A 144,179-nucleotide genomic window follows, 5' to 3' on the forward strand; every position below is an offset into this window, starting at 1 on the left:
CAGAAGAGGGCACCAGACCTCATTACAGATGGTTGTGAGCCACCATGTGGTTGCTGGGAATTGAACTCAGGACCTTTGGAAGAGCAGGCATTGCTCTTAACCACTGAGCCATCTCTCCAGCCCGTTTTTTTTTTTAAGATTACTTTTATTCTATGTGTATGGGTATTTTTGCTTGCATGCATGTCTGGGCACCACACTCATGCAGGTCAGAGTCAGGCATTCGAGCTTCTGAAACTGGAGTCCTCTGGAAGAGCAGCCAGTGCTCTTAACCACTGAGCCATCTCTCCAGCCCCTATAGTCTTCCTTTTAATCTTCCCACGTCCTTCAGCGTGTTTCTCTTTGACGTCTTGCCTGCCTTCTGTTGTTTGTGATGGGTATCACCTAGGTTTCATCAGGCTTACAGCTCTTGTGCTCTTCATCACGAGCCCTGCAGAGTTTTGGATGATTTCCTTAACAGCAAATTGTTGGATTATTTATGGTTTTCCTGGGTTTCCTATGTAAACAATAATTTCCATTACAAAAACAAACACACGTTCTTTCTTTATCCTCCCCAAGGCAATGAAGATTGAACCCAAGCCCTCATCCATGCTAAGCAACTGCACTATCACTGAACTTTACACGGATCCTTTGAAACCAGTGCTTTCTTAGTTTCTAATTTTGAAGCTTCTATTTTTTTTCTTATTATGTTTACTAGAATCTCTATGATGATAATTAAGAGTTCCCTAGACTGGTCTCAAACTCACTGTGCAGCCAAGGATGACTTTGAAATACTGAATCTCCTGCCCCTACCCCCAAGTGCTAGAATTATAGGTGTGCAGCACCATACCCAACTGTTTCCTTTATTATCTAATTTTGTTTGTCTGTTTGTTTTGATATAAAGCCTCACTATGCAGCCCTGGCTGTGTTGGAACATGCTACGTAGTCCAGTCTGGTACAAAGTCACTATACCACCAAGCCCCCATATTTTTCCCCATTTTTTTTTGTTTGTTTGTTTGGTTGGCTTTTCTCTGTAGCTTTGGGACCTGTCCTGGGACTTGTTCTGTAGATCTGGCTGGCCTCGAACTCACAGAGATCCGTCTGTCTCTGCCTCCTCCTCAGTGCTGGGATTAAAGGCGGGTGCCACCACCGCCCGGTGTTTCCCCCACTCTTTAGACAGGGTCTCACTAATGTAACTTAGGTTGGTCTAGAACTGGCTGTGTAACCCCAGCTGGCCAGATAAAATGTTACCACAGCCTTCCATATGCCAAGATTAAAGATTACAGGTGTGATCCACCAGTCTTGGCCTACCTTCTTATTATAATGAAATCTTTCCAAATCTCTTCTTTTATTTGATGTTTTTGTAGGTTTGCTATAGATTTTTCGTAGGTAGTTGCCTGCTATTGTCTGTTCTGGTCTCTTTATAGCAAAGTAGAAATCATGATTTTAGAAATATTTATTTTTAAACTGTGTGTGTGTGCACATGAGTGCAATGCCCATAGAAGTCAGAAGAGAGTGTCTGATTCCCAAGAGCTGGAGCTACAGGCAGTTCAAACTCAGGTCCTCTGGAGGAGCTGTGCCTACTCGGAGCACCTAGCCATCTCTCCGGCCCCCAGAGCTCCAAATTGTTAACTGATTGTGCTGCTGTCTGAAATCCCAATCTTGTTCCACTTCACTTACAGTTAGCAGGTGTGGCTGCACCTCTAAACTCTGGGTAAACTGACATAATTGGGAGTGACCTTTGACCTTAAAGGGAAGGAACTCAAGATAGGAGGAATCTGGGGTAATGAGGATCTTGGAGCTGTCAGTCCTACTTGTTCGAGATTGCTCACATTCAAACAAGGAAGAAAATGAAGTCATTTGCAGCTCACTCTATCTTAATTAAGTTTCTATTAGGTTAAGAAACTCTTGTGGGGGCTGGAGAGATGGCTCAGTGATTAAGAGCATTGCCTGCTCTTCCAAAGGTCCTGAGTTCAATTCCCAGCAACCACATGGTGGCTCACAACCATCTGTAATGAGGTCTGGTGCCCTCTTCTGGCCTGCAGGCATACACACAGACAGAATATGTATACATAATAAATAAATTTAAAAAAAAAAAAAAGAAACTCTTGTGGGAGGCTGGAGAGATGGCTCAGTGGTTAAGGGCATTGACTACTCTTCCAGAGAATCTGGGTTCAACTCCCCGCACCCACATGACGGCTCACAACTGCCTGTAATTCCAGTTCCAGAAGATCTGACACCCTCACCCAGGCATGCATACAGGCAACACACCAATGTACACAAATTAAAAAAAAAAAATTAGCTGGGGGTGATGGTGCACACCTTTAATCCCAGCACTCAGGAGGCAGAGGCAGGTGGATCTCTCTCTCTCTCTTTCTCTCTCTCTCCCATCTCCCTTCTTCTCCCTCCCTCTCCCCCCTCTCTCGGCACACCTACCTCACCAGGCCTGTACACCCCCCGCCCCTCAATAATCTCCTAAGCGGGTTTGTTCCGTGTTTCCTTCTCACCTGCACCAGGTAATTTCAGCAGAGGATGACTCTGAACTGCTGATTCTCTTGCTAATCCCAAGTGCTAGGATTATAAGAGTGCACACCACACCTGGCTAACACTATGATTTTTCTAAGAAATATTTTTATTATATTTTTTATTTATTGTAAGTGTGTGTGTTTGTGCCCATGTGTGTGTGCTATGTCGAGGCTAGAGGACAACCTGCAGGAGTTAATTCTCTCCTTCCACCATGTGGGTCCTGGAGATAGACAACAGGTTATTAAGCTTGGTAGCTAAGTGCCTTTGTCCACTGAGCTCTCTGGCCAGCCCTAATAGCACAAGTGTTTTTCAGCTGTCTGCTGCCTCTTTCTCCTCTTTTGTCTCTTCCTCCACCACCTCTTCTGGTGCTGGGCTTCAAATCCAGGGCCTTGACATGCGAGGCAAGTATTTTATCACTGAACCCCATCTTCAGCCCTTGGTTTTCTGAGATGGTCTCACTGTACAGCCCAGGCTGCCCTTGAACTCTGATCTTTCTGCTCCTATCTCCTGACTGCTGGTGAGATTTTGTTCATATATCTGTTTACACTTATAATGATATTGTAATATAGTTTTTTGCATTTTGATAAATTTCCTATTTGGGGTCCAGTACTGGTGGTGCACACCTTTAATCCCAGCAGTTGGGAGGCAGAGGCAGGTGGATCTCTATGAGTTTTTAGGTCAGTTTGATCTAGATAATGAGTTTTAAGTCAGCCAAGGCTACCTGGTGAGACCCTGTCTTAAAAAAAAAGCCAAAACATCAAGATGACTTAAGTTTAAAGTTCAGGACACTTGCCGGGCAGTGGTGGCACACGCCTTTAATCCCAGCACTCGGGAGGCAGAGGCAGGCGGATCTCTGTGAGTTCGAGGCCAGCCTGGTCTACAAGACCAGGTCTACAAGAGCTAGTGCCAGGACAGGCTCCAAAGCTACAGAGAAAATCTGTCTCGAAAAACTAAAAAAAAGAAAAAAAGTTCAGGACACTTTAAGTGTCTACCAGAGACCTGCTTTGGTAGGGGGTTAAGTCCCAAAAGGGACGTCTGGAATTGATGTAGGGGGTGGGGTTTGGGTGGATCAGACAAGATCTGAGGATGAATCAGAATGGCTGGAAATGAGTTTATTGAAAAAGAATACCTTTTAAATTCTATAGTTGCAAATAGGCTTAAATCGGAGAAGGGACGCAGATGAGTTGGGGTGTGGTTTGAGATCGAGGTTGAGGAAACTAACATTGACCTTGATAATAGACACCAGTCTTATGTTAATAGAAGGGCCTCAAGGTCCTCTTGCCAGAGGTAAGAATTTGTCTTCCTTTTTAGCAAGCAGAAACTTTCTTCAAGCACCTGAGGAAATGGGTACTTGCCTAACTGCCTGACCTTGGGAAAAGGTGGGGTGTGGGGGGCAGTCAGAATTATAGAATATTACATTATAGAATATTGTAGAATTATAGAATATTACATTATAGAATATTACAGTTTCTTGTCTGACTCAGTTTATCCAAATAGCTAAAGTTTAACGTGAGCAAAGACAAAGCTAGACAAGTATTACTGTGAACCTGAGTAGACTTTAGGAATTTATAAATCTTGATTATCAAATATCAAGTGCATGTCACTTATGTAATTTTTCTAGCAGCTTGGCGTTAGCTTGTATGGGAGTAGGCAGTTACCAGGCTGTACGGTTCTACAGGGGCGTGGATTTTTTTTTCAAAGAATTATTTTGTTTGGAGTGGCTGCCATTGTACACATTTCATTCCTCACCAAAGCACGCACAAAATTTCCCAAAGGGAAAGCCATAATAGTGAGAATCACTAAAAATGCAAGTAAGCCGGGTGGTGGTGCACCTTGACTCCCAGCACTCGGGAGGCAGAGGCAGGGCTGTTACACAGAGAAACCCGTCTCGAAAAAAAAAAAAAAAAAAAAAAAAAAAAAAAAAAAAAAACAGAAGAAATAAATAAAAGGAAAAAAAAAGAAAGTGAAAGAGTCTTGGAGAATTGCGATCTGCAAAATTGAAATGCTGGGACTTTGTCAAGCTGCAGTGGTCGCCGCACGGTGCGCACCAAGTCTGCTGGGCGGTGCACACCGAATCTCCACGAACGAAAAGATACTTTATAACAGCGAAAGCACCCAGAGTCGGTCTCCTCTCACCTCAGCCCTCCAGCAGTGCTCTAGGATGACTGAAGCCTTTGCGTCTCTAGGATTGGCATTTGACCACAGGTTTTGTTGACTGCTCTCAGATCCTTAAGCTCTGCTCTGTTTAGCTTGGTTTTGCTTTGCTGGTACAGGGCCTCCCTGTAGAGCAATGGTTTTGAACCTTCGTAATGCTGCGACCCTTGAGCGTAGATCCTTGTGTTGTGGCAACCAGAAAATTATTTTTATTTTTACTTCATAATTGTAATTTTGCTACTGTTACAAATTGTAATGTAAACATCTGTGTTTTCTGATGGTCTTGGGCAGCCCCTGTGAAAGGGTCGTTCAACTCCCCCCCCCCCCCACCAGCATTCCCTCCCCCAAGGGGCCTTGACTCAGATGTTGAGGACTGCGGCTTGAGAGCTCTCACTGGCCTGGAACTCCCTATGCAGGAGAGGCTGACCTTAAACTTGCACAGATCCTTCTGCCTCCTCCTTCTGAGGGCTAGAGAAACAGGTGTATACCACCACACCTGGCCTTTCTTTCTTTCTTTCTTTCTTTCTTTCTTTTTGGTTTTTCGAGACAGGGTTTCTCTGTGGTTTTGGAGCCTGTCCTGGAACTAGCTCTTGTAGACCAGGCTGGTCTCGAACTCACAGAGATCTGCCTGCCTCTGCCTCCCAAGTGCTGGGATTAAAGGTGTGCACCACCACCACCCGGCTAGCCTTTAAATCATAAACTTATTTTTATAGTAAAATTTAGGTCCATCTGTGTGAATAGGTACAAGCATTCATGTCAATATGTGTGTCCGTTTTGAGACAGGGTCCCACACATCCAAGACTGGCCTCAAAGCCACCATATACTGCAGGATGCTTTTGCCCACACCACCGCCCGAATACTAGCGTTATTGTTTATATCATGCCTGGTTGCAAGCGAGGATTGAACCCAGGGCCTTCTGCATGCCAGGCAAGCACTCTATCATCTGAGCTACACTCCTAGCCCCCACATCATTAAATTCTTATATTTAGGTTGCAGCTATGCTTTCCAATCTTTGTGATAATCTGGGCGTGAGGCAAGACTGGGATTTTCAATACTTCATCAACGGTAGCAGCAACGACTGGAAACATCTGTGTCACGGCATTACCCTTCACCAAGTGTTTTCTCACAATTTAGCTCGTTTTGCTCCTGAAGACAGAACGTACTGTTATTAAAAGCACTTCTCCGAGGAGGGGATTGAATTTCACAGTGACTGAGCCACTTTGGGACGGGAGGGGTAACTCAGGGGATGCAGCAGAGGGGTGAAATACTTCCAGAGTTCTGGGGACAAGGGCAGAGCTTGGTCCTCAGTCCTGATAGAGAGAGGAGAGAGAGGCTGGGAAGGAGGAGGAGAGAAAGGGAGCGGCTTGGAACACAGATTCTTCGCCTTTTCCACCTGCTTTAATGGCTGTTGGCTTTGCTTTGTGAGACAGGATCTTATTTTGGACCCAACACACTGGCTTCACTCCCATGGAAGTCTCAAGCAACTCAGTACTTGATGTGTCCAAACTTTCTTGCTGACGAGCTGTGCTCTGCTGACTTATCTTAGACATCTCTCGCTGGTCTGTGCCAGCCACTGAGAGGTAGGATAGCATCTAAGTTAGCATGAAGTTCTGTGTTCTGTGATCCTTAAGTTTTAGCATCAGCGTTTCTGCAGTGTTCTGCAGAGAGCTCCAATTTCCAGGTGTTGTGCTATGGAAATACATTTTTAACACCGGGTTCTGCTGAGCAAGCCTTGGAACCTGCAAGCCTCATGCATTTTAGGTACAGACAGTGGCAAAGAGCTATTGCAAGCTTGTTTCACTCCCTACTATTACATATGTAATTTTATTTTATCTTTTTATTTTATTTTATGTTTTGGCTTTTCAAGACAGGGTTTCTCTGTAACTTTGGAGCCTGTCCTGGAACTAGCTCTTGTAGACCAGGCTGGCCTCCAACTCCCAGTGATCCGCCCGCCTCTGCCTTCCGAGTGCTAGGATTAAAGGCGTGTGCCACCACTGCCTGGCTCATATACTGTTTTATTGAGCTTAGGTCTCCCTGTGCATTTCTGAATGGTCTAGAACTTGCCTTGTAGATCAGACTGGCTTCAAACATCTACAGATTCTCTTGCCTCTGCCTTTTGATTGCTGGGATTATAAGCTAAACCAGGCTTTCCCATTTCGTGTGTGTGTGTGTGTTTAACTGGGATTGAACCCAGGGTCCCGTACATGGCCTATGTCCTAAGTATCATCATCATCATCATCATCATCATCATCATCATTATTATTAATATTATTATTGAGGTCTCATGTATCCTAGGCTGGCCTCAGACTCGCTATATGTGGGAGAATAGCCTTGAACTAATGATCCCCCTGCCTTCACTTCACAAATGCTAGGATTACAAGCCTGGGCCAGCATACTTGTGTATGGGTTTTGTGGTTTTGGGAACCGAGTTTTGTGCATGCCAGGCAAACACTACTAACTGAGATATACGCCAAGTCCTCTTTTGATATTTTGTTTTGGGATATGGATCTTCCTAAGTTGCCCAGTGTGGTGGTTTGAATAAACTTGGCCCCCATAGGTCATAGGGTGTGGAGTGGACTATTAGGAGGTAGGACCTTGTTGGAGCAGGTACGGTACTGGAGGAAGTGTGTCACTGGCTTTGAGGTCTCAAATGCTCAAGCCTAGCCAGTGTGTCTCAGTCTCTTCCTGTTGCCTGAGGATCCAGATGTAGAACTCTCAGCAACTTCTCCAGCACCACGTCTGTTTGCACGCTACCATGTCCCACCACAATGATAATGAACTGAACCTCTGAATTGTAATTGAGCCACCCCAATTAAATATTTTCCTTTATTAGAGTTGCTGTGGCCATGGTGTCTCTTCACAACAATAGAACCCCAACTAAGACACCCAAGCTGGCCTTGAACTTCGGGTCTCCTGTCTCATCATTTTGAACAGCTGGGATTACAGGTTTATGTCACTGGGCCCAGCTTCTCTCTGATCTCCCCCTCCCACTTCCTCTGAATTTCCTCTTCCCACCAAGTCTCCTTGCTACTTTTGTAAAGCATTGGTAAACACGTTCCCTGCTGTACTCCGTCACCTGAGGGAGCAAAGAAGAAAAAAATGGTTTGTGCCCAGAATTTAATTTAGACGTAGAAGAGTTTCCTGAAGGTAAGACTTCTTAATCCATTAAAAGGGGAAAGGAAGTGGCCGGGACAGACGCAGCTGGGCGGTGTGCAAAGTTTAATGGTGGAGAGGATTTGAAGGTGGAAAATAAAAGATTTCTACAGAGCGCTACCTAGGATACAAATTGCCTTGGTACTGACTCTGAGAGGCTGTCAGTTAACACACACACACACACACACAAAGACAAGGTTCTGAGGGGAGGGAAGAAATAGAAACTCAGATTTCAATCATTCATTCATTCATTATCCACACATTATCGATTGCTCATTACAAGTCCAGCATTGTGCAACGTGTCCAGCTTTGCTCTTGACAGATTTACAGTTCAGTCAGGAGAGATGAAACAAGGATATGAAATCACTTCAGAAGCCAAGCAGCCTAATTCACTCATTCTGGAAGGAACCAGAATGTCTGGGGCTGATGAGAACAAACTTCCTGAAGACTGGTCTTTGAGATTTAAGAAAGGTGCCTGTGGCCGGGAAGATGATTTAGCAAGGTAATGGTGCTGCTGTCAAATCTGGCAACCTGAGTTCGAGACCCACATGGTGAATGGAGAAAACGGACTACCACAAAATTGTCCTCTGACATCAAACATCTGCACAGATACAGTCACATACAAAATAAATAAAAATGTAGTCATCTCTAAGAAAGAAAAAGAGAGCAGGGCGATGGTGGCGAACGCCTTTAATCCTAGCACTTGGGAGGCAGAGGCAGGCAGATTTCTGTGAGTTCGAGGCCAACCTGGTCTATGGAGCGAGTTCCAGGACTGGTTCCATAGCTACTGAGAAACCCTGTCTCGAAAAAACAATAAGAAAGAAAGAAAGAAAGAAAGAAAGAAAGAAGAAAAGGAAGAAAGGAAGAAAGAAAGAAAGAAAGAGATAAAGAAAGAGAGTTAGAGAGATGGCTAAGTGGTTAAGAGCACTGGCTGCTCTTCCAAAGAACCTAAGTTCAATTTCCAGCACCCACATGGCAGTTACTATCTGTAACTCCAGTTCTAGGAGATTTGACACCCTCACACAGATATACATGTGGACAAACACAAATACACATAAAATAAAAATAAATTATTTTTTAAAAAATTAAAAGAATGAAAGAAGATTTACAAGCAGGCAAAACACCTGTATTCATAAAATAATAATAAAAAGTTCAAGGGCTGGAGAGATGACATTAGTGGTTAAGAGCACTTGCTGTTCTTCTAGAGGCCCTGGGATCAGTTCCTAGCACTCACATAGTGGTTCACAACCATCTGTAATTCCAGTTCCAAAGGATATGACCCTCTGTTCTAAACTCCAAGGACACCAGGCATGCACATGGTACACATCTATACATGTAAGCAAAAACATTTGTACACATAGAATAAAAGACATCTTTTTTACTAAGGGTAGAAAGGAGACAGACATGTTGGTACACTTAATCCCAGTGCTAGGGAGGTAGAGGCAAGAGGATCAGTTCGAGGCCAGCCTGGTTGGTCTACCTAGTGAGCTCCAGTACAGCCAGGACTACATAGAGAGACCCTGCCTCAAAAAGAAAGAAACAGGGCTGGAGAGATGGCTCAGCAGTTAAGAGCACTGACTGCTCTTCCAGAGGACCCGGGTTCAATTGTTCGATTCCCAGCATCCATATGGTAGCTCGCAGCTGTCTGTAAGTCCAGTTCTAGGGGATCTGGCACCCGAGATACGAAATTTCTAGATACATTCATAGAGATACGTTCAGGCAAAACAGCAGTGCACATTAAACAGAAGAGACAAAGGGAGAGAGGTGGCGGTGCCTGGAGAGATGCCCGAGCAGTTAGAGCATAGGCAGCTCTTCCAGAGTGCCTTGCATCATTTAATAGAACCCCAGTTCCAGGAACTCTGATGTCCTCTCCTGGCTTCTAAGGGCACCAGGCACACATGTGACCTACAGAAATATACATGCAGGCAAAATACCCATACACATATTTTTTTTTAATTTTTCAGAAAGAGGTTGGGGTGATGATGGTTCAGTAGCTAAAACACCTGCTTTGAAAGCAAGAAGACCAGAGTTCAAATCCCCAAAATAAATGCCAGGTGCAGGCTTGCCTGTAGTTCTCTTCTCTATCTTCCCTCCTCCTGCACCAAGTTAGTTAATGCAAGTAGCCTTGTTTGTAGGCTCTGGATTTAATTGAAAGAGTAAGGGGGATGAACCATCAAAGAAGATCCCCAGTGTCATTGTTGGATCACTATATGTACGTGCATCTGCAAGCACACACATGTGAGCTCATGCACATGCAAACACGCACAAAGAGATGCATGCATTCTACACGCACATACACATGAAAAAACAATTTTAAGCCAAGCAAGGTGATGTGCACGGTTGATCCCAGTACTTGAGGGACAGGAAGGCAGGTCTCTGTGAGTTTAAGGCCAGCCTGTTGGGGAGCTGGGAGGTGTGGTTTAATGATTGATCACTTGCCAAATATCTGCATGATCTTGGTTCAACTCGTAGAGAGAAAGAGTTAAGTTAAAATGAAAATAAAGGAAGGTGCCTTTATTATTGTGCAGTCTTTGGTTGATATTATAACCATCTATCCAACACCTATTCTCCCCACTTCCTTGCCAACTAATTTCTGGTCTTGCTTCAAGCTTCAGATACAACCCCCATACACACACACACACACACACACACACACACAACTTTTTTAAATGGAATGACTCAATTCTGGCCAATGAGAGCTGAGTTGAGGATACTGTGTAGAGCTGTCCCATTTGTCAGATTTCCTTTCCTCCTCTTGTCTAAACTGCAGACAGGTGTCTAGAGGCAACAACTGTCTTCTTGTGAAAAGAAGGCAGTTTCTTTTTTCTCTTTCTTTTTTTTTTTTTTTTTGAGACAGGGTTCCTCTGTAGTTTTTGGAGCCTTGGAGCCTGTACTGGAACTTGCTTTGTAGACCAGGCTTGCCTTGAACGCACAGAGATCCGACTGCCTCTGTCTCCCGAGTGCTGGGATTAAAAGTGAGCGCCACCACTGCCCAGCAAGAAGGCAGTTTTTTATGATGAGACAGGAGTTTGCCTATATGCCTGATGGCATGGTGGTCCTGTGAGACCAGCCTCAGACAGCCTGAGGAAGAAAAACACAAACCTAGAAACATAATTTCTGCCTGATAATCTAGCCTGCTTATTTCATAGAGAAGAGACTGACCCGATCAAATTCCATAAACCTCTGGGCAGAGTGTATCAAGATTTTTCTTGCCCATCCTGGCACATGTACCTGTAATCTCAACTCTTAGGAAGTGGAGGCAGAAAGATCAAGAGTTCAGGTTGTGCTTGGCTATATCAGGAGGTCAGCCAGCACTAAAAGAGAGTCTGTCTCAACTTTCCCTGAAAATAAAAACCCCATGAAAACTGAAGTTCCTACACTGTGGGTAGGCGCCTCAAGAGAGGGTTGAGTTGTGAGCGCTGGGTGGCTTAGTTTATGGCGTCCTGTAATGGAAGAGGGATGACCCATGAATTAAGGTATAGAAAAAGGGGGGAAATCCAGAAGTAGTTGGGATTTTCCTGGAATAAAGTTTAATCTTCCTTTTGCTTTTTATATGAGGTTTACCTGACGTAGCATGGAGTCAGGCGTGTGATGGGAACAGGCAATTCTGCAAGGTTAATGATATGGTTATGCCATTATTCTGAAGCAAAGTTAGTGTGGGTCACCTTGGCTGTCTATGTTGGTCCCAGCCTGTGTGGGATGGTCTTGTGTTTGATTATGTGTTCTAGAACATCTGAAAAAAAACAAAGCAATAAGCTTTAGTTTCTGAAACATATGAGTATAATAGAAAAAAAAATCTATCTAGAGGAATTGAAGCTGGGTAAAATGGTCCCCACACTGAAGGTCAAGATTGCTTTGGGATTTAGGATTGATCTGCTTTTGAGGAAAGATGCAGGTTCCATCTTTCTCTTCCTTTAAGAGGGACAGTTCTCAGCCTATGAGTTGAGACCCTTTCACAGGTTGCCTAAGACCATAGGAAAACACCGATATTTACATTACAAATCACAACAGTAGCACAATTACAATTATGAAGTAGCAATGAAATAATTTTATGTGGTTAGGGTCACCATGACATGAGGAACTGTATGAAAGGGTTGCAGCCTTAGGAAGGCTGAGAACCACCGTTCTAGATAGGGAGCATATTGGTCTAAGTGTCTATGTGGGTCTGCTTTACTTTCTCTGTTTCTTTTTCCTTTGGTCTGAGTTTGACTCCAAGCCTAGTTGTGTCTCTCAGAATTCCTTCTTTTTCATATCCCTCTGTATAAAAAAGCTTTCAGGCTGGGGCTGTAGTTCAGTTGGTAGAGTGTGTACTTAGCATCTACAAGGTTGTGGGCTCTGGGTACCCACATAAACTGGATCCCTGTCACTCCAGGACTTGGGAGGTAAAGGCAGGGAGAACAGCTCAAGGTCATCCTTGGCTACCTAGTGAATTTGAGGCCAGCCTGTGCTACACCAGGCTCTGTCTCAGAACAAAAAGCAAAGTTTTAATAGACACATGGTTCATATAGACCGTCTGCTCATTCTTTACAACTCTACTTCAGCGGCTCAGGGCTAAGCTCAGAGTTTCTCAGTCTGTTTTGTACCTTTTTTCTATAGGCCCTGAACCTTGGTCCAGGCTTACAGAGCCAAGTCCGGGTTCACTATCGCCCGAGTCTCCCTCAAGGGTTTGCATACTTATCTATCCTCTTCGCAGCCACCGTTGCGCCCTTTTCTTCCTTCTTGCTTTCTGTCTCCACTCCCACTTCCTATAAAAATTATTGGTCTTCCCTCTCTATCTTCTCTACCCTGGGAGCAGCTCTCTTGCCTTGGCCCCTCACCCCTGAAAATGTATGCCTGTTCCAGGTTCATCTCCACCCGCTCCTTGGTCAGGAGCACCTCTCAGCGTCTGAGCCGTCCTCTGTCTGCAGTGGAGCTGAACCCACAGACACGGAGAGATGAGGCCCTCAGCTGCTTAGCAGTCCCTCGTCCTCTGACCTCACTCGTCCCTAGCCGCAGCTTCCAAACCAGTGTCATTTCCAGGGACATCGACACAGCCGCCAAGTTCATTGGGGCTGGGGCTGCTACTGTTGGGGTGGCTGGCTCTGGGGCTGGGATTGGAACTGTTTTTGGGAGCCTCATCATTGGTTATGCCAGGAACCCTTCTCTGAAGCAACAGCTCTTCTCCTACGCCATTCTGGGCTTTGCCCTCTCGGAGGCCATGGGGCTCTTTTGTCTAATGGTGGCCTTTCTCATCCTCTTCGCCATGTGACGCAGCTATCTCCACTTCACCTCCCGTAGTTCTTTTGTGTCCCGTCTGCCCTGTAAGTTCCTTTTCCTGTACCTCCCCAGGAAGTCTGGGGAAAGTGATTGGCTCAGGGGTTTGACAGAGAGAAGACAAATAAATACTGTACTAATAAGATGAAAAAAAAATTATTGGTCTTTAGAATTCCTGCACCTCTTCCCCATTCACTTATTAAGAAAAACGGGCGTGGAACGGCTTAAACATTAATGCTGGAGCAGGCCTGGGGTGAACACTGTGCATATCAGCATATATTCTTTCTTATCAACCTATTCTTTCCCAAGTTTAGGCAACTGGTATTTACTTTGATTTCCTACTAGTAAGCCATAGGTCCAAGATCACTAATTTTCTGTTCAGTCTTTATCCTCCCAGATAACAGTAGAACGTCTCTGGAATGATTCACCTCCATTGTTGTTTGCTTCTCTGCTTTTTTGGGGGGTGAGGTGAGAGGTGGATTAAGCTACTGGAGCCCATTGAAGAGAACCCTTAGTTTCTGAGGCTTTCCCCTCTTCCTCATGCTCACCATGTCGCTAATTACTGATTTCCTTTTGTCAGCGCTACTTCTGTGTCTTGTACACAGAATTTCCTCTTCCCATTTTTTCCCTCTCTCCTCTAGGATCCCATGAGCTCATGTCAAGCCTGAAACTATTGGGTTTTGTCTCACACGGTTGCCACTATTATTCTTTAAAAATGCAACTGTGGGGGCTGGAGAGATGGCTCAGTGGTTAAGAGCACTGACTGCTCTTCCAGAGGACCTAGGTTCAATTCCCAGCACCCACATGACAGCTAACAACTATCTGTAACTCCAGTTCCAGAGGATCTAACACCGCCACACCAATGTACATAAAATAAAGTTAAATAAATTATAAAAAATATTTAAAAAAATGCAACTGTGGTCAGCCATTGTCTTTTTGACAAACCTTTGGGCTTCCCCAGTGCTTCCAGAATAAGCAACAAAATCCTGGGCACAGTGTCCAAGGCCTTCTCCTCAGTGTTTCTCTCACCTCCTTGGCTTCTTCCAGCCTGGTAATCTCCTCCTCCTCCTCCTCCTCCTCCTCCTCCTCCTCCTCCTCCTCCTCCTCTTCCTCCTCCTCCTCATTTATGCCCCGGCAGTGCTTAAGCATACATGGGTAGCCCGTTTATGGCGGTTCTCCAGTTGTTCCTATCCTGGGCAGTCCTAGATGCTTGTGTTATTTGTCATACCCAAGGTTCCAGTCTTCCTTTATGCTGTCTATCCAGCGTTTTTTGTGCCTTCCTCTTTGCTTTATCCCATGCACTCCTCCAAACAGTGCTATCTTTGGGTATCTGCTGTCATTTTCGTAACATGGCCGAAGTGTCTCAAGCACTGTTACCATATCCTGTAGTTTACTTCCTTCTATAGATGGAGCTATTTCTTAATGTCGTCATTGTGCAGCCTATCTCTTTGTGTGATGCCTAGAATCCTCCTGAGACATGCCATCTCAAACACATTCAGCCGCTGTTCTGAGGAGCACTTCATCATCCAGGTTTCAGAGTTGTAAAGTCAGCTCAAGACAAGTGTCTCATACACTTGTAATTTTGTTGTTGTTGTTATGTCTCTTGCTGTCCAAACCTCTCCTAGTGTCTGGAATGCAACCCTCGTTATCCCTATCTGCCTCTTGATGTCTGAATAGTTCCTCCTTTGAACTGAGGGAACTATTTCACTTACTTCACTTACCAAATAGTGGTGGAAGTTAGTGAAAACCTTGGTATGAAAGTAAACATCGAGAAGATTGAGATACAACACATGGGAAGGGCACACATGGATTCTAACATTGTAATAAAGAATCAGAACCTCAAGCAAACAGCTTTGTCTATCTGGTAATCTCTTACCCAGAAGAAATTCTTTCTTCCTTTTTCCTTCCTTCCCCCCCCCCCCCCCCCCAACAGGGTTCTCATGTATCACAGGCTGGCAGGCTGGTCTCACTCAACCAGCTCAGCAACGACAATCCTAAAATTCTGATGGACTTATAGGCCTGACCACTTTACCCAGTTTTGGGGTGCTGTGGATAGAGATTAGGGTTCTGTGAAAGCTGGCCAGTACTCTACCAACCAAGGTACACCCACCAGGTCCCAATATTAAATTCTGACCAAAATGTCAACAGATGGCTACTAGCGGACTTATTTCATCCTGTCTGGGTTCTGAAACCATGCGCTCACTATCAATTATAAGCTATTTAAGGAAAGGATTTTTTTTTTTTTTTTTTTTTTTTTTTTTTTTGGTTTTTCGAGACAGGGTTTCTCTGTGGTTTTGGAGCCTGTCCTGGAACTAGCTCTTGTAGACCAGGCTGGTCTCGAACTCACAGAGATCCGCCTGTCTCTGCCTCCCGAGTGCTGGGATTAAAGGCATGCGCCACCACCGACCTGAAAGGATTGTCTGCCATTTTTTTTTTTTTTTTGTGTCGAGTTGATCCCAGGTCTTAGAACACGCTAGGGACAAACTCTTTCACTGAGCCCCTCTACCCTCCAGACCCATGTTTTACCCATTTTCCCTCCCTGAAGGGTACATGTATGTATGCGGCTGTGCCAGCAATTTGGGCACAGTGTTACAGAAAGCCATCAGACAGAACAATTAGCATTCTCGGAAGCCAGGCCTGGGAACTCACACTTGTAATTCCAGCATTTGGGAGGCTGAGGCAAGAAAGAGGATTTTGTCAAGTTTGAGGCCAGCCTGGGCTAATAATAAGATCTTATTTTATATATATATGTGTGTGTGTGTGTGTGTGTGTGTAAAAGGTATTTTGTATGTGTGTGTTGGCTCAGCAGGTAAAGGTGCTTGCCATACAAGCCTGACAGCTTGAGTTGAAACTTCAAAACCCATATGAAGGTCAAAGGAAAGAGCTGATTCTACAAAGTTGTCCTCTTGTGACAGAGCATGTGGGCATATGCAAGCACGTGGGGGTGAGCGCATGCGCGCGCACACACACACAGATAAATAAAATGGTTCAGTGTAGTGGTACAAGTCTTTAATCCTAGCACTCGGGAAGCAGAGGCAGGTGGAGCTCTGTGGAATCTAAGGCCAATCTAGTCTATATAGTGAGTTCCAGGACTGCCAGGGCAATACAGAGACATCTTGTCGCAAGCAAATGAAAACAAACTAATAAATGAAATACTTAAAACTGTTGAAGAGTTCAGGATGAGTTTACATAGGTAGGGCATTTTACCTTAGCTGATTTTGAATACAAAGGGAATTTTTTTTTTCGAGACAGGGTTTCTCTGTAGTTTTGGTGCTTGTCCCGGAACTAGCTCTTGTAAACCAGGCTGGCCTCGAACTCCCAGAGATCCGCCCACCTCTGCCTCCCGAGTGCTGGGATTAAAGGTGTGCACCACCACCGCCTGGCTACAAAGGGAATTTTTATAGGTGGAGAAGGTAAATGAATAAATAGATATTCCAAGTTTCATGTTTTATAATTACATTCTAACACCATTTACAGATCTTTTGTGAATTTCTTCCCATGTTTGGGGCAGGACCCAGTCTTTTAAATTTCTTATTCAGCTGAAACAAATGCCTCTTAGGCAGAATATGTTATTTCTAAAGTTAGTCCAGTTTATCCAATAACTTTACCTCAGCCCTTGAACCGGGGCTTAGCTGTGGATGACCAATTTGACTATTTTATCACCGCATCCTTAACCAGAACATCTCACCATAATCCTCGGTAAAGTGGAGGAAAAGACACCTGTTGTTTTTCCAACCACCCGCTGACAAGGTCCAGTGAGGCGCAGGTATTCCTTGGAATATTTGCATCAACACATCACAGCCCTGGTGCATTACATTATCGACAGGAGTGTGCTGGGACTTTGCCCTGCAATATCTGGCTCCTTTCACCCTTCGGAAGCTGCTGCTGCAGCGAAGAGAGAGTGGGAGAAGAAAGAATGCGGTGTGTGGAGACGGCATTCCTTTCTTTATCCCTCTATCAAACGGAGTGAAAAGCAAACAGAGTTTATTGTAGATGCCACTAAAGCTTTCTTGCCTAGTACTTATCACAGTGCAGGGGTTTGTTTACGGGGTAAATGACCAGGCTGAGTTTTCCTCTTAGATCTTTGTTATCTCCCAACCCCTAGAAAAGTCCTGACATTCATTTGTGGAACAAAGAAAATGGATTTGCTTCATGTAGAGGAATTTTTTTTTTCACATTTTCTGGATTATATATCTTTCTTGCAGAAAACTCAAGAAGGCTAAACTTTTAACCTTTGTTTGCTTCCCAAAGGAAGGATACATGTAGCTACTGAATGAAAAAAAGAAAGAAAGAAAAGGAGACATGACTGCTTCTCCTAGGTATGGTGGAGATGGAGGTTTATTGTAGATAAAAGAGCGAGCACAGCCAGAGAAAGAGACATCAGAGTGAATAGGACCCTGAACTGAGCCAATGTGGAAAACGAGGAGGGGAAAGCCAGGAAACCAGGGAGACCAAGAGACCAGGAGCATAAATGGTAAAAAAAGGACTGGTGTAGCCAAAATGGCTGGACTATATAGGGAAAAACTGCTGGGGATAAGGATAAGTAGACCCTGGCCTGGAGCTTTTACGATAGGGGGCAGGGTATGCCAGTCATACCTTGTGACAGGTTGGGACTGAGGTTGGGAGAACCTGATGGCCAAGTCTGCTTTGATTTGTTAAATAGGCATCTCAGTTAGCCATTTGTCTTGGCTTATAGAATTTATTTACCAGTTTAGAGAGCTGATAAAGGCCTTGAAGTAAAGCAGCGGACCTCTAGGTAAAACCCAGTTTGAGGAGCGAGAGAAAAAGGGACTCCTAACACCTCTGCCAGGTCATAAGCTTGGTCAAACTAGCATCACTGCTGAGAGGGGTACTAGTTAGATGCAATAAATAACTAGAGGTGGAAAAGGACTTTTTCAAAGCCAGTCAGAATAAGAACTTGCTTGTAATCTGCATGCTTGACTGGTGTAGAGTTGGGAGAATTTAAAGAACATGTGTCCTTTCTGGCTTATTATTATTTTTATGTGTGTATGGTTTATGTGTGTGTTTACATTGCTCTTGGATACATTTGCTCACCAGTGTGTGTGTGTGTGTAGACCAGAGATTGACATTTGGAGACTTCTTCTGCTGCCCTCCACCTTAATTTTTTGAGATAGGGTCTCAATGATCTTTTTACTAGCCTGGCTGGTCAGTGTGTTCTGCAGATCTTGCCATGCCTGCCACTCAGCACTTGGGTTACTCATTCGTAGTGTCCGGTCTTCGATGAGGGTGCTGGGGATCTGAACTCAGGTCCTCATGCTTGTCACGGCAAGCACTTTACTCACTGAGCCATCATGTTTTCTATCCATGAACCTCAAAGTCATAGATGACAACCTTGTGTCCCACTGTCAAAAGGCGAGACATCCCTGCAAAACCCTGAGAAACTTGACTGATGTTTGTAAGACTTCAGATCAAAAGTGACCTGGACAATCTCATAACAGCATACAGAAGTATTTTATAGGATTAAATATCTGGTTATCATAAGATGTAGGCACTTTGGAAGACAGAGGAATCTTCTAGATCTGATGCAAATAGCACACAGTCTAATTTTGCCTTCAGGAATATTTGCTAGGACATGTTTTCAGTGTGGCTTCTGATACATAAACATAAGCAAGTATAAGTTTAATTAGAATTTCAGCACAATGAGGTCATTGCTACTTCACACCACAATCAGTTCTCTTTTGTTATTATAAAGGAGTGCTCCCAAGGTGGGGCAAGAATAATCTGTGCCCCAAACCCGCTTTGGTTTATTACCCAAATTGCTCTGGGAAATTTCCTTTTTGGTTTTGTGTTTGTTTAGCAGGTTCCTTACAATATATGTGTGACTAAAATCATTTTAAAAGCTTTAATTGTATTACAAGGGCAGCGATTCTGCAGATCTTGTGACAACACATTCCTCTCTTCTGTACGCATTTATTTCATTTCTTTTCAGTGGCTGATATTCGAACCTCTTTCATTTACAGTAGATCCAGCCACACAGTTCACAAAAGTGCCTAAGCAGGTTCAGGAGGGGTTAAAGAATGCACCGCTGATACAAAAACTGCCACTCTGTTATGTAATCTCTGCAATCTTGTAGTCGAATCTGGGCTCTTGTGAAATTATCAAATGACTAGGGAATATGATATGTGATTGGGAAGTAATATAAAAAAAATGTACATGCTGCCATACCTGGACATTTTGTTCCATGAACCTATTATGATTTTTGACAAGAAGCAACAACTTCCAGGTTTTAGATGTTTAAATGGTTTAATTTTTGTTGTTGTTTGTCTTCATATTTTATAAAGAAGTACAGGTTGTGGATTGTCTCTAAAATATATCATTACAATTCCAGACAAAGCAGAATGCCACTGAGACATTAATGAACACACAGGGAAATACCATGGGAATTAGAAGTCACATATAATTTACAAAGAAAACAAACCCATTTTTTTGTTCGTTTTTTGTTGTTTTTGAGACGAAGTCTCAATATGTAGCCTTGGCTGACCTGGAACTCACAGAGATCTGCCTGCCTTGCCTCTCAAGCACAGGGGTCAAAAGCATGGGGTGCCATCACACCCAAATGTTTCTGATTTTGTTGTTTTGAAGCAAGGTTTCGCGTGGCTCAGGATAGCCTTGAACTTCTGGTTCTCTCTCAAGCACTGGGATGCCAGCACACACTTCCACATCTTCTTCTTGATACAGGATCCCATGTACTTCGGATTCTCCTGCTTCCACCTCCTGAGTGTTGGGGTTACAGACATGTATCTCCGCATTCAGCTCACCATTTATTTACTTCTTTCTTTGAGACAGTGGGTCCTGTAACGCAGCCTGGGGTCATAGTGGGTATATAACCAAGGAGACCTTGAACTTGTGTTCTTGTCTCTACTGGGACTGAAGGTGTACAAGTGCATGTCCTCACACACAGTGTTTATAGAACAGACAACCGGAACCAGGGCTTCGTCCATTCTAGGCAAGCATGCTCCTGAGCTATGGTAGTCTTCTGTTTTTTATTGTGTTCTTGTTTAAGATAAGGTCTCAAACTCAAATGTAACCTCAGGTTGATCCTCTTGCTTTAGCCTCGTAAGCGTTTGCATCCTAGGTGTGAGCCATGCTTGGCATACATCTAGGTTTCTATGTTGCTACAAATCATGGACACAAAATTCTCCTCCCAAAGAGTTTTCCAGGCTGGGAAGATGCTCAGTGAGGAAAGGCACTCGCCACACAAACCTGGAGACCCGAGTTTGGTCCTTAGATCCTTGGAACTCAATAATTCATTTCACGAAGTTGTCCTCGGACTTGGAAACATGCACCATGACACTTGTTTCACCGCATAAGGCAATGCACATATCATAATAACAAATAAGATCTAAACATTTAATTGAAATAGTTTTTTTTTAAAGAATATATATCTGCGTTAAGTTAGTTATAATGAAGGCTTGCTGTTCTTGGTGGCTCATGCTTTCTCAGTACTTGGAGGTTGAGGCAGGAGGATCACTGGGCATTTAAGGACAACCTGAAAGGCAGGCCAACCTAGGCTACAGAGAGAGAGAGACACTGTCTCCAATCACACACACACAGAGTATTCAGTGCAGGACCTGCTGGGGTGATGGCTTCTGGACCTGTGGAATTCCAGTCTAGAGAATTAACTGTCAAAGCCAAACCCAAGTCACACTTTGGAGGATCCCTCTTCATTTTCCTTTCTTTCTTTCTTCCTTCCTTCCTTCCTTTCTTTTCTTTGTTTCTTTTGGTATTTTTAAGACAGTGTTTTTCTCTGTAGTTTTGGTGTTTGTCCTGGAACTTGCTCTATAGACTAGGCTGACCTCGAACTCACAGAGATCTGCCTGCCTTTGCCTCCTGAGAGCTGGGATGAAAGGCATGCACCACCACCGCCGGGCCATTTTGCTTTTCTCTAATCAGAGGAAATTTGATAAACTAGAAAGCATGATGGAAAAAAGTCAATAAAGGGCAGAGAAGAGCTAAAGAAAGGGGAAGAGGCCTTGGCTCTTCTTGCTAATTAGGGCCAGAAAGGGGATTTCCTACACTAAGTGTATTTCAATCTCATAGGCTTGGCGAAAGGAAAACGCTCAGTGATTCACCCCGCTTTCTCAGTAGCGAGGCTCAGCCCCGTGCACTGCAGTTTCCTCTTCATGTATTATGGAGTGACTAATGGGAGAGCTGGGTCGCCAACCAACGTTTCACTCCACCTCAAAGATATAGGATTTCAATTGGCCTTCGCCTGCTGGGAAAGAGGAGGTTTAAATCTTCTCTTATCATGAGCGGGGCTCTTAGAAGTTATGAAGGGACTTCCCTTGGGACTTGTTACAACAGAGGGCAGTGGCCATAGAAGTTTGAGGGTAGTTTCCTGTTTTGCTCTGCCGTATCTTGGGGTGGCTCTGAAACTCTTACCTCTGACAAAAGAAAATGCTCACAGGGTTGATTAACTATCTCTGGGAATTCACTGAGGGAAACTGGGCAAGGACAGGTGGTTTCTGATGGCACGTGTAAATTCTAGGTTGTAGGTGAAGCTTTGTCAAGGGCCCACTCCAGAGACACCCACGCTGGGCTCTCCTTTGCTTGGAGAGTCTTCACCAATACCAGCATTCCAAGTCCTGATGAAGTGGCCAAATTCACAGGGACAAAGCTTTGGGAAGGATTTACACATACAAAATCGGCAGGGTAATAGGCCCTGTGACTAGCTTTGTAGACACAGAAACACAAACCAAGCCATCTCGAGTACCTCAAAAACTTTGCCCATGTGGCTGCTGGCATCCATACTCCACACAAAATTAAAAATTATTTCCCAAGATGCACACCCTGTGCTCCAGTTGATATTTTAATAACTTGATTAAAAATTTCCCAGAAGCCTATTAGAGTCAGGAAACAGTCTGTGGTGTAGGTGAGGATTTGTTTTTTGCAACGGAAACTTTTAGCCCCCCTGAACAGACTAGCCAAAAACCCTCAGTTACGTGTTTGTCCTCCATCCTTACTTGAATGGATAATGAGAAGTGAAAACCTGGTTGGAAGAGTAGGTTTGCTTCTTACTCTCTCTCTCACGGCCAGATGGACTCACAGTAGCCAATTTTCAAATTGTCTTTTATTTTCCACTCTCGAATAAACTTGGGCATTCACTATCAGAGACATTGTTATCAATAAAATTAAAAAGATCAAAGCCAGGCGTGGTGGCACTCTCCTGTAATATGAGATTCGGAAGGCCGAATTAGGAGGATTGTTCTAAATTTGAAGCCAGTCTAAATCTACACAGTGAGCTCCAGGTCACTGAGACCTACATAGCAATACCGTGTGTCTAAATAAATAAATGCAGTTACCATAAAGACGGTGTGGGTAACCTGGGGGAAATATTTTAATTAAAATAACCAGTAGCCGGGCACTGTGGCATGTACCTGGCAGAGGCAAGCACAGCTCTGTGAGTTTGAGGCCAGCCTGGTCGACATAGTGAGCTACAGGCTAGAAAGGGTTAAAAAAAAATCAACAAGAACAAAAACAAAAATTCACGAAAACAAACAAAACCCCAAAACTCGATAACATGGGGGGTGGTGGTTAGAGTATGGTTTGCCCTCTCTTAATTAAAACTGAGTTTGATAGTCCTTTGGCCAGCTCACTGCAGAAAGTATGAAAAACCCCAAAGGGCTGGGTTGCTGTCCAAGCCATAGAACTCCATTCCCCTGTGCGAGCTCCAGCCTGCCGGCCTCGGTCGCTGCAAGTCTCTGGAGGTCTTTCCCCTGCTTGCAGACATCTAGGTTCCCCAGGGCCCGGGTCCTCCTGCGTACACCACGGTGCAAGGCCGGCCGCCTCAGGCTCGCTGCCACCAGGTCGTGGCAAAAATCTCTACCCTTCTCGGGGCCCCAGGAGCCAGGCCGCCTCCCTCCTCCCTCCCTGCTGGCGGGGCCCTTTCCCAGCCCGGGATCAGCAGCCGCGGCGGCAGCGAAGGCAGGAAGCGAAGCCCTTGTTGATGCTGTTCCGTGGCGCGCCCGTCCGCCCTCCGGCGGCCTCTAGGCTCTTCCGGGCTTCTGGCTTCCCCCCTCCGCGCATGCGCAGTGCCTCACGAGGGGGCGGGGCTCAGATTCCTGTCAGCTGCGGCGGCGGCGGCGGTGGCCGTCAGTGTGCGCTGAGGAGAAGCCCGAAACGGACCCTTTGGCTCTCCCTCTCCCCTTCCCCGCTCGAACCGTCTTCTCTCTGGACTCACCGGGACTCAGTTCTCCACTCCGCAGAGCCGCTTTCCACGCCGCCGCCGTTCTCGTCGCTCGGCCGGCTGGGAAGTGACTGCCCTCGAGGAGGAGGAGGAGGAGGCAGCCGCCCTCGCCTCGCCGCCCCCGGTTCGGTGCCCGCGGTCCCGGAGAGGAGGTGCCGCCGCCACCGCCGCTCCCCCCCCTCCCGCTGCCCTCGGGCCGGGCTGGGTCGAGCTGCGATGCCCTCGGACTTCATCTCATTGCTTAGCGCGGACCTAGACCTGGAATCGCCCAAGTCCCTGTACTCCCGAGGTGAGTCAGATGGGGGGGTGGGGCGTGGGGGCGGGGAGCGCGGGCGCGCGGAGTCCCGGGGGTGCCCGTCGGAGCCCGGCTCAGCCGGGCTTGCCCCCTCCTGAAAGTCCCGGACTGGCTCGGGGGCTCCCCGGGAGGGCCGGGGGTGATTTGAGAACCGCGGAGCGGCGGCCCCTTCCCAGCGCAGCGGGGGACGCCTGGGGGCTCCGGTTCCACGTCCAACCCCCCGACCCCCCTCCCCCCAGTCCCTGAATCCTCTGCGGCCCCCGAGGTTCGCATCCTGACGGGCGGCCGCTCCCGGCGCCGCCACCCTCGGCGGGCTGCCGGCCCAGCCCTCCCCCGGCTCGGGAATCACCCCACTGGTCCCCGTGTCGGCGCCGCCGGGGGGTCGGGACACCGCGGCTTCTGTCTCCCGGACCCTCGTCCCCGGCAAAGTTGTCCCACTCGGGGCTGCGTGGCCCTAAGCGGCTTCCGAGCTCAGGGTCACCATTTTTTTCTCCCTCTTTCGGCTTGTTTGTGCGCGGTCGTCCTAACCCCCCCCCCCCCCCCCCCCCCCGCTCCGGCCTAGTCCACTCCCTCCCCATGTCGGGACGGCCCCCTTCGAACAGGCGTTCTTCCTTTCCTCGTCATCCTCTTGCCTGGAAAAGGCTCGAATTTTCTTCTTTTCTCTCTTTCACCTCCGTGGCATTCTAATTACTTCTCTTCTCTGGCAAAGATAGGGATGCCCTCCCTGGATTACTTGTATTCCTCTCCCTGGAGTACCAGGCTCGGGCACAGTCCTGCCCTTAGAGAAATTTCTCTTTGCTCTTCAAGGGCTCCTTGCAGAGAGGAGGCAATGAACAGAACTTCCCATTTAAAACTATTTTGGCTAAAGCCTTCAGGGGATTCCCAGCATCTAAAACATTAACACTCGAGGTGATCTCTGCTGGGATTAAATTCCTACACTGGACACCATAAGAATGTGTCAGAACAGGTTCCCTATGCAAGGGGTATCAAACCCAAAACACCCACGTTTGTACTCCACCACTTAGACCAGTAGGAGGGGGCAAAATACGGGTCTTAAAGATTCATTTATATTTTAAAACATACCACGGTGAACCGTTTTCCCGAGAAATACAGCATTTCTCCTGTTTTTAGTTTTACAAACCCACCGGGTAATTTCACCTCTTGGGGTTGAGGGACTGGAGGGGACTTAAGCCTGGCATTAGTGTGTAGTCATATTGTTTCAGTGAATCAGAGGGATATGGTTTATCCTGGAAGGTGCTGACTTTATAGACTATTGAGTTTGTACATGGAGCCCTGCTTAGTAACTGTTAGGCCATTGTCTGTTGCACTGATGACTTTAGTTGGCAGTCACTATCCTGTAGGATGTTTCTCAGATATTGCCTAAATAGCTTAGAAATATTGTAGTCTCAAGTGTCAGAAGGAAAAGAAAATATCAAGAGGTGATCCTTAGAATAGGGCTAATGTACAATTGGATGCTAAAAATAATCAAGACAGTAACACCATTTGGGCAGTAGTCATTAGATAATTTTCCATGAAACAAATGCTTTATCAAAATCTAAGTTTAGCTTTGAGACCAGTGTAGAAGCAACCTAACCTTCCTTTTGCAGGGAATAGACTAAACTTATATGGGCTTTAAGCTCTTAAAATACATAATAGTTATATAAGAGATGTATGCTGTCCTAGGCATTTTTCTCATTCAGCATAAAAAGTACTTAATGCTTTTTGTGTTTTTCAGATTCTCTGAAGTTACACCCATCCCAGAATTTTCATAGAGCTGGACTATTGGAAGGTCAGCAAAGTGCCGTTTTTACAGCATATTGTGTTAGTATGCAAAGGCTTTCTCTGAGATGGAGTTGAAATGGAAAAGAGGGAAACTTTGCAGACTCACACAATGTAGTTTTTTGCTAAGGAGCCTGATCCTTCTTTTAGAGCAGCTTAATGTTTCAGTGGGTTTCGTTGTTGAGCTTGAAGTGCTTGTAGGCCATTGTATTTGCTTTGAGAGGCCTCAGGGAAATCCCTTACAATCATTTAAAATTATATGTTGGGTGTTCTACTTTAGAATTCCAGTTAATTTTTTTTTAACACAAGCTGAATTTGAAAGGTTCAAACATAAAGATGATAAATTAATAAATACAGCAGTGACACCAAACACACACTTAGATTAAATTCTAAATTGGAAACTTTTTTGGATGTTGTGCATTTCAAAATGATATATAATTTATTTACCAATTATTGATCTGATTTCTATATCATTATATCTAAGGATAAAAAGCTAAGTAATTGATTAAACTATGCTTAGAAAAAAAATGCCCATAGAATGTTCTGGAAAAGTTAATAGGATATGTACCTTAAACAGATGATAATTGCTTTAAAATCTTTTTATTTATTTATTTTTTAGACTTTATGCTTAATCATCAGAGTTTGGTGTTAGATAGTAAGGTATTATTTCTCCATTATTTAGAAATGAGAAACAACTGAAATTTTGTAAAAGACTTGGAGAAAAAGTTCATCAGCAGCAGAAACACTCCTTTCTGTGTTAGTCCATACTTCTTATCCAAAGCCAAGTGCCACTGTGAAATCTACGTATCCACTAACAAGTACTTTATGAACTCTTTGAAAAGGGCCTTGGATATTTTTCTATAACTTGAATTCATGGCTTTTTCCTCTCTAGAGGTAGGTTAGTCCTGTAGATACAGTGGGGGAAGTGGGTGTTGTAATTCACCTTAGGTTTAAATACCAGTTTAGCAACTTCTTCAGCTCTGTGACCTGAGGCAAGAGATTTTTACTGTTCTAAACTTTATTATTTCTTCTACAAAAGTAGCTCTCCCCTTAGTTAGCTAATGTGTATTAAAGTGCCTAGTTATAGTGTTTGGCTTTATTATTATTATTTTTATTGTTTTATTATTGGATAGTACTGGGGATTTATTTACTTTTGATTTTTGAGACAAGTCTCACTATGTAGCTCTTTTGTTGTTGTCCTGATGCAACTCCATATAGATCAGACTGGCCTGAAACTTAGAGTTGTCTGCCTCTGCTTTGAGTCCTGAAATTAAAGAGTGTGCCACAGTGCCCAGCAGTACTGGGGATTTAACCTGGGACTTCAAGAATGGGAAACAAATATTCTCACTTTGCCATATAGCCCTCACAGGGAGAGTCATAATCGGAGCGATTACCAGGCAGTAGAAAGACGGGGAAAATGTGTTCATTACTTAAGGATGTATTTTATAAATGTTAAGGGTTTTTTTTTTTTGTTGTTGTTTCTTTGTTTTTAGGATTATTTTTATGTGTATGGGTGTTTTGCCTGCCTATACATGTCTCTGTAGCACGTGTGTGCCTTGTGCTAAGAGACTAGAAAAGAGTTTGGGATCCCCAGAGACTGGAGTTACAGATGGTTGTGAGCTGTCATGTATGTGCTGGGAACCAAACCTGGGTCCTCTGAAAGAGCAGCCAGTGCTCTTCTGAGCTACCTCTTCAGTTCCTTAAAAGTTAGTTTTTTAACGTTAGCATCAGCTATATTGTTTTAACAATATAATTTAGAGCATATAAAAGCTCCTCAAATATTTATTGATTATATTTGTACATATAAGCTTGTGAGTGTGCGTATTAACGTGAAGATGTTTTTAAAACTAAATCAGAAGAAGAGAGACATTTTTAGAAGGGTGTTCTGTTTTGTTGTGTTTTTTGTTCTTTTGGAGACAGAATTTCATTATGTAGCCCTGGCTGTCCTAGACTCACTATGTAGAACAAGCTGGCCTCAAACTCATATCCTCTGATCCTTTGTTGCCCAAGTGCTGGATTAAAGTTGTGTAGAAGTATTTTTTTTTTTTTTTGGTTTTGTTTTTTTTTCAAGACAGAGTTTTTCAGTGTAACAGCCTTAGCTGTCCTAGTATTTGTTTTTATTTGTTTTGTAGACCAGGCTGGCCTTGAACTACTTAGATCCACCTGCCTCTGTCTCCTGGGTGTGGGGATTAAAGGCGTGTTCCATCACTGCCTGGTGAAATGCTTTTTGTTTTTTGTTTTTTTTTTCTCCACTCAAGACAGGGTTTCTCTGTGTAGCTTTAGAGCCTGTCCTGAAACTCGCTCTGTAGACTAGGCTGGCCTCGAACTCATAGAGATCTGCCTACAAGGTGTGTGTCACTACTGCCAGGTGTGAAGTGTTTCTTAATGAAGATTTTTAGGTTTTGTTCTCAATGATGATAATGCCAGACCATATTTGTTTACACTATCCTTTCTCCATCCTGGACTACAAACCCAAGGAGTATTATAATCAGAGAGATTATAAGGCAGAAGAAAGATAGGGAAAATATGTTAATTATTTAATGAGCTATTTTAATGAGTTTATAAAAATACTAATGTGCATACTACATGTTTGTGCCTATATGTTAATTTTTTTTTTTTTTTTTGTGTGTGTGTTTTAGAGACAGGGTTTCTCTGCCTAGCCCTGGCTGCATTTTTTATAGTTCCATCTACTTTTTGTTTGTTTGGTTTTGGTTTTTTTGAGACAGGGTTTCTCTGTGTAGCTTTGGAGCTTATCCTAGAACTTACTCTGTAGACCAGGCTGGCCTCAAACTCACAGAGATCCGCCTGCCTCTGCCTCCTGAGTGCTGGGATTAAAGGTGTGTGCACCACTACCACCTGACAGCTGGTACTTTGAATTAACCACTGGACATCTTCTCCAGCCTTCTTTTCTTTTCCTTTCCTTTCTTTCTTTCTTTCTTTCTTTCTTTCTTTCTTTCTTTCTTTTTAAGGCAGGCTCTCACAGCCTAGGTCCTCCTGACCCATCCTTTTAAGTGCTGGAATTAGAGTTGTTGGTAGCTTCTACATCCTAGTGGATCAGTGGACTCAGAATTTCTGTAACCCTTTTGAGATGTTAAATAGCAATTATCCCACTTTAGAGATAAAATGGAGACATATGAACATTTAATGACTTGCCTAGAAGCACATACTTAGTAAGTTATAGCATCCTGCTGTTGCAGCTGCTTTTCCTTCTCTTTCTCCCTCTTTCAAACTTTCAGTCCTCCTGTCTCAGCCTCTCAGTGCTTGGATTCCATGCCCAGCCAACTTAAGTTTTTAAGAAAACAAGTTATAAAACCTGCAGTTGGAAATTATTAAACTTGATAAATAGGTTAAAAATTATCCTTGCCATTCAGCAGTGTTTGCTTTTAGCCTGCCTATTAAAATAGTGCTGAGATTTCTTGCTACCATGATTTTAGTTAATGTGATGATTGCCTGACAATAGGTACATGGTCTTAACTAATTAGTACAATAATGCACAAATATTAAAATGACTTCAACTGTAGGAGATCCAGTGCTCTCTTCTGACTTCAAAGGGCTCCCTCACATGCCTGGCATATGCACACATAAATTTAAAATATATATAAATCTTTAAAAAACACTGTATTTTTGTTATTAAAGGTTTTATTTTCTGAGTGTGAATATCTTGCTTGCATGCATGTGTACCATGTACATGCAGTGCCTTTGAGACCATAGTGGGTGTGAAATTTTCTGGAACTGTAGTTAAAGGTGGTTTTGAGCCACCATGTGGGTGCTGGAAATCAAACCCCTGTCCTCTGCAAGAGCCAGAAGTGCCTTTATTTGGTGAGTGAGTGTGTGTATGTGTGTGTTGTGGGGGGGGGGGAGGGAGAAGAAATGTATATAATATATATATTTAAAAATAGCATGATTTCTAGTTAGGTACAAATTCATTACTAGCCAGGCATTAGTGATGCACGCCTTTTCCCCAGCACTCAGGAGGCAGAGGCAGGCAGATCTTTGTGAGTTTGAGGCCAGCCTGGGCTACAAGAGCTAGTTCCAGGACAGGCTCCAATACTACAGAGAAACCCTGTAAAAACCAAACCAAACCAAACCAACCAACCAACCAACCAACCAAACAAAAAAAAACCCCAAACCAAACTTGATTACTAAAGCTAAGAATTATCTGGGGGGAAAGTCACCATATTTTAGAAATTGTCTACTGAAAGACACTTGTTTTGGTTTATTTTGTTTGCCAGGCCTAATAACTTAGACTTATGAGGCTGAGGCCAGAACATGACAGGGCCAGGTCTGATCAACTTCATGAGACATTGTCTCAAAATAAGTCTGGCAGATAGATAATCTGGGAATTGCAGCTTTAGTACAATGTTTTCAGTGTTCTAGGTCCAGTGCTCAGTACGAATGTACTGAGAATGTACTAAGAAATGAAAGTAGACATTCAGGAAAAGGTCAAAGATGGGCAGTGGTTACCCACGCCTTTAATCCCAGCACTCAGGCAGAGGCAGGCAGATCTCTAAATTTGAGGCTAGCCTGGTTTAGAGAGCAAGTTCCAGGACAGCCAAGGATACACAGAGAAACCCTTGTCTTTAAAAAAGAAAAGAAAGAAACCTAAAAAACCATTGAATTCTTTTTTTGTTTTGAATTTTTATTTAATTTTTATTGATCTGGACCATACCTAAAGACTGTAAATATCATCATTATGAAAATAATGACATTGAAACATGTCAAAAGTCCCGACTAGAAGTTCTGATTCCAGCTTCTTGTTAATTCATTCTCCCAGTGATTTCCTATCATGTGTTTTGTTGTTACTTGTTTGTTTTTAGAGAAAGTTTTTGTTTCTACCTCCCAAGTACTAGAATTATCCAATATGGGAATTATAACAATATAGGATTCTTTAAGAAGCATTCATAAGATAGTGAAAGAAATTCAACATGTTACACAATAGGTAGAAACATAATATCCTCTTGGCAATATTTATTTATCTATTTATTTATTTATTTGGGGTAGGGGAGGGTTTCTTTGTATGTAGCCCTGGCTATCCTGGAACTCACTCTGTAGACCAGGGTAGCCTCAAATCCAGAGATCTGCCTGCCTTTGCTTCCCGAATGCAGGGAGTAAAGGTGTGTGCCACTACCTCCTAACTTGTTTTATTTTTTTGAAAATAAATTTTTTCATACCCAGTAAGGCTCCATTGGAGATTTCTCATTTTTTGAGTAGTTATCAGTTGAAGATAGCTTCTTGGTTAGGGATGGGAGCTCATGTCCACTTTGGGGGAATATTTTAATGTTCACAATTGGCAAATCGTTTGCTCTCTCTGGTGAGGGTCTTAGGGTTTTCTAAGGCTGCAGCGAAACATTGTTACCAAAAAGCAGATTGGAGAGGAAAGGGTTTATTAGATTTACACTTCAGTATTGGTTTTCATCATTGAAGGAAGTCAGGACAACAACTCAGACAAGGCAGGATCCTGGATGGCAGGAACTGATGCAGAGGCCATGGAGGGTCACTGCTTACTTATTGGCTTGCTTACCATGACTTGCTCAGTCTGCTTTATTTTTGTTTTTAAGTTTTATTTATGTGCATTGGTGTTTTGCTAGCATGAGGATATTGGGTACCTTGGAACTAGAGTTACAGCTGTGATCTCCCATGAGGGTGCTGGGAATTGAACTTGGGTCCTCTGGAAAAACAATCAGTTCTCTTAACCACCGAGCCATCTCCAGTTTGTTTTCTTATAGAACCTAGGACCTCCAGCCCTGGCATGGCATCACCCACTATGGGCTGGGCCCTCCTGTTGATCACTTGATGAGAAAATGCCTTATAGCTGGATCTCATGGAGGCATTTCCTCAACTGAGGCTCCTTCCTATTATGCTTTTGTCAAATTGACACATAAAGCCAGAGAGTACAGTATCTTTATGAGGTAGTTGTAGCATATCAGAGGTTTGAACTCTTATCTTGGTTGATAATCAGGCTTAGAATTGGAAAGTAGGAAAAAAATAAGCAGAAGTCAGTTCTTGCTCTCGCTCTCTCGTCTCTCAGTTTAATTTTATTATTGTGGATGAAGTGTGATGTGGATGAAGTGCTCATATTTGTAGATTGGGGGACAACTTTCTGGAGTTGGTTCTCTTTCTTTCCACCATGGGTTCCAGAGATGGAACTCATATTATCAAGCTGTTATTCTTGCTGACCTAGGGTACTTAATTTCTTTGGCAGTACTTTTATGACATCATAGGAATCTGTTTCTGTTGCTTATTTCTGCTGGTATGTTTCAGAGACAAAATGAAATTGAGAAGAGATGGGCAACAGAATAGGAGCCTCAAAAATTAGTTCTTTATTTTGCTGGTGTTGTTTTTTTTCCTGAGCTTCCTGAAAGTTCTGTGTTAGGAATTAGAATATTGCAGTGTGGCCCAAGAATCTGAGGGACATCACAGTACTTTTCTTCACTGAGAAATAGGCTTCCTTCTTCCCAGAATTCTTCTGTTCTCAGTGACCCACCTCTACTTCCTGTCTGGTTGTTCAGCCTATACTTCCTGCCTGGCTACTGACCAATCAGCGTTTATTTAAAATATAATTGACAGAATACAGATCATCGTCCCACACCATTTACGTACATACTCATTTTAATAATAGTTTTTACAAATATTGCTAAGCATAACTTTTAGCATAAAACAATAAATTATATAAATCACTTAATAAATCCATGTAAGATGTTCTTCATCATTAACATTGGGAAATATAATTAAAATTACCAGAGATACTTCTCTCACTTGTTAGAATAACTGTGATCAAAAGATGAGCCAAACATTATGGTACATTCTTGTCATCCCAGTTATACAGGAGGCTGAGGTAGGAAGATCCCTTGAGCCCTTTTGAAGCCAGCCTGGGTTACCTAGTAAGACCCTGTCTCAAACAGAAAAGGACAACGTGTTTACCATCATGTGGCGATGAATACACTACCATTGTGAATGTAGAAATCATGACATTAACATTTTAAAGAATCAGGCATTTCCTCAAAATTAAAAAAATGTGGGGGCTGGAGAGATGGAGAGTACTTACTGGTTGTTCTTCCAAAACACTTGGGTTCCTAGCACCCAAATGGCAGCTCACTACCACCTGCAACTCCAGTTCAGGGCATCTGACACCCTCCTCTGGACTCTAAGGGCACCAAACACACATGTGGTGCAGATATACATGTAGGCAAAACACTCATACACATGAAATAAGAGTAAATCTTTAAAAAGTAAAGCATATGGAATTATCCTATTACCTAGAAATTGTGCTTTTAGATAAGCACCTAAGAGAAATGAGTACATATGTCCACACAAAAGTATTTGTAGCAGCATTACTTATAAATAGCCTCAAATGTCTCTAAAAACTTTAAAAACCCAAATGTCTATAAACTGATTGATAAATGGGTAAGCAAAATTTGGAATATCCATACAATGGAATATTATTTGACCATAAAAAGAAATAAAGAAAGCTGGATGGTGATGGCACATACCTTTAATCCCAGCACTTGGAGGCAGAGGCAGGTGGATTTCTGTGAGCTTGAGGCCAGCCTGGTCTACAAAGGACAGCCAGAACAATGAAATCCTATCTCAACAAAACAAAACAAAAAACCAACCAACCAACCAACCAACCAAACAAACAAACAAAAAAACCAAGAAAAAAGAATCCACTATATTGTGGACTTGAAACCATGTTAATCACAATAACTACATGTTATATAGTCCCATTCCTAATACTGTACAAAAGGTAGGTAAATCTAGAGACGTGTAGGTTAGTGTTTACTAAGGTGGGAGTGAGGGAGGAATAGGGGCATAGTAGTTTTCAAAAAAAGATATAGAAATCTTTAGGAGTGATAAAGTGTTTTGTAATTTATAATAATGGCTGTGAAAAACTTGAGCTATACTAAAAGCCATTATTCACTTTAGTTGAATTTTACATGGTATATGAATTATATCAGTACACATACATGAATAGCATGTATAGGAAAAGTTGAAATAGTATGTTTAAAACAATAGGGTTTATGTATTTGATTTTTTTTTAGTGTAAAAGGCTAGCTCTAGTAATAAAATATTGATTGTGGAATATTAAATGTATTGACTGTAGGAACGTAGAATGGTGTAGCTGCTATGTACAACAGGCAGTTCTTCAATAGGTTAAGCATAATTCTCACACAATTCATCTATTCTACTTGTGGTTACATATGAAAACAGTGATTTAAAACAATACTTGCATGCTAGCAACATACTTTACAATAGTCAAAAGGTGGAAAGGATGGGAGCACAGTGGTAGAGTGCCTGCTAAGCATATACGAGCCCCTCGTTCATTCACACAGAAGTCTCGGCAAGGTAGCACACACCTGTCATTTCAGCAAGCAAGAAAAATATGAATTTGAAACCACCCTGGATTATGTATTGAGGCTGGCTCAGAATTAAAAAAATAAAGATGGAAACAACTAATGTCCATGAATACATGTCACGGCTAAACAAAGTACATTATGTATGAGAACAGTAGAGTATTATTCACCCTTAAACAGAAGTGAAATTTTGGTCCTTCCCACATGGTGTATTAACTTTCAAAACATAGAAAGTAAGCTATTCATGGGATATACCTATAAACCCAGCACTTAAGAGGTGGAAACTGGAAGATCAGAAGTTCATGGGTCAGCTTGGCTACATAGTAAGTTGAGGTCAGGCTTGGCTACATGAGATCTTGTCTCTCAGAAAATCAAAACAAACCAAAAATACAAAGTGAAACAAGCCAGACAAAAAGAGAAAATGTATGATTAAAAGATATGCTTGTGTTTTATTGCTAATTACTTATGCCATTGAATTGTGTACTTAGAAATGGCTAAGGTAGTATAAATGTAATATATGTGTTATACCACAAAAATATTCATAATTTTTAAAATTTAAGTGAGACATACTAATTCTCTCTCTCTTTGAGACAGTGTTTCAAGTAGCTTAGGCTAATCTTAAATTTATGTATGTAAATGTATGTAACTGAGGGTGACTTTAAACTTTGATACTCTTGCCTCAGCCTTCTAATTCCTGTTATTGCAGGCTTTGCTACTATGCTGTATACTTATTAATCAAAACTAAAATTTAAGAAGCCAGATGGCTTCATGAAAAATTTGTGAATAAGTGTATTAGCCTCATTTAGATGGGATGTAATATTTTTCACTATGGTTGATTGATGGAGGAAGGTCATTGGCTAATAAAGGAACTGCCTTGGCCCATTTTATTGGTTAGAAGATAGGTGGGAGGAGTAAACAGAACAGAACACTGGGAGAAAGAGGAAGTGAGCTCAGACTCCACAGCTCTCCTCTCGGAGCAGACGCCTGAGAGAGACGCCATGCTCCTGGCTCCTGGGCAGACACACGCTATGAAGCTCCGACCCAGGATGGACATAGGCTAGAATCTTCCCGGTAAGACCGGTGCCCACAGATTATTAGAGATGGGTTGATCGGGATATCAGAATTAGCCAGTAAGGGCTAGAGCTAAAGGGCCAAGCAGTGTTTAAATGAATACAGTTTGTGTGTTGTTATTTCGGGGCATAAGCTAGCCATGTGGGCAGCCGGGGTGCTGAGGACGCAGCCCCGCCACTCTTATTACTACAGTTGATTCATTTTGTTGATTTGTAGAAAGCAAATATTATTATTATTTAATAATAGCAAGAGAATTGCAGTTGTCCAATACATGTCACAAAATTGTGGCAGTGAGCCAGAAAGAAAAAAAATTACATAAGTGAAGTGAGACATACTTCTGTAGCTATGGAAACTAAGCTCTACTGAGTCTCAAAAAGATGTTCTTGTGCTTATATTTGTATCATTAACTAGACATTGATGGGGTTAATGAGGACCTTGGATAATTGTTAAGTTAAATTGATATATTCATTGAAGGGCTTGGTTAGAGGGCACTGTTGGGTGGTTTAGTGCTTGTTTTATATGAACATTAAAGTAATTTTTGTTTAACTTATGAGATAATTTTATATGAGAGTATATGAATTTTTGTATTATCAGAGACAGGTCCTCACTTTTCAGCTCAGGCTGGCTTCTTAACTCATCCTCCTGCTTTAGTCTCCAGAATACTAAGATTGCAAGTATGTGCTATTATGTCTGGCATATGTGAATTTTTTGGGTTTTACATTGTGCTATTACCTGTATTTTTTGAAAGTGAATCCATTTTATGCTGAGCGTTTTGAAGAAAAGTTGAATCTATTCAAAGGAAATAAGGTCTTTTTGTTTGTTTTTTTTTTGTTTGTTTGTTTTAGGGTAAGTTACTCTTTTTTAAGACAGGGTTTCTCTGTGTAGCCCTGGCTATCCTAGAATCCGCTCTGTAGAGCGGACTGGGCTGGGACTCAAAGAGATCCATCTGCCTTTGCCTCTGAGTTCTGGGATTAAAGGTATGTGGTACCATCACTTGACAAGATTAGTTATTTTTTTACAGAGAAGTCTTTCAGAAATTGAAGCTTATTTTTCAGGTTCTAACAAAATTAAACTTTTAAATGTTGCGTATGTGTGCTTGGAATTGAACCTAGGACCTTAGATGTGCTAGGAAAATAGTCTATCCACTCACCATTTAGCTATATTCCTAGTTCTAAAAAGGGTGATAACCTGGGAGGTTGCTAGGAATTGAACTTTTTTTCCCCTCCAAGACAGGGCTTCTCTGTGTATCTTTTGGAGCCTGTCCTGGAACTCACTCTGTAGACCAGGCTGGCCCTGAACTCACAGAGATCTGCCTGCCTCTACCTCCCGAGTGCTGGGATTATAGTAGCACGCCACCACCTCCTGGCCTAAATAGGATTTTTTAAAAGAAGATTTAATTTATATTTAATATGTTTGTGCATGTGGGGTGGAGTTTTGTGCATATGCGTGCACAAAATGTTGCATATTTGTGCAGGTGTCACTAGAGGCCAGAAGAGGAAGTCAGATTCCCTGGGACAGGAGTTACATTGGAACCAGAGTTGGTCCCCCGAAAGAGCTGTATGTGGTTCAAGTACTTTTAACCTCCCAGTCATCTTTCCAACCCTAGGTATTTTTTGTAATTATCTTACACTGTTTATAGCCTGCTTTACTAAACAGTATGTTACAGAGTAGACATTTGATGTACTCCAAATCTGTGTTTCTAATGACTGCATTGTGTCATGATGTGTTTGAGTCATTATTTATTTATTCTTGTATTGATGGCCTTTACATTTAGGGCATTTCCAGTTCTGCTATATAAATACTGGTGGAGAGCATTTTTTTTTTTTTTTTTGGTTTTTCGAGACAGGGTTTCTCTGTGGTTTTGGAACCTGTCCTGGAACTAGCTCTTGTAGACCAGGCTGGTCTCGAACTCACAGAGATCCGCCTGCCTCTGCCTCCCAAGTGCTGGGATTAAAGGCATGCGCCACCATCGCCCGGCTGGAGAGCACTTTTACATGTTACTTAACTGTATTTTCTCCTTAATTGAAATTTATAAATGCCTAGATCTGGTGTCATAGGCCTGTACTCAGGAGACTGAAGCAGTAGTATTTAGTTAAAGTTTAAGGCCAGCTTGGCCTAGCAGTGAGCTGTTGAGTGAGACCCTGTCTCAAACAAAAACAAACCAACGAAACAAAAACAGAAAGGAAAAGAAAATGGCAGGTTTAAATAGATATATTTTTGTTCAAACCAAACAAATTCTAGAGTTTTGATATAATTTGAACATTGTGTGTGTGTCTGTGCACACACTTTCTAAGTATGATTGCATGGATTAATGAGTAAAGGTTAGAATTTTATTTTATTGGTTAGCTTTTAAAAAAATGTGACCTGTGCCAAATCCTTTCTTCCATGTTACAGTAAAATATCTTGAGGAGGGAGCTGAAATTAAATGATATTTGCCAAATGAATAACTTGAATTTACCACTTGTAGTGTGGGCACAGTTCCTGGGAACTGTTGGGAGTGCTCGACCTCTGACTTATTTGCCTCTTTTCTTTTCTTTTACTTGTTACTTTGAGACAGTCTCACTAAATTGTGCAGGCTCTTCTAGAGCTCATTGTGTCACCCAGTCAAGGCCTTGAACTTTTGAAATCTCCTGTTTATACCCCCAGAGTATCCAGAAGTACAGAGGCCTGTGCTACCAGTAACTCTTAGAATACAAATTAAGACTGGTTTGATCCTGTAACTGGTTGGTATGCAATATGAGAGATAAGGAGGAATGATGGTAAACTGATAGTTCATTATTGGAAGACAATACACCATTAAAATTATTATTATTAGCTGGGTAGGGGTATCACATGCCTTTAATCCCAGTACTCTGGGAGGCAGAGGTAGGCAGATTTCTGAGTTTGATGCCAGCCTGGTCTGCAAAGTGAGCTCCAGGACAGCCAGGACTATACAGAGACACCCTGTTTCAAAAACAACAACAATAACAAATTATTATTACTGTTACTACTATTACCACTACTACATAATGTGTAAGCCTGTACACCATGTGCATACAGTACCTGCAGAAGCCAGAAGAAGGCACCAGATTCCACTATAGTTGGTTGTGAGCTACCATGTGGTTGCTGGGAATTCAAAACTCAGGATCCCTGGAAGATCTCTTAATCACTGGGCCATCTCTCCAGCTCTTTAAAGATTATTTTTGTGACTGTGTGAATGTGTGTCTACATGTGTGTGCAGGTGCTCTGTAGACCAGGTTAGTGTCAAACTCACAGAGATCTGCCTGCCTCTGCCTCCTGAGTGCTGGGATTAAATATGTGCACCACCACTGCCCTGCCATACAAATATTTTTAAGTTATATTTGGGGGAAGCATGCTATGGCACACATGGAAGTAGAAGACAACCTGTAAAACAAATCAGTTCTCTTCACCGCCTGAGTTCTAGGGATCAAACTAGTCACAGGCTGGGTGGCAAGTGTCATTAACTACCAATACATTTCTGAAAGTAGTAGTAGTCCACTATGCCAGCGATGAGAAATAAGTCAATTAGGAACTGATTACAGTGTTATGAACAAAGCCTAGGTAAGTGATAAATGTGAGGAAGAGGAAGTAGCGGCAGATAGCACAGATAGCTGCTAAAAGCATTTGTGAAGAGTTATGACAAGAAGCCCCCAAGGGAAGGTAGAAAATGCAGTAGCAATATCAATAGACCTGTTTGGGGTGAAGGAGTTGATAAAAGGAATGACAAAAAGATGGGCAGGCCTAGTGACAAAGGACTGTTACAGTCTGAGCTGCTCTGCAGTTAGAGGCATTAGGTTTCCAAGTTTAAGAGTTGCCTAGTTTCCAGAATTAGTTAAAGACTGTAGGACCCAGCCGCGACAAGCTCAGTGGAGGCCAGAGTCTCAGTAATTGACCCTGAGGCAATCCCTGGTTCCCATAAAGACCATAAACTGAGACTACCAGGCACCACCCCAGGAACAGACCTTCCAAAGGAAATTCCTAACGTTCCAACCATTGTAGGTAGAATCACCTGCTATCACGCACCCATTGCTTCTCACCAGGTTAGATAAATGTCGCCAATCAGGGGTCCTAAACCTTAGAAATGTGTCACCACACACCCTACTAATGTAACTTTTCTGGGTTTTTTGCCTTTAAATTCTGCCCTCTAGAAGGGCAGGGTGTTTCCTATTGGTGCTGCTGCTGCGCCAGTTGTTCCTGCCAGCTTGTATTGTACACAGAATAAACCTTGCTTTTGCATTTTGGTGAGTTGGTCTCCCTGGTGGTCTTTTGGGGTCCCCATGGACTGGGCACAACAAAGACCAACCTGGGATAAAGTAAGACCTTGTCAAAAGAAAAAGGAAAGAAAGAAAAAGATTTGGGAATATGTTTTGGTGGTAGAACACTTGCCTAGCATGTACAAGATGCAAAATTCAACCCTAAGTGCCACAAACAAAGCAAACAGATAAATATAAGTTTTGTAAACAACAACAACAAACCCAAAAAACAAAAACACTCCCCCCATCAAAGCTGAGTCGGGGTGGGTCACACCTTTAATCCCAGCACTTGGGAGGCAGAGACAGGTGGATCTCTGTGAGTTTGAGGCCTCAGCCTGGTCTACAGAGTGAGTTTCAGGACTACCAGGACTGTTACATAGAGAAACCCTGTGTTGGAAAAAAAAAAGTTTTGGTAACCAAGTTAAAAATGGATTTGGGATTTAGAATTCTCTTGAATTTTAAAGAACAGATAATAGTCATGTATGGGTATGCTCACTTTTAGTCCCACTGAGGTAGGTGAATCTCTGTGAGTTTGAGCCAGTCTGGTCTACAAAGTGAATGAAGGCCAACCAGGGATACACAGTGAGAATTTCTCTCAAAAATAGCTAGCTATCTAGCTAAATAATAATAAAGGCCCAGAGATGAATATAAGAAAGTCTGAAAGTTGGTGATCTGTAGTCTGATTTCTCCATGGAGAAATGAACTTCCAGGAGTGACAGACACAGGAGAGTGACTTTCAAAGAACCATTGTGAGGAATTGTTGGGAAAGCTGACAGGATGACAAGGAATACATTTTTATAAAAGGTTTCTGGGTTACTTGGAGGAAGGTCATGAATTCTTAAAGGTACTAGTCTGTAAGCTTTGATTATTCTCCATCAAAACCTTGAAGCTGTGGGTTTAGGAATGTTGAAGATAAGTGGTTAGTTTTCCAGGATTGGACATTATTAATAGGATGACAAACAGCATGAGCAGAGTATTACCTTTTTCTCTGCCCCCTCCCTCTTTTTTTTTGTGGTGGTGGTGGTAGGACTGGTTCTTGCTTTGCTTTGTTTTTTTTGAAACATGATCTCATGACCTTGAATTTTGTGATCCTTGTACTTCATCTCCACAATTCTGAGAATACAGGTGTGGGCCATTGTGTCCTGTTTAGGTGTTTCTTTGTATTGAACCCAGGCTTTATGAATGATGAACAAGCTCTCTTAACTACATTTCCAGCCTGCCTTTCCTTTCATCCCTTATCCCATCCACCCATCCATCCATCCATCATCCGTCCATCCATCCATTCACCCACCCACCCACCCACCCATCCATCCATCCATCCATCCATCTCTTTTTTTGACAGTTTTCCCACTGTAGGCTAAGGTGGCTTCATAATTCATGGTAGTTCTCTTGCCTCAGCTCGCACATGTTGAGAATAACAGTCATGATCTACAGTGCCCTCTTACTACTGATTTTGCACTTTTCCCCGATAATACTGCCTTATGTTTGATCTGTCAGAAGTATGCACATGTAAATCTGTGTGAACACACAAATATTACACTGTGTCTCTTAAAATATGGGAAAGTACAAAACAAGAATAAATTACATGAAATTCTGTGATAACTGGATAGTGGCCACCATTAACTAAGTTCATGATGATTCTTTCATGTATATATCTATATGTACACACTTCTGTTTTTTTATATGTTGCCTCATGAGTAGAATTCTAGAATACACCCTATTGTAGCAGCTTAATGATGCTATTAAATGTAGATCTGTTACCATTTACAATAGCTACAAAGTATTACATTGTTTAAATAACCAGGTTTACTCAATTAGCCAATTCTTTCATAATGGACTATTAATTCATTTTTAATACAACTCATAAATCAGTGTAATTACCATAGCGTGATTATTACCTGTGAGGAGTAATGCTGCTGATTGTGCAAGATTTTTGTATATGATGATCACTATTCCTGAACACTTCATCTTGTGTTTTTAAATTTGTCTTGTGTTTCTCAATTTCCCAGTGAATGGTGCAGACTTGTCTTCTAGCTTTATTTTGAGAATAAGAGTACATAAATAAGGGGCTGGAGAGATGGCTCAGAGGTTAAGAGCATTGCCTGCTCTTCCAAAGGTCCTGAGTTCAATTCCCAGCAACCACATGGTGGCTCACAACCATCTGTAATGGGGTCTGGTGCCCTCTTCTGGCCAGCAGGCATACACACAAACAGAATATTGTATACATAATAAATAAATATTTTTAAAAAAAGAGTACATAAATAAGATGACTTGTATGCTATTAGGTAAGACCTCACCAGATCATTAAGTATAGTTTTTTTAGTACAGGGTGTCTTGTAACCTAGTATGAAACTGTCCATGTAGCTAAAGATGACCTTGAACTCCTGATCCTGTTTCTACCTCCCAAATTCTGGGATTATAGATCTGAGCCACCACACTTGATTTTTGAATTTAAAAAAAAAAAAGGCCTTTATTGAATTCTTCAAAACTCTTGAAGAACCTGATAAGTCTATGAAAGTTTATTCCCTAAAAAAAAAAAAAAAAAAAAAAAAACCAGGATGCATTTTTGTTCTTGTATTGAAGATGATGGCTATCACAGGTAGTTTCTTTTAAATTTTACTTGTGGCGGAAGGTGTTTAATCAAGAAAATTGGCCACTCATTGTTTTGGTGTTTAAACTTGAAGTTTTTCATTAGGAAACAAAATCTCTCTCTCTCTCTCTCTTTCTCTCTCTCTCTCTCTCTCTCTCACACACACACACACACACACACACACACAAACACCTCAATCTTGCAACCCTAATACTAGAATTGAAAACTCAGATGCATTACCAACAGTGTAATGCAAGTCATTGACACTGGCTTAATGGTACTTTCTACAACTGAGCTCTTAAGGGATAGGCAGCTTCAGCTTTTTTATATATTGGCCAGATCTTGTGGTTTGTCAAGAGAAGCCCAAAGTCTGTATTTTTATGTAAAATCTGATTATTCAATTAACATTGACAAACACTGTAAAGGCCAAAGGGAACAATTATTTTTTTAAATTATTTTTGTGTTTCTTGTATGTAGTGTGCATGTTTGTGTGCAGATGTGTTCACCCAAATAGAAACATAAAGTTGAAATCAGGTACTTTCTGCTAATGCTTCGATCTTATTTTTTGAGGTCTCTATCTAGGAAGCCTAAGACCTATAGCAAGGAAAGCTATGTGTTTTCTCATGAAATTAAAATATTTTAGAATGGGCATGAGATATTTATTTACATGATTAATTTTTCAATAAAAGAAATAATGTCCAAGTCGTATCTCAGTAATACTTCCTTATTGCACACCCTTTTGAGGGCAGAAACTATGGCTTCCATTTGTTTCTAGATGTTCCAGTTACTATAATATTAATAGTAGTTTTGGGTGCCTTTTAATGTATCCCTGCTAGCTCTCACAAGGCAGATAGGTATTGCCACTATTTTAATTAAAGTAAGTCTTCATCTCTTGAGTAACTTACATAAGGTTATGTTGGTATACAACAGTGCCCACAATTGCCCCAAATCCAGGGTGATTGAAACCACTGATAGTGCTGTTTCCACTATAGTATGTTTTTTCTATGTATGAATACCCATGATAAGAGCAGTTTGAAAGGCCATGAGTGATGCCACATGCTTGGAATTCCAAATGCGCAGGAGATAGACACAAGAGGATCACCGCAAGTTGGAGGACAGCCTGTTCCATGCAGTATTTTTTTTCAAGCCTGGGATGCATCGTGGGATCCTGTCTAAACAAACAAACAAAAACCCGAACAAATAGAAATTTACAAATATGTCACAATAAGAGATTAGCAAAAATAGCTAATAGTAAAAGTAGAACAATCACAAACCATTAATATCATAAAACTGCCAGTGTAACTACTCTTGCCCATTGGGATCATTATTAAGTACAATAAAGTTTGCTTGGTTTCCTGAATAGTTGGGAATACAATCACATGCCGCTGTGGTAGCTTGATGGTGTTTTCTAAAATGAATTTTCTTTCCTTTTTGGTATCTCAGGCTTTTTCTTATTAACTGGTACTATTCTTTATATTGTCAAGTATATGCAATCTGTTTTCACCAAATAACATAAAATAAATAAGCCCTGTCTTCTCAAGTATCCTTTTTCGTCTCTTTGGAAAGGTTATAGAACAGTAGTTTTGTTTCAGCTTACCCTTAACTTACTTCCTCTGTTCCACTTGGACTTCAGCTCTGCCTTTTGGCTTCTACCTCTGTCATTCCCTTTGGCAGAAGTAACAGAAAGTACCTTTTTCCACACATCAAATAAGTGATGCTTTTTTTTTTTTGAGACAGGATTTCTCTGTGTAATAGTCTTGGCTGTCCTGGAACTCTTTGTAGACCAGGCTGGCCTCACTGAGATCTGCCTGCCTCTGCCTCCCAAGTGCTGGGATTAAAGGTGCCGCCCTCCCCCAGTAAGTGGATTCTTTCAAGTTATTTCTTCCTTGAGCAGAGACATTTTCACTTGTGGAAGTCCTCAGTATTCTTGTTGACACTTTTTAAAAAAATCCTTAATGCTTATTAATTTGTTTTTAAGATGGGCTCTCTGTAGGCTTGGCTATCCTGGAATTTACTACATAGACCATACTGACCTCTAACTCAAAGAGAGTCCCTTGCCTCTGCCTCCCAAGTGCTCAGATTAAAGCCATCATGCTCAACTCTTGATACTGTTTTCTTTGTTATTTGTTTTGTTTAGGTGTTTTAGGTTTTTGTTTGTTTGTTTATTTGTTTTGTTCTTTTCCTCTTCAAGAAAGGGTCTTAACTGTGTAGGCTTGGTTGTCCTGGGACTCACTATGTAGACCAGGGCTTGAACCTGACTCCGCCTCCCAAGTGCTGGAATGAAAGACATTAGCCACTACACCCTAGCTTGGTTCTATATTCTTTTTTTTTTTTTAACTGATTTATTGGGGCTGGCTAGATGGCTCAGCGGTTAAGAGCATTGCCTGCTCTTCCAAAGGTCCTGAGTTCAATTCCCAGCAACCACATGGTAGCTCACAACCATCTGTAATGAGATCTGATGCCCTCATATGCAGACAGAATATTGTATACTTAATAAATAAATAAATATTAAAAAAAATAAATTGATTTATTTTTACTTTATGTGCATTGGTGTTTTGCCTACATGGATGTCTGTGTGCGGGTTTCAGGTTCCCTGTAGTCAGTTGTGAATTGCCCTGTGGGTGCTGGGAATTGAATCCCGGGTCCTCTGGAAGAGCAGCCAGTGCTCTTATCCTCTGAGCCATCTTTCCAGCCTGGTTCTATATTCTTAAAGTTCCTTCCTCTCTATGATTTTCCTGCTTTATTGCTTTTCCTATTCTCATCTCTCTATGTATTTTTTTTTAAATTTATTTTGTGATATGATGTATGTTTGAGTGTTTGTACTACAATCAGTGTGGAAGCCAGAGGAAAACTGTGGAGTAAGTAATCTTCACCTTTGTGTTGATTTCAGGGATTAAACTCAGGTCACCAGGCCAAGTATCTTTACCATCTTGAAGCCCTGGTTTTTTTTTTTTTTTTTTTTTTTTTAGTGTACTATTAGCCTCCACTCCCCCAAAACCATACAAAATAACAGGAAATTTAAAGTGTAGGGTTTGTTTGTTTGTTTTGTGGGCTTTTTTGGACATAATTTTCCTGCCCAAGCTGGTTTTGAACTTCCTGAGTAGCTAAGGATGACCTTGAACTGCTGAATCTCCTGTTTCTACTTTCAGAGTCCTGGAATTACAGGATAAATTTATGCTACCCTGGGGATTGACTGTACACTTGGCAATTACTTAAGTGAGCTACATCCCCTGTCCTAAACTAACAGATAATGAAATAGCTGAATGACGTCTGTGGAACTCTTTAGTTTCCCATTTCCCCCAGGTGGCATAATGTGTACAGTGTATCCTATCTAAATACCTTAAAACACTAATATGCTTGAGAAAACTATACAATCTGGAAAATAACTCAAATAAATTCATATTTGGTAGCAAATTAGTAAGTTGGCTTACACTTTAAAATAGAAAAATTTGTTAAAACAGAGCATCACCTACCAGTTATTCTTGGACTCTATAATCTTTCAGAAATAAAATATCCAGTGGACCTGCAGCCAGTACATTTTTCCAGCAGAGATGCCAAGTTATGATGACTGTCAAGGCTGAAGTGTTTTTGTTTTTTGTTTTTAAATAAAAAGAATGTTGTCCCTTCAGTGCATAACGGGGTTGGCACACTGGAGATGTCAGCACTTAGTTGTAGAGTGTCTGATGTGAAACCTTAGCTTGGGATTTCACCTGCTTATCGAGGCAGTGAGCGGAGGAGGATAAGGGGAACACAAATATTTCCCAAGCCTTGTTTTGGAGTCGGTTGCGTTAAGGACACTTTCTATGCCTTATAGTAGTCATATTTACAAGGGTGCCGGGTATTGTTTTTGTTTTTATATTTAAAACAAGATGAAAGTGTTTACAAGTGGATTTTTCATTTTTATACCTGATGATTGGGCATTGGAGATGGCACGATTATGGACAGTGTCTATACCTTGGTAATCAAGGGGACTTCTATTATTTATGTAATAGTACCTGTTTGGGGCATTAATTCATGCCTTTAAAACATTTTATGTATATGGCTATATATGTATAGCATGTATGTCTATGCTCGGTTCTCAAGCCAGAAGAGGGCATTGAATCCTTGTAACTGGAGTTACTAGTGTGTTGTGAACTACCATATGGATTATGGGAATTGAACTTTGGCCAATTGTAAGAGCAACCAGTGCCCTCTAACCATTGGCACCATTTTTCATTTTTTTTCCCCCTGGTGTTTTGAGACAGGGTTTCTCAATGTAGCCTTTTTCCTAGAACTCACTTTATAGACCAGACTGGCCTCAAACTTACAGAGATCTGTCTGCTTCTGCCTCCCAAGTGCTGGATTAAAGGCATGCACCACCACTGCCCTGCTTTATTTTTGTATTTTTAAAGCATTCTCAACACAAAGTGTCCTCTTTGCCCTGCATGGTAATGCACACCTTAACTGGAGCTACACAACAGAGAGACCCTATTTTAAGACAGGGTCTCACTATGTAGCCCTAACTGGTCTGAACTCACTATATAAACAAGGCTGACACAACTCACAGAACTTTCCCTGCTTTTTCATCCTTTTTCTTATCACAAATAGTTTTTATTAAAAATATTAAATATTTTAATATTAAATATTAAAAATAATTTTTATTTATTTTTACTTGCCTGGCAAAAATGCTTGTGTGTGTTCACATATACATGTACATGTCCCTAGCCAAGAATTACCATGCAGAACTGCTTTTTTTCCCTCTTTCATTTCATTTTAGGCATAAGTCAATTTTCATTGTGTTCAGCTTGATTATTTGAAAGTAAATCAGAGATTCTCGAGGAACATTATAAGGGAAATGAACTTTCTGACAATTTTGGTGTTTAGTCTAACCCCAAAGTAATTGAATTCCCGTTCTCAGATCAATAAAGGTGAAGTGGAGACTAATAATTCAAAATCTATTAATAATACATTTCTTAGGAACAGATCTTGCTATTTAAACTACAGCTGCTCTATGAGCTGTGCCCTATTTTTGAATACCACCTTTATTGTGTGTATTTATTCAGTGATTTATCTCCTAAAAAGATTGTTTTTGAATTCACTATCTATTCCAGTTTGATTTTTTTTTTTTGTTTCTTTGGCCTGACTCCAAATTTCTTATCAGAAGAAAACTATTTTTTTATTTTCCCTTTGTTTCATCACACATTTTTATGTGTGTGTGTGTGTGTATGTATGTATGTATTTGGCTTTTTGAGACAGGGTTTCTCTGTGTAATAACTGTGGTTGTCCTGTAACTAGCTTTTTAGATCAGGCTGGCCTGGAACTCACAGAGATCCACCTGCTTCTGCCCCCAAGTGATGATGTTAAAGTCATGTGGTGCCTCCACTACCACCTAGCAATTCTGATAGTGTTTTGTTTCTCATGAGAATTGTTTTGAGATTGAAACTCTATGTGTGGGTTTTTTTTCTTTTTCTTTTCTTTCTTTCTTTCTTCTTTCTTTCTTTCTTTCTTTCTTTCTCCTCTTTCTTTCTTTTTTGAGACAGGGTTTCTCTGTGTAACAGTCCTATCTGTCCTAGAACTAGCTCTTGTAGACAAGGCTGGCCTCGAACTCTTGGAGATCTGCCTGCCTCTGCCTCCCAAGTGCTAGTATTAAAGGTGTGCACCAATACTGCCTGGGTGTGTCTTTTGCATAGTGGTCGGTCCTTGAGAATAATCAATGTTAATTGTAATTGTGTTACTAATGCTGGTATTTTGCTGAGAGAAGAGTAAGAAAATTATTGGTTGTCTTCCTAGACTCAATAAAGTGAGAGAGGAGGTATGGGGCTTGCAGACCTGTTTTTTTTTTTTTTTTTGTGAAGTGAGTAATAACAGAATAAAGCTGTAGACAGTGGTACTTAGGGCACTAATGCCCACCTAGGAAGAAAAAAAAAGTGCACTTTAAATTACAAATATTTTTCTTGCAAGGGCTTTAGTTCAGGTCTCAGTACCCACCCACAAAGCTGCTCACAACTTAACTGTATCTCCAGTTCCAGGGAATCCAGTGCTTTCTTCTGACATTGATAGATAGGTTCTTGTACACACGTGGTAGGAATGTATACACTTAAGCATGCTCACATGCGTGCGTGCACACACACACACAAAATTGTCCTTGGTTTTTTGGGACAGGGTTTCAGTTCTAGCTGTCTTGGTACTAGCTCTTGTAGACCAAGCTGGACTCAAACTTACAGAGATTCACCTGCCTCTGCCTCCCGAGTGCTGGGATAAAAGCGTGCGCCACCACCACCTGCCCCCCCCCCCCCACTTTTAAAAACCAGTTTCAGCCAGATGTGGTGGTTCATGCCTTTGATCCTAGTACTTGGGAGGCAGAGGCAGATGGATCTCTGAGTTCAAGAACAGCCAGAGTTACTAGGGAGACCCTGCCTCAAAACAAACAAACAAACAAACAAACACACAATTTCTCCTTCCCTCTTCTCCTGCCACAGGGTAGGATTTCTATTTTAAGCTTGATGTGCACTATGTTGAAAGTTTGTTGAACATTGAAGAAAGAACTAAATTGACCCAGAAGTAATTGGTAATGTAAATGGATCAGTTAGAATTTGTAGAGCAGGACCAAGCAAACAAGCCAGCCAGCTCATTTTCACATTGTTGCCTTTGTACCTAGACAGATTAATTTGTTTTGAGTACCTAAAAATGCTGATTTCATTTCTTCTCCTTTTCTAATTGGTCTGAGCCCTTACAGCAAATTCCTAGTTTCTGAATCTGCTCCCAATTCTACTTATTTTCTTTCCTTGTGCCCTTGAATCAGTCATCAGACTGGGGGGGGGGGGCACTTTTGTCCTACCTCCATAGGAACCTTGAGTAGGTAAGGAGAGAAGCACTTTGTGGACTGAGCTTTGGTGCCCCTGTGTTTGACACCAGTGAGGTGACCACAGGCAGGCCAGTACAGTGGCATTTGGCGCCCTCTAGTGTTACAGCTCCTTGTAGGATCTAAGCCCTACAAAATGTGAGCTGCAGTACTTCTATACTCCTAGGAAGTTAAAATGCCTTAGCCCTTGGCAGAAGCTGAGTTCTGGATTATGTTTAGATAAGGACATGACCTTGACAGCTGTCAGTTTTACAGCTCCAGACCATGAAGTATCTGAAGCCCTCAGTTCCAAAGGCTCGACAAGTCTCTGGAAATCTTCCAATAACCACGATGTGTCTTTTGGATATTATAGCCTTCTGTCCTTCAGCCTCTGCTCTTGCTCTTTGTCTGGTTTCACTGTCTCATCCCAACTTGACCATCTCTGGGAACTCTTCAGCTCCCTCTTTTTCAGCTGTCAGCCAGCTACCTTGCCACTTTCAGCAGTTTGGCCTGCAAGCTGCCATGCTTGCTTTTTATTGACTCTGCTTCTTGTGTTGGCAGTTCAGCCCTCCTTACTGGAAGCAGCAAGAAAGGACTGCTAGAGAGAAACCTTGTATTGGGCTTAGTGATGTAATACTGAGGCATGTATCACAGGGTGGTCTCCCAGCTAAGTCACCAAGTGAACCAGTCTGCTCCTATAGCCAGAGAAAGGATCTGTTGACTGAAGTTTCTGTTCTGCCTGGTCCTGCAGCTGCTCACTTCCAAAGAAACACACAGAGGCTTATACTAATTATAAACTGTTTGGTCTATTAGCTCAGGCTTATTAATTTGTTCATACAACTTAAATTAACCCATAAATGTTTAGCCATGTGGCCTTGTACCTTTTCTCAGTGAGGCATTCATTCTCATCTTGCTGCCTCTACATCTATCTGCCTTTCCTCTTCCCAAAATTCTTCTAGTCTGGTCGCCTTGCCTATACTTCCTGCCTAACTGCTAGTCAATCAGCATTCTATTAAACCCATATGAGTGACAATTTTTTACAGTGTAGAAGAGCATTATCTCACAACATTTCCCCCATTTTCTTTTCTAAATAAAAACCCTGAATCTTATCTCCTTTGTTTAGTCTTCTTCTTGACCATTATCTATAACTTGTAACCAGCATGCTAAATAAAGATAAACATCCATAACCTATTTTTTTTTTGGAATGTGGGTGTAGTTTTCTGTGCTACTTTCTGTGATTGGGGGTGCTGGTAATCTTATGGGGACCCAAAGAAAATTTAGGATTATGGTCAAGTCCTGAGGTGCTTGATCATCTTCAGCCAGCAACCTTGAAGCTGTTCTGGATGCAGAACTCAGAAGAAACTGCAACAGAGGTGCTCTGAAATGTTGGATCATCTGAGCCATCCATTCCCAGTAGAGATTTTCCAAGGGGTCTTCCTCAATCAAACCTTATTTTTCTTAACCAAGAATAAATCTATAGCCTTTATTTCCTGTGGAAACAAGCAAAACCTCTTCTCCAAAATAGCATATCTTTGACTTAAATTTTGAAGTCAAGGCTTCAAACTGATTAATCCAGCAGCATTTATAATCAAATGTCTTTTTTTGGGAGGGAGTAGTTTGAGACAGGGTTTCTCTGTGTAGCTTTGAAGCCTGTTCTGGCACTTGCTCTGTAGACCAGGCTGGTCTCAAAGTTACAGAGATCCGCTTCCCTCTGCTTCCCCAGTGCTGGGATTAAAGGCGTGCATCACCACTGCCTAGCTTCAAATGTCTTGTAGCAGATGTTGCTCTTTGCTCAACAAACAATTCAAAACAACACAATAACATACAATATCCAGATTCTCTGTGTATTTTCCACCTTTATGTGGCTTTTTAAAAACCTCTATTTTATTTTTATTTTTTAATTTTTGGTTTTATGAGACGTTTGGCTGTCCCGGAACACACTCTGTAGACCACGCTAACGTCGAACTCTTTGAGATCCACCTGCCTCTACCTGGGATTAAAGGCATGCTCACAACACCTGACTACTCTATTTCTCTCTCTTTATTTCTCTCTCTCTATTTCTCTCTCTCTCTCTCTCGACAAGGTTTCTCTGTAGCTTTGGTGCCTGGCTCTCTTTTTTTTAAAGGACTTTCTCTATCCTTTTTCTTTTCTCTCCCAAGCCTACGTATATTTTTTAAACACACTGTAAACCATTTAGAGGTTTTTTTTTTCCCCCATCTGAATCTCTCTTTATTGTATATCTTTATTTCTGAGCACATGAGTCTTTAATCTACTAAACAGCATGGCTAGGATTAAAGCTGTGGCTTTGGGGATTGGTTCTATCCCATTCCTTAGTTTTCTCAGAGTCTAGGCTTCATGGTGGAGGTACTGGTGGAAACCATGTTTATTGTCACAACCCTGTAGAGTTGCAAGGTCCATGCCACCACCAAGAAGCCTGCCGCTGCCAGCTGCTCATAAATACCATTTAATTGTTTGGTAGCAAGCCTCTTAAAATAGCTTCAAGGGTTTTTGCCACTATTGTTGAGTCAGGAAGCCTCTCTTAAGGGAGCCGTGCCTCTGCTTGCCTCTAGCAAAGAGAGCCCACCTGAGAAAATGCTGCTACCAAGAGCCTGTGTTTGACTCTGTTCTTCTGTGTCTAGAATCCTTTCCCAGACTCTATCAGGTTTTATGTGGATATAGTTGCTGAAAATTGGGCACCTTTTATAGATGGAAGTTTCTGTCCTGCCTGGTCCTGCAGCCGTTCAGTCCCAAATAAACACACAGAGGCTTATTAATTATAAACTGTTCTGCCTGTTAGGGATCAGAATGTATTTGCACTTACTTTTCATTATTTGTGATGAGTTATAATGATGCATATTTATCTCTCTTAAATCTCTGTCATTTGCAAATTAGAAATATTCAAGTTATTGATGCAATGACCATTTCCTTCCTACATCCTTGAGTGTAGTTGGTAGAAAGTTACCTATTTTATGAAGCTGACATTTCTTCATCATGTATAAAGGAACGTCTTCGATTATTCAAGACAGGATTTCTCTCTGTATCCCTGACTGTCCTGGAACTCACTCTGTAGGCCAGGTTGACCTCTAACTCAGAAATCTCAGTGCCTTTGCCTTCTGAGTGCCTGGGTTAAATGTGCTACCACTGTCTGACTCTACTTTCTTTTTCTTTTTTTGAACTTTTAAAAATCACTGAGTTAAACATAACTGTGCATGTTGCATTTTCCTGATTTCCAGGAGAACCAAAACAAACAAACAAAAAACCACCTGCTTGCTATTTGTCATTCATAATTTGCTTCTTAAAAATCATAATTTGCTTCTTAAAAATAGAAGCCAATTTTGTCCATGAAGTTTAGCAGGGACATTTTAGGAGCCCTACTTGTTCTTGTGCTTCCCCACTCTTTTTTTTTTTTTTTTGGTAAGACAAAAACTTAATAAATTGAATAGTGGGTTTATATGACCCATGGTGCTGTGCTAGTCTTATGGAACTGTCACAGAAGCATAAAACAAGAGCTGGCGAAGAAAGTGTTACATATTGTCATCATCTGATTCATCTTCTCAAAGATTCCTCAGCCTGTTTCTCTTTCTTTTTTATATCTTTTAGAATGAGTCCATATTCCTTTAGTTCATTCTCCAACCCATCTGAGCTCTAGTTCAAAAGCTTTATCCTCAAAATATTTTGCAACTCCTTTAACTGTACCACAGGAAGTAATTTCTTTCATCAGAAGCCTTTTCATATTTTTTTTTTTTGCAGCTTCCTGGCTTTGCTAATGCTTCAACCCCAATAACCATGAAATACCCTATGGGTCCATACATACAGAGCTGTGCATCCTCTTTCATACTGTAAGATCTAACTTGAAACTGCAGCCAGAAGGCTTAACAGTGATGTGTATAAGTGTGTACAGATATGGCCACTCTACAAGATTTTTAGAGGAGTGTTTCAGCTAAAGTTAGAACTAATGTTGGGATGCTTCTCTTCTTGCAGCGTCTGCTAATGAATGAACATCTGCCAACAAACCTGTGGCTGCCACTCTAATATGTTGATCACCATTAAAGAATTGCTTATTGGAGCCTTCTTCATAAAGATAGATTTATTTATTTATTTATTTATTTATTTATTTATTTTCGAGACAGGTTTCTCCGTAGCTTTTTGGTTCCTGTCCTGGAACTAGCTCTTGTAGACCAGGCTGGCCTCGAACTCTTGGAGATCTGCCTGCCTCTGCCTCCCAAGTGCTAGTATTAAAGGTGTGCACCAATACTGCCTGGGTGTGTCTTTTGCATAGTGGTCGGTCCTTGAGAATAATCAATGTTAATTGTAATTGTGTTACTAATGCTGGTATTTTGCTGAGAGAAGAGTAAGAAAATTATTGGTTGTCTTCCTAGACTCAATAAAGTGAGAGAGGAGGTATGGGGCTTGCAGACCTGTTTTTTTTTTTTTTTTTGTGAAGTGAGTAATAACAGAATAAAGCTGTAGACAGTGGTACTTAGGGCACTAATGCCCACCTAGGAAGAAAAAAAAAGTGCACTTTAAATTACAAATATTTTTCTTGCAAGGGCTTTAGTTCAGGTCTCAGTACCCACCCACAAAGCTGCTCACAACTTAACTGTATCTCCAGTTCCAGGGAATCCAGTGCTTTCTTCTGACATTGATAGATAGGTTCTTGTACACACGTGGTAGGAATGTATACACTTAAGCATGCTCACATGCGTGCGTGCACACACACACACAAAATTGTCCTTGGTTTTTTGGGACAGGGTTTCAGTTCTAGCTGTCTTGGTACTAGCTCTTGTAGACCAAGCTGGACTCAAACTTACAGAGATTCACCTGCCTCTGCCTCCCGAGTGCTGGGATAAAAGCGTGCGCCACCACCACCTGCCCCCCCCCCCCCCACTTTTAAAAACCAGTTTCAGCCAGATGTGGTGGTTCATGCCTTTGATCCTAGTACTTGGGAGGCAGAGGCAGATGGATCTCTGAGTTCAAGAACAGCCAGAGTTACTAGGGAGACCCTGCCTCAAAACAAACAAACAAACAAACAAACACACAATTTCTCCTTCCCTCTTCTCCTGCCACAGGGTAGGATTTCTATTTTAAGCTTGATGTGCACTATGTTGAAAGTTTGTTGAACATTGAAGAAAGAACTAAATTGACCCAGAAGTAATTGGTAATGTAAATGGATCAGTTAGAATTTGTAGAGCAGGACCAAGCAAACAAGCCAGCCAGCTCATTTTCACATTGTTGCCTTTGTACCTAGACAGATTAATTTGTTTTGAGTACCTAAAAATGCTGATTTCATTTCTTCTCCTTTTCTAATTGGTCTGAGCCCTTACAGCAAATTCCTAGTTTCTGAATCTGCTCCCAATTCTACTTATTTTCTTTCCTTGTGCCCTTGAATCAGTCATCAGACTGGGGGGGGGGGGCACTTTTGTCCTACCTCCATAGGAACCTTGAGTAGGTAAGGAGAGAAGCACTTTGTGGACTGAGCTTTGGTGCCCCTGTGTTTGACACCAGTGAGGTGACCACAGGCAGGCCAGTACAGTGGCATTTGGCGCCCTCTAGTGTTACAGCTCCTTGTAGGATCTAAGCCCTACAAAATGTGAGCTGCAGTACTTCTATACTCCTAGGAAGTTAAAATGCCTTAGCCCTTGGCAGAAGCTGAGTTCTGGATTATGTTTAGATAAGGACATGACCTTGACAGCTGTCAGTTTTACAGCTCCAGACCATGAAGTATCTGAAGCCCTCAGTTCCAAAGGCTCGACAAGTCTCTGGAAATCTTCCAATAACCACGATGTGTCTTTTGGATATTATAGCCTTCTGTCCTTCAGCCTCTGCTCTTGCTCTTTGTCTGGTTTCACTGTCTCATCCCAACTTGACCATCTCTGGGAACTCTTCAGCTCCCTCTTTTTCAGCTGTCAGCCAGCTACCTTGCCACTTTCAGCAGTTTGGCCTGCAAGCTGCCATGCTTGCTTTTTATTGACTCTGCTTCTTGTGTTGGCAGTTCAGCCCTCCTTACTGGAAGCAGCAAGAAAGGACTGCTAGAGAGAAACCTTGTATTGGGCTTAGTGATGTAATACTGAGGCATGTATCACAGGGTGGTCTCCCAGCTAAGTCACCAAGTGAACCAGTCTGCTCCTATAGCCAGAGAAAGGATCTGTTGACTGAAGTTTCTGTTCTGCCTGGTCCTGCAGCTGCTCACTTCCAAAGAAACACACAGAGGCTTATACTAATTATAAACTGTTTGGTCTATTAGCTCAGGCTTATTAATTTGTTCATACAACTTAAATTAACCCATAAATGTTTAGCCATGTGGCCTTGTACCTTTTCTCAGTGAGGCATTCATTCTCATCTTGCTGCCTCTACATCTATCTGCCTTTCCTCTTCCCAAAATTCTTCTAGTCTGGTCGCCTTGCCTATACTTCCTGCCTAACTGCTAGTCAATCAGCATTCTATTAAACCCATATGAGTGACAATTTTTTACAGTGTAGAAGAGCATTATCTCACAACATTTCCCCCATTTTCTTTTCTAAATAAAAACCCTGAATCTTATCTCCTTTGTTTAGTCTTCTTCTTGACCATTATCTATAACTTGTAACCAGCATGCTAAATAAAGATAAACATCCATAACCTATTTTTTTTTTGGAATGTGGGTGTAGTTTTCTGTGCTACTTTCTGTGATTGGGGGTGCTGGTAATCTTATGGGGACCCAAAGAAAATTTAGGATTATGGTCAAGTCCTGAGGTGCTTGATCATCTTCAGCCAGCAACCTTGAAGCTGTTCTGGATGCAGAACTCAGAAGAAACTGCAACAGAGGTGCTCTGAAATGTTGGATCATCTGAGCCATCCATTCCCAGTAGAGATTTTCCAAGGGGTCTTCCTCAATCAAACCTTATTTTTCTTAACCAAGAATAAATCTATAGCCTTTATTTCCTGTGGAAACAAGCAAAACCTCTTCTCCAAAATAGCATATCTTTGACTTAAATTTTGAAGTCAAGGCTTCAAACTGATTAATCCAGCAGCATTTATAATCAAATGTCTTTTTTTGGGAGGGAGTAGTTTGAGACAGGGTTTCTCTGTGTAGCTTTGAAGCCTGTTCTGGCACTTGCTCTGTAGACCAGGCTGGTCTCAAAGTTACAGAGATCCGCTTCCCTCTGCTTCCCCAGTGCTGGGATTAAAGGCGTGCATCACCACTGCCTAGCTTCAAATGTCTTGTAGCAGATGTTGCTCTTTGCTCAACAAACAATTCAAAACAACACAATAACATACAATATCCAGATTCTCTGTGTATTTTCCACCTTTATGTGGCTTTTTAAAAACCTCTATTTTATTTTTATTTTTTAATTTTTGGTTTTATGAGACGTTTGGCTGTCCCGGAACACACTCTGTAGACCACGCTAACGTCGAACTCTTTGAGATCCACCTGCCTCTACCTGGGATTAAAGGCATGCTCACAACACCTGACTACTCTATTTCTCTCTCTTTATTTCTCTCTCTCTATTTCTCTCTCTCTCTCTCTCGACAAGGTTTCTCTGTAGCTTTGGTGCCTGGCTCTCTTTTTTTTAAAGGACTTTCTCTATCCTTTTTCTTTTCTCTCCCAAGCCTACGTATATTTTTTAAACACACTGTAAACCATTTAGAGGTTTTTTTTTTCCCCCATCTGAATCTCTCTTTATTGTATATCTTTATTTCTGAGCACATGAGTCTTTAATCTACTAAACAGCATGGCTAGGATTAAAGCTGTGGCTTTGGGGATTGGTTCTATCCCATTCCTTAGTTTTCTCAGAGTCTAGGCTTCATGGTGGAGGTACTGGTGGAAACCATGTTTATTGTCACAACCCTGTAGAGTTGCAAGGTCCATGCCACCACCAAGAAGCCTGCCGCTGCCAGCTGCTCATAAATACCATTTAATTGTTTGGTAGCAAGCCTCTTAAAATAGCTTCAAGGGTTTTTGCCACTATTGTTGAGTCAGGAAGCCTCTCTTAAGGGAGCCGTGCCTCTGCTTGCCTCTAGCAAAGAGAGCCCACCTGAGAAAATGCTGCTACCAAGAGCCTGTGTTTGACTCTGTTCTTCTGTGTCTAGAATCCTTTCCCAGACTCTATCAGGTTTTATGTGGATATAGTTGCTGAAAATTGGGCACCTTTTATAGATGGAAGTTTCTGTCCTGCCTGGTCCTGCAGCCGTTCAGTCCCAAATAAACACACAGAGGCTTATTAATTATAAACTGTTCTGCCTGTTAGGGATCAGAATGTATTTGCACTTACTTTTCATTATTTGTGATGAGTTATAATGATGCATATTTATCTCTCTTAAATCTCTGTCATTTGCAAATTAGAAATATTCAAGTTATTGATGCAATGACCATTTCCTTCCTACATCCTTGAGTGTAGTTGGTAGAAAGTTACCTATTTTATGAAGCTGACATTTCTTCATCATGTATAAAGGAACGTCTTCGATTATTCAAGACAGGATTTCTCTCTGTATCCCTGACTGTCCTGGAACTCACTCTGTAGGCCAGGTTGACCTCTAACTCAGAAATCTCAGTGCCTTTGCCTTCTGAGTGCCTGGGTTAAATGTGCTACCACTGTCTGACTCTACTTTCTTTTTCTTTTTTTGAACTTTTAAAAATCACTGAGTTAAACATAACTGTGCATGTTGCATTTTCCTGATTTCCAGGAGAACCAAAACAAACAAACAAAAAACCACCTGCTTGCTATTTGTCATTCATAATTTGCTTCTTAAAAATCATAATTTGCTTCTTAAAAATAGAAGCCAATTTTGTCCATGAAGTTTAGCAGGGACATTTTAGGAGCCCTACTTGTTCTTGTGCTTCCCCACTCTTTTTTTTTTTTTTTTGGTAAGACAAAAACTTAATAAATTGAATAGTGGGTTTATATGACCCATGGTGCTGTGCTAGTCTTATGGAACTGTCACAGAAGCATAAAACAAGAGCTGGCGAAGAAAGTGTTACATATTGTCATCATCTGATTCATCTTCTCAAAGATTCCTCAGCCTGTTTCTCTTTCTTTTTTATATCTTTTAGAATGAGTCCATATTCCTTTAGTTCATTCTCCAACCCATCTGAGCTCTAGTTCAAAAGCTTTATCCTCAAAATATTTTGCAACTCCTTTAACTGTACCACAGGAAGTAATTTCTTTCATCAGAAGCCTTTTCATATTTTTTTTTTTTGCAGCTTCCTGGCTTTGCTAATGCTTCAACCCCAATAACCATGAAATACCCTATGGGTCCATACATACAGAGCTGTGCATCCTCTTTCATACTGTAAGATCTAACTTGAAACTGCAGCCAGAAGGCTTAACAGTGATGTGTATAAGTGTGTACAGATATGGCCACTCTACAAGATTTTTAGAGGAGTGTTTCAGCTAAAGTTAGAACTAATGTTGGGATGCTTCTCTTCTTGCAGCGTCTGCTAATGAATGAACATCTGCCAACAAACCTGTGGCTGCCACTCTAATATGTTGATCACCATTAAAGAATTGCTTATTGGAGCCTTCTTCATAAAGATAGATTTATTTATTTATTTATTTATTTATTTATTTATTTTCGAGACAGGTTTCTCCGTAGCTTTTTGGTTCCTGTCCTGGAACTAGCTCTTGTAGACCAGGCTGGCCTCGAACTCTTGGAGATCTGCCTGCCTCTGCCTCCCAAGTGCTAGTATTAAAGGTGTGCACCAATACTGCCTGGGTGTGTCTTTTGCATAGTGGTCGGTCCTTGAGAATAATCAATGTTAATTGTAATTGTGTTACTAATGCTGGTATTTTGCTGAGAGAAGAGTAAGAAAATTATTGGTTGTCTTCCTAGACTCAATAAAGTGAGAGAGGAGGTATGGGGCTTGCAGACCTGTTTTTTTTTTTTTTTTTTGTGAAGTGAGTAATAACAGAATAAAGCTGTAGACAGTGGTACTTAGGGCACTAATGCCCACCTAGGAAGAAAAAAAAAGTGCACTTTAAATTACAAATATTTTTCTTGCAAGGGCTTTAGTTCAGGTCTCAGTACCCACCCACAAAGCTGCTCACAACTTAACTGTATCTCCAGTTCCAGGGAATCCAGTGCTTTCTTCTGACATTGATAGATAGGTTCTTGTACACACGTGGTAGGAATGTATACACTTAAGCATGCTCACATGCGTGCGTGCACACACACACACAAAATTGTCCTTGGTTTTTTGGGACAGGGTTTCAGTTCTAGCTGTCTTGGTACTAGCTCTTGTAGACCAAGCTGGACTCAAACTTACAGAGATTCACCTGCCTCTGCCTCCCGAGTGCTGGGATAAAAGCGTGCGCCACCACCACCTGCCCCCCCCCCCACTTTTAAAAACCAGTTTCAGCCAGATGTGGTGGTTCATGCCTTTGATCCTAGTACTTGGGAGGCAGAGGCAGATGGATCTCTGAGTTCAAGAACAGCCAGAGTTACTAGAGAGACCCTGCCTCAAAACAAACAAACAAACAAACAAACACACAATTTCTCCTTCCCTCTTCTCCTGCCACAGGGTAGGATTTCTATTTTAAGCTTGATGTGCACTATGTTGAAAGTTTGTTGAACATTGAAGAAAGAACTAAATTGACCCAGAAGTAATTGGTAATGTAAATGGATCAGTTAGAATTTGTAGAGCAGGACCAAGCAAACAAGCCAGCCAGCTCATTTTCACATTGTTGCCTTTGTACCTAGACAGATTAATTTGTTTTGAGTACCTAAAAATGCTGATTTCATTTCTTCTCCTTTTCTAATTGGTCTGAGCCCTTACAGCAAATTCCTAGTTTCTGAATCTGCTCCCAATTCTACTTATTTTCTTTCCTTGTGCCCTTGAATCAGTCATCAGACTGGGGGGGGGGGGGCACTTTTGTCCTACCTCCATAGGAACCTTGAGTAGGTAAGGAGAGAAGCACTTTGTGGACTGAGCTTTGGTGCCCCTGTGTTTGACACCAGTGAGGTGACCACAGGCAGGCCAGTACAGTGGCATTTGGCGCCCTCTAGTGTTACAGCTCCTTGTAGGATCTAAGCCCTACAAAATGTGAGCTGCAGTACTTCTATACTCCTAGGAAGTTAAAATGCCTTAGCCCTTGGCAGAAGCTGAGTTCTGGATTATGTTTAGATAAGGACATGACCTTGACAGCTGTCAGTTTTACAGCTCCAGACCATGAAGTATCTGAAGCCCTCAGTTCCAAAGGCTCGACAAGTCTCTGGAAATCTTCCAATAACCACGATGTGTCTTTTGGATATTATAGCCTTCTGTCCTTCAGCCTCTGCTCTTGCTCTTTGTCTGGTTTCACTGTCTCATCCCAACTTGACCATCTCTGGGAACTCTTCAGCTCCCTCTTTTTCAGCTGTCAGCCAGCTACCTTGCCACTTTCAGCAGTTTGGCCTGCAAGCTGCCATGTTTGCTTTTTATTGACTCTGCTTCTTGTGTTGGCAGTTCAGCCCTCCTTACTGGAAGCAGCAAGAAAGGACTGCTAGAGAGAAACCTTGTATTGGGCTTAGTGATGTAATACTGAGGCATGTATCACAGGGTGGTCTCCCAGCTAAGTCACCAAGTGAACCAGTCTGCTCCTATAGCCAGAGAAAGGATCTGTTGACTGAAGTTTCTGTTCTGCCTGGTCCTGCAGCTGCTCACTTCCAAAGAAACACACAGAGGCTTATACTAATTATAAACTGTTTGGTCTATTAGCTCAGGCTTATTAATTTGTTCATACAACTTAAATTAACCCATAAATGTTTAGCCATGTGGCCTTGTACCTTTTCTCAGTGAGGCATTCATTCTCATCTTGCTGCCTCTACATCTATCTGCCTTTCCTCTTCCCAAAATTCTTCTAGTCTGGTCGCCTTGCCTATACTTCCTGCCTAACTGCTAGTCAATCAGCATTCTATTAAACCCATATGAGTGACAATTTTTTACAGTGTAGAAGAGCATTATCTCACAACATTTCCCCCATTTTCTTTTCTAAATAAAAACCCTGAATCTTATCTCCTTTGTTTAGTCTTCTTCTTGACCATTATCTATAACTTGTAACCAGCATGCTAAATAAAGATAAACATCCATAACCTATTTTTTTTTTGGAATGTGGGTGTAGTTTTCTGTGCTACTTTCTGTGATTGGGGGTGCTGGTAATCTTATGGGGACCCAAAGAAAATTTAGGATTATGGTCAAGTCCTGAGGTGCTTGATCATCTTCAGCCAGCAACCTTGAAGCTGTTCTGGATGCAGAACTCAGAAGAAACTGCAACAGAGGTGCTCTGAAATGTTGGATCATCTGAGCCATCCATTCCCAGTAGAGATTTTCCAAGGGGTCTTCCTCAATCAAACCTTATTTTTCTTAACCAAGAATAAATCTATAGCCTTTATTTCCTGTGGAAACAAGCAAAACCTCTTCTCCAAAATAGCATATCTTTGACTTAAATTTTGAAGTCAAGGCTTCAAACTGATTAATCCAGCAGCATTTATAATCAAATGTCTTTTTTTGGGAGGGAGTAGTTTGAGACAGGGTTTCTCTGTGTAGCTTTGAAGCCTGTTCTGGCACTTGCTCTGTAGACCAGGCTGGTCTCAAAGTTACAGAGATCCGCTTCCCTCTGCTTCCCCAGTGCTGGGATTAAAGGCGTGCATCACCACTGCCTAGCTTCAAATGTCTTGTAGCAGATGTTGCTCTTTGCTCAACAAACAATTCAAAACAACACAATAACATACAATATCCAGATTCTCTGTGTATTTTCCACCTTTATGTGGCTTTTTAAAAACCTCTATTTTATTTTTATTTTTTAATTTTTGGTTTTATGAGACGTTTGGCTGTCCCGGAACACACTCTGTAGACCACGCTAACGTCGAACTCTTTGAGATCCACCTGCCTCTACCTGGGATTAAAGGCATGCTCACAACACCTGACTACTCTATTTCTCTCTCTTTATTTCTCTCTCTCTATTTCTCTCTCTCTCTCTCTCGACAAGGTTTCTCTGTAGCTTTGGTGCCTGGCTCTCTTTTTTTTAAAGGACTTTCTCTATCCTTTTTCTTTTCTCTCCCAAGCCTACGTATATTTTTTAAACACACTGTAAACCATTTAGAGGTTTTTTTTTCCCCCATCTGAATCTCTCTTTATTGTATATCTTTATTTCTGAGCACATGAGTCTTTAATCTACTAAACAGCATGGCTAGGATTAAAGCTGTGGCTTTGGGGATTGGTTCTATCCCATTCCTTAGTTTTCTCAGAGTCTAGGCTTCATGGTGGAGGTACTGGTGGAAACCATGTTTATTGTCACAACCCTGTAGAGTTGCAAGGTCCATGCCACCACCAAGAAGCCTGCCGCTGCCAGCTGCTCATAAATACCATTTAATTGTTTGGTAGCAAGCCTCTTAAAATAGCTTCAAGGGTTTTTGCCACTATTGTTGAGTCAGGAAGCCTCTCTTAAGGGAGCCGTGCCTCTGCTTGCCTCTAGCAAAGAGAGCCCACCTGAGAAAATGCTGCTACCAAGAGCCTGTGTTTGACTCTGTTCTTCTGTGTCTAGAATCCTTTCCCAGACTCTATCAGGTTTTATGTGGATATAGTTGCTGAAAATTGGGCACCTTTTATAGATGGAAGTTTCTGTCCTGCCTGGTCCTGCAGCCGTTCAGTCCCAAATAAACACACAGAGGCTTATTAATTATAAACTGTTCTGCCTGTTAGGGATCAGAATGTATTTGCACTTACTTTTCATTATTTGTGATGAGTTATAATGATGCATATTTATCTCTCTTAAATCTCTGTCATTTGCAAATTAGAAATATTCAAGTTATTGATGCAATGACCATTTCCTTCCTACATCCTTGAGTGTAGTTGGTAGAAAGTTACCTATTTTATGAAGCTGACATTTCTTCATCATGTATAAAGGAACGTCTTCGATTATTCAAGACAGGATTTCTCTCTGTATCCCTGACTGTCCTGGAACTCACTCTGTAGGCCAGGTTGACCTCTAACTCAGAAATCTCAGTGCCTTTGCCTTCTGAGTGCCTGGGTTAAATGTGCTACCACTGTCTGACTCTACTTTCTTTTTCTTTTTTTGAACTTTTAAAAATCACTGAGTTAAACATAACTGTGCATGTTGCATTTTCCTGATTTCCAGGAGAACCAAAACAAACAAACAAAAAACCACCTGCTTGCTATTTGTCATTCATAATTTGCTTCTTAAAAATCATAATTTGCTTCTTAAAAATAGAAGCCAATTTTGTCCATGAAGTTTAGCAGGGACATTTTAGGAGCCCTACTTGTTCTTGTGCTTCCCCACTCTTTTTTTTTTTTTTTTTTTGGTAAGACAAAAACTTAATAAATTGAATAGTGGGTTTATATGACCCATGGTGCTGTGCTAGTCTTATGGAACTGTCACAGAAGCATAAAACAAGAGCTGGCGAAGAAAGTGTTACATATTGTCATCATCTGATTCATCTTCTCAAAGATTCCTCAGCCTGTTTCTCTTTCTTTTTTATATCTTTTAGAATGAGTCCATATTCCTTTAGTTCATTCTCCAACCCATCTGAGCTCTAGTTCAAAAGCTTTATCCTCAAAATATTTTGCAACTCCTTTAACTGTACCACAGGAAGTAATTTCTTTCATCAGAAGCCTTTTCATATTTTTTTTTTTGCAGCTTCCTGGCTTTGCTAATGCTTCAACCCCAATAACCATGAAATACCCTATGGGTCCATACATACAGAGCTGTGCATCCTCTTTCATACTGTAAGATCTAACTTGAAACTGCAGCCAGAAGGCTTAACAGTGATGTGTATAAGTGTGTACAGATATGGCCACTCTACAAGATTTTTAGAGGAGTGTTTCAGCTAAAGTTAGAACTAATGTTGGGATGCTTCTCTTCTTGCAGCGTCTGCTAATGAATGAACATCTGCCAACAAACCTGTGGCTGCCACTCTAATATGTTGATCACCATTAAAGAATTGCTTATTGGAGCCTTCTTCATAAAGATAGATTTATTTATTTATTTATTTATTTATTTATTTTCGAGACAGGTTTCTCCGTAGCTTTTTGGTTCCTGTCCTGGAACTAGCTCTTGTAGACCAGGCTGGCCTCGAACTCACAGAGATCCGCCTGCCTCTGCCTCCCGAGTGCTGGGATTAAAGGCGTGTGCCATCACTGCCCGGTCTTCATAAAGTTTAGAAAGGACTTATTTTTTTTCTACCCCAAAGATAGCATAGATGTCTTTACATCTGCTCCCAATAACTGTACTGCTGTTTCCCACAACCTTCATAGCATATCCATCTTGAAAACTCTACCATCAAGAGAGAATTTTACTCTAGATTTTTACTCAAGATTTTACTTGATTGTCCAGCCTAACCTGGAACTTAACTGTGTGACTCAAACTGACCTAAACATTCCTTCTGTTTTTGGGCTCCCAAAATGCTGGAATTACTAAAGCATAAACCTGGCATTACTCAAAGCCAGGCTCCTTTTCTTTCTGGCTTGTTTTTGTTTTGTTTTTGAGACATTGTCTCACTCTATATCCTTTGCTGGCCTGGAGCTTGATATGTAGACCAGACTGTCTTCAACTAACAGACTGACTGCCTTTGCCATGCGCATGGGCGTGCATGTGTGTGTGTGTAAGAATACATTTAAAACAGTAAAATTTAATAGTTGTTTAACCATCACCTTAATCTAATTATGGAACATTTTTTATCATCTCCTAAAGTGTTTTTACTTACAGAAAGTCTTACTTAGAAAAGTCTTAGCAGGGACCTGAAGCCCTTGGTTTAGTCTCCAATGTTGGAGGGAGCATTTTCTCTCAGAAGCACTTTTTTAATTTGTTGTTTAGTTTGTTTTTCAAGGCAGGGTTTCTCTGTGTATCCCTGGCTGTCCTGGAACTCACTCTGTAGATCAGGCTGGCCTCGAACTCAGAGATTCTCCTGGCTCTGTCTCCTGAGTGCCTCACCATTGTCTGGCTCAGAAACACTTTTTGAGGGGTAGTTTTTATTTTTGGAGATAGCGTCTTCTTCCTGTATAACCCAAGCGAGTCTGGAATTAACTTTGTGAGTCAGAATGGCCTCAAACCTGTGGTTTCTGGTCCTGCCTTAGCTGCTTGTGTTAGGATCATAAATGGATTTCACCTTGCTTTTCCATTTAAATGTATGTGTTTGTGTCTGTAAACCTTTATAAGTTTTTGTATTATGATTTTAGTTTTAGCTAGTTTTAAAAATATATGTTTTTCTAGAGATGATCTTGAACAAATAAAGAATAAAAGTAAAGCCAAAATCAGAGTAGAAACAATGGAAAATTCATTCTTCAGTTTTTAATAAGATTATATACTAAAAGAACAAATACAGCTAATAACTGTTCACAACCTTCATGATACAGGTTTTTTTTTGTGAATTTATAATTCTCAAAAGAGAAAAGATACTTATTTCCTGTACATGCAATTAGGTTATTGATTGACCTTCAAATTTTTTTCCTCCCTACAGAATCTGTCTATGATCTTCTCCCAAAGGAGTTACAGTTACCTCCACCTAGAGAAACTTCTGTAGCATCAATGAGTCAGACAAGTGGTGGTGAGGCAGGCTCGCCTCCTCCAGCTGTAGTTGCTGCTGGTATGCATTCCATTTTACTTCACTCATGAAAACTAGGATATTATCTGGCCTACATGAACAGTATTGGCAAAGTTATTTCAAAAAGAGTATGATTTGAGGGTTTGTTTTAGAAGGGTTTAAAGACTATACCCTTTAAATTGAAAGGTTTTCAATTTTTTCATTTTTTAAAATTTATGTATATATAAAATTTTTAAATTTTGTACATTTGTAAATGCTATTTCCTAAAATGGACTTTGTGTTCAGATATGGGAACCAATTTAAAATGACTGTTGAGTGCACATAAATTGGTTAAATACCAAGCTATGGCTAGAAAATGGTATTTTTTTTAAAGACTTGCTCAAAGGGAAAAATGTTATATGATCTGAAAAAGGACTCAAGTTCTCAAGTTTCTTTTCTGTTTATAGGGATGTAACTATAACCCTTTTCCTATATTTAAATATACATGTGGCCTGATTTATTTTAAATTCATGGAAAAAAATAAAAAAAATTGAGTACTATATGTAAATACACTCTCCAGTACCAGTGAAAAGTATTAAAAATGTTTAAAGTTTGTCAAGTTTATTTTTACTCAGCTCTCAAATCATACACTTTATAACTATAGTTAAATTGGTTCAGATTTTTCTTTGAATTAGGATAACACATGACAGATAAACTAATATGAAAAAAGTCTTTAATAATAAATTAATATGAATGGTTTCCTTATTAGCTTGCCCAACTATAGTACTTTAAGAAGTTGGGTTTATAGGATGCTAAATGTATTTGCTTTAGAAAAATGGATACATTATTCCTACTTTTCTGAAGGTTGTATCTTTCCTATAGAGGTTTCCTGCCTTGTGATACTTGTTATCTTTTAAAATGGTATTTAAAGTCCATCAAAACGTTCACAAGGAAAAATCAAAAGGGAAGGCTGTAGTCCTAATGACAGTATTGGTACTGTGTTCTAGCAGCAGGTATTTAATTTCTTATATGCACTAACCTGTATACCATTAGCCTTTCTCAAGCCAAACAGTGCAGTATGAAGCCTTCTTGGTTGAGGGCAGGAAAGATTTAAGCATGATAAAGAAATATTGGCCCTTCTCACTGTTCATGTGTGGCCAGACATTTTCTAACAGTTTCTGTGGATTTAATTGTGAATTAGTGCATTTTTTTATGATCAATTTGATAAGATGATCTGGTTCACTTCATATCTACCAGATTCTAAAGTGGCTCTGAATTTTTTTTTTTTGAATTTGGAGCTTAAATCTAGTTTTTAAAGATTGAATCATAAAATAGAAAATATTTTAAAGGAGTATTGTTTCACTTTAAATCCACACGTAGAAATTGACTAACTAATTTCTTTTGTGTCTTGAAATTGTTTTTTTAAGGACATTTTGAATCTACATAGAACTACAAGTCTGTTTCTTCTGTGCTTTTTAACATCTGTTTACAGTAGATCCAGTTCCTTTTAAAAGCTGAAAAAAATTAGCTAAGTTTAGAAAAAGAACAACACTTGCTTTTAAATAGCACTACATGTTTCAGAAATTCTTATGTGTAAATATTTAAAGCCCTTGATTTGGGATCACTAATGAAAAGTTTCACCTTCTGTGTAGTTGAGAAATTCCTTCCAGGTAAATTAGATTCAAAGCAATGAGTTGGAACATGAAAATAAAAGATTTGACCAAAGGAAATATTCTAAAACTATCTCTGTGTGTATATATATAAATAAATATATAAATGTATTTATATTTATACCTTGGGATTAAACTCAAGGCCTCATGCATGATAGGCAGGTGCTCTACCACCAAGATAGACCCCAGTAAATTCTTACTATCTTGAAATCATTGGCATTATAAAAGTGGTAAAGAGAATAAAAAGGTAACTTTGAAAGTTTTCATTTCACAGAAAGTTTCTGAAATTTAAATCCAAGTAATCAATCTTTTAATTAGTAATTCTTCTTTTTGTTTATTTTATTTTCTGATGTCTTATTAATCGAAAAGACTCCTTTATTATATATTGTTAAAGATAAGAGTTTAAATTACAGAGTAGTAGTTCTAGGGACATCAGTATGTATTATATGTGAAATCATTGGAGCCACAATTTTATTTATCAGATTGATAACTTTGGTGATACAACTATCAAAGAGAAAAACTGGGAATATATTACCAAGTTACTCAGTGTCCTTCTGACCAAAAGCTTGATAGCTAGGGAAAATGCACATTAATTTAATATCTGATGTTTTTAAAAACAAAAATCTGTAGCATTTGCTGTTTACATGTGAAATGCATAAAAATGATGACTCTTGATATAGTTAATTCTTCAGAGTTTTGAAGGAGCTGGATTGGCTGCTATCAGGTATGAGGGCCTGGTGGGAACAGACTTCTAGTTCTGCCATAAAGGTTTGTGTTTCACACATTTTAAATCAGTTTAAATCTTAAAAAATTTTAGAGACCGGGAATATGTATGTTCATGACATTCTTTATTGTTTATTAAAAATGTGTTTCTCAGATTCACCAATTTTTTTTTTTCTTTCTGCCTCACATATTACTGAGGGCGTAAATAAATGTGATGCTGCTGATCCACAATCCAGAATCCTGGGTAAAGGATGTTTCTCAGTCCCTTTTAATTTGTTAGGATTTTGGTCTTTGTACTATTACTCCTTTACATACTCTAGTATCTTCTTTTTTTTTGCTTTATGAGACGCAGGGTTAGGGTGAAGGAAGACGAGGGTAGGAGGCCTCTCCTCTTCTATATGAAGACCAGGTCAAAACCTTTCATTAGTTTGAAATTTGTTCCACCTGCCTGAACACAGAGAAACCCTGTCTCGGGAAAAAAAAAAAAAAAAAAAAAAACAACGGGAAAAAATTCTTTTGGGAAACTAGTTAAAAGTTCGAAGTTTAATATGTCAATAAATGACAGATTCAGAAATAAAAACTTTAGATCATGTTGCAGGTTCCGTAGGTAGCTATGACAGAGGCCATTTCTTAAAAAAAAGTCAATGAATTGTTGCACGAATAATAAAAACTCAGAGACAGATATTGGGGTTCAAGCTGAAGATCAGAAGAGCAAAGCAGCCAACCACTTTTACCTCTACCAAATCTTCAGACTGAAAGGGCAAGATCCTGTCTCCAGGAATCCTCACACTCACTCCACACACTCCAGTGAATTCCTGTCTCTCTCCCAGTTTATATTCCCCTCTCAACCCAGCCACATCCCTCCCTCCTTGTCTCCACTTCCCTAGTGCTAGGATTAAGGGTGTGTGACTCCCAAACACTGGGATTAAAGGTGTAAACCACCACCACCTGGATCTGTTACTGGATCAATCTTGTGTAAGCCAAGTTAACCTTGAAATCTGTCTGCCTCTCTCCCTAGTCCTTGGATTACAGGTGTGTGTCACCACTCTGGCATGTATGACTGACTAGTGTGGCTGCTTTGCCCTGTGATCTTCAGGCAAGCTTTATTTATTAAAACACAAATAATATACCACTGTAATTAATAGTATTAGCAAAATAAGGAGTTGACCAACAAGTTATAGCAAATCAAATATTATTTTTAGGCTTTTAGATTTTTTTTTCTTTTTGTTTTTTTTCGAGACAGGATTTCTCTGTAAGTTTTTGGGAACTTTCCAGACCAGGCTGACCTTGGACTCACAGAGATCTGCCTACCTCTGCCTCCCGAGTGCTGGGATTAAAGGTGGATGCTGCCATCACCCAGCACATTTAGAGTTTTTAATCCTGAGATGTGTTTAAAATAATAAATCTTTCATGGAAATCAGTATTAACCATTTTTTTTTTGTCTCAATTTAAGAAATCAGGTCTAGTATACCAGCATTTGAGAAGTGGTGGGAAGATCAGGGTCTTCCTCTGCTACATAGTGAATTTGAAGCCAGCCTGAGCTACATGGGACGACTGCCCCCCCCCAACCCCCAACACAGACACCAAAAAAAGTCAAATTAGTTTGTCTGTTTTCATTTGGGGGATATTTGATGGGCATTATATTTCTTAGTTTATATTTAGAATAAACTGCCTTCAAACAATGGGGGTTTCCCCTCCCTTTGCCTCTAGGGTGCTGGGATTATAGGTATGTGCTACTATACCCAACGAGCAATTCATTGTTTACCTCAAGAATTTGAGTTAAAAATCTTTCAATAGCCTTCAAGGATGGCTGCTAGTTTGAGGCCAGCCTGGGCTACTTAGGGTGATTTTCTGTCTCGAAAAAAAAAAGCAAAAAAACCTAAAATAACAACAAAGAATTGATAAACTATACGTTTTATAATTCAGTGAAAAGTTAATAGCTAGTGTATAAGTCATTGTTTTCATAAAGTTTATATTTTACTTGAAGTAATTATGTTAGTATTTATTATGCATGTATGTGGACAGGATCTCAAATTCCCTATATAGACAAGCCTAGCCTGGAACTCCAATTCCTCTGGCTTCCAAATTCTGGGTTACTAGTTTGTCTTTCTTAGAAGCAGTATAGCCTCAGTATGCTAATTTACAACGTAGCTTTTTAAAACATGTATAGATAGCTACAGTCATAAAGCATGTACAATAGAATGTCTCTTGAGGTCTACGGAAATGCTGAAAGTGATTGAAGACCTTATCTCAGATTTGCAGACTCTGTGTAAAACCTTGTTGCATTGGTGCATTTCTGTGTGTGTGTGAAAAGACAGGTGGATCTTTCAAAAGCTCCATGGTAAGCCAGTCTAGTCAAAAATGAATGGCAAGCGAGTCCCCCCAAAAACTAAAAAATAAAGTGGAGAAGTGATTGAGGAAGATTATCCTGATATCAATGGCTGGTGTCCATATATACTTCCACATTAGAGAATACATCCCCCCCCCCCCAATACATCACACATAGAGAGTCTCTGTTGAATATTTCCAGTATTAGTTCAGTGTAGGGTTTTTATTCTGTTCTATTTTGGTTTGGTTTTGAGTTTACTTGTTTTGTTTCGGTAATTTTTAAATTTGTTCTATAACATTTATTTATTTATTGAGGAATGTGTTTCTGTGGTGTGCTTGTGAAGGTTTGAGGACAACTTTTTGGGAATTTCTTTCATTTTATATGGCCCAGGATCAAACTCAAATCCTCAGGTTTGGCAGTGAGTGCCTTCACTTGCCCAAGCCATTTGATGGGCAGTTATTATTTTTATTTATTTATTTATTTGAGAGAAGGTCTCAGATAGCGTTGAGCTATATAGCAGAGGATGATCTCAAATTCTTGATTCTCCTGACCTCCAAGTACTGGGGTTACAGATGTGTGTCAGCATACCTGGATCAGGGTAAAATTTTATTGTAGCTTTTTTGTTTGTTTAGAAGAAAATGAGCCAAGGTGTTTGTGTTTTTGTTTTATTGTTGTTCATTTTTATATTTGAAGTTCTCTTTGACATCCTTGGCCTGTGAAATTTGTAAGCCCCACACAACTTCAATCAACCACTTTATTGGGTTTCTCTCCTGGTCAGTTTTGTCCCAAGTTGACATCAACCTTATTAGGTTTATATAGTTCTCAGCATAAAGAGCCGCCACCAACTTGACATACACAGGCTCATTACAATTGTATATTAGCATACAAAGGTATTCTTTGGCACTTGTTTAAGGTTTTAAAAGCTTTGTGAATTCTACATGTTAAGCTCTTTGAGCCATCTACAGCACCTCTAATAAAGCAGTGCTAACATCCAGCAGCAATGCCTTCCTTGGCCACTGATGGTGAGTTGTTTATGAAGTAGAGGTTTGATTGCAGATGAGCCTTCACTTTTGCTGACTTGGCAATATCACAGAAAGGATAATTAGTGAGTTTTTAATGATGTAATTTAAGTTTGTAACTTTTTAATATCTCAGATACAAACTTTTTAAGAGAACCTTTTTAGGTTCTTTGAATTCTATGCTATGTCAATTAATAAATTTCAAGTATCTAACAAGTATTTTCTACATTGAAGCAACCTGTTGAGTGAGTGCTATTTATACTAGAGAGGACACTAGAAAATTAAAGATCTGTAACCAAAGAACAGCTATGCTTTAAGTCGTTTTAGACCTATTAATCATCTAAATTAAAACTATAGGAATTTGGGGCAGGGGTGGTGTTTGTGCACTTTCTTAACTCATAGCAATCCTCTTCTTTGGCCTCTAAAATGCTGAGATGATAGTCATGGGCCAACCGTATCTAGTTGGTAACTTTTTGAAAGACCTATATGGAAGTATGTGGCCACTGGTATGACAAAGAAATTAAAGATAGTTGGTATTTGTTGTTTTGTTTTGAAATGGGATCTTTGTTATAGCTTTAAGTGCTTTGTTCAGAATATGTCTCTTCTTGAGAATATTTGGATAAAGGCGCAGCCTAAAATTTTTAAACAACCACACAAAATAGAGCATTCTGGCTTATGGATTAGATTGCATTTATAAACTGGAAAATATATTGGTGAATATGAGTTAACCAAAGTTTTGGGTAAAAAATTTACATGCATTTATCTGATGTTAATAATTAAATTTTTAAAGTTTATCTTAAAAGATGATTATTATAGCATGTAAACTAATATTGGGTGGGAGAAGTACGTGTGGGAAATTGAAACTGTTTTAAACATGTAAATTGATCAATCCTACAGTTTTTGGGTTTTTGTTTTTGTTTTTTTGTAAAGTAATCTGCATTGCTTATTTTATATGCTGGGATGCTAGTTGTTTTTCTATTAATACACTTAACTTGCATTCTAGCTTCGCCATTCAAAGACAGGCATCGTGTGGTGGGTTGTATGACAGTGTCTGTCAATAGTGAAGACAGATAGTACCAGAGACACTTAACCCATCCAATCTCACCCAGGGTATAGGTCGGTCTTGTTTTCAGACTTCTTTATAAGTCCTGTTTTCTTTCATTCTTTCTTCCTTCCTTTTTTCCCCTAAATAGTGGATTGATACTGATTGAAACTAAATCTGTTTGTAAAGTTTTAAACTTTACAATAATTTATAATAAGAAAAGTAGAAAATGAAGGTTGGCATGTAAGGTGTTGAAAAAGCAGGTTTGCAGCCACTTTGTGTCTTCTATGTTTCAGTTTATTGATAACACAAATGTCCTTAGAATTTTTTTCTGAGTGTCTGTCTTTTTTGATCTGAAAATAAGACTCAAAAATATATCTGGTGACTTTTACGAGATAAGATGTTTGCCAATAAGACAAATATTGCTCCTCATCAAGAATAACCAAGATTCAATGGTTTGTTATAGATCAGAAAGTGTGTACCAAGTACCTATATTGGTTTTTAGGAATATTTTTGAGTAGGCAGTAGTTGCCTCCTTCTCTGTTCCACTATTGGCTTGCATAATACAGTACAGAAGGTCATGGCCTTTGTAGTGACCTTTTAGAAAATTCAGCTAATGTGCACAAAATAGTTGAAAATGTACAAATATATGTGCATATTTAATTGCTAGGATCAGATCTGAACTCAGGGTCTTAGTTAAATACCATTTATGGAATGATATTTTAAATCAGTGAAACCTGTTTATATATTTTGAGGACTTCAAAGAAAAGTTCTGATTTCAGAGCTCTCTCCAAGTATTTTAGATCAGATAAAATATAAGCCCTTTATGATGTCATTTTAAGCACTAAAATGTTAATGAATAACTTGTAATTGACATGACCCATCTAGAACTGAATTCTTCAGGTTAACGAGTAGTTTAAGCAAGAGATAAATGAAATAGACATAGGTTTCTTTATGTGATAAAACTTAAAATCCAGTTTTTATTTTTCTAACAAATTAGATATTTGTATCTTCTGGCATATTTATCTGACAAATCTTTTATCCCAGGCACTTTGAACATTCCTGGTGGCCTTTAGTGATGTGTCATTTCTCTTTGTAAGGGGAGTGAAGCCAGGGTCGCATGTGGTAGGCATTGCTCTGCTACTAAGCTGTGTTCTAACTCCCTCTATCAGTTAAAAGATAGCACACAGGGCTACCACACCTGACAACTTGAGCTGGATTCCTGGAACTCACACGACAGAGAACCAACTCACAGTTTGTCATTTGACCTCTAATTGTATGCAATGACGTGAGCATACACACATAAAATAAATGAAGAGATAAATAAATATAACAATAAATTTTAACTTTAAAAAAAAAGAAGCCATATGCATAGTTCAAGTTCATCATCATGGGTGACATTTAATTTGCAGAGAATAGGACACAAGAGACGTGATGTTGATGTTTTCCTCACAGAGATTTACCTGCCTCTGCTTCCCAACTTCTGGAATTAAAAACATATGCCACTATGCCAAGATTCACTTCCTTTTTAATCTTTAAAATTAATATATTCTCTTGAGGTTATAAATTTTCACCAGTAAATTGTAGACTGATAGGGTCAGTTTTCCTTTTGGTTTGTAATATTCTCTGTGGTCACAGGAAGTATTGTGGATCTTACATAGATTAGGCTAAGTTCAAAAATAGTTATTTCGCAGAAGAAAATGAAAATATATTCATATGCTGCTTAGATGATTCAATGAGTTCAGGAAAATTTCCATGTTTATAAAAGATAGGTAAGAGACTCAAGGAACAAATAAAATTGTATAATTAATCATGGAAATACATTATACCTATTTTGCTTTGTACGGCAGTAAAAGTGCTTTTCTGGGGATCAGGGTTTGGGTCCCAGTACTCACATGGTGACTCACAGTAGTCTGTAACTGTAGTCTCATGCAACCCAGTGCCCTCTTCTTTTGACCTTTGTGGTCACTGCAAGCACACAGTACAATGACATTAATACCGGCAAAACACCTATACACATACAATAAAAATAATTAACACATACAATAAAAATCTCTTAAAAGAGAAATAAAAGCATTTATTAAAACATTTTTATTTGGGGGTCTCTATTTTTTAATATGTAGCAATTTCACAAAGACTGAACAGTCCTAACCGATAAAAAATAGGGTCTTTGCTTCTGGGTAGTGGAGGCACGTGCTTTTAATCCCAGCACTTGGGAGGCAGAGGAAGGTGGATCTCTGAGTTCTAGGCCATTCCAGTCTACCAAGTGAGTTTCAGGACAGCCAAGACTGTTATACAGAGAAATCCTGTCTTGAAAAGCCAACCAACCAGCCAGCCAGCCAGCCAGCCAGCCAACCATACAAAAGGGTTTGTACTGAAAACAGATCAGGGAAGTAATCACCATATTTTCTTCACAGGAACTTATAAATAAAAATGAGTATCCAAGGCCAGGGTGGTAGTGCACAGGTGCAACCTCAGCACTCAGGAGGATGCAGCAAGAAGAGGGCTGTGAATACAAGGCCAACCTGGGCTACATAGCAAGACCCTAACTCAAAACAAACAAACAAACAAAAAAACCCAAAAACCAAAAAGCGGAGCACATTCGCTTAATCACAGCACTGAAGAGGCAGCAGCAGGCAGGTCTCTAAGTTCCAGGCCAGCCAGAGATACATAGTAAGACTGCTTCAGACAAATCACCTCCCACCAATGAAAAAACGAATTGGAAAAAATATGTACATATAAACAAGCAAGGCTTTTTATTGTCACTTCAGTTCTGTAGAATACAAATTAATTTTTTTTGTTTGTTTTGTTTTGTTTTGGTTTTGGTTTTTAGAGATAGGGTTTTACTGTGTAGCTTTGGTGCCAGTTCTGGAGCTGGTTCTTGTAGACCAGGCTGGCCTTGAACTCAGAGAAATCTGCCTGCCTCTGCCCTCTGTGCTGTGATTAAAGACGTGCACCACCACGGCCCAGCTCCAACTAATTTTTTGAATGATTACCTGTTTATAGTATTCCCAGAAATATTCTGTATTACTTTTCTGGGAATGCTTGAAATTGACAGGCTAGTGTTTAGAAATCTAAAATGTCCTTGTTATTGTTTTATCTTTACATTTTAATGAAATAATGCTATGGATTTTTTCATGGTAATTTAATGCTAATATGTAAATAAGTAATTGTCTTACATATATTTTTAGGAAATGCTGTTGTGCTTTCTGGAGGAAGGGGGCAGATAGTTCTCTATAAGCTCTCAGACACTGCTGCTGTAATGCTTATACAATCTAAGCATTTTACATTTCAAATACTAAATCCTTTTTAATCTTCAACCCAGCTTGTATGCCAATTTAACTTAATAGAATTCAGTATTGATCTAATTGCTTATAATTGAACTTCCCGTGATCCCCTCTTTGAGTTTAATTAATTTACTAGTACAGCAACTCCAAACTCAGGAAACATTTACTAATTCATTATAAATAGTTTTGGTTTTTCGAGACAGGGTTTCTCTTTGTAACAACCCTGACTCTCCTAGAACTAGCTCTTGTAGACCAGGCTGGCTTGGAATTCACAGACATTCATGTGCCGCTGCCTCCCAAGTGCTAGGATTAAAGGCATGCACCACCACTGCCTGGCTATAAAAAGTATTTTAAAGCAGAGAAATGAATAGACAATGAGGTGATGCATAGGACAAGGTCTGGAAGCCTCAATCTCAAGTGGGAGTTTGGCCGTGCCTCTTTCTTGGGACATGGTGTGTTCTTGTTCACTTTCCTGGATATCTGAATTAAGAGACTTCCATTATATAAATAGGATTGACTAAATCTTTGACTGTTGTTTATTACTCTAACCCCCAGGCCTTCTGCTACCTGGAAGTTGGAGGATGGGTGAGCACTAACCCTTTGAGGACATAGTTTATTCTTGTGGCAACCAGAATCTCCTACCATCTTATGTCATTTAGCAACTTTCCCCAGATCACATTATGAATACAGTCTCAGGCGGTTGAAAGGTGTTTGTTATAAATTAAAACTAAAAAGCAAGAGAGACGCTGTTGAGAAAAGCACCAAGCAAACAAAACCCATCTTTTGTCTTTATCATTTTGAAGTGGAAAGCCAAAACTTTAACCACAGATGCTTATTGCTCTATTTAATGTAGGAAGTTGCTAGGAGCTGTAAGCCAGGAACCCTGGATCAAAACAAATATATAATTTGCTATTGACTTCATTGTGGCTTTGCACATAGACACTTTCCCTTTGTCCTTGGCAGGGATGCTTGTATTTTGCATTCTTGTGTGCTTGAAAGTTAAACTCAGAAAGGAGGAGGGGAGAAATGCTTTAGAAATACAAGTTCACACCATTCATGCTGCTTTGTGTCATCCATTGCAAATAGTGCATACTGTCTTCTAGTGTTTCTCTGAAAATCAAGAATATAGACACAACTATCATAAAATTTAGGTTCATTTATAGCTAATAGTTGGAACAGATGGAGGAACATTAGATATATCTTTCTTGTTTTGTCCAAAATGAGTATCATAGCATTTTCCAAAGGAAAAAAAAAAAGGAAAAAACTTTAAACCCAAAGTGGCTACAAATCAGCTTCTCAATTGTCATTGACATTAGCATCTAGATTTTGTAGTTTTTACAGATCTTTAGGAATATTTATTTACTAAGAAAACTTGCATTAATGCATGATATAAAATTAATAAATTTTTCTTTAAATTGGAATGCAGTTTAAAAGTGACTGAATTTTCTAGTTTCAGCTGCTGCATTTGACAAGGATACAAACTAAAAAGTGGAACTGGTGTCATCTACTCCTTCAGGTTCTTTGACTTATGGTAGTTGGGAGAAAAATTTTGAGTGTGGCATTACATAGATCACATTACGGATGGCTAACATGACTGTGCTCTTCAACCTTGACAACAATGGAAAATTTGGGGATGGTCGTCATTCTTTCATGTATTTACATGTTTTGATACGTACTTTCAGTTGGGTTCAGTTAATTTACTAGCACAGCTTTTTATTATCTAAACATTGAATTTCTTACATTTTAGCACTATAATTGACAATGAATATTGTGATTTCAATAATGGTACGTCAATTTAAATAATAGTACATCACATTTAAATTTTTATCGTACAGTTTTAAAACTGGCATAAATGGCTGTGGACACAAATTTAAGCACATTACCAATTTTTCTTTATGCGTTCAATTATATCTTGTACACAATAAAATAGTATTTTTGAAATTACAGGTAACGTCCAGCCTAAGCAGTGTTAATGTGTCTGAGTTTATGCTGTTAAGGGTTAGAGCAGCATTGTTGCCAGCACTACTGCTAGCTGCCACACAGTCTGTTCTGCAGATATTTATGTAAATCTACTTTTTTTTGCTATGCATACTTGATACATAATTGAAAATATTTTTATAGGAATTCTGGTGTTCTAGAAATTTTCATGCTTAATTTTTTTGTTAAACTTTAGACAGTAAGATGTACTATTCACTACCATATATAATTAGCAGGCCTTTTTAAAAGAGAGCTAATAGGTAAGGAGCTAATTTTTGAGCACATGAGACTTTAGGAAAAGTCCATCTAGTAGCCACCCTTTGCTGCTTTTTATTCATTCTTAAAGGATGGATTTTTTTTTTGTTACTCTTGGTTTTGATGTGCTATTTTTATCTTTGAGATTCTCAGTGGCCAACCTGTTTATCTTCTACAACCAAGCATGTTCCCATTAAGTCTTCCTCACCTCTCATGGATTTTACAGCTATAGTAATGGTACCAGTTCCATTTTGCCTCCAGTTCAGTTGATTATCTTTTTTTTCCTCTATTTATTTTTCATTTTATAATTGGTATCTGGAATAATCAGCAGCTCTTTTCTCATTTATTTTCTCATATTTTTATTCCAGGATTTGCCTCTGAAGCAGGGAGTGTCTGCATTAAAAATGACCTGTAGTTCTCTGCTTCATAGGTTAGAAACTTATTTTAATATTTTGTGGCTAAGCACAGTCCCACTTTTCAAATTCTATAATGAATTACTTAATTGGCATTGAATGTGGACCACAAACATATATATTTCACATTGGGGTTTTCTGTATTTAATGATTAAAATTCAACAGAACATTCAGCTGAGGCAATAAAAGCTTTATTCTGGCTTTACAGCTTAAAACACTAAATTAGATTTTTAAAAATTTAACAATTATAACAAAAGTAAAAATGCTATTTGGGCATTTTCTAAAAAATTGTATTTCTTAGGCTTTGTATTGCTTAAAGCATTTATATTCTAAAACTTAACCAAATTCCAATTATTCGTTTGGGGAAAACAATCACTTCACAAATCACATTTTCATTGGGACTGCTAGCCAGCATAGGTGAAAACATGTATAGTGTATTTACTCTTGGATTGTACACTGCAGATGCTTCTTCAGCTCCCTCCTCTTCCTCCATGGGCGGTGCTTGCAGCTCCTTTACCACCTCTTCCAGCCCTACCATTTATTCTACCTCAGTCACCGACAGCAAGGCTATGCAAGTGGAGAGCTGCTCCTCAGCCGTGGGGGTAAGTAACAGAGGGGTAAGTGAAAAGCAGTTAACCGGTAACACAGTTCAGCAGCATCCATCAACCCCGAAGAGGCACACAGTGTTGTACATCTCACCACCACCTGAGGACTTGCTGGATAACAGTCGGATGTCCTGCCAGGATGAGGGGTGTGGATTGGAATCTGAGCAGAGCTGCAGTATGTGGATGGAGGATTCCCCCTCCAACTTCAGTAACATGAGCACCAGTTCCTACAATGATAACACTGAGGTACCTCGTAAATCACGAAAACGAAATCCAAAGCAGAGGCCGGGGGTCAAACGACGAGATTGTGAAGAATCTAATATGGATATATTTGATGCCGACAGTGCCAAAGCACCTCACTATGTGCTTTCTCAGCTTACCACGGACAACAAAGGCAACTCAAAAGCTGGAAATGGGTTGGTATCCACATTTTTTAAAGTTCTATCAACATTATGCAAAACAACAGTAAATCATTCCCAAATTTTCTTAATTCTCAGTTCAAATTTGCCTATAAAGCAAAAAAATGCTAATTTTATCCTTGAAGTACATGAAATTTTCAACTTAAAATAAATTTTACTAGAAAAAAATAATTTGAAAATAGCTGTAGATTATAGCAAAGGAATTTTGTTCTGGGTTATGTTTAGGGGTAGTAGAAAAGATAATCTGTTTTGAAATAACTTAAACTTCAAATGGGCTTATTTTAAAAGAAATAAGCAGCAGTGTGATGATGCTAGCTAAAACACTTAAATGTTCTCCAGAAGTTAATTTGTTCTTTTAGCAGTTTATTTCATATGGTTCATTCCATTATATTTTTCAAAGAATTTTATGTTTTATTTTTGTTTTTCATCTTTACTTGATGAAAACAAGAAAAAAACAAAGATGACTCAATTCTCATGTAGGTGCCTCTGTTTGAATCTTTTTTTTCCTTTGATACATTTTTCTAGTTCAGGACTTTTTAAAAAAATTGTCCCTCTGCCCTCTGGATTCTGTTTCTTTCTTGAAGGATGATAAAACAGGATCATGGGTACATATTTGAGCTTTCTCTTCCATCTGTGCCTTTGGTGCACTGCTCACCAAATATATTTAAATGGTTATATTACAGAATATTCCATGGTATAATACAAATTAGCATGATTTACTTTAGGATTCCTTTAGTGTTTTAATTGTAATATTTAGTTGCTAGACTTAAATTTTCTACAGTATATTCAGTAAAATTTAACTCACTAGTTTTTTAAGGAGGCAGACTATGATTCCTTAGGTGACCCAGGATCACTTGGATCCATGCTTGCCGCAAAAAAATAAAAAAGCCTGAAATGTTAGATTGGCGTACTCTGTGATGACATCTTTGATCTGTTACATTAAAAATCCAACTCAGTATTATATTTGTTGTAGTAAATATTAAACATATCCGCAAATAATTCCCTGTGTGCATTATAAATTCGTAAGTCATTTAAGCAAGAATCAGTTAAGTCTATACTCAACATGTTTGAAAACCCATAATAAAACTCATTTCCTTATAGTCTAACCTGAAAATTAATTTGAAAAAAATTAACATACTTTTTTCCTTTATACCTTTATTTAAAACTTCTTTAGAATGCTATACTTAAATAATTTAAATGATTTACAGTTTCAAAAAGTCTAGATTAGGCAATTTCCAAAAGCAAACAAGATGTATGGCCATTGCTAGTATGCCACATTTTAATAGTCCAGAACTTGAAAAAGGAGTATTTACTCAACTATAAAATGTAGGTTAAGGCTCTGAAACATGAAGTCTGAAACAGGAAGTGTGACTGACGGTACAGATCTGAAAGTTGTGTGGATGCCAGGAAATGCATGTGTGCTTATTTGGGCTGCAGTGGAAAAGGTCTTTATAAATTTTCAGAGAAAGGTATTTTCCTATTTGTACTGAAATAATTATTAAAATTACCAGTTAAGAACAGTAAAGTTTGGACTTGGGGATGGCCAGCATCAAACAGTGATTTACTGTTGCTGGTTGAAGAGATTTCCTGACCTGCTTTTTTCTGCTTCTGCTTTTGTATGATAGATATATCTTAGAAATGATTTGAGGTTACCAGGGAAAGTATAGTGACATTGGTCAAGACAAACCTTTTATGAAATAATTCATGAAGCAGAAACTCCATCAAGCAGCAGAAGAAATGCCCATCTTCTTAGGTAATGGAAAATTATTTGACAATAGTATGTGGAAATGATGAAGAAGTTTAAAATTTGAATTTATAAGAAATATATTGAGGAAAGGATGAAACCAAATGTAAAATACATGGACAACCATTCTTAATCTGTAGTTGGAGCTAATCGCCTATTTTTCCAATGATGAGAAAGATGTTAGAAACATGAAACTTTGAAATGCTTTGAGAGATAAGTAATATAGTCTTCAATATGAGGTGACAACAGTTTGCAGTTTATATAATGCTAAATATTTATTAAATGAACTTTCAAGTGTGCTGCATATGGAAGTTTATTTATCTTCATGATGCCGGAAGTCTTGATAACTGATGGACAGAAAGACAATTACTTTTACAACTAAAAAATTAGAGCTTATTAAGGAAACATCTGTTTTCAAAAAGTTGCTTATTTGTAAATATTGCTGACTGTATCAGTCTTAAATTCTTCAACTACTGTCCTGAGAATCAACAGCACAGTTTCATCTAAAGTTCTAGAAGTCTAGATATATCATGTGCATCTGAAAGTCATTTAAGTTCTTTTTGTAGTGAAAATTATTTTTATAACTTAGGCAACCTGTAGGAATATGTAGCACAGAAGAACCTGAATGTCATTCTAAGACTTTTACGTAGAACATGACACATGACATTGTCTGTGGTAATTGTCATTTAGATGTCACCTGCCTTTGATGTCTAGCCCTGCAAAAATCAATCAACTAATCCCCCATGTATGAATTGCTGCTTGCTTCCTTTTTCTGTTTTACCTTAACAATATACAAATTGAATTGCTACTCTTCTAAGAATTAGTTGATCTTTTTATTGTTTTACGTGTCTGTAGATACAAATATACATGTTTTCCATTTTTTTCATTTAAACCTAGAGAATAAAGAAAATTTTAGAATATAATTTCAGGGCCAGGCATTGTAAGTGGTAAATTTGTGAAAACCCAAGCAAAAGGGAGGCTAAGGTAGTGGGGTTTTGAGAGGGAGACCAGCCTGACCTGTAGTGAGTTCAAGACCAGTTTGGGCTGTGTAGTAAGAGCTCTCTCTCAAAAAAGGAAGGAAGGAAGGAAAGCAGAAGCATTTTCAGTATTTTAGAATTTTTTATTACTTCCTTGTGATTTTTTTTGTGTGTATTTAAATATTTATTTTTTTAGCACATATTAATTCATTCAACAAATATGAATACTTATTTTATAGGAATCATTGTTATTTACTTTCAGAATACTAGCTTGAGTGGTATAAATATAAAAAGCACAGCTGACAAAATTAGTTATCATTCAAATTTTCTTAGTATTTCAGTCTAAAATTTATCATTTTTTATTATGACTAGTACATATGAACTATAAATATTTGAAAATACAAGAAAGTAATTCAGTCATTCATGTAAACTGCTATTATTATGCTATAATTTCTTTTAGTTCTTGTGTGTATATATATCTATATTTATATATACATAAAATATGTGGGACATATTTTTTCATAGTTTCACAATACCTTTCCCCCACTTTGGTAATAAGATTAATACAAACAGATTATTATAGAATCTTGTGTTTAAGACATTGTACACTCTTCAAACATTTGAATTCACTCAGAACTCTAAAACAAACAAACAAACAGATTTCTTGCCCCCATTGTTCTGGCTTCAGCCTGGTACTTTTATTCATAGATTCATTCCTCTAGGGCCTTTAAAATGACTTACACATACAGGTAATCTTTGACTTAGTTGTGTCAGATTTTTGTGAATGGCATTTCTTGTCCAGTTAAGGTCTGGTCTTGCCCATCTCCTTATTATAGAAGCCCCTTTTTCTCTTTGCTTTCCTTGTCCATTTCGTCTTCCTGTTTGCCTTCATCAGCAAACATCCTATGTGAACTTTCCCTTGCTACTGAATTCTTTATCAGTGCTATCCTTTCCCCCACACTTCTGCCCCTTTCATAGGTAGTTTGTTTATTGAATGACTGCCTTTTCCTTTGTTCTTATGGTTGAACAATAGCTTGGTTTACCTGGATTGGTAAAGTATGGGGCCAGGTTTAAAGCTGTTCTTTGTTTTTAAAATCATATTATTCTTCTGGGAACCCAGTTACTTTATTGTGAGTGAAAAGAACAACAGGCCCTGACTTTTCAAGAACATACATGGATGATTTTAAATCTACTTCATGTTTCTTGGAGGGGGTGGGAGGTGTTGTGTGTGTGTATGATTTTATTCTGCTTATTTCTATCAGGTATTTGCATTGCATTAGCTACTTCATTAGAAGCCCTAATCACAAATTTGGGTATTATATTATAAACAAAAATATGCTTAAAACAGTCTTAGAACCAGGCATGTGCCTGAGGTAGGTGGGGCAGCAGATCTTCAGTTATTGAGCTGCTTGAAGACAGCCTGAGATATATGAGATCCTGTCTCAAAAACCTACAAAACAAAGCTTCCACAATTAAAAAAAAAAAGTAAAATTACGTTTGCTATAGATAGAGCTCAGATAAGATTTTTTATTGAACATTTACCATTTAACCAGTCACAGATAAAAATAATCTGAAAAAATCACACTTATTAAAGTAAACCTCATTCCCAATAAAAATTGAATCACTGATTTTTTTTATTATAAATTTCTCATTTTGATTTACTGAGAAAGAGATTCAAAAGGATATTTCTGATTAATGATTGACATATACCTCCATTGTCAATCTTTTAGGCCTTCTGTATGTTGGTTTAGTAGTTCTTACCATTCCCTTTTTTTCTTTTGCTTTGCAAATCTGATTTAAAAAGTAATCATAATCTTTAGTTTTATATAAGACTCGTGTGATTTTTACATTTCATTTTAACTGAATTGTAGTGTGAAAACAAATTATTGCATTGTTTTCCTTCTACCACCCAATGGTTTTTTTCTTTTCCCTTTCCAGCTTTCTTTTTCATGGCATTTAGTTATACTTGGCTCAAAAATATTTTAAAGATACTTTGGTTATATTTGTTCCTTCCTTTAGAGTGTATTCTATTTTATCAATAATCTAAACAGTTATTTTCTATGTTATCGCCCGTCTGTTTCTTCCTTTAAGTAGCTTTTACGGAAAACGGTTTCTGATATTTTCTTCCCACGTTGTGCTTTGGTTTCTCAGAACATTGGACAACCAAAAGGGAGCTGGAGTAAAGAAGAGCCCTATGTTGTGTGGACAGTATCCTGTTAAAAGTGAGGGGAAGGAGCTGAAGATAGTTGTACAGCCTGAAACCCAGCACCGAGCTCGGTACCTGACAGAGGGCAGTCGAGGCTCAGTAAAAGATAGAACACAGCAAGGCTTTCCAACGGTGAAGGTACTCATTTTATTTTGTAATGTCTGAATACTAAGATACTTTGTGGGTAAAAGTTTATTCCCAGAACCTGAAGAGAACTGGCTCTACTTAGTTGTCCTGACCTCCCCACACCCATGTCACAGCACAAACATGCCCACATACGTGCTCCCCACACACAATCATCAAATAAATGAATAAATGTAAGAATAATACATATGTATGTGATGAATTTCCTTGAGTTTTATTATTTTAACATCAGAAAAATTTTCCTGGAATAGAAAGATAGAATTATTAGTTAGCTCAGTATAATAGAAAACAAATGTCTAATTGGGTCATAAGCCAAGTAGTATTTAAATAATATTTGAATTGTTGTTTGTTTAGCTGGTTGGTTTTGGTTTTTTAATGTTTTACTATAACTCAGGAACTCAATAAATATAGTCCAGGCCAGCCTTGAATTCATGGCAAGCCCTTTGCCACAGTCTCCTGAGTGCTTGAATTATAGGTATGAGCCAACATGCCTGGTTAAATTTTAGTTAGAAAGATGAGAATTTGTTCTGAAAAGAAAAAAATATCTGCAGTTCATCTTTATTTTCTTTGTTTGTTTGGTAGTGATAGTAGATTCATCTGAAAATATTGAAGAAGAAATTTTAAAGTGAATGCAAAGAAACATAGCAGAAATTACTAAGAACTTAGCCAGACTTGTAGCATATACATTCATTCTTTCATTCTTTTACTCATTCATTCATTCATTCATCCATTCATTTATTTTTGTGTATGAGTGTTCTGTCCATATATACAAATGCATGCAGAAGAGGGCATCAGATCCTGTTATAGATGGCTGTGAGCGACCATGTGGGTGCTGGAAATTGAACTCAGGACCTCTGGAAGAGTAGCAGAACAGTTTTTTAACTCTTTCCCCTCTGGGGGCTCGCACCCAGCTCCCAAATAAGTACACGGAGACTTATTCTTACTTGTGAATGCCTGATCTTAGCTTAGCTTGTTTCTAGCCAGCTTTTCTTAAATTATCCCATCTACCTTTTGCCTCTGGGCTTTTACCTTTCTCAATTCTACATACCTCTCTCTTCTTACTCTGTTACTGACTGTGTTAGTGGGTGATTGGCCTCTGGGATTCTCTTCTTCTTCTTTTCGTATTCTTCCCTCCTCTATTTTATTCATTCTCTCTGCCTGGCAGCCCTGCCTATTCCTCTCCTGCCTAGTGATTGGCCATTCAGCTATTAAACAAATCAGGTGTTTTAAACAGGCATACAGCTTCACAGTGTTAAACAAATGCAACATAAAAAATGCAATATATCTTTGCATCATTAAACAAATATTCCACAGCATAAACAAATGTAATACATCTTATTATTCTATAACACTTAACCTCTGAGTCATTTCTTCAGCCCCTAGTAGCACATGCTTTTAATTTCTAACATTTAAGAGGCAGAGACAGGGACTGGAGAGATGGCTCAGTGGTTAAGAGCACTGACTGTTTTTCTAGAGGACCAGGGTTCAATTCCCAGCACCCACATGGCAGCTCACAGATGTCTGTAACTCCAGTTCCAGAGGCCCCAACATCTTCACACAGACATACACACAGACAAGACATCAATGCACATAAAAAAATTATATATGAGGCAGAGAAAGGCAGAGCTCCATGAATTGGAGGTCAGCATGGTCTCCATAGGGAGTTCCAAGCCAGCCAGGAGTACCAGTCTCAAAATGTAAGAACTTGGAAAATAAGAGTTTCAAAGATATCAGAATTACCTTTTAAGAACTTTGACTTGTAGTAAAATTTTACTACTTGGTGTATTTATTATAAAGAAAGTTATCATTGAAAATATGGACTGTCATTCATCTCACACTTGAATGAAATGATTGAAGCTCAGGATTGGGAAACTTGTCTATGATCATTTATTTACATCAGTGTTACTGCTCTGATCCATCTGCACCCAGTCCCTCAAGTCCAGGACACATAACAGGCAAGAGAGAAATTCAAGTTTTGCTTTGTGTGTGTCTAGCTGGATAGTTTAGTAGCTTTGTCAGTCTTCTTAATCTGATTATCTGTCTTTAAGTTCTGCTTGGTTTAAGTACTTACACAGTTAAATGCATTAGTATTAGATTAATTGCCTCACTATGATAGGAATGAATGACTGCCCTGAGCAGTTCATTTACTCACTCACTCAATAGACACTCAAAAAACAAACAAACAACAAAAAACCCAATTTTTTTACGTTTTCTGTTCTCTGCTAAAATATTACATAATCAATCTGTAAAGGGAGGCCAGAATGGATACATGTTTCTTTATTTCTTTAATTATTTTTATGATGATGATCATCTACTGCAAAGAGATGCAAATATAATGGGATAGAAAGATGTGGCATTTTTGTAATTTTTTCTTGCATATTTTAAAATCAACAGCTTCAGTGTCTTTTACTATAAAACATGATATTCTATATATGAACTAGCATTTTTTTATGAGAGTTTTGCTAGAGACTTACAGTGACCATGTGTCTGACCATAGATGTTCTGGCCCAGGATTTCATGAAACAGTCTTTAGAAGTGAACTTCATTTTTCTGTCGTTTCAAATGCTTTTCTTCTTAAACTGCTTCCGTAGTAATAATTTATCGTATATATTCTCATTTGATGATGAAGACGTTTCTGTTAATATAGCTCAGTGGTGGCAGCATATCCCAAGTAATCTAATCTGTATACTGCAATTGTGTATCTATTCCCATCTGCTTATATAAATAGATTTTGTGGTAGTTTAGCTTAGACATTTAAAGTAATTTAAAATGTAGTTATTGTAGAACTAGTACAGTATTTTTCTTTATTTTGGTTGTGAGCCTGGCCTTTGATGGTTGAGCCACCTCTCCAGCTCCCCCTGCATACTTTATTTTTTTGAGACAGGACTCTCTATAGTTCTGATTATCATGGAATTCACAGAGATCCACCTATCTGTACTGTGCCACCAGGCCTGACTGCAATTTTTCTTTATAAGAAAATGTTTGAGCTGGATTGTGGGTAGAGTACTGACTAGCATTTGTGAGCATCTGGGTTTAGTCTTCAACACACCAAAAACAAAAAGGAAGGAAAAGAAGAGTTTACATGTTTTCTTTTATGTTTAAAACTAGATGAAGTTCAGTTTTAAATATAGGATTTGATTTTAGTTTTTGAGACAGGGTTTCTCTGTGTAGTTGTGGCTGTCCTGGAACTCACTCTGTAGACCAGGCTGCCTGGAACTCAGAGATCCGCCTGCCTCTGCCTCCCAAGTGCTGGGATTAAAGGCGTGCGCCACCACTGCCTGGCCAGGATTTGATTTTGAATGTTGAGTTTATAATGAGCTTATTTAAAATGCTACCTAGTGCTTATGCTACATATTTTCTGGTTCCAGCTGGAAGGTCATAATGAACCGGTAGTGTTGCAGGTGTTTGTGGGCAATGATTCTGGTCGAGTGAAACCACACGGATTTTACCAAGCCTGTAGGGTAACTGGACGAAATACCACCCCCTGCAAAGAAGTGGACATTGAAGGGACCACTGTTATAGAAGTCGGCCTCGATCCTAGCAACAACATGACACTGGCGTAAGAACTTAATAAAATCTCTCTCTTTCTCTCTCTCTACTTCTCCCTTGCCCTCTTCCCTTTTCCCGTCCCCCTTTTTTTTCCTCCCCCTTTTTTCCCCCTCCCCTTTCCCTTTTCCTCTTTTTAGGGGCAAGGTTGGGCAAGGTTGCAGTATATCATTTTGACTGGCTTGGAACTCACAGAGATCTGCCACCTGGGTGCTAGGTTAAAGGTGTGTGCCACTATGCCTGGCAAATTTTTATTTTATTTTTTTTTATCTATCTGTTTTTTTTCTTTTGTTTTAGTTTTGGTTTTATTCTTTTTGGAGACAGGATCTCTCTACATAGCCCTGGCTGTACTGTGGAACTACTGTATAGACCAGGCTGGGCCTGTCTCTGCCTTCCAAGAGCTTAGATTAACGTTTTGCACCACCACACCTGGCTGATGGGAAATTTTAAAAATGGATCTACTTTATTTATGTGTGTGTATTCCTTTGTGAGTTTATGTGAATTATGTGTGTGCAGTTGCCTACAGAGGATATTGAATCTCCTGGAATTAGAGTGACAGGCAGTTGCGAGCCAACCTGCATGACTGCTAGAAACCAAACCCAAGTCCTCTGCAAGATTAGCAAGTGCTCTTAACCTCTGAGCCATTTCTCTAGTTCCTACGATACTTTTTATTATTTATTATACTTTTATGATACTCGGGAAAATATTTATCGTTCTAGAGAATAGAAGATTTTGAGGCTCTCTCTCTCTCTGTCTCTTTCTCTCTGTGTCTCTCTCTGTCTCTGTCTGTCTTTTGTTTTTCAAGACAGGGTTTCTCTGTATACCCCTGGCTGTACTGGAACTAGCTCTGTAGACCAGGCTGGCTTCTAACCCAGATCCATCTGCCTCTGCTTCCTGAGTGCTAGGTAAGTATGGGTCACCATGTTTAGCTGATTTTGAGGATCTTACTAAAGTTTTAAATAGAACAAACTCTTCTTTTAAAGAGGTTCCTACAGGGCTATAGCAGTGGTTTCGCCGTTAAAGGCTAGGCTTACAACCAAAAAGAGAAAAAGGGTTCCTCTAGAATGATGACGGACTAAATTATACCCCTTTTTTCTTTCCTAAAAATTCTCAAAGCAGGGAAATGAAGGCTCAGGAGAATGCTGGCTTTTTAGAAGATGAGATCAAGACTTAACTATTGAAATTTTCAATATTAATACTGAGAATAAAAGTTACATAGCCAGGGGCCTGGGGAATGTATCTTGATTGGCCCTTCGTTGGATCCCCAGCACAGTGTGACGTAGGTGTGATGCCACATGTCTGTAACACAAGCACTCAGAGGTCCATGGTCACACTTGACTACATAATGAAATTGGGACCCTGTTTCCAAAAGAAAACAGAGAAGAAATATTTTTTAAAACCCTAAAATAACCCTTCCAGAGGTGGTTCAGAGAAGACATCCTAGGGCCTGTATGGTAGAATGAGGTACTGAGTCACAAGAAGTTGTCTTCTGACCTCCACACGTACCTTGGCATGCCTGCCCCCAACAAGAATGAACAAATGAATGTTCTAAAAATTGTATGAATAACTTAAATTTTATTGTGTGGATTTTTGGGGGGGTTTGTTTGTTTGTGTTTTGTGTTTGTTTTTGTATAGTCCTTGCTGTCCTGGAGTTCTCTATATAGACAATGTTTATCTTTCCAGGTTTTTGTTCAGTTTTGTTTTTGACAAAATTGAGATAATACTATGTCCATTATTTTGTAATCTGCTTTTCAGTTAATTTAGGAATATTTTGCAGTTTTTAAAAATGCTACCAGTTTTTAATGCCTATATAATCTTCCACTGCAGAGGCTAGTTACTAATTTTTTCCCCCTGAGATAGGGTTTCTCTGTCTAGCTTTGGAGCCTGTCCCTACACTAACTCTGTAAACCAGGTTGTCCTTGAACTCACAAAGATCCACCTGACTCTCTCTTGCTGGGATTAAAGGCGTGTGCCTGGCAATTTTTTTTTTTTAAATAAAGCATAACCCATTCTGGTTTTTAAAAACATTTTACTTTAGGTGTATGAAGTGTTGCCTGTATGTCTATGCACCACTTGCATGCCTGATGCCCACAGAGGGCATCACATCCTCTGAGACTTTAGTAACAGACAGTTTTGAGCCTTCATGTAGGCGTTAGGAACTGAGGCATTGTCTTCTGTTCTAGTTAGATAGAGCCAGTGTTCTTAATTGCTGAGCCATCTCTCCACTCCCTCATTCTGTTTTAATATCTGAGTTAGCTACAAAAACAGAGTCCGTTTTCCTTTCTAAAAGAAACAGAATAGGGGCTGGAGAGATAGTTCATCAGTTAAGAGCACTTATGGCTTGTTTAGAGGATTAGGGTTTCAGTTCCCAGTACCCACATGGCTGCTTAGAAGCTGACTTTATTTAACTCCAGTTCCAAGAGATCTGATGCCCTCCTAGCTCCGAGGATACCAAGCACACATATGGTACACAGATACACTGACAAACAAATGCTTACAATAAATAAATAAGACAGTATATAATATGCATACACACATTTTTTTTTTTTTTTTAAAGGCAGAGTCTCACTGAATAGCCTGAGATTCCTGGAACTTGCTATGTTGACAAGACTGGCCTCAAACTCAGAGAGGTCTGCCTGCCTCTACCTCCCGAGTACCCACAAAAATACATAAGTCTTTTGAAGGCCATTACTTATGTTCATATTTAAGGAATAATTTTGTTTCTTTACTGTTTTTTTATTTTAAATAGAAGACTGATGAGAGTAAGAGCTTTAGTATTTAAAATTTATTCTTTGGGGGCCTTTTGACTATTACATATTCAAAGAATTAAAAGAATCAGCCTTTTAAATAAAGAAACTTGTTTTAAAATGTTGTACTATTGTTGGGCAGTGGTGGCACTGACTTTAATCCCAGCACTGAGGAGTGAGAGGCGGGTAGATCTCTGTGAGTTTCGGACCAGCCTGATCTACAACTATCTCAAAAAAAAAAATCTCAAAAACAACAACAAAACGTTATACTATTTAGACAATAACAGTGTCATTTGGTCCATTTTTTTTCTGTTTTTAGGGTGGACTGCGTAGGAATATTGAAGCTGAGGAATGCCGATGTTGAAGCCAGAATAGGAATTGCTGGTTCCAAGAAAAAGAGCACTCGAGCCAGATTGGTTTTTCGAGTCAATATCACAAGGAAAGACGGCTCCACTCTGACATTGCAGACACCCTCTTCCCCAATTTTGTGTAGTAAGTAAGGAAATACGGAGATGCTAGATATATATATGAAGAGTTCTTAAGCTCAATTTTTCAGGTATCTGTAAAATTTAATGTTTATACTTTAGCTCATGAACATGTCAAACTTGAAACACTTTAAAGCTGGAGTCAAGAGAACACAGTGGTGCTGGATGGATGGTGGTGGTGCATGCCTTTAATCCCAGCATTTTGGGAGGCAGAGACAGGCAGAACTCTGTGAATTTGAGGCCATCCTGGTCTACAGAGTGAGTTGCAGGACAGGACAGGCTCCAAAGCTACTGAGAAACTCTGTCTTGGAAAAAAAAAAAAGTTGTTAGCTGGATTGGTGGCACAGACTGTAATCCTAGTTAACTAAGGGTAGAAGCAAGAAGATGGCCAGAGTATAGTCCAGTCTGTTCTGAAAGACAAGATATGTTTCAGACTCTAAGTCATTCTTAGCTCTCACCTTAGTAGTGAGGTTAAGGACAGCCTGAGCTACCAGAAATCCATCTCAGAACTTAAAAGTATTAAAATACATTAGAAAGATACATAACCATTTATAAGACCCTATTATCATCATATGCTGATATTGTAAAGGGCTGAAGAGAGGATGGTTGTTCTTCTAGAGGACTTAGATTTGATTCCTAGCAGTTACAGGGTAGCACAGAGTCTCAGGGATCTGATGTCCCATTCCCCCTCCAGGGGCAGTGCATGCATGTGGTGCACAGACATACATGCAGGCAAAACACATAAAATTATGTTAAATTAAAAAAATTAAGTAATTTGAGGGCTTCTAAGATGGCTCAGCAGGTAAAAGCACTTGTTACCAAGCCTGATGTTATGAGTTGGGTCCCTGGAACCCATATGGTGGAGAGGACTGACTCCCATAAGTTGTGATACACAATAAATACATTTTAATGTAATTTAAAAAATATTTTACATAATTTGAGCCAGTGATCGTGTCACTTAAGTGTCCTGGATTAGTTTCCCAGCAGTGTCCCCCCAAATAAGTTATTTAAATAGGATGCCAGAAGGCAATTGCCTAGCCCTAGGATTTCTAAGCATCTTTGCCATGAGCTTTTAGACCATTAAAGCGAAACAAGCATTATGTGTAGTATGTGTTTAGGTGTGTGTGTTCCACGGTGCACATGCAAGGTCAAAGACTGCTTATAGTAATGGGTTCTTTGCTTCTGCAGTGTGGATTCTGGGACCCAAGTCTTCAGAGCCATCTCACCAACCCAAACACATTGATTTCTTTAAAAATAGAGTTTTAGGGGCTGCTGAAGTTGGCTCAGAGGTTAAGAGCACTGACTGATCTTCTAGAGGTTTTGAGTTCAATTCCCAGCAAGCACATGTTGGCTAACAACCATCAGTAAGGAGATCTGGTGCCCTTTTCTAGCCTGCAGACATATATGGAAAAGTACTATTTATCACTATTGTTATAAATAATAAATAAATCCTTTTAAAAAATAGATTTTTTTTTTTAAATTTAGTGTGAATGGGTGTTTTTGCCTGTTTACCACATCGTTCCTGGTACCCACAGAGGCCAGAAGATGACATCAGATCCCCTGGAACTGGAGTTACAAATGATTGTGAACCATGTGGGTGCTAGGAATTGAACCTGACAACTTGAGTTTGATATCTGGACCCACTTAGTAGAAGTAAAGAACTGACTCTCACAGGTTGTTCTTGGACCACCCACTGTGGCGTGCATGTGTACATGCTTGCACACACAGAGACACAGGTGGATACACAGTCTGACATAAATAAAATGTAATAACCCCCCCCCCCCAATTTGTGATTAACATAAACAACTCATAAAACTGGATTCATGATATAAGTTGTAGATTAGACTGAGTGTTGGTGGCTCTTTTTATGGAATGCTTATCTGTGTATATCCACAGCTCAGCCAGCAGGAGTTCCTGAGATCTTAAAGAAAAGTTTGCATAGCTGTTCAGTGAAAGGAGAGGAAGAAGTGTTTTTAATTGGGAAGAACTTTCTGAAAGGAACTAAAGTTATTTTCCAGGAAAATGTTTCTGGTAAGTAGGGCATATAAGTGTTCCATGTTTCCCTTGTTATAAGAATACAGTTAAAGCTGCAGAGTGGAAAAGTTCAAAATCTTTTAAATCACTGTTTTTGTTTCCATCAGATGAACACTCTTGGAAATCAGAAGCTGAGATAGACATGGAATTGTTCCATCAGGTACAATTTAAACGTCTGAAGTAATTTTGTTGTTTGTTCTGAGCAGTTTCACTTTGTTTGGGCAGCTTCATCAATTATGTATTTTATTTATTCTGTCACATAATCAGGTGACCCCCACTTTGCCATGAGCAGCAGGAACACTCTAGAGCACTATTGGCAGGAACAAGTGGGGTCCTTGCAATTCCAAGCTTGTAATAGATACCATGGAAGACTTGTCAGTTCATTTCATTGTCCTGAAGGAAAAGGGAACTGTGATCTAAAGTCTGCTCTTTCTGAGGGCACTGCACCCCATGTTCTAATTTAATTCTATGTATCTAGTTTTACTAGGTAATTGAAGCCTATGACTCAATAGAATACTTTCTTTTTTTTTTTTTTTGTTTTTTTTTTTTTGTTTTTCGAGACAGGGTTTCTCTGTGGTTTTGGAGCCTGTCCTGGAACTAGCTCTTGTAGACCAGGCTGGTCTTGAACTCACAGAGATCCGCCTGTCTCTGCCTCCCAAGTACTGGGATTAAAGGCGTGTGCCACCACCGCCCGGCTAGAATACTTTCTTGTGCTGTGAACACGTATCAGTTTGTTTTTGTTATTGTTACCTATTTAGACAGGGTCTCACTACCTACACGCTTTGAATTTTGACATATTGGTTAGATTACTATAATCCCCCTTTATTTTAGTGCTCTCTCCTTTTCCCTCACCCTCTCCTTTACCCTCATTCTATTCCCCTTTATTGTCTTCTCTCTCACTTGTTTCAATTTTCCTCTCCTCATCCATCCAGTTTTTATTCTTCCTTCCCTTCTGAGAAATGGGATGTTACCCACCCCACCCCCTGTTTTTTTCTTTTCATGAAATGCTCATGTAGTCTAGGCTGGTTGTGAATTCGCTATATAGCCAAGGATGACCTTGAACTTCTGCCTCTGCTTCCCAGGTGCTGGGATCATAAACATGTATTATTATACCTGGCTTCTCCAGTACACCAGGGATTGAACCCAGGGCTTCATGCATGGTAGACAAGCACTAACAATTGAGCCATGCCCATCCTCGGCCTAATAATTAAATTTACATTTAAAAATATGTATGATGTATATGTATGGGCACACATGGCATGTAGTATGTGCATAATAAGTCAGGACAGATTTATGGACTTGGCTCTGTCTTTCCACCATATGATCTAGGTATCAAATCGGGTTTGTGTGGTAGATTTGGAATGCTAGAGGTCTTTAGAGGGCTGTGATTTTGTTGTTTTACTATCGTATAGGGTGTGTTGGAGTGTGTGTACATGTGGCAGTCAGAGAACAACTCTGTGGTGTCAGTTCTCTCCTTCCACCTTTCTTTGGGTTTCAGGATCAAACTAGGTCATTAGGCTTTTTCACAAGCATTTTTACCTGGTGAGCCATCTTCCCAGCCCAGTCTTGGACTTTCTGCCAATGAACTTATAAACTAAATCATAGCATGATAAGTCATTGTTTCTGTGGTTTTGTTCATTTTTAATTTTTTAAAAATATTTATTTATTTATTATGTATACAATATTCTGTCTGTGTGTATGTCTGCAGGCCAGAATAGGGCACCAGACCTCATTATAGATGGTTGTGAGCCACCATGTGGTTGCGGGAATTGAACTCAGGACCTTTGGAAGAGCAGGCAATGCTCTTAACCACTGAGCCATCTCTCCAGCCCCTCATTTTTAATTTTTTAAATTTATTATTTTTTTCAGAGAGAGAGGAGTTAAGTGCCTTTCTGGGAAACATTTTCTTAGAGTAGAGTAAGATCTGGTATCCTAGAGAACAGACCTAGAGCTTGCATTAAATGGAAAATAAAGCTGAAGTATTCGAAAGGAAAAGGAAATGACAGAACCTTGAAACTGGGCGTGGTGGTGTACACACCTATAAACCCAGGTTGAGGGGGGAGTAGTAAGACTCACAGGCCAGCCAGGCAATGTGTTTTAGATGACATCTGAGTGCGTTTTGTGTTTGTGCATCCTGACAGATTGTGAGGCAGAGCACCACAAATCTTTGTGCAGCTTCTACTTTCTTTTGTTTGAGAGAGACAAAAAACAGTACTTTGAAGTGATTAAAAAGTGCTGTTATGCTGGGCAATGGTGATGCATGCCTTTGGGCAGAGGCAGGCAGATCTTTGAGTTCAAGGCCAGCCTGGTCTACAGAGTGAGTTCCAGGACAGGCTCCAAAGCTACAGGGAAACCCTATCTTGAAAAACAAAACAAAAAACCCAAATCAAAACAGCACTAAAAGGAAAGAAAGAAAGAGAAAAAGTTATGTTGGGAAAATAAATATAATTAGGTTTGGGGAAGAATAAATACTTCAAAAAAATGGACGGGAAAGGGAAGGCTTCTGAGGAGGTGGTGTTTGTGTATAAGACCTGGGTATGGGTAAGGACTTGGCCATCTGAGAGAGATGAAAATACTATAGTTGGAGAGAACAAGTCTGAGATAAAGCTGGGAGTCTGGATGTGTAGAGAGGAGCAGCTGGCAGACCTGCTTTTCGTCCCACCTGCTCCCGCATGGCTAGCTTAGCCCCGGAAATAATAACACACAAACTGTATTCTTTTAAACACTGCTTGGCCCATTAGTTCTAGCCTCTTATTGGCGAATTCTCACATCTTGATCAACCCATTTCTAATAATCTGTGTAGCACCACGAAGCGGTGGCTTACCGGGAAGATTCTAGCCTGCATCCATCTTGGAGAGGAGAGCTATAGCGTCTGCCTCACTGCCTTCTTCCTTCCAGCATTCTGTTCTGTCTTTCCCACCTACCTATGTTCTGACCTATCAGGCCAAGCAGTTTCCTTTATTAACCAATGAACGTAACACGTAGACAGAAGGCCCACCTACATCATGAATGGAGCAGGAAGACCTAGAGATGAGGAGGGTTTGAGCTTTGTAGCAAGACCTGACTCTAAAAATCTAGTGCATTTTTTTATAACAAATTTTTAAAAGCTATGCAGATAATGTATTTATTTTTCTCTTTTAACATTGCCTTTTTTTTTTCTGATTCTTACACTTTTCTTTAATTAGAACCATCTTATTGTGAAGGTTCCCCCATATCATGACCAACATATAACTTTGCCTGTATCAGTGGGAATATATGTTGTGACCAATGCTGGAAGATCTCATGATGTTCAGCCATTTACATACACTCCAGACCCAGGTATGTCAAAATGAAAAACTCTGAACTAAAATGAATAATTAATTTCTAATCCTTTTGAAAAAGTTTGAAGTCCAGACAACCAAAAATAAAAAAACCTGTAAATATGAATTTCTACTAATTTGACTTGGAAATGGATATTTTCTCAAAAGACAGCTACAAGATACTACTGTTGTTCTTAGAATCCTTCCCTCCTGTTCTCAATAATAGAAGAGCTGACAGTGCTTGAAGTCAAGTGCTCCAGAGTCCGCAGAGCTCACTTCCTAGTGAAGACCACTGTTCATTGAGTGCCTTTAAATGCAGAGGTGAAACTCCCAACTGGAAATTGCTAATGCTCTAGTTTGACTGATTTATTACCCCTCCTTCCCCTCACATTGGGTTTGGTTCCAGGGCCTTAATATGCTAATTACATGCTTGACCACCAAACTATTCCTCTGGGCCCTAGTGTGCATTCTAAAAAGGAGAAACTTGAAGTGATAAGTAATAACATAAAACTAGACTTATGATAAATGTTTTGGTAGTTTGGTTGGTTGGTTTGGTTTGGTTTTTTGAGACAGGATTTCTCTGTGTAACAGCTCTGGCTGTTCCAGAACTCTATATGTAGACCAGGATGGCTGCCTGCCTTCTGAATGCTGGGATTAAAGGCCATTTGCCACCAATCCCTGGCAATGTTTTAAATATAATTTTAAGCACTTCATAGTTTAGAAATCAGGGTGGCATGTGCTTTTAATCCCAGCAGGCAGATCTCTGTGAGTTACAGGATAGCCAGAACTGTTGCACATAGAAACTGAGAACCAGGGGGCAAAAAGGAAAACAGAATTGGAGTCCAAAAGTAACTGGGGTTAAATGCTACCCCACTACTGCCTTGCTTTAAAAACATTCTTATTAGGCTTGAGAATTCAATCTGTAGTGTAAAGTGCTTGCCGTGCAAGTGTGAAAACCTGAACTTGATTCCCTGAACATATTTTCTAAAACCAGTTGTAATGGTGTGAGCTTGTAAGTACCAGAGCTAGTGAGTGTGAGATAGGAGAATCCCTGAGACTTGCTCGCCAGCCAGGCCTAATCAGTGAGCTCCAGGCCAATGAGAGACCCCGTCTTAATAGAAAAAAATGGTTGGTTCCTAGGGATACCTGAGGTTTACCTTTGGCCTCTTACACAAATGGACATACATGTGCACACATATCTACACATACATATAATAAAGGGAATTAAATATAGGTTAGATAGATGGCTCAGTCAGTAAAGTACTTGTTGCACAAGATTAAGATCCTGAGATCCATGGCTAGGGCCCACACAAGAAAGCTGACTACAGTGGTACATGCCTAGAGAACTGGATTAATGACTGTTTTAGGGTTTCTGCTTTCTGCTAGAACCCAGGACCGCCAGCCCAGGGATAGAGCCACCCACAATGGACTGAGCCCTCCCCCATCAGTCAGTAATTAATAACATTCCTTACAGCCAGATGTTATAGAAGTGGATGTTATGGAAGCATTTTCTCAATTGAGTTTCCTCAACATTGTGTGTTGTTGAACAGTTATTGCTCTTGCAGAGAACCCAAGTTCAGTTCCCAGCACCCACATGCACTGAAGGCAAGAAGATCTGTGGCTTGATAGCCAGCCAATCTAGCTAAATCTAGATGACCTCCTGATTTGACTAGGACAGTGTTTCCTCAACCTTTCTAATGCTTTGACCCTGTCTTAATAGAAAAAAATGATTGGTTCCTCATGTTGTGGTGACCCTCACCCCAGCCATAAAATTATTTCTTTGCTACTTTAATATCTGTAATTTTGCCACTGTTACCATAAATTTTTGGTATGCAAGATGTCTGATAAATGACCCCTTTGGGGTTTTGATGCACAGGTTGAGAACCACTGGGAAAGGTACCCTTTTCTCAGCAGTAGTAATAAAAATCATTACCATTTGAAGCCAAACTGACTTATTTGGAGTTCAAAATTATCATTTAGAAATGATCTTTGTTTTTCAGCTCATAAAATCAAAACCTGTTCTGGAAGATTTAATGTAGGCTTACTGTTCTCTGTTTATGCTAGTAAAGATTCTTTTCCAAAGTTTTACTGAAAGAATAATCATAGAGCTAGTATGTTCATCATGCATATTTTAACTTACTTTAAATATTAACAAATGTTTTTGGGTTGGTACTTTTAAATAAATTCGTATAGGTAAATATTTTTTTTCTTGCTAGTGCTCTAATATACCTGTTAAGTTTTAAATATCTCTCTTCCATTCATCTCATGTTACTAATATGTATAGTGTTTAAAGGATTCTTAAAGTTTTCTGATCTGGTCAGTGATCATATGTCCTATCTACTTGGAGATGAATGCATTTTAGAGGGTAGTCTGCTGGTTATAAAAATTAACTCAACCCAGGACTTAGAGTAAATAAGTCAGTGATGTGCTGAGAAGATATTCCAGTTAAAGAGTAAGAATATGTGCTTTGCCAGGATCAATAAATTGAAATAAATATGTGACTTTTATTTTCACAGCAGCAGCTGGGGCTTTGAATGTCAGTGTGAAAAAGGAGACGTCTAGTCCAGCAAGGCCTTGCTCTTTTGAAGAAGCCATGAAAGGTACCAAGTTGATATTTCTTAGATACTAATTTGGCCATCCTAAGTGTTCACTAGTAAACCTTAGTGCATTGTCCGCTCTGATGTGTTCTGATACTTAGCAAGGTGTTTTCCAAATTATAAAATAAATATTTGTCTGACTTTACTGATGCAGAGACTTGTTTTTTAATTTGCTATTTTCCTTTATTTAGCATATTGATATACTTTAAAAACAAAACCATAATAGACCAAATATGATGGTGTGTACTTGGAATCCTAACACTTGGGAGGCAGGGGAATCATCCATGAGTTCAAGTTCAAGACCGTAGGCTACACAGCAAGGCCTTCTGTCAAAATAACAAATATGTTACAATAGAGGAATTTTGTTTTAAAATTCTTTTTGTTTTTTTCAAGATAGGGTTTCTCTGTAGCTTTGGAGCCTGTCCTGGAACTAGCTCTTGTAGACCAGGTTGGCCTTGAACTCACCTGTGTCTACCTCCTGAGTGCTGGGATTAAAGGTGTGTGCCACCACCGCCTGGCTGTTTTTAAATTCTTAAGTGTAAAAAAGAAAATCCTTAAAGGGGGACTGAAGACATGGCTCAGCAATCAAGAGCACTGCATTGGCTGCTCTCCCAGAAGACCCAGGTTTGATTCCTAGCACCCCCGTGGCAGCTCACGCTGTTTAAACCCCTGTTCCAGGGTAGTGGACTCCCTTACATACATGTAGGCAAATGTACATAAAATAAATATAATGAAAACAAAACAAAAACTTTAAGGGCCTTCAAGATGACTTAGTGGATAAAAACATTTGCCAGTAGTCTGATGACCTGGGTTAGATCCCCAAACACACATGGTGGAAGAAAAGAACCAACTCTGACATTTTGTCTTCTTAACCTTCCCATAGTATGTACACTACACATACACATAGATTAATAAATACAGAAATAGAAAAAAACAAAGTCCAAACCCCTTAAAAGTAATAAACACACACACAAAAAATAAAACAGAAGACTGCTGGTAGTGGCACACAAGTTTGATCCTCAGCACCCGTGAGGCAGAGTCAGGTGGATCTCTGAGTTCAAGGCCAACCTGGTCTACAGAGCAAGTTTCAGGACAGCCAGGAATACACAAAGAAACCCTTTCTCAACGCCCCCTCACCCCAAAAATGTAAAGTAGAAATTATGGAGCTTTTTTTTATGAAAGGAGTGTACTTGTTACTAAGACCAAAAAGACTGACATGAACTGTAGATATATGAAAAGTTGCCCTGGGATCTAACCATTCTTCCTTCTGACATGTTTATAATTTCCTTACCAATTAGAATGTTTGTTTTTTCGAAACTATGACAGTCCTGGCTGTCCTGGAACTGGCTTTGTAAACCAGGCTGGCTGCAAACTCAGAGATCTGCCTGCCTTTGCCTCCCCAGGGCCACCACTGCCCTGTTCTACCTTTTTTTGTTTGTTTGTTTGTTTGTTTTTTCGAGACAGGGTTTCTCTGTAGCTTTGGAGCCTGTCCTGGAACTAGCTCTTGTAGACCAGGCTGGTCTCGAACTCACAGAGATCCGCCTGCCTCTGCCTCCCGAGTGCTGGGATTAAAGGCATGTGCCACCACCACCTGACTGTTCTACCTTTCTAAAACAACAACAAAAATGGGTGTGATGCCTACAGTGCCAGTACTGGGCCTGTCTAGCCTGCATAGTAAAACTGTCTCAGAAAGCCCTATACAAAGGAAACCATAAATATAAAGTGATTTAAGTCTGTTACAGTGTAGTAGGCAGATTCTGCTCCACAGTTTATAGTATGTTGTGATGATGCTTTTATGCCTTTACCTACGAAGGTACAGATTACATAACGACACCATTTTGTAACCCCCCCCCCATTTTCCTGCCCTTAAATTCATGTGGATTAAATTATATAAAGGGGTATAATGAGCTTGATTACAATGAAACTTCTCAGTAATAAAACTGAGAATTCGATGTAGAATAGTTCCTTACTTGCTATTGTAATTGTGACCATGAACCTTTTCCAGAGTAGATTAGTAAAAAACTATGAGGTTGGGAATACACTGGGAATTTTATCAGACTCAACTAAAGACAGCCACAAGCCTGACTGTGTAGCTAGTGTTCATTGAACATTTACTTGAAGTTGATGCCAAGCTCTTCATAAGAAAATGAAGCCAGAACTCAGAAATTAAGTGACTTGTATAAGGTCACTCAGCTTGATTGAAAATTTGTTTCAGCTTCATTCTATAGATCTTTGTCAGGCAGTGGTGGCATATGCCCTTAATGCCAGCCTACCACCCAGAGTCTGAGGCCAGCCTGGTCGACATAGTGAGTTCCGGGACAGCCAGGACTACACAGAGAAACTCTTATCTCAAAAAAAAAAAAACCAAAAAACAAAGGGAGAAAGAAGTATTAATTAATTAATCAATTCACATTCATTAAATGAATACTGTAATTACTAAAGAATATCAAGTATGTTTGTAATCTGTCCTGTTTGTTTTGCGACAGGATTTCACTCTGTTAACCAGGCTGGCCTGGACCTCCTGGCAATCTCCTGACTCAGCCTCCAGCATGTTGGGATTTATAGGCGTGAGCCATGGTGCCTGACTATAGTCTACTCTCAAACCTGTGTTCCTAGAAAATCAGATCCCATAGATAGATCACAACCCTGTCCTGCATGAAATTTCACGTAAAAGAGCACATATTGAATTTTAAAAAGCAATGGTTTTTATTGTGTTTTAGTGATAAAATATTTAGTCATTTGAGCAAAATTTTACTAGTTCTCCCCTCCAAATAAACTGAATATGAAACAGGCACTCTTTTTCATAATTCAGATCTTATTTTGATAAATACCTTATCAATTAAAAGTAGGATAAAATGGTGTGTGTGGGGGGGACTGGAGAAATGGCTCAGTGGTTAAGAGCACTGACTGATCTTCCAGAGGACCTGGATTCAATTCAAAGCACCTACATGACAGCTCATAACTGTCTATAATTCCACTTACTAGGCGACCCAATTCCATGGCAAAACGCCAGTGCACATAAAATAAATATATTTTAAAAAGTAAGGTAAAATAATTTTGTGAAGATGTAAACTAAATTGAGTTCTAAACTGTCTTATAGGTTTAGACTTTAAATTTGTCATCATAAGCAAAATTAGCAAATAGCTTATATTTTATGATTCCTCAAGCTTTATTGCTGAGCCAGAATGCTGTGTGGAAATTTAATCAGCAATACTTTCATGATAGAGACTATATGGCATGAATGACACTTAAATTTCTGTAGAAGCGATAATCCTTGAAGGATCATTCTTTTTTTTCTTTTTTTTTTCTTTGCTTTTTTCGAGACAGGGTTTCTCTGTGGTTTTGGAGCCTGTCCTGGAACTAGCTCTTGTAGACCAGGCTGGTCTCGAACTCACAGAGATCCGCCTGCCTCTGCCTCCCGAGTGCTGGGATTAAAGGCGTTGAAGGATCATTCTTAAAAATAGCTATGATTTGTAATAACATTTAGATCTTGATCCCCCAAAATAATATTGTGGTTACATATTGAAACCTCTCTAAGCAGGCTCGCACTCTCTCTCTGTGTCTCTCTCTCTCTGTGTGTGTCTCTCTCTCTGTGTTTCTCTCTCTCTGTGTGTGTCTCTCTCTCTGTGTCTCTCTCTCTCTCTCTGTCTGTGTCTCTCTCTCTTGCTCTTTCATTTCCTAGCAAAATCCAAGGTGGTCTTGAAATAATTTTTTAAAGACATTTGTCATATTATGAACCAAGAAAAATCACAACTGGAAAGAGAAAAGATAACTGATGTGAATATTAATTAAAGTGTTGAACTATGTAACAAAAAGTTTGACCATGAGATTAATGCAACAAGTAAAATTGAATTTTCTAGTGAAAGTCAAAATAAAAACAGAAGATTTTAGTAAAGAAAGTGGAGGTTTTTAAAAAAGAACCAAATGGAAATTATAGAACTTAAAACTGAACTGATTTTTGTTTTTGTTGTTGATGTTGCTAGTTATGTTTCATTGAAACTAGGGAAATTATGTCTTCCACTTATAGTGAAGTCAAACAAAAAATCAATAATAAAGTGAGATAGGAGGATCTCTGTGAGGTTGAGGTCACTCTGGTCTACATAGTAAATTCCAGAACCACATAGGCCCTCTCCCCAAAAGTAAATAAACAAAAATAAAAGAAAGTAATCAGTAATAAAAAGAATAGGAAAGTCTTCACATTTTCCTATTTCTGACTGCGGATGTGTCTCAGTTGGTAAAGTGCTTGCCTGATGGACGGACGAGGCCCTGGGTTGGCTTTCCACACTGCGTAAACCAGGTGTTGGTGGTATCCACCTGCAGTCCCAGTGCTTGGAAAGCGAAGGCAGTGGTATTTGTTCAGGTCTTGGGCTTTGAGTTTAAGCTACCCTGAGAAACATGAGAGTGTCTCAAACAGTGCAGGGGCTGGAGAGATGGCTCAGTGGTTAAGAGCATTTGTTCTTGCAAAGGACCCTGGTTTCATTCCCAGTACCCACATGGTGGCTCACAGCTGTCTGTGTGTAACTCCTGTTTCAGGGATTCTGACCTTCAGCAGTGCCTAGTACACATACTTGCAAACAGGCAGAACACTCATACACATAACGTAAAAATAAATATTTTTTTAAAAGAGCAAGAATATGAAAAGGAAATTAAAAAATGAATAAAAATTAAAATAATAACATTTGAAAGTTTCTGAGATGCTAGGCATAGTGACATGTGATGTTACGCTTGCACCCTGGAGTCTGAGAAGGGAAAATGAAATGTTGGAGACCAGCATGAGCTGCATATTAGTAAAAACTGTCTTAATAATCTGTATTTCTGCTGCGCTCACACCTTTACTCTCTTTAATGCACTCAGGAGGCAGTCAGGCAGATCTCTGTGACTTGAGGCCAACCTGAACTACAGAGAGAGTTTGCTGGGACAGCTAGGGTTACACAGAGAAACCCTGTCTTGAAAAACAATAAACAAGACAAAAAAAAAAAAAAAGACATTTCTTTTCCAGAGTCTCAAACTTCTGGATCAGGCTTTAGCTGTGTGATCAATTCAGACTGTGATAAACAATAACAGTAGGCTTCATAAAGTACCAGTGGCAAATTCAAGTAAGGTTAAAAAGAAGAAAAAAGAATTGAAGTCATGGGGACTAGTCAGTGGGACTAGAGTAGAAAAGTAATAGTCGCCACTCCTAGCTGTAAATCAGTAGCTATTGGAAGTGGAGGTTGATAGAGGTAAAAAATAGTGAGAAATGTATTTAATGCATCACCTCGAATTGTTCAAGTTTCTAAAACATTGAACAGAGAATAAAAATTTATGAATTACTTTATGTTTTCTTAAATTTTTACTGTGAGATACTTCAATAATCTTAGCCTTTAAAAGGTTGGAATGCTTGGAGATTACCAGTCTGTGCTAAAATAAGCTAAGCACGATCCTTGTTTAGTGACACCTAGCATGTGCCTTATGGAATACAGCCTGATATTTGAGTCAGTTTAGTTTATTATTTAGCCTACAATCGGGGGTATTTCTTTAGTGGTGGGGGGCTCTCTAGGTTTCAGGTGTTTCTTGGTTTGATTACCTGGCGTGATACTGCATAAATAAGCCTGCCTTCTCAGCTCATACCAAGAATCTTCAAGCCAGGTAGGGGTGGGGATAAGTAGCAGAGTGGGCAGAGTGCTGGCCTAGGATGCATTAAGCCCTGGGCTCAATAACTGTCTTTGCCTGTATTAGGCATAATGACTTACACATGTAGTGCCAAGTCAAGGCCGGAGGATCAAAAGTTTGAGGTAACTCTTAGGGTACATATCTAGCTTGAAGCCAGCCTGAACTACATGAGAGCCTCTCAAAAATGGGGTAAGGGTAAATATATCATCCATTACATCCATAATAACATCAAAAAATAGACAAGTAAATAAAATAGACATTTATGCCACCAGTATAGTGGTACACCCATACTTTGAGCTGTTGGCGGCTGAGGCAGTAAGATGATAAGTTTGCGGCCAGTCTAGACTGTATAGAGACTACTTCAAACAAAAAAATAGGTTTAAACAATGGCTTATAGTAAACAGATAGGTTTTCTTTTGGTTATTTTTATGATTTGCAATTTTTTTTATGTGTGTAGCAATGAAAACATCTGGATGTAACTTAGATAAGGTGAACATTCTTCCTAATGCCCTGATCACTCCACTCATATCAAGCAGTATGATTAAGACTGAGGATGTCACTCCAATGGAAGTAACAGCAGAGAAAAGATCTTCCCCTATTTTTCAGGTGAGTTATGTTACTAGTGCCCCATATCTTTATCTCATATATGAAAAACTGCTATATTTACCTTTCTTGTTTCTTTGACATTTATTTTTCATTGGATATACCTATTTAATTTTGCTTTTCAGAGCATATGCTTTATATGTCAGTAAAATTGTTTGCAAAGTAACTTCCAGTACACATTTTGACAAGAGGAGAAATTAATACCTGTGAGATGAGGGGTTTTTATAAAGGTATTACAAGTTGGTTTTCGGGATAAGGAACCAAGGATGTGAGTTCAAGTTTAACCTGATTGAACAGAAAGACTCTGCCCCCAAAATTGGTTGATTTAATTAAAGCACTAATTTTAGCATTTTCAGAGGTAGGAACATTTGATTATGGCTTCTTCTCTCCTGTCTTTTCAGTTCCCCCTTTAACTCACTTTTCCCCATTGCAGTGTTACCCATGATCCACAATGTGGAAGTGTTTTAAATTTGGTTACACACAAATCATAGGATTAATAGGATTAATGTTCTCTTACTATTCTTAATTTGGCTAAACATACCAATACATGATTACAGTACTGATAATCAGAAATTAATTATATCATAGAGAATCAGTCTTACACCAATTTCTGATTGGTAATGTAGAGTAGAAAATTAGCTCTGTGCATTCTTAGAAACAGTTTTGGAGTAATAATGTGGTTATTGTATATGTACATATTATTTGTGACTTTTTATATTTTAGACTACAAAGACAGTTGGATCGACTCAGCCAACTTTAGAAACTATTTCTAACATAACAGGAAATTCATCTTTTTCATCACAATCATCTTCCCACTTACCTTCTGAAAATGAAAATCAGCAGCAGCTTCAGCCCAAGGCATATAACCCAGAGGCCCTGACAACTATCCAAACACAGGACATCTCGCAGCCTGGGACTTTTCCAGCAGTTTCTACTTCTAGTCAGCTGCCCAGCAGTGATGCATTACTGCAGCAGGCTACACAGTTTCAGACAAGAGAAGCTCAGTCGAGAGACACATTGCAGTCAGATGGCACAGTGGTTAATTTATCACAGTTGACTGAGGCATCACAACAGCAGCAGCCGTCCCCGCTTCAAGAACAAGCACAGACATTGCAGCAGCAGATCTCATCAAATATTTTCCCACCGCCAAGTGGTGTGAGCCAGCTCCAGAGTACTATTCAGCATCTGCAAGCAGGAAGTTTTGCAGGTGGCACCGCTGGTGGCAGCAGTGGAAGTGTTGACTTGGTTCAGCAGGTTCTAGAGGCACAACAACAGTTATCTTCTGTTCTGTTTTCTGCTCCAGATGGTAATGAGAATGTTCAGGAACAACTTAATGCAGACATTTTCCAAGTCAGTCAAATTCAAAGTAGTGTAAGCCCTGGAATGTTCGCCTCAACAGAGCCTGCAGTTCATACCAGACCAGATAACTTACTACCTGGGAGGGCTGACAATGTCCATCAACCACCTGAAAACACACTGTCTAATCAGCAACAGCAGCAGCAACAACAACAGCAACAGCAAGTGATGGAATCATCAGCAGCAATGGTGATGGAGATGCAGCAGAGCATTTGCCAAGCAGCTGCCCAGATTCAGTCAGAACTATTTCCTTCAGCTGCTTCAGCAAATGGAAACCTTCAGCAGTCTCCAGTTTACCAGCAGCCTTCTCACATGATGAGTGCACTGCCTACCAGTGAGGACATGCAAATGCAGTGCGAGTTGTTCTCTTCTCCTCCTGCAGTTTCTGGAAATGAAACGTCAACAACCACCACACCACAGGTTACAACCCCTGGCTCCACTATGTTTCAGGCACCAAGTTCAGGAGATGGAGAAGAAACTGGAACACAGGCAAAACAAATTCAGAACAGTGTCTTTCAGACCATGGTTCAAATGCAACACAGTGGAGACAACCAGCCTCAAGTAAATCTCTTCTCATCTACAAAAAATATAATGAGTGTTCAGAATAGTGGTACCCAGCAACAAGGGAATAGCTTGTTCCAGCAAGGGAATGAGATGATGTCACTTCAGTCTGGGAACTTTTTGCAGCAGTCTTCTCATTCACAGGCTCAACTGTTTCATCCTCAAAATCCTATTGCTGATGCTCAGAACCTTTCCCAGGAAACTCAAGGTTCAATTTTTCACAGTCCAAATCCTATTGTCCACAGTCAGACTTCTACAGCGTCCTCTGAGCAGTTGCAGCCTCCAATGTTTCACTCTCAGAATACCATTGCTGTATTACAAGGCTCTTCAGTTCCTCAAGATCAGCAGTCACCCAACATATTTCTTTCCCAAAGTTCTATGAATAATCTTCAAACAAACACAGTAGGCCAAGAAGAGCAGATTTCATTTTTTGCAGCACAGAACTCAATTTCTCCACTTCAGTCAACATCAAACCCTGAACAGCAAGCTACTTTTCAACAGCAGCCTCCAATATCACACATCCCAACCCCTATTCTTTCCCAGGAACAGGCACAATCCAGTCAGCAAGGTTTATTTCAGCCTCAGGTGGCCCTTGGCTCCCTTCCGTCTAATCCAATGCCTCAAAGCCAGCAAGGAGCAATTTTCCAAACACAGCACTCAATAGTTGGCATGCAGAGCAACTCTCCATCCCAAGAACAACAGCAGCAGCAGCAACAGCAGCAGCAACAACAACAGCAGCAGCAGCAGCAGCAGCAGCAGCAACAGCAGCAACAGCAGCAGCAGCAGAACATTTTATTCAGTAATCAGAATGCCATGGCTACAATGGCATCTCAGAAGCAGCCACCACCAAACATGATATTTAGCCCAAGCCAAAACCCAATGACTAGTCAGGAGCAGCAGAACCAGTCAATTTTTCACCAACAAAGTAATATGGCCCCAATGAACCAAGAGCAGCAGCCCATGCAATTTCAGAATCAGCCTACAGTTTCCTCACTTCAGAACCCAGGTCCTGCGCAGTCTGAGTCACCACAGACCTCCTTGTTCCATAGTTCTCCTCAGATCCAGTTGGTACAAGGGTCACCTAGTTCTCAAGAGCAGCAAGTAACACTCTTCCTCTCTCCAGCATCCATGTCTGCACTGCAAACCAGTATAAACCAACAAGACTTGCAACAGTCTCCTCTTTATTCTCCTCAGAACAACATGCCTGGAATTCAAGGAGCCACTTCTTCAGCCCAGTCCCAGGCTACTTTATTTCACAACACTACAGGAGGCACAATGAACCAACTACAAAATTCTCCTGGCTCATCTCAGCAGACTTCAGGAATGTTCTTATTTGGCATTCAAAACAGTAAGAAACAAATTTCTCTGTACTCAGTCGAGATGTTCAGATTATTATAAAGAAGCACAAAGCACAATGTTTTAAGAGCAGAGTAATAATTCCACCAACTGGCCGGGCGGTGGTGGCGCACGCCTTTAATCCCAGCACTCGGGAGGCAGAGGCAAGTGGATATCTGTGAGTTCGAGGCCAGCCTGGTCTACAAGAGATAGTTCCGGGACAGGCACCAAAGCTACAGAGAAACCCTGTCTCGAAAAACCAAAAAAAAAAAAAAAAAAAATTCCACCAGCTGAAGACTGAGGCCTTGAACAAGTCATTTGGCCTTTATGGGCCTGAATGGCCATATTTTCAAAAGTGGTCAATTTTAGATTGGTCATGATGGTTCATGCCTCTGTAGTCCTAATCTTTTAGAGGTAGAGGCAGGAAGATCAGAAATTCAAAGTCATCTGTGGCTTCGTAGTGTATTTGAGACTAGCCTAGGATACATGAGACCTTGTCTCAGAAATAGAAACCAAAAACGGCAATAATTTTTAATACCTCACAAAGATAGTGGGAGGGTTTAAATATAGTTGGTATTAAAATGTATTTGCCATTTTAAGCCATTAATTTGAAAGGAAAATGAAAAATAAGGACAGATAGTATCTTAGGCAATTAATTTTTTTTTTAAAGAAGTAGACATCAATTTTAACTGTTATGACAGGTAATTACATAGGACTTGGATGATACCTAAGTAGTGTTTTTATTTAGATTTAGGAACTCTCTGTGTAGACCAGGCTGACCATGAATTTAGAGGTTTAACTTCTGTGCTTCCCAAATGCTGAGATTAAAGGTGTGCTTCACCTCACCCATCCTAAGAATGAATGAAAGTATTTTTCATAGATCTTGATTAATGAGATGTCTCTGATTTTATTTCTCTACAGATTGTAGTCAGCTTTTAACATCCGGACCAGGTACCTTACCGGATCAGCTGATGGCTATAAATCAGCCAGGCCAGGCACAAAATGAGGGCCAGGCTTCTGTGACAACACTTCTTTCTCAGCAAATGCCAGAAACTTCCCCACTGGCCTCGTCTGTGAGCAGCAGTCAGAGCATGGAGAAGATCGATTTGCTTGTCTCATTGCAAAGCCAAGGGAACAATTTAACTGGCTCCTTTTAATGTGTAAGTATTACATTTCGGCTTCTTATATTTAAATGAGTTAATAGCACTGCTTAGACTTTATTCTTTTAAAATAGTACATTCCCTTTGAGCACACTCTGAATGATAGCTTAGATCAGGTTGGGAATACTGGACATTCCTTTTGACTGGAAACTTTACTTTAGAATGACAGAACATCTGGCTAACACATAAAACCCTAGATTCAATCATAGTAGAGAAAGAAGAGCAAGACAGAGGGAATTCTGTAGAATAATAAATATTATAAGCTGAGAATATATCTCAGTTGGGCACTTCCCTAGCATGCTTGAGACCCTAGGTTCAATACCCAACACCAGAGACTAGACTAAAGCCAGAGAGACTAAAGAGATAAGGTTCCCTGCATGCATATTGTCCTTTGGGATCATCCATGGTGACAGACATTTCGCAAATGCCTTTCTTCCCTAGTGAGATAGTGATTTTTTTTTTTCCCCTAGAAATTCCATGAAGAAAGAAATGATTCCAAGATGTCCTGAGAACTTGTGGTTCCATGAAGATTATTGAACTATTATGGAGAGCTACATTTGAGTAAATGGGTAGATTTCCTGGCTGTAAGACTACATCCATACTGCTTGTTGGCAGTAATTCGCCACCAATGTGCTTTTTGTTTCTAGTAACAGTGATAACTGAGAATCTGTTGGATTTTCCAGCTGTGACAGAAATGTTTTTGTCCTGGGTTTTAAAGTGCAAAGCTGGTCCTCTCAGTTATTATTGTTATTAGAAAATCACATTTGTCATGTTTACTTACATTTTTTTCCCCTGCATTATTTTAGTCAAGTAATGGCTTAGGACAAAGTAAAGTTTAGTAATGAGTAAGTCTGTGATTTTGTTGATGTAAAAAACACATGGATGTTGGCCAAAGTGAAGGAGTTTCTTTCAGTTTTCATGGAGAAGCTGAAGGGGATAACTTACAAAAATGCTGTATTAAGAACTCCTCATCACACACATTCAGATAACATGCTTTTAAAACTGGATACAGCTGGAATGTTACTGAATTTATTTTTCAGAGAGTTGTTAGTTCTCTGTATTTTCTACTTAGGGATTTAGCCATAACTGCATAAAAATATTTTGTTCTATGAATGAAGGGGATAATACATGACATTATGATCTCATATTCTCCTTCAGTAGTTTAAACTGACAGTAATTTGAGTCTGTTTTCTTCTAATCCAGCATTAGGCTAGTGCTCCCATTTTATATGCATCTATATTGTTTTCCTGTTTAGTTTTAGACAGCTATTAATATACTACAGCTTTATGACCCTGTAGTAATTTAGAGAAGGCAGCCACATTGATCCAGTGACCTGGCAGTCTGCAGCACGGGGCCAGGAGTACTCTTTTAGGATTATTGGGAGTTGACTCCTGAGAAAAAAACAATTCTCTCTCTCTTTTTTTCTTCCATGAACGGTGCTGTTCTGAAGTCTTCAAATTTTCCCCTCTAATGAAAAACAGTATAAATTTTTACTTTACAAACAAGGCAAACAAAAATTTCTCAAACTATTACTTCTCCCTGAGCTGCAGTGACTATAATTCACTTGTCACCTCAGTGCTTTACAGTCGAAGTGGTCACTTAATTGATGTAAAGCCTTGGGCTTTACAGGGTCATATCACTGATTAAAAGGAAGAAATGACTTGTGTTACATCTACAGAGAGCAAAATTACACACTCCAGAACTCACATTTGTAGCATTAGTTGTAGAGTTTTGAGTGTTCTTGCCACCCGTGGGGTGCCTGCTCCTCACTACCACCTACATCTGGACACATGCTTATGTCTCATTTATCTTTGGCATGTGGAAAGAGTCGATGCAGCATAAGGCCAACGTGTGTGGCTTCTGTGTGCTGATATGTTTTGGTGTCCTGTTTGTTTCTTTTACTTTCTAAGTGTTTAAAAATTAGCCAGTTTGTAGTTTTCTTTTCCATTGCCTTAGTTTTCTTTTCATTTTAGCTCTCCTTTCCTACACATTTGTTGAGCTGTGTGGAGCTGTGTTGTTAGTTTTGTTTATATAGCTAGATTCCCTCTTTTGTGATCTTCTTTTGTTCTTTGACTGTTGTTCTTGTCATTTGTTTTTTCTCTTTGTCCTTGTTTTTCTGCCCTAGCCCTTCTTTCTCTCTCTGAGAGGCATTGGATTACGTTTTCAGTAGTACAGGCTTCTTGCCGATATGAAGGGAACTTTCTAGAAAGAGACCTACTCTGGTCATTTAATTTTGAAAACAGTTTTCAATCGTTCAAGTTTTGGATGGTTTATATCTAATGTGTGTTTCATTTTTTTGGAAAGCTATATTTTATATTTAGGAAATGGTATACTATTTTGCTATTTGTACTGAGTGAGTACATTGGCATAAATATAGAAATTTATATATATATATATATACATATATAAACTATTCTTTTTTGCCACACATTTTTGTGGTAAATTTGTGAGTTTGTCTGATGTTCTACCACAACGTGGCGTCTGATAACAGTGAGGGGTTTGTTATGTCTTTATTGAGTATTTAAGTACCTTTTGAAACAAATGGCCTGTTTATCTGTAGCCATTCCATCAGGCAGTTCCTTGATGTTACTAGTGAGCGAAAGGCAACTACTGTGTGTTTGCTGTGTCTTCACTCAGCAAGGTGTTAAAGAGCAAGGAAACTTATTGAGGCAGTGTGTCAAATGGTGTTTGACGAGAATGAGCCACTCTGTCTTTGTTCACTATATATTTAATATTTTATTATTGTTGTTCTTATTAATTGGCTTTCTGTATCCTATGCCTTTTATTTATAAAGACACTAAAAATACCATGTTTGTAATTTTAATAACATTTTCCATCTTTTAATAGCCAGAACTACTTTATAGATTCTCTAAACCAAAAGTATTTTCCTCAGTATCTCCCTTCTCCCCCATGCCCTACAGGGAAAAATCACCCAACATGGTTCAGGTTCTGAGAAAGGTCAGCCACACAATTCAGTGCTTCAGCTTGAAAAAACACACAGGGGACTCTAGTGTGCTATCTGGAACATCAGTGGAAGCAGACCTGTGAATCTGCTTAGGAAAGACAGAAGTCAGAGTTTAAAACCACATTGACTTCTGAGTTTTCTGGATTACTTTCTGAGATCATGAGGAGACTCAGGAAATTTGTTTATTCCAAGGTGAAATCAGAATGTTTGTTGCGACTGCATTGGCAGTGAAGTGGCAGCAAGAGGTCTGGCTTGTGTGGTGACTTCTGTTTGTTCTGTACTAGAAGCTTATCCTTATACAGTGCTGATTGGCAATGCCGAGTCACTGGGACCAATTTCTGTCTTATACTGTCAGAGTGTAGAACAGAACATCACCTGAACTGTAGTGGTTTGTGTGGATGGAGGCAGAAACCCCATTTTTAGTCTCTTCACTTCTGTGGTTATTTATACAAGGGCTGTGCTGTGCTACCATATTCCTGTTCAATAATGATGGTTTATTTGTTTTCTTACATTGTTAAATGTTCCTTGCCCCTAAAGGTGTGTGTTAAGTACAATGTTCTGAATATATGATTTGGTTACAAAAAGTATGTGTCTTCTTATTGAAGAGTTAGCTCAGTGGTTGATACTTGTGCTAAGAATTCAGCTTCTCAGTTCCTGTTACTTATAGCTACCTGTGGGAAGACTCAGTGAGCCAGCAAAGACCTTGGGAATCAGGATATATTAAACTTTTATCTGGCAGAAGGACCTAAATAAACTGTGAACTACATTTTATTCCTTTGTTACATTCAGTTCTTGCTTTCAGCAACTCACAGAAATGCTTGGAGCTTATCTCCCCCCCCCCCCCCCCCAATGCTTTTGTGTCCTTGTTATTCCACACGAGGGAAAAAGACAATTAGATATTTTCTTGTTTGTTGTTTTCAAGGCAGGGTTTCTCTGTGTAGCCCTGGCTGTCCTGGAACTCACTCTGTAGACCAGGCTGATCTCGAACTACAGAGATCTGCCTGCGTCTGCCTCCTGAGTGCTGGGATTAAATGTGTGTGCACTACCACTGCTCGACTTAGATAATTAGTTTCTAAGATTTTCTGTAGGCTTTTCTGATTCTAACATGTTATTTGTTATTTAGCCAATATAGGTCTGTCTATCCCATCTCCTTAGAACAAGTGTTTAAAGAAAAAAAAAACAGAAGGAAGAAATTGTACATATGTCCCTTCAGAATGAAAATAATCTCTTTCGACCTTTTTGAATGTTTGTTTTTGATTTTTAAATGAGGTTGCACTATGCTGCCCAAGTAGTGGGCCTGGAGGTATGAAACACCTTACCTGAGCCCCTTTAACCTTTTTAAGCCATTGTAAATGTTTGTTTGGGGAAAATGGAATCTGTCAGCAAATAAGAACCACAATAAAATGACTGAGTACTTCTTAAATTCAGCATAGTTGTACATATTCTCAGGGGCTAGCTGAGAATTTTCCTAGTAAAATTTTCTTTTATCCCTGTGTTTCGATTTTCAGCTGGTTGGAACTAGTTAAAAGTTATGGGGAGACCTTGTTGTTTTACTCTGCATCACAGCGTAGCTCCATCTCTAAGGAGATGTATCTGCGTGCTTTTGGGTATGTGGAGGGGCTCAATGAAAAAGAAAAACTGTAATTCAGCAGATGTATTAGAGAAGTAGCTCAGACCTGGGGGTGTGGCTCCGGGGTAGAGAGTCTGCCTACCATGTGCAGGGACCTGAATTTGATGCCCAGCACCACCGAAAGGGAGAGAAGCGAACATGGGTGTACACACTAGCAAGAGGATGACTCAGCCATTACATTTTGAGAGCTTTTCCCTTCTGCCTACATTTGTCACTAGTGCTTAGCTGTGACGGTGGCATTCATTATGCAGGAGACTGACTCTATAGTATCATTGGTCAATTGTCCCAGCGCCCTAATTACTTTTTAGCTCTCTGTTTTCATGCCATCCTAAGCCTTGTATATTAATAAAATTCTGTTTTTATTGCTCTTGCTCTTTCAGACAATTTTTACATTAGTATTTTATATATAGATTAAATGTTTATGGAAAAGTGCCTTTTTACCATGCCAGTGCACCCTTCCTGTAATCCCACCTTCCACTGTTGCCAAGAATATACGAATAACTGATTTCAACAGGTCCCAATGCTGTTGTGGCTTACATGAATTAACTCCAATTTTCTCATCCCAGCAAAGTAGTATCTGGCTCTTACCTGAACAATAAAGAAAATTTGTGTATGTGTGTGTGTGTGTGTGTGTGTGAGAGAGAGAGAGAGAGAGAGAGAGAGAGAGAGAGAGAGAAAAGAGAGAGAAAGAGAGAGAGAGAGAGAGAGAGAGAGATTCCATGCACACAAGTGTGTGTGTTAAATAATATAAAGGCACTACTTATCATCTTCTCTGGTCCTAATTAACGGCATGAAGAGTGACTAAAACATAGGTTTTGTAAGACCTGGGAATAATGTTGATTTTTTTTTCTCTCTAATTAAACATGGAAAAGTAGTTTATTATATTTTTTTTCTATCAGGACTCTAGTTAATTGACCTTGGAAAACTTAGTGTCAGGAAAAATTAGGAAGAAATCATTGAGTCCTGGGAGAGCTAAGGTAATTTCTTTAGTGCCACATACAGTTGGACTGAGTGACCTGGTTTTTGTCCATTCTCTTTCTGATCTAGCACCTTACCAAGTGGTGGCACTTGAAGAAAGGGCCATCAACTACAAATTAAGGACAGCTATAACTTAAGCTTTGGAATGTGTTCCCCATGGAAGTGTTCTTGTGATTGCTGGTGGACTGAAGACTGCAGGCGGCAAACTTTTATGCAATATTCTTAATACCCTATCGTGCACTTTAACCATTCCAAAGAAAGCCATCTTAACTCTTCAGAGCACTGCACCCGTTCTTATTTTAGATAGCTGGCTTGATGTGTTAGATGACAGCTTTTTAAAGTAACCTGGAGCAAGTGTGGAATGGCTGTTTTCTAAAGGACGTTTAAGACTGACAGGTAGTGCAGGGAAATGACTCCACTCTACCAAACCATAGTAAACCTTTGACTATAGCTGTTGAGTATGTTGAGAGCTACTTAGAGCCATTCCCCTTCTTGTGTATGTCTTTTCTATAAGAACGCTGCAATGTATAGTTTATGTCTGTGCGGTGTATGTAAACCAGTATGGCCCTCCATCCAGCAGCTAGCATCAGTGAGCAGGAAGCCAGCTAGAGGTGCATCATCTTGGGCAATAGCCCAGTCTTGCTGAGTTAGATCTGAAATGGGGCCCAACAGTCTGTCTGACCCAAGTTCTCAGTTGAGTCTGATGCTCCTGAGCTTCAGAGCCTAGCAAAAGTGAGATTCTTTCTTCCTTATTTATATTCCGCCTCACCTGGTATTCTGTGATCTTTTATCAGCAATGGTAATTTATTCTTAGTACTGCCTAAGAAAATGCATATGTTTTATGTATGTATAGTGTAGTTACTGATAATTCATTTAACTTGGTTTGGCATTTTTCTACCACTGACTAAAAAGTTTACATTAACTGATTTCAATATTTAGGTGCAATGGTTTGTATTTCTTTAGTTGTTATGACATTTACTTAGCTAAAATAATTGATGGGTGCTACAGTCTCCTGTTTTATGCATAAAATGGGTACATAGTGGGCAGGGTAATATAAGCTCTCTTTTCATTGCCTCTTTATCAGCAGACTATGGTTCTGCTTTGGCTAGACTAGCTCTCAGAACAGAATCACCATTCCGTATCATTTGTCTTGTATCTGAGATAGTAAATCAGATGGCTGGCCAGGCCCACACAGCACCTCGTTTAATCTTTTACGAGTTGATAAAGATTCCTTTCAAGTAGCTTATTTGACATTTGAATCCTGTAGTAGAGTAATGGTTCTCTTTGGTACTCATGCTTCAGGTGAAGTACTTCACAGAATGCTAAGATAGTGCATTTTATAACTTGGGTGTTTCTTCCATCTCAGTTACGTGCATTCTACAAATAAGCAGGCTTATTCATATTTTCCTTTATAATTCAGCACTTCCATCATTAATCTTCCTTCCACTGTTTACAAGTCACTGGTGAGTTAGCTCATGCAAGAGGATTCCCTTTTCAGAATAAACTAGTGAATACTTGCTTTCTGAGGATCATTGCTCTGTCCCACACAGCAGTGCTAAGTGGCTTCCTCTACAAACTGGTGCTGGAAAGTAAGTAGGCAAACTGCTGAGATGTTCTAGAGATGCCCTCCCTTCCCCTCCTGATTATGTCACCTGTTGCTGGTCTATTCAGCCCTCGTTTGTAATACCTCCTTAAACATCCTGCATTCAACCATGTCACCCTACCTGCTCTTTCACACTGATCTCCCCCACCAGAGCCCATCCCAGGAGGAATACGTGTGATTTGTAGGGGTGGCCTGTTAGCTGCCATTTTAGCTCATGAGCCTCAGGACAGCTTACACTCACACATAATCCCAGATGCTTGAGAGTGTGTTTAGAATCAAACTTCTGTGACCAATAAAAGCCTGTCCTGGCTGGAGTTAGGTAGTTATAACCTAAGGTGGATGCAATCCCTAGTGCAAAAAGAGAGACTAGAGAAAGAAAAAGGAGCTGTCCTGTACAGAGGTGATCATGATTTTACTCAGTAGAGACCTTCTGCAGTGCAATTGAACTAACTCCTTCTATCTATCAACTCTACCTGCTCATCTAGTTCTTTTCAAGGATAAGCTCCAAGTGCTTGCTGCTTTCCTGGCGACTTGACTGAGTTTCACGCTCTTCTTTTTACTTTGTGTTTTCATGAGTAACTTGGAATATTTCATTAACTTGTTCTCAAGTGATTTAGCTGTCATTCTGCCATTTTGAGTTTAATTTTATCTGCTTGAGCACACTGATCAACCACTGACTTGCCTTCTTGCATTGTCCTGCAATGATGTGTAAGAGTGACATTTGTGTAATGGCTTCATAGTTGGAATTTCAGAGCACTGACACCAGATATTCTCAGTTTGTTCTCTGGGGGAATTTCATTTGCATCTATGTTTTTAGCTATCTGTGATAACTTGTTAAATATTAAAAAGATATTTTGCTTCTATTGGGACATTTGTATACTCGCAATTATATTTCTGTAAACAGCTTCAGTCAAAAATAAAACATTGAAAGTTTTCATTTTGTAGTGGGTTGCCTTCTTTCTTCCTCAGACTTTGTGTTGGCCTGAATGTATCTGCAGTGTGGGGAAGTGACTGAGACTAGAGACCATTAGGGAGGTGATGGGAAGCAGAGGAAGGCACCTTTTGAGTGGTTATTTTGAACCTATCTTTTCCCCAGGCAGAATACTCAGTAGGTTTCTCTTTAGTTGTTCATATTGATTATATATGTAGGTAATACACAGGGAGGCTCTCAGAGAAAACCAGCATCTCCTCCAGCTCCTCACTCAGGCCATCTCTCTACTCTTCTAGTTGCTTTGACTTGTATGAACTGGTGTTTGTATCAGAGTGTGCCAAGCATAGCTAGCTATTGGTAGATCTCAGGGATTTCCATGAGATATGCAGATAGCCCTAAGGTTCGTGTGTGAGGGACTCAGCATGTAGCTTATGATAAGAGTGTTCACTCAAAAATGACCAATTCCCTGGTTTCAGTTCAATATCTTGAAAAATAATGTGTTCACTAACCAGATCGTGGGAACGGGTGAATCAAAGAAAAACAAATTAGTAATATAGGTGGTACAAGGATCATGAATATAGCATGTAAAGAACAACTTCAGACTGCCTTAGTAGAACATGGTGGTACATGCCTTTAATCCCAGCACAGGGGAGGCAGAAGCACGTTGGATCTCTGTGATCTCAAGGCAAGCCAGAGGATGAAGAACCGAGTTGATCCTACCACTCTAGAAAAAGCCAGGTGTGAAATATATATATTCCCAGCCCTGGAGAGATAGCTCTAGGTTCAGTGGAGAACCTGACTAAGGAATCAAAGTGCAGAGCAAACAAAACAGACACACGAAGTCAACCTCTGTCCTCCATATAGAGACATGGGTGCACGTGCATGTATAAACGCACACAGAGATGTACAAATACCACACCTGTACACATAAAGTCAGAGAATGTTAACATTTGGCATAATAATCTTAAACAGAACTAAAAAGGTATAATAGCCAACATGCAAAGGCAGCTGGAATGATCGCTTAGCAGTTGAGATGCCTGCTACTTTGCAGAGGGCCTCAGTTTGGTTCCCAGTGTCCATATCTGGCAGCTCAACTGCCAGTGAGTCCCACTCAGTGGGATTTAACACCCTCTTCTGGCCTCTGTGGGCACCTCCATGTGTATGCATATACACATGCACACTTGCATATAATTATAAATTTGTCTCTCCAAAAAAAAAAAAACCACCACTATGACTTATTGTCTCATAAACCTGTAAACCTGAGTTTAGTCCCCAACTCAGAAAAAGATGGAAATTGAGAACCAACTCTGTGAAGTTGTTCTCTGACCTCCACAAATTCACCATGGCATGAATGCACACAACACAGAAATGTGTAAACAAAAACACAAGGGCTCTAGAGTTTGGTTCTGCGTGGAGCCTTGACTCCCACACTCTACAACCACTCACCAATGTGTTTATCTGTAAAGGAAACTGTGCCTTTAGGGCTGTCACCAGAGTTACTAAGTATTAGTTAACTTAGTTCCTGGTTCACAGTTATACACGTTAACATTTTCTAGTCTCTCGTATGCTAGGTACCGTTTCCCTTTACTGAAAGATCCAGTACTATGACATGGTAACCATGAACACACAGCAGCTAAGATTGTACAAGATCAAGCCAGCAAGGTTCTCGCATAGATGGGGAGTTACTCTTCCGGCCTCACCCTTACTCTGGTGCTATTAGCAGTTGATCACTGCTGGGGGAAGGGAGGACCATTCTTTTTGAGGGTGTTCCCGCTGGTAGATTTCTCATGCTCCAGTGGAAGGCCCCACACCCATGCATACAGACAGCACTAATTGGACCTAGTGGGTTAGCACATGCACACACACACACACACAATCACAATAGAAGAAGGGAAGTTGTGAGGGAGGCTTGTTGGAGGGCGAAATTTGGGTGGCTATATTTCATTGCAGATATGTATGAAATTCTCAAGAATAAAATTTATTTTTAATAAAAAGATACAGTCCTTTTAATTGTTTTTAGCACCAAGGTTCTCTGTTATCCCATTGGTCTATGAATTTCTTAAAACATAAGGCCCCAAGTGCAGTCCTCAGGAACCAGGTTCTGTTTAGGCTACACTGTGTGTGTGTTAAGGTTTCTGTTGCTGTCATGAAACACCAGACCAAAGGTAACTTGGGGACGAAAGGGTCATTTCTCTCACCCATTTCAGAAGTCTGGGCAGAGACTCAAATGAGACAGGAACCTGGAGGCAGGAGCTGATGCAGAGGCCATGGAGGGGTGTTGATTACTGACTTGCTCCTCATGGCTTGCTCAGTCTGCTTTCTTGGAGGACTCACCCACAGTGGGCAACATCTGCCACATCAGTCATTAACCAAGAAAATGCACTACAGGCTTCCCGCCTGGCCAGTCTGGTGGAATTTTCTCAGTTAGGCTTCCTCTTCCATAACGATTTTAGCCTATGGGAAGATGACATAAGAACTGGCCAGCACAGCCTCCTTTCTGAGGCCTGAGTCTGACCCAGGTGGGACTTCCTTTCACTGTCCTTCTGCCCTTGTCTTCCAGGTGCTGGCCAGAGCTGCAACACACTGACCCTAGCACTCCGCCTTCCTTACTCTGTTTCTCAAGTTCCCCTCCTGTTGGCCATGCAGCTCACATCATGGCCGACTTCCATGCTTAACTCAAATGGCATGGCTCTCCCTCTCCCCTACCTAGAAATCTGTAACAAACTTCTCTCTATGAAAGAAGGTGAAGAGTCACCAAGCTTAGTGTGAGTCTTGTCCTGCAAGCAGGCCCAGCTGAAGGCCTGAAGCTGGCAGCAGTTTGGCCCAGAAGATGGCCTCTGTCAGCAGCGGGTGAGTAATTCCCTGGGATCACTTCTCTTCCGTAGTGTTTTCACCTTCCCTCCCATCTCCTTGCACACCCAGCATGGATCACCTACTCCACTGAAACAGTCCTTGTGCAGAACACCAAGGAGCGGTTTCCATGTGGCCACGCTTAGCGGTCTGTTCTCAGGCCTCCTCTTACTCGGTTTATCTACAGTATTTGACATGCTCAGTGACTCTCTCCGTGGCACCCTTTCTTCAGTTGGTGCTCAGGATGGACCAGTCTGCTCTCCTACTTCCCCGATGTGAAGGAGAAGTCCTGGAAGAAGCTGTGTCTGTCAAGGCTGTCTGATTAACACTTCAACGACTGTGGAAAGTTTGGAATGCTGCAGGTCCACAGCCTAGTTAGTTTCTCTTGGACTTTCTTCAGCTCCCTAAAGAGCTCTTCCTTACCCACCTCTGTGCCAAATCAAACATCCTGACAGCAAATGTCTTGTTTGGCTTCTATTGCTGTGATAGAGCACTACAACTAAAAGCATCCTCTAGAGGAAGATACAGCGAGGGCGGGAACTTAGAGCAGAGTCCCAGGACCACCTGCCCAGGGGTGGAATCACCCACAGTGAGCTGGGTCCCCTCCCATATCAGTCATGAATTAAATGTCCCCCAGATTTCCCTACAGCCCAGTCAGTCTGAAGGAAGCAATTTTTCAATTGGGTTCTCTTTTCCCAGATGACTCCAGCTTGTCAGATTGACAAATGAAACAAGAAACAATGAACCAGCACAGAGATTTCAAAAAACAGACACCAAATAGGAATGTGCTAACCCTGTTCTCTACCATTCCAAGGGCTAAGACAGCAACTGAGGCCTAGAGCTGAGATTCCTGGCTGTAACAGCCCTCTGATGTCTCCACCAATGTATTTTTAAGATGCTTTGATCTTTAACTTTGTTCTCTTACCATAAAAACTTGTAACTATAGAAGTACTTACACACAGGGAATTTGGGACAACCTATATCCATGCTCCCAAGCCATAGTCACTCACCTTGACTCTAGGACAATGTTGAGGTAGGAGCTATGTTTTTTTTTTTTTTAAAGACTTATTTATTTACTTATTATGTATACAACATTCCTTCCATGTGTGCCTGCATGCCAGAAGAGGGCACCAGATCTCATTATAGATGGCTGTGAGCCACCATGTGGTTGCTGGGAACTGAACTCAGGACCTCTGGAAGAGCAGTCAGTGCTCTTAACCGCTGAGCCATCTCTCCAGCCCAGGAGCTATGTTTTTTGTGCGTGCCTTGGCCACCCTTTTTCAAACTCATTTTGACTTCAAGTATTGAAGAGCTTCAGAGATCAGTCGGCAGACCTCCATACACAGCTCTAGGAGAGCACCCCCAGTTTCGTCGCTTTAAAGACTTGGTGCACACGTGTGTACCTAGATGATAAATTCCTTAAGTTGTGGCTCAGGATGACCTTAGATTTCTGACCCTCAGCCTCAGTCTCCTGAATGCTGGGATGATAGTCCTAACATCATCAACATGCCTGCATGCATTTCAAGAATTTAAATTGGTGGTGGGGGTGGGGTGGAGCTAGGGAGATGGCTCAATATTTAAGAGCCCTCGCTGAGGGCCCAAATAGAGTTCAATTGTGAGCACCCACATCAGGTGGCTTACAACCAATGCCTGTAACTCCAGGAGTTGTGACTCTTTATCTTCTAGTCTCCATAGGCATGCACACTCGTGTGCATATACACCTAAATAATAATTAATTTTATGCCAAAACGAGGACCTGAGAATGTAGTTCATGGGAAGAATGCTTGTTTCACATTTGTGAGAAGACTATTCTTTAGCCACTCCCACAATTTACACACACACACTCACACACACACACACGTACAGTGTTATAAGTATTTGCCATAAATATTAAGACCTACAACTTTATCCCAACAGATTGTGCTCATAAGGCTGGAGAGATCCTTTAGTAGCTAAAGAGCACTTTCTGCTCTTGTGAGAACCTGAGTTTGGTTTCCAGCACCCACTTCCAGTGACTCACAACCACCTGTAACTCCAACTCTGGGTGATTGAAGGCCCTCTTGTGGCATCTGTGGACAGTTGTACTCATATGTCCACCAACTCCCAGACACAAACACATATACACACAAATAAAAATAAACATCTTTAAAAATGGATGTCATTGATTCCACAATATTATAGAAAAAAACATTAAGACATTTGTATAGATCAAACTTTTATTTTGGTGGAAGGCTATAGTTTTTTTGTTTTGTTTTAGCATTTAGGACTTATTTTACGTTTATGTATATTTTATTCGCATGTATGTCTGTGCACTGTGTACATTTGGTGCCTGCAGAAGCCAGGAGGGGGCGCTGGATCCTTGGAACTGGAGATAGAAACAGCTCTTAGTTTCTATGTAGTTGTCAGCCGGCTGGAAGCTGAACTGCAGGTCCTGAACAAGAGCATCAAGTGCCCTTAACTGCCTGCAGAGCCATCTCTCTGGCCCAGTAGGGGGCTGTTGTTTTTAAGTATTGAAGAACTTAAAGGCCTGCACCACCATGTCCTTGTGTGTTCATTTATTTCTGAAAAAGAAAAAGATTTAGAAAAACAAGATAGAGACCTGTTTTAGTATTCCTTTCCTAGGACCTGTGTGTGCTGTGTACAAGACAGAGACTAGCTGGAGAGAAATCCCCCTGGGAGGCTTGTCAGTCCCTAACTGAAACCAGGGTGCATTGTAAACAGACCTTAGCTTACAGACTGCAAACAAGTAGGTCCCTCAGCCTTTGTTTTCTTTGAGCAATTCTCCTCTGCCCTAAACCACAGAGAGGTAATTAAAAAAAAAAAAACCCAATCTCTGGAGAGTTGGATTCTCTGTAGCCAGGGCTAGCCCTAAGAAAGAGTTTATATTGCATAGATGACCTAGAGGAGTATCTTCCAGGTTCCATAACCCCGCCCCCATATACCAAGCTTCCTGTGGCACCTCATCTGATTTTGGTCATAGTGCAGTATAGTCATACACTCAATGACCAAACTATCCAAGAATGTGAAGTGAACCTACTTCTTTTCCTCTCCTTGTGGAATAAAGGGAAAAACAAGTCAGGCAAGCTGGAAGAAAGATAACTAGGTTTAACTTACATGTTAGAAAAACAATCTTATTTTCTAGCTTTGGTCTGGTCGTCAGCTGGAATGGATTTGCCCAAGTGATGGCCCACAGAAAGGCCAATTTTGTTCTTTTTCTGCTCCTCTTGAACCTGTTTTCTCAGTACCAATCCTGCCTGGAAGTTGAGGTCAAACATGTTGCTTGGAGGAAAGCAGAGTGGCTTCTCCTCCCTGATAGTCTCCAGGTGCTTCTTCCACCCTTCACACTCTGCCTCCGAAAAACTGGTGGGGTGTGGCCAGCGCCATACACGACAGCTGTGGTTCTAAGACCTGGAAGCTGCAGAAATGCAGAACGCCACTCTGCAAGAGAAAGAACACAGAGTTAAGTCATTAAGTCGCAGGAGCAGTCTGGCAGGTTGTACTGTATACAAGCATCAGAAGTTGGTCTGGAGGCTGGAGAGATGGCTCAGTGGTTAAGAGCACGGCCTGCTCTCCAGAGGTCCTGAGTTTAATTTGGCATGCAGGGATACATGCAGTCAGAACACTGTATACATACTTTTTTAAAAGAGTGATCTGGGGGCTGGAAAGATGGCTCAGAGGTTAAGAGCATTGCCTGCTCTTCCAAAGGTCCTGAGTTCAATTCCCAGTAACCACATGGTGGCTCACAACCATCTGTAATGGGGTCTAATGCCCTCCTCTGGCCTGCAGGCATACACACAGACAGAATATTGTATGCATAATAAATAAGTAAATAAATATTTAAAAAAATTAAAAAAAAAGAGTGATCTGAGCTTGCCGATGAGAGAGTCCAGTCAGACTGAGGTGCCCTGGGGAACTGACACAGGTGTCATAAGTGTTTCTGATTTTGATTAAGGTATTGTGATTGTGTAGTTCATTTAAATATGTACTGTATAATTAAGAAATATAGGTTGTTAATGGATAATCATCAATAATAGTAAAGCTTGTAGTCATGTTAGATTTTCTAGATATATAGAGATATATTTTAGATAGACATTCTTCATGTCTTTCAAAGATTACAGAATAGGACATTTAAATGTTTTAATAACTTAGGACTTTTCATGACAATGAGACACTCTGCTCCTGGCAGCACCAATCTACTTCAAGAGGAAGATGGGCATCGAAGAGGCTCGTTATGGAGTTTGATAGCCATTTGGGCAAGAAACTGCTCTTGCCTGGACTATTGCATAAACTGGACACAGAGAACCCACAGAGAGAGGACTACTGAACTTGCCTAAGGTGAGATGATCTTTCGGGGTTCCTGATTCATGAAAGAGTCTGCGAGACATTCTGCAGGACACAACAGATAGTGACTGAACTGACTTTGAATTTTCCTGCTTTATGGAAATATCTTCTGGATACCATGGGCCTGAAGGCTGAAGATGGATGCCCCAATGGTACAGAGGAACTTTGGGTGACTGTCCAGGCAGCAAGATGTCTCTGTCATTTCTAGAGTTTTAAAAGTTGCTTTTTTCTTGTTTGCTTAGGTAGTATTGTATCTTTCTGGAGTCTTTGATGGAGTTAAGAATAGTTAGTTATAGTTATAGTTTTCCTTAGTTATGATAAAGATTATTGTAATTTTTACTTGATAACTGTTTTGTTATATGTAATTTTGCTATGTTAAAGTTAGAGCTTTTTTTTTGTTTAAACAGAAAAAGGGGAAATGATGGAGGAAGGTCATTGGCTAATAAAGGAACTGCCTTGGCCCATTTTATTGGTTAGAAGATAGGTGGGAGGTGTAAACAGAACAGAACGCTGGGAGGAAGAGGAAGTGAGGTCAGACTCTACAGCTCTGCTCTCCGGAGCAGACGCCTCAGAGAGACGCCATGCTCCTGGCTCCTGGGCAGACCCATGCTATGAAGCTCCGACCCAGGATGGACATAGGCTAGAATCTTCCTGGTAAGCGCACCTTGGGGTGCCATACACAGATGATTAGAAATGGGCTAAATTAATATGTGAGAATTAGCCTAGAAGAGAATGGGCCAAGCAGTGTTTAAATGAATACAGTTTGTGTGTTGTTATTTCGGGCATAAGCTAGCCATGCGGGCGGCTGGGGTGCTGGGGACGCAGCCCCGCCGCCCATATTACTACACTTGGTGAAGCTTTCCTTTGAATGAATAAATTCTTGACGCTGTGCCAACCTGGATCCTCTGCCAAAAGAGCCGGAAGTTCTGTTACATTAGGGAGAGCGCTTGCCCCTTGGCAGTGGCTCCGGCCAGGGCATGTGGATGTGCATTCTTCTGCTGCTTGACATGGTGAGCTTAGTCTTTACACTGCACACCTCACTCACTGTCTCCTCCAATCCCCTTCCCTCTTCCTCAGGGTCCAGTGATCCCAAAGCCCACCTCCAGAGCAAGCTGAATGAACTCAGTTCTTAACTTGTCCTGTTTTAGCCAGATGTGCTGGCCCATGCCTTAAACCCAGCACCCAACACACTGAGGCAGGAGAACTGCCACAAGTTCAAGTCACCCTGGGTTTACATAATGAGACCTTTCCTCCCTTTTTAAGATTATTATTTTATGTGCATTGGGGGTTTGCCTTTATGCATGTCTGTGTGAGGGTATCGGATCCCCTGGAAGTGGAGTTGCAGACAGTTGTGAGCTGCTATGTGGGTACTGAGAATTGAACACAGGTCCATTGCTCTTAATCACACAGTGAATAGCTGAGTCATTTCTCCAGTCCATGACACACCACACTGCACCCCTTTAAAAAATATAAAAGGAGTCAGGCCTTTTATATAGAAATATAAAACATAAAGGTGGTGCACGCCTTTAATCCCAGCACTTGGGAGGCAGAAGCAACGGATATCTGTAAATTCAAGACCAGCCTGGTCTACAAGAGCTAATTCCAGGTCAGGCACCAAAGCTACACAGAGAAAGTTTGTCTCGAAAAACCAATGAATGAATGAATGAATGGGGAGATGGCTCAGTGAGTAGAGGCACCGGCCTTGCAAGCCTGATGGAGTGGGTCAGAACCCAGAGCCCATGTGAAAAAGAGAAGGCAGTGACATGAATCCCGCATGCTCAGTCAAGATGGGAGGTGGGGACACGAGAACTGCTCAGAGCTCCTTGGTCAGCTAGCCTTGACTACACAGTACCACGACAGAAACAAGGGAATCCTGGCCCTCTTCCCAAAGTTGCCCTTTGGTAAACACCCCCGCTCCACAACTCCCCCCCCCACTTCTTTCTTTTCTTTTTTCTTTCTTTTTTTTTTTTTTTAAGAAAAAACAAAATGTTCTGGAGCTGCAGATATAATTCCAGGAAGACTGGGGAGCCCAAGGCTTTGACTCCCCACGCTGAGGGCCGGGTGCACTTTGGTTAGGAGAGACTGTTTGACCATGTACTCCAGCGGCCTGGGTCACAAGCTCCCGAAGGAAGCCCGGGTACAGCTCCACCATTGCCAGCCTGTCTTCCTCACACCTCGGGTCAGTTTTCGGTTACTGCCCGGAGTAACTCCCCTGGCCTCAACATGGAAAAGACCAATTATGTTTATGGAAAATACAGAGCCCTGTGTCCATTTTATCTGAGCCAAACACAGGAAGGCTCGAGCACTCTGCCTTAGTCCTGTATTCCCACCACACTGAGCACTGAGAGGAGAGAGCAGGACTTGTATGATACAGGTGTCTAAAGCACAGCCTGTGTACCGTGCACAGGTTGTTTTGAGGTTAAGCAGAGGCTCATTAAACTATGACCTAATAAACCGAACAGATCTGTGCATGCCATATCTCACATAACACTGTTTATACTAAACATCCATCCCAGGCCCCTGGGGCTGCCCCTGGAGTCCTGCAAACGACAGTGCCTGCCCTGTGGATCCTTGCAGCAATCTCCTCATGTACAAATCCCAGCATGTTTGAGGTCATGATGTCATCTGCACAGGCTTTGTGCTGTGTTCACCCTTGTCCTCCCTGTCCCTCTAAACCCCTCCCCACACACTAATGACATCAGCACCTTCAGAGGCAGGCTCAGGACACTCCTACTCCGTCAGAAGGAAACCCTGATGCTGAGGCCAGCGTTAGTTATTTTGCAGAGCTTGTGTGAGTGTTTCAGAGGGACAGTGAGGCAGTTCAGCATGTCAGGCCAAGCATGCATAGGATTTTCTCTGACATTTGAAGATCAAATAGGAAGGGATGCCTGGCAGTGATGGTGCATGTCTTTAATCCCAACACTGGGGAGGTAGAGGCACACAGATATCAATGAGTTTGAGGCTAGCCTGCTCTACAAATTGAGTTTCAGGACAGTCAGCACTATCACACAGAGAAACACTGTCCCCCCCCCCAAAAAAAAAATAGAGAGAGAGAGAGAGAGAGAGAGAGGAAGAGAAGTAGAAGAAAGGCAAAAGTGTGCTCCATCTGGAATAGAAGGGCACCTGTCATTCACAGAGCTACTCTCCTTGAAGGTGTCGGCTCTGCTTAGCTACTAACAGTGTGAAGCCACTGAAGCTACATAAGACCTTGTTTCAAAAGCAAAACATAGGAACTGGGGATAGAGCTCCATCTGTAGAGACTCTCTGCTTCCTGACCGCGGGTGCAATGTGAGCAGCCGCCTTTAGCCCCTATTGCCCTGGCTGCTCAGCCATGACAGTCACTACCTCCAACAGAGCTCTAGTAACCTAACAAGTCACTGTTGTCTCAGCAGCAGGCAAATAACCAACACACCACATTGCAATGTTGGACACTAGATTTTCTGGTGTTTCTGAACACTTTGTGGCTGAGGGCAACACCTTGTGTTATCTCTCAGGTGTAAGGAAGTGCCAGCATAAGAACCAGAGCTCTCATTTTAAAGGAAATAAGCAATAGTTTATTCTGGAGCCATTTAGAGTGAGCATGGCCGGGAAACACAAATTTAGGTTACCCAAAATTCCATGTTCCAATGTGGAAACTGTTTCACAGAACTCATGCAGTTTTACAGAACAAAGAAAGTCAGAAGTCAAGGCAACTTTACACCGCATTGTGTGTGCACCATAGCGGCAGGTACATCGAGGGGTATTTTATAGCCTGAAGGGGTGATCTGATGATATTCTCAGAGCTCTCAGGTTGGAGAAGCTAATGTTCTGCTAGGCTTCAAGGAAGTTTTTATTTATTATCATGAGATGTTAGTTTAGATAGAGTGGGAGTCGGGCAGTGATGGCACACACCTTTAATCCAGCATTCAGGAGGCAGAGGCAGGCGGATCTCAAGAGTTCCAGGCCAGCCTGGTCTACCAAGTGAATTCCAGGGCAGCCAGGTTTACAAAGAAACCATGTGTTATGAAAAGCCAAAGAAAGGAAAGAAGGAAGGAAGGAAGGGAGAAAGGAAAGAAGGAAGGAAGGAAGGTAGGGAGGAAGGAAGGGAGGGAGGGAGGAAGGAAGGAAGGAAGGTAGGGAGGTAGGAAGGGAGGGAGGAAGGAAGGTAGGGAGGAAAGAAGAAACTCAGTTACAGAGTGGGACAAGAAGCTAAAACCAGCCCAAGGTAGAGTGAGTAGGCTCTGAACTGTAGCACAAGTAATAAAAACCCAGAGGCAGATGTTGGGGTTCAAACTGAAGATCAGAAAAGTAAAAAAGCCAACCACTAGAGAGACCTTTTACCCACATCAAAACTTTAGTTAAGGATGAGATCCTGTCTCCATGAATTCTCAGACTCATCACTCCAGTGAGTTCCTGTCTCTTCCCTTTATCTTCCTCTCTCTGCCCAGCCATATCACTCCCGTCTCCACCTCTCTAGTGCTGGAATTAATGTTGCACCCATAGGGGTCAAACAAAGATGGGAACAGACCACCAAAGTCTATTAAACCAGAAGAAATCTTTATTCCAGAAAAAGAAAAAAAATAAGTCTTCTTTGGCACAAAAAGCTTATCAGCTAGCTGAGACCACAGCCAGAGATACACTTGTATAGCTGGGGCAATGGGCCGTTTCCAAACGCTCCTCTTTATAGCTAGAAGCAAGCATTAGGCATAAACAAAAGAATTTTTACATTTTCTATTAATGTTTTTTCAGCCAAACTAGCATTTGTATTTAGCTCATTGTTTCTCTCTGGCACTTTCTGATGGTGTTTGCCAAAGCTCTGCACTCCCCCGAGGCTGCCAGTTATGCCTATGGGACAATGCACAACCAAAATGTCAGGTACATCCCGTCATTTAAACGTTAACTCAGCTCATATCAGGGGCTGGTCATGAGTAGCCAGGGGATTATCTAAAAGCTGTCCCTCAGTTTGCAGAGGGTCACTGGTGTGGGAAGTCCTGCATATGTGTTGTTTTTATTGGTTAATGAGTAAAGCTGTTTCAGCCAGTGACTTAGCAGAGTAGACTAAGGCAGGAATTCTAAGCAGATAGAGGAGGAAAGAAGGTAAAGTCAGTGAGACATCATGTAGCCATCAGGGGAGAAAGATGCCTGTGTGCCAGTACCGGTAAACCTCAAGCCTCGTGGTGAAACACAAAATAATGGAAATGAGTTAAGATATAAGAGCTAGCTAGTATGCTTAAGTGACTGGCCAAGTAGTGTTTTAATTAGTACAGTTTATGTGTGATTAATTAGGTTCTGGGCAGATGGGAAACAAACAAGCAGCCTCCAACTACATTGTAAAGCAAAGTAACCCACTGCTAACAGTTAACCCTTAAACTTCCGAGAAAGCTGCTGATAGCCTGCCCTCATTCTTCTAGCATTACAGCTTTGTATTTCTTTATTTCTACATGCTTATTTCTGGAATCTACATTTCTACATTCTTATTCGTGTACTTTTCAATTAAAAGTGTGTGACTCCCAGACACTGGGATTAAAGGTGTGAACAACCACCACCTGGTTCTGTTTCTGAATCTATCTTGTGTAGCCCAGGGTAATTTTGAACTCATAGAGATCCATTTGGTCTTTGGAGTCCTGGCATTAAAGGTGTGTACCACCACTCCCTGGCCTCCTTAGCTTTGCATTCTGATCTTCACGTAAGCTTTATTTACTAAAATACAAATAAAATATCAGTACACTGAACTTACCAAATTCCAGTCTCTCCACAGTACTGAGAGTCCATTATTCATGTCAAAAGCTCAAATTCATAATTCTCCTGCCTCAACCTCTTATTCTGGGAAATAAGACAACATGGGACAGGGAAGTGAGGTAAGCGCAACAGCCTGCTTTTGACTTTTTCTGAGAAGTCAGGAGAACCCTGCCTGGTTTGACCCTTCCCTGAGTAGAACTTATCTGCAATTTCACAATCGAACTGTGGGTGGCAGTGACTACCAACTTCCCCATTCCCTCTCATCATGAACATCTTTTGAAAACAGGGAAATTCTTAACTTTAAGAATTCTTATTTTTTCTCAGTGTGTGGGTGCACCCCTCGCGGTCCTGAGTTCCTTGCTCGTGCTCTCTCTCCTTCTGCTCCTGATTTGGACCTTGAGATTTCAGTCCTGTGCTCCAATGTGGGTCTCTGTCTCTGTCTCCTTTCATTGCTTGCTGAAGGTTAATATTCAGGCCTGGAAAAGCCTGGGATAAAACCGGACTCTCTGAACATAGCGGACAATGAGGACTACTGAGAACTCAAGAACAATGGCAATGTGTTTCTGATCCTACTGCACGCACTGGCTTTGTGGGAGCCTAGGCAGTTTGGATGCTCAACTTACTAGACCTGGATGGAGGTGGGGGTTCCTTGGACTTCCCACAAGACAGGGAACCCTGATTGCTTTTCGGGCTGAGGGGGGGGGGGGACTTAATTGGGGGAGGGGGAGGGAAATGGGAGGCGGTGGCGGGGAAGAGACAGAAATCTTTAATAAATAAATAAATTTAAAAAAAAAAGAATTCTTATTTTTTGGCTTTGAAACCCGGCATATTTTTTTAAATTTTTTTTTTTTGGAGAGCTGGACAGTGGTGGCACATGCCTTTAATCCCAGCACGTGGGAGGCAGAGGCAGGCAGATCACTGTGAGTTCAAGGCTAGCCTGGTCTACAATGCAAGTTCCAGGACAGGCACCAAAGCTACACAGAGAAACCCTGTCTCGAAAAATTAAAAAAAAAACATTTAAAATGTACTGGTTTGTGTATATCGCCTGCATGTGTGCCTGTGTACAATGTGCGTGTATCAGAGTGCAGAGTCACTGATCCCCTCTGACTGGAGTTTTAGATTGTGAGCCTCAAACTGGACACTGGAAACCAAACCAAGTCTTCTACAAATAGCACCAAGTGCTCCTAACTATAGCGCCATCTCTCCAGTCCCACCCCCAGTTATGTAATATTTTAATTTTAGTGTATTTATTTTTTGCCTGCATGGTTGTTAAATACTATATGCATGAAAAGCCCACAAAGGTCAGAAGAGGGAATTGGCTCCTCTGGAACTGGAGCTGGAGCTGAAAACTGAACCCAAATCCTCTAGCAGTGTTTTAAGTGCTAAGTCACCGCTCCAACCCCTTTACAGTTTTTTTTTTTTTTTGAGACAAGGTCTTGCTATCTTGCCCTGGATGGCCTAAACACCCCAGTCTTCCTGCCTCAGCCTGAAAAATGCTAGACATCCAGGCATTTATCATCATACCTAGACACACAGGCATTATCATCATACCTAGCTAAAATGCTCTCTCTCTCTCTTTCCATCCATGAATCCTGAGGATTGAATTCAGGTCACCAGGTTGTGTGGTATTTGCTGGCCCTGAAAGATTTTTATCTTTTTAAAAAACTTATTTAAATGTATGTGCTGCAGGGGTTATATTTAGGAAGTGGTCTCCTGTGCCAATGTGTTCAAGTGTACTTCCCACTTTCTCTTCTATAAGGTTCACTATGGCTGGCTTTATGTTGAGGTCTTTTATTCAATTGGACTTCAATTTTGTGCATGGTGATAGATATGAGTCTATTTTCATTCTTCTACATGTTGATATCTAGTTATTCCAGCACCACTTGTTAAATATTCTTTCTTTTTTCCATTTGATATTTTTTGCTTCTTTGTTAAAAATCATGTGTTCAAAGGTGTGTGGATTAATATCCGGATCTTCTATTTGGTTCCATTGGTCCTCCTGTCTGTTCTTATGCCAATACCAGGCTGTTTTCAGTATTGTAGCTCTGTAGTAGAGTTTGAAGTCAGGGATTGTGATGCCTCCAGAAGTTTTTTTATTGTATAGGATTGTTTTTGCTATCCTGGGTTTTTTGCTTTTTCATATGAGGTCTTTGAAGAATTTTGCTGGGCATTGCATTGAATCTGTAGATTGCTTTTGGTGAGATTGCCATTTTTACTGTGTTAATTCTGCCTAGCCAAGAGCATGGGAGATCTTTCCACTTTCTGATGTCTTCTTCAATTTCTTTCTTCAAAGATTTAAAGTTCTTGTCATACAGGTCTTCAACTTGTTTGGTTAGAGTTACTCTGAGATATTTTATGCTATTTGTGGCTATTGTGAGGGTGTTGGTTCTCTGATTTCTTCCCCAGCACTTTTATCATCTGTGTACAGGAGGGCTACTGATTTTTTCGAGTTAATCTTGTATCCTGCTACATTGCTAAAAGTATTTATGAGTTGTAGACGTTCCTTGGTAGAATTTTTTGGGATCACTTATGTAAGCTATCATATCATCAGAAAACAGCGAGCGTTTGACTTCTTCTTTTCCGATTTGTATCCCCTTGATCTTTTTTTGGTGTCTTATTGTTCTAGCTAGGACATCAAGAACTATATTGAGGGCTGGGTGGTGGTGGTGCATGCCTTTAATCCTAACACTTGGGAGGCAGAGGCAGGTGGATCTCTGTGAGTTCGAGACCAGCCTAATCCAAAAGAGCTAGTTCCAGCACAGGCTCCAAAGCTACAGAGAAACCCTGTCTTGAAAATCCAAAAGAAAAAAAAAAAAGAAAGAAAAAAGAAAAAAAGAACTACATTGAATAGATATGGAGAGAGTGGAAACCTTGTCTTGTTCCTGATTTCAGTGGGATCTGGGATCGCTGGGAGTTTCTCTCCATTTAGTTTGATGTTGGCTGTTGGCTTGTGTTGGCTTGCTGTATATTGTCTTTATTATGTTTAGGTATGTATCCCTGCTCTCTCCAAGACCTTTATCATGAAGGGATGTTGTATTTTGTTGAAAGGTTTTTCGGCATCTAATGAGATGATCATGTAGTTTTTAATTTTCAGTTTGTTTATATGGTAGATCATGTTCATAGATTTTCATATGTTGAACTATCCCTGCATCTCTGGGGTGAAGCCGACTTGATCATGGTGGATGATGATTCTGACGTGTTCTTGGATTCAATTTGCCAGTATTTTATTTTGTATTTTTGCATCAATGTTCATGAGTGTGATTGGTCTGTTATTCTCTTTCTTAGTAATGTCTTTCTGTGGTTTGAGTATCAGAGTAATTGTAGCCTTATAAAAAGAGTTTGGCATTGTTCTTTCTGTATCTATTGTGTGGAATAATTTGAGGAGTATTAGTATTAGTTCTTTGAAAATCTTGTAGAATTCTGAGCTGAAACCATCTGTCCCTGGCCTTTTTTTTTTTTTTACTTTTGATGACTGTTTCTATTTCTTCAGCATTTATACGTCTGTTTAATTTGCTTATCTGGTCTCGATTTAATTTTGGTAAATGATATTTATCTAGAAAGTTGTCCATTTTGTTTAAGTGTTACAATTTTGTGGAGTACAGGTTTTTGAAATATGACCTGATGATTCTCTGTATTTCCTCCATGTCTGTTGTTATGTCCCCCTTTTCATGTCTGATTTTGGTAATTTGGGTATTCTCTCTCTGCCTTTTGGTTTGTTTGCATAAAGGTTTGTCTATTTTGTTGATTTTCTTGAAGAACAAACGCTTTGTCTCATTGATTCTTTGTATTGTTTTTCTTTGTTTCTATTTCTTAGCCTTCTTGTCCAACCACTCTTTTTTAAGACAAAAAAATTGAGGACAAAACTAATCCCTGGAATTCAGATTAATGATGTAGAAGGGAAATCATATAAGTCTGTAAAACCTCATGCTGTAAGTAAAGAGGCCATTGAAACATTGGCAGGTTAGGTTGTCTAACATATTGCCTTTTAAAATGATCAACTTATGATCTATATTTAGGATATTAAATCTTACCTGTGGTTTAATTAGCTGGATTAGGTGCAATAACAGTTACCTGCCAGTAGGCGTCGCAGGCCACTTGCAAAACTAACCCAGCTGGGCATAATGATGCATGTGAACTCACGTGATGGGTCTGAAATCTGACCTTAGAGCCAAATGCTGAAAGATAAATCACAGACTGTCTGCTCTGCAGATGTCTCTAGAGCAGTGGAATAGGCAAATGCAAACAAATCATTAGAAAGCTGTGGAACAGCTGGCTCAAACCAGGGAAGCCCGCGTCTCACCCAGATTTCTGCAGTGCACACTGGTGGGAGGCAAACGGTAAGGTGCATGGGGACTTGAAAGTCCAAGGCATGTAAAGAAAAAATACAAAGAATTGCTGCAAGAGAAGCCCCTGTGTAAGATTCTATATTGAACTGCTGGCTCAATGCATGGGCTGTGGCTGAGGGAGGGCTTGTGCCAAGCTGAGATAGTGGCAGGCAGTCGAGCCAGGGAGGTTCTAAAACCAAACATTGAGTGCCAGGTGAAGGCATAAATTACAAAACAATCCCAAACCAGTTTGGAATTATGATTAATAAAAGGGTTATTTATTTAAGGGGAAAAAACTGACAGATCACCATCCCAGACAACAGCCCTCTGCAAGATGAGGAACAAAGTCTAGCAGCCAGAAGCTAGAACCAAGACAGCAAGAGTACATAGCATAGCTGTTTTTTAAAGCAAAAGAGACCACGCCCAAGTGGGCTGGTATCTTAAAGGCTATTGCCTGAAGGAGCAGAAGGATCTCCCGCAGCAGTGCACCCCTGCCCCTAGTAATTCTTCCAGTTATCCCTATCTATCTCCTAAAGGATCCACAGCCTTCAAAACAGTCCTCTAGCTATGGGCAAGCACTCAAGACATGAGCTTGTGGGTCACTAGCCCATAATAACTACTGAAAGTCTAAAACGTACCCCGAGATTGCTGTTGGTGAACTGTCCTGTGTATTCAGAGAAACGAGAGCCACATGGCAGAGGGTTTACAGTAGTGAGGCTCAGTGCTGACCTTCCCTGCAACACAGTCTCCTCAGAACACTTGAAGGCTTGGTACTGGGGGAAAGGTGCTGAGCAATCGGTCACACGAGCTCCCGATACCTGAAGCCAGTGCTGGGGCATGTCTCACAAATGTGGCAAATGGAGACCACAGACACCAAGAGAGGGTGAAAGTTTCAGAGTTTATCTTCAGGGAAAGGGGAGCACCTGAGAGTGAGGGGCTGCAAAGGCACGATGACTCTGAACAAGATCATCAGTCACCAGGATCCCACCCGGCAGAGGGACCCAAAGATTGGTTTACATGGTCCTGCTTTTGCTTAGGGGATAAAATGACTTTGCAAAGAGGAGGGGAATGTGGGGGCAGCAGCATGAGCTGCTCTGATTTTCCTTCCAGGAGCCAGGAAAGTCATCAGCTGCGGTGGGCAGTGGTTGTTAGCAGACACCAAGATTACAGCAATGAAAGCTTTCAGGATTGAAGCCCCAACTTGACTGCCTGGTGAGGTGCAGCCAACTACTGGTCTCACCAGGAGCTCAACAATGCATTAAGGCCGCAGCTAGGGTACCCCTCTGCTCAGTTTCTTAATCAAGGCTCAACTTCAGCCTCATCTATTTCCTGAGTAGGCAACATGAAATCTTGGTTTTCAACCCAAAGGTCATGGTTCATTATGATTTGTATTCAGTGTAGTGGCTGGGAAAGGGGACTTTGCTCTGGAGAACTGGCCCAAGCAGGTCAAGATGGTGAGAGGTAGAGGAATAGGGAGGTCCTAGGGCCTGCAGGACACAAGGCACCACCACTCCTTAATCACAGAGAATGTGCTCCGGGGGAGCAAAAGTCCAGACAGAGCAGAATTTGTCACCTTTGTAAGGGTCAAAGTGCAAGAGACTTTGTTCTGCTGGGGTTGAAACATTTAAGGAAATCAGTCACACGGACCATCAAGAAGATTAGGAGATGACCAGAAGTCAAGAGGCTTCTGGAGGATCCATGAGGGCAGGAAGACAACTCCATACAAGGAGAAGTTTGCTCAGGGTGCCAGGGACAAGGGTCTCTTCTGACGCTGCCCCATTTCCAGGACACTCCCAATGGACAAACATTTTCAGAGAAGTGACAGACTCAAGCAACTGTGGGCTCCACACTGTCTGCAGAACTCCTGATCCAAAGAGCAAACTTCAGAAAATGGGGCACTGAGAAACCCATGTAGTTCTGATCAATTCCCTAACTCCTGACCCAGATTGAAAATCCCATGAACATATCTAGTTCTGTTTCTGCAGGCAATTGTAAAATTTCATATACAGGGAACATATGTAGGGATTTTTTTCTCATCAGTTAGCATCCTTTGTGGCTGATGTCAGAGATCTTTATGAGCTGTGGTCTGAAAGCTATCAAATTTATTTGCTGAAATCTAATTTCTGATCCAATGCTATTAAGTGTTATGACTCTGTGAAGATCCAAGAGTGTCATTGTTTTCTCATTCTGTCCAACGAGGATGCAATGTGAAATCTTTAGAGCCAGAGGCCTAACCATTACCATAGAGCAAATCTGATGACATTTGACCTTGGAGATTCCTTGGTTTATAAACATGTATAATTTTTTTGCTATTTGTATGCTGTCCAGATTATAATTTGTTTAGAGATGCTGGACTTACTATGTTGCTCAGGCTGACCGGAAACTGCAGAAATCATATAATCTTTCTTCCTAGGTCTCTGAATAACAGGGCCGAAGATACCTATTACAGAGCTCAGCTTGCAATTTGTGAATTTTTGGAACAACAACCTGACTGAACACATGAAAACAATAGGTAGGACTTTGGCTATTAGGTTTCTTTATTGGCCACTTACAAATAAGAAGACATGAGACTTGCTGAGAGAACATAGGATTTTGACAGTCCACTCCCATATAATAAAGATTTCCAAAGCTTCTGTTTCATCTGAAGACTGTCTGGGGCTTGGAGAAGAGGAGAGAGGAGGAGAGCAGAGGAAGAAAGGAAGGAAAGGGCGTTGTCCCAGGGAACATTGAAAGAAGATTGGGGCACTTAGGGGTCACACATCTACAGTCATGGGAGCATTCACGGAGTCTCATAAAAGGTGTCCCAGCATGCTGAGGACCGAGTGACACACCAAGGGTTTGTCGTACATGCAGACCAAATGGACAATTGCAGAGGTAAGGGATGGTGATGTGACGGTTAGACTCTAACCGGGATTCTCTAAGAATGTTCGGCTGACCCCATGTATATTCAGTCCTTCACACCACTCCTCTCACGGGGTACTACTCTTTGTAATTATCCTGAGACCCCTTTAGCTCCTGGATCTTCTGGGGCAGAGTCTGAGTCCAGAACTGCAATCTTCTGGCCTTCAAGGCTCGGCCCACAGAAGGGTGGATGTCCAGCTGCAGGTACTTCTCATTATCATCCATCACAGGCCATTCTGGTAGACCCTCGCTGTTGGGGTTCCTGCGGATATGCCAGCCATCAGGGAATGGTAAGATCATGCTCATACAATTTGTGATCCCCAATTTGTGTCAGGGTAGTAGACTAATTGGGCCAATAGGTGAGGGGGCTGATGGAACACAAGTCCTATACAGGGATACAGTGTCACCTGCTAGTGTCTGCTCCATGTGGGGCAAGACTACCCGGACAATTTTGGGTCTCCCTCTCAGAGGCAAAATCTAAAGAACAATACCATAGCTCCTGTCAAGTCATTGCAGTGTGACCAATAACCAATATGTACGATGTACCTAAGTGTGCCCTGGGGTGAGGAGGACTCTATCATGTGATGAGTTATCCATCATGCAAATGAAGTCATCAACCACCAATGGAGCCCTAGATAGGGACCCACCACTGAGGAAGTGAGGGAGGGATGTGTTCTCACCCATGTCGTGCAAAGTTGGTCCAGTACTTCATCATCGTCCAGCTCAGCAGCTCCTCTTCCTCAGTAAAGTCAGCTGTAGCCATGGGGAAGCAGGGGTCCAGGTCCCAGCCACCAGATGCAGCTGCCTATTCCTGCTCCGTGATCACCATCCTTCCTGTAGCCTGACCTTGAACTCTAGGCCTCTTTCCCTCCTTCACCACCAAGGATCCAAGAGCCACCCACACCACTAATTGATGCCTCCAGGTTCAGTTCTGCTCAGTGTGTCTTCATTCCATCTAACATAGGTGTGGTGGCTCAAATGATATGAATCCTATAGACTCATATATTTGAATGTGTGGTCCCCAGTTAGTGGAACTGTTTGGGAAGAATTAGGAAGAATGGCCAGTGTATCACTGGAAGTTGGCTTTGAGGTTGAAAAGTCCAGTCAGGTCCAATTAGCTCTCTGCCTTGGGTTTGTAGATCAGAATCTAAACTTTTAGTTAGCTATTGTTCCAGTCCCTTGCCTGTCTGCATGCTGCTATTCTCCCATCCCTGATGGTCATAGTCTCTAACTCTTTGAAACTCTAAGTCCCAATAAATGTTTTTCCCTATAAGCCAACTTAATCATAGTGTCTCATCGCAGCAATAGAAAAGTAACTAAGGCAATGGATTCTAATCTGGGTATAACTTTTTGAGGTTGGAAAAGTTGCTTACTTGATTATGTCCTCTCTCAGAGCCTTGATTTTCTCAACTGGACTGAGAGCTCAGTTGCCCATCAGGTACCCACCTGTGACCCCATCGAGCTCATGAAACACAAGAAAGACTCACGTTTTATGCCCCAGCGGGAGGACCCCAAAAGAAAGGGAATCTCATCACCATGGTCAGCTTTCACATGGGCTGGCCTCATATCTTTTTCGTAGCTGGGCACATGACGGAATTCATAAAAGTAGACAGGGGCACGAGAGCCTAGAGATATGGACACATGGTTACATAGTATTCTCTCACCTGTAACTTTCCTGCCTAATGGTTATTGATAAGTTATGTTGGTATACAGTTATCTGGTGTTATAATTGTCAAGTGAGTGGCCCCAGGCTGGATCACTAGTTATGGGAAAGCCCTTGGCTAAACAGTGACCCTGGCCTATGCAGCTAAGTAGGTTTGGCAAATCAATGGAGTATCAGCAACCTGTTTCCTTTTTTATATCTGGATAAGATGTCACTTTCCTCTCTTACAGTACAATGAAGAAATACCGATGTAATGGTCCCAGGAGTTTGGTACCAGAGATGTGATCCAGACATGAGTGGGGACCTGGACACTATTTTTTTTTGTAAGTAACACCTCAGTGAAGCCAATTTTATTTTATTTTATTTTTTCTTGTTCTTCTTCTTCTTCTTTTATTATTATTTATTTACTAATTAAAGATTTCTGTCTTCTCCCCGTCACCGCCTCCCATTTCCCTCTTCCTCCCCCAATCAACTCCCCCTGTCTCATCAGCCTGAAGAGCAGTCAGGGTTCCCTGCCCTGTGGGGAGTCCAAGGACCTCCCACCTCCTTCCAGGACCTGGACACTATTAAGCTCATCTGGGACCCATGGCTCTGAGCTCCTCCCAACTAGGCCTCATCACAGATGTACTCACGCTGAGACTTTGCTACTTGGAGTGCAGGAATCACGAACAAATAGTCTGCTATCATTTCCTTGTACTGTATTTGGAGGGTCTGAGCATCTTCAGTGTTGTTCATATACTCTTCCATTAGCAGGTCACTACACTCAGGAGGTAACATCTACAGCAGGGAATCAGGAAGAATGAGTTTAGGCAGGTTCTTATTTTGATAGGCAGCAGCCTCAGTGTGGAGAATGTGGTCAGGGATAAGATATGATATAGAGGGAAAGGTATAAGTTCTGGGGTGAGCCCTCCACAAACCACACACACACAGATCTTTGTAGGCATGCTGTCTGGAAGGATACATAGTGGCTCTTTTTATTGGAGACAGTACTCAAGGTGTCTCACCATCTGTGTTGTTGTGTTCTTCAAAATAGCTGGCAGGGTCTCTCTGGTTATGTCCTTTATTATTTGTTCATAGCCCTGGGCCTGGCAGAGAGAGGACAGTTTTCTATACTATAAGGTGGGATAGATATGGATCAAGTTTCCTCTGCTCACCTTATGAGTCCCCAGACTTCTAGAGAATTGGAACTGAGCCTCACCACAGGGAGAAGCCAGCCATACTCATCATTGTTGACACCAATGATGCTGGGGACAGGGCGAAAATCCACAGAAGTCAATAACTCTTGGGGATTCCTGGGGAAGAACTCTCCATCCACCACAGCAGGGATAATCTTGAAGACCTGAGGGACATGCAAGGGATATGGAGGTCAATTCTGATGTCCACTGAGAAACCCAAACCATTACTCCTGCCCCCATTTAATTGTCTCAGGATGTTTCTCCACGCCTGACAGAATCTACATATATTAGGATATTTGGTATTTATTTTGCACACGTGATTAAGAGGATGCCGACCATGGAGCAGAGGTAATTTATTTAGAGTAGTAAGGACTGACTCTTCCACATCCCACTGACCAGGTCCTCCAAGTCACACAACTCTCCCAACCTTGTTAATAGCCAGAATCTCCTCTTCACTCTTGTTTCTCAGACAGTGCACCAGGGTCTCTGAGTCCACAGTCTCACAACCAGATAAGCTGGCCACTGTCTGTAAAGGGATCAGGCAGGAGTTGATCCATCCTTTCAGGCAAGTGGAGGAGTTTTCCCAACCCCAGTCAATTGGCATTGTGTGCAAATATCACACTGCACTTTGTTCTGGTGAAATAAAGTATGTAATTCCCATTTTGTGTTGCTCAGATGTGACAGCCAGAGAGGTCATTCTACCTAAAGACTTTAAAAAGTAAGCTATGTGTGTTTGTCCACGAGTGCGTGTGACTTCAGGAATGCCTGTACCATGGTTTCCATGCTAAGACTAGAGGACACCGTCTGGTTGCTACTCCTCACTTCCCATCTTGTTTGAGAAATGATCTTTTATTATTTCTTCCTTTCTACAAGAGTCTATCTTATTTGTGACCTTTCAGGGATTTTCTGGTCTCTGCCTCCTATCTCATCCTATGAATACCAGGATCACACACTTGTTACCACATGCAGCTTTTTGTGGTTTCTGAGGGAATTTGAACTCACATCCTTATGTTTTTACCTATTGAGCCATATCGTCATCCCATATGTATTTGTGTCTGAACATGATGGACACTACATGGTTATTACACCTAGCCTCTATATAAACACCTGGATTCTAACCCTTGAATCTCTCAGAAAGTAGTGAAAGAAGCTATTTCCCACACCGCTCGTTTTTCCCAATTGAGAAAACTCCCAGAGTACCAGAGGGTGGAGGCTGAGGCTGCAGGGTCATCAATGGCTGAAGTGACTCACTGTGTAGACCACCTCAGAGGTGTTAGAGATCAGGTAAGGCAGCAGGGCCACCCCACTCTCCATGATGGCTCTGTGGAAGAGTCCTTTGGACATTGGGGACACAACCTGTGAAGACACACTTGTGCCACCTGCTGACTCTCCAAAGATGGTGACAAGGTCTGGGTTGCCTCCAAAGTGGGCGATGTTCTGCTGGACCCAGCTCAGGGCAGCCACTTGGTCCAGATAGCCCCAGTTCCCTCTGGCGTGCTCATCTCCAGTGCTGTGAAGACGCAGAGAAGGAATCACAGCGCTGTCTTATTTCCTTTTATCCCTTACTGCACAGTGCAGGCTAGCCCCAGACTCACCTGAAGAAGCCCAGGAGACCCAGGCGGTACTGGATAGTGACCAATACCACATCTTCCTTGGCTGCCAGCATGGATCCATCATAAATGGAAGCCAGACCACTAGACAGCCCACCCCCATGGATCCATACCATTACCTGTGGAAATCAATTCAGATGTCAGGATATTGCCACCCAGCTCAAGCTCCACCTGGGGTGTCTTCTATTTTACCTAATGCTTTGGCTCAGTGTACTTAGACACACAGACAAAACTCCTCAGGACATCCTCACCTGGACCACAGACAGGGCTCTAGTACCATCAGGATACTTGCTAGTCTCTCTCCTTCTCTAAGGACTAAAGCCTTAATTAGTGGCTCTAAATCTGGAGTAATAACATCCCCTGCTCTCAGATGCCTATGAAATGGAATGAAAAAGGCTATAATCATCAGTGATTCTCCTGATTATTAACAAAAAATCATTGGCACATAGCTGGCCATGGTGATGTATATCTTTAATACCAGAGATCTGGGACCAGGTAGGCTGCCTGTGGACTTCCCCACTCTCTGTTCCCCCAGACCCAATTCTCAGGGTCTCCCCTAGCACTGCAACAGACCATCTCCCCCCAGCATACCCAGTGAACACACCAGCTGAGCAGGCAGCACCCTTTCTAAAAATCCAGAGAGGAAACAGAAATTAAGTATCAAAACACCCACCAAAGAAAGAGAAACCCAGAAATCAACACCTAGACCTCTAAACCACCCCAAATCCAGATACCTAGATGCCAGCATAAGAACACAATAAACAACAGCCAGGTCAGTGTGTCTCCAACAGAACCCAGCTATCCCACCACAGCAGGTTCTAAATATTCCAACACAGCTGAAAAAAAAATACCTTAATATGAAGATGAAAGAGGTCCTTAAGAATCAAGTTAATAAAACCCTTAAAGAAAGTGAAGAAAATAAAAATAATTGAAGGAAACAAATAAAATTGTTTAATATCTGAACATGGATATAGAAACAATAAAGAATTCGTAAACTAAGGGAATCCTGGAAATTAAAAGTTTAGGAATGTGAGCAGGAAGTACAGAGTCAAACTTCACCAACAGAATACAAGAGATGGAAGAGAGAATCTCAGATTTTGAAGATACGATAGAAGAAATGGATACATTGGCCAAAGAAAATGTTAAATCTGAAAAATTCCTGACACAAAACATCCAAGAAATTTGAGACACAATGAAAAGAACAAATGTATGAATAAATGCAATAGAGGAAGAAAAAGAATACCAAATAGTTCAAAAGCCTAGAAAATATCTTCAACTAAACCATGGAAAAAAATTTTCCTAAATTAAAGAAGGAAATGCCTATATAGTTACAAGAAGCATACAGAACACCAAATAGATTGGATCAGAAAAGTCCCCTCAGCACATAATAATCAAAACACTACAGTACAAAGAAAGAATATTAAAAACTTCAAGGGAGAAGACTAACTAACATATAAGGCAGACCTATTAAACTTACACCTGACTTCTCAATGGAGACTCTAAAATACAGGAGCTCTTAGACAGATGTGCTAGAGATTCTAAGAGACCACAGGTGCCATCCAAGATTACTATACCCAGCAAAACTTTCAATCATCTTAAGACATTCCATGATAAAATTAAATTTAAATAATATCTAGAGCCGGGCGGTGGTGGCGCACGCCTTTAAACCCAGCACTTGGGAGGCAGAGGCAGGCGGATCTCTGTGAGTCCGAGACCAGCCTAGCCTACAAGAGCTAGTTCCAGGACAGGTTCCAAAACCACAGAGAAACCCTGTCTCGAAAAACCAAAAAAAAAAAAAAATTAAATAATATCTAGATACAAATCAGTCCTACAGAAGGTACTAGAAGGAAAACTCCAAACTAAGGTTAATTACACACATGGAAACATAGGAAATAAATAATCTCACACCAGCAAAACCAAAAAAATGGAAGCACATACACACCACCACCAACAACAACAGCAAAATAACAGGAATTAACAGTCATTGACCCCTAATATCTCTCAATATCATTGACTCAATTTTCTGATAAAAAGGCGCAGATTAACAGATGGTTACAAACACAGGATCAATCCTTCTGCTGCATACAATTGTACACCTCAAAACCAGGGGTAGACATTAGTTCAGGGTAAAGGGTTGGAAAAAGATATTCTAAACAAACACACCCAAGAAGCAATCTGGTGTAGGAGTTTTAATATCTAATAAAATTAATCAAAAGAATTGTGGAAGGATACAATATATTCATCATAAGAAAAATTACACCAAGATGGCATTTTAATTCTTAACATTGATCTCAAACACAAGGGCACCCATTTTTGTAAAAGAAACACTTTTAGACCTTAAATCACATATGTACTCTCACATACTGATAGTACCCCATTCTCA

The 144,179-nt window shown here is 40.6% G+C and overlaps 3 protein-coding genes and 3 pseudogenes across 10 annotated transcripts in view; 2 read left to right on the forward strand and 4 right to left on the reverse strand.

Annotated features, from left to right (window-relative positions):
• The first annotated feature begins 12,619 nt into the window (after window positions 1-12,619).
• Window positions 12,620-13,082, forward strand: LOC121447428 (ATP synthase F(0) complex subunit C2, mitochondrial-like). Its single transcript, XM_041650652.1, has one exon. The coding sequence runs from the start codon at window positions 12,635-12,637 to the stop codon at window positions 13,055-13,057; it is 423 nt and encodes a 140-aa protein (XP_041506586.1). The 5' UTR covers window positions 12,620-12,634; the 3' UTR covers window positions 13,058-13,082.
• Window positions 13,083-23,169: 10,087 nt separating this feature from the next.
• On the forward strand, window positions 23,170-117,219 carry Nfat5 (nuclear factor of activated T cells 5). 6 transcript variants are annotated; one of them, XM_041650452.1, is made up of 15 exons: window positions 23,170-23,558; window positions 25,300-25,353; window positions 64,860-64,985; window positions 78,099-78,657; window positions 83,533-83,725; window positions 87,100-87,290; window positions 90,344-90,516; window positions 92,406-92,540; window positions 92,651-92,703; window positions 95,729-95,861; window positions 98,359-98,442; window positions 104,549-104,697; window positions 105,418-107,959; window positions 108,868-109,106; window positions 109,577-117,219. In XM_041650452.1, the coding sequence occupies exons 1-14, from the start codon at window positions 23,486-23,488 to the stop codon at window positions 109,101-109,103; spliced, it is 4,701 nt and encodes a 1,566-aa protein (XP_041506386.1). In that variant the 5' UTR covers window positions 23,170-23,485; the 3' UTR covers window positions 109,104-109,106; window positions 109,577-117,219. The 6 variants fall into 6 exon arrangements, with proteins under 6 accessions (XP_041506386.1, XP_041506387.1, XP_041506388.1 ...); XM_041650453.1 differs by having other exon boundaries at window positions 98,362-98,442; XM_041650454.1 differs by lacking the exon at window positions 25,300-25,353.
• Window positions 51,953-52,506, reverse strand: LOC121446889 (annotated as a pseudogene).
• On the reverse strand, window positions 57,384-57,937 carry LOC121446890 (annotated as a pseudogene).
• On the reverse strand, window positions 62,816-63,984 carry LOC121446891 (annotated as a pseudogene).
• Window positions 117,220-137,426: 20,207 nt separating the features above from the next.
• LOC121446817 (acylcarnitine hydrolase-like) overlaps window positions 137,427-144,179 on the reverse strand; it is an 11,422-nt gene continuing 4,669 nt past the window's right edge. Inside the window, exons 4-12 of one of the 3 annotated variants that reach the window (XM_041649625.1) lie at window positions 141,782-141,915; window positions 141,438-141,696; window positions 140,614-140,712; window positions 140,210-140,350; window positions 140,016-140,096; window positions 139,644-139,788; window positions 138,836-138,973; window positions 138,029-138,101; window positions 137,427-137,610 (exon numbers count right to left, since the gene is read on the reverse strand). In XM_041649625.1, the coding sequence (XP_041505559.1) occupies window positions 137,427-137,610; window positions 138,029-138,101; window positions 138,836-138,973; window positions 139,644-139,788; window positions 140,016-140,096; window positions 140,210-140,350; window positions 140,614-140,712; window positions 141,438-141,696; window positions 141,782-141,915 (1,254 nt within the window). Of the gene's footprint in view, window positions 137,611-138,028; window positions 138,102-138,835; window positions 138,974-139,643; window positions 139,789-140,015; window positions 140,097-140,182; window positions 140,351-140,613; window positions 140,713-141,433; window positions 141,697-141,781; window positions 141,916-144,179 lie in introns of all 3 variants that reach the window. The other 2 variants (XM_041649627.1, XM_041649628.1) reach the window with 2 other exon arrangements.

Source organism: Microtus oregoni, unplaced genomic scaffold (genome assembly GCF_018167655.1).
Source record: "Microtus oregoni isolate MIOR12 unplaced genomic scaffold, Mior012 000004F_ref0000308, whole genome shotgun sequence".
Taxonomy (NCBI): Eukaryota; Metazoa; Chordata; class Mammalia; order Rodentia; family Cricetidae; genus Microtus; species Microtus oregoni.

Coding starts and splice junctions, on each gene's coding strand:
- LOC121447428 (XM_041650652.1), top strand. CDS start 12,635: ATGTATGCCTGTTCCAGGTTCATCTCCACCCGCTCCTTGGTCAGGAGC.
- Nfat5 (XM_041650452.1), top strand. CDS start 23,486: ATGCCCTCGGACTTCATCTCATTGCTTAGCGCGGACCTAGACCTGGAA. Junction 95,862..98,358: donor TACATACACTCCAGACCCAG/GTATGTCAAAAT, acceptor TTATTTTCACAG/CAGCAGCTGGGGCTTTGAAT. Junction 98,443..104,548: donor TTTTGAAGAAGCCATGAAAG/GTACCAAGTTGA, acceptor TTATGTGTGTAG/CAATGAAAACATCTGGATGT.